This window comes from Carassius carassius, chromosome 36, assembly GCF_963082965.1.
Source record: "Carassius carassius chromosome 36, fCarCar2.1, whole genome shotgun sequence".
Lineage (NCBI taxonomy): Eukaryota > Metazoa > Chordata > Actinopteri > Cypriniformes > Cyprinidae > Carassius > Carassius carassius.
The window spans coordinates 15,434,236-15,556,131 of NC_081790.1; the positions used below are offsets into that span (position 1 = coordinate 15,434,236).

Genomic DNA, 121,896 nt, shown 5'->3' on the forward strand with positions numbered 1-121,896 from the left:
AAAGAACCAGTGAACCGTTCCTTCAACCAGTTTATTGAATCAAACTGTCCGAAAGAACTACTGGTGATCCGAAAACCGATGCAACCGGTTCTTGACTCGTGAACGAGTCAGTCTATTGTTCGTTATCTGGCAACAACATGAGGGTAAGTTATTAATGACATAATTTTAATATTTGGCTGCACTAACCCCTTAACTGTGTCAGTTGTGTTGCTGTCTATGCAGGGTCAGAAAACTCTCAGATTTCATCAAAAATATCTTAATTTGTGTTCCAAAGATAAACAGTGGTCTTACTGGTTTGGAACGACATTAGGGTGAGTAATATACGACAGCTTTTTCATTTTTGGGTTAACCATCTCTTTAAAACTTCTAGATAAATCAAAAACATAGTAAGTATAGTAAAAGTAGAAATACAAGCTGAGCTCTGACTGCTGTTGGACTGATTCAAGGTGTAAAGATGTTTATAAAAATGTGAGAATATGTAGGTTTCCTAGCAGTGGTCAGAGCCTTCTTCTCAATTGCATGGAGCCACTTAACCACAAAGGGTCAAGGCTTTTCCTTTAAGACAGGAGAGAAGTATTTGTCCAAGACCACAAGCTAATGTTCTCCAATTCAAACTCAGGCCCTTATAAATTTTAGATATCCGGTTGTCGATACATTCTTTATTTTTGAGACATTGATCCACATTGAGCTCAAGAATATCAAGTATAGTCATCTCTAATCCTCATCAGCACAGAAGTCAGCAGATCAGCGGTCTTACTTAAGCAAACCCTGCTGTTCATTACTTCAGAACTTGGAATAACCCCACTCACTCTTTGTCTCTACAAACTCATGAATCTAAATCAAATAATAAACCTTTCTGAAAGCCATAGCAAAAATCGTACTTACCTATTCCAATCTAAACTGGTCTGTCCTGGTGTGGACTTTCTAACTCTAACATACGTGACCAAAGTAAAATTCCCAAATACCTCTTATAATATGAACAAACAAAATAACAGAATAATCTCATAAATATTCACGCAGAAGAGATAAAAGAAGAACCACAGATGAATTCTGCAAAAACATGGATAAATTCTTTCTATGAAAAAAAAATACAGCAGAAAAATTTACCTTTTTGATTTTATGTACATAACCCTCCAAACACACTAATCTACATTTGCGTTTTTTGTACTCAGTTTTCCAGACTTTTAAACACTCCCCTATTTTGAGAGCACATCTGCCTGCTATTCCACATTAAAAGCTTAGATTTACATCTTTGCTTGTGCAAGATAAGGCTCCCTGAATAGAGTTCAGAAAGACTGGATGCTTAAAGCAACACAACTGTTCTTGTGTTTCATAGCATGGAACTTTTCTGTGACACGCAAAGAAACAGTATCAACTGAACAATTTTTTCCACCACTTTGGGGAATGACTGTCAGTAAAACAGACTGATTGTATTGCCAAAATGACTTTATTTCAGCAGTCAAATCTGTACAGCTTGAAGTTCACACAGTCAATCACAGTCAATTGAGAAGCTTTTTGTACTTATGGGTTTGTTTGTAGTATATGATAGTTATCTACGATATGCAACATTACAAGCTTCAAGCTTAAATCCATATTAAAGTGATATAGCAGTAGTTCAACTGCCTATTCATTTCATTGTGTGCACAGCTTTCAGACAACCGGGTTATGCTGTTTGGTCACTTATATCAGATTGGCTCTATCCCATGTCTAGTATTTCAAGACAAATAAATAATGGTCATGAGTGTTACAAAGGGTCAGTTCCTGACCTAGGTTTGCAGACTGGAAATATTATCCTGAGGATACAACCTCAGATGAAACTATTTTTGCAAGTTTTATGTTTTTTCTCTTGATCTTAACATTATATATGCCTTTTATCGTTTTAAGCCTCTTGGGGAAAATGTTTTGAACACAATAAACATTAACCAAGTGGTTCTTACATCTTAGTGATAGCCTACATTTTTCTTGAAAAAAAGAGTTATGAGTGTGGAACGACATGAGGGTTAGTAATTAATGACATAATTTTCATTTTTGGATGAATTATCCCTTTAATAAACGTTTTATGAATGATGATTTTATAGAAAACAGTAAATCACCAACAAATTACTTTAGCAGACAGCATCACAATTGATAGTGCTTAGCAGAAGCAATATGAAAGGTATAGTTGACCTAAAATACTCACTATCATGTCAATATACTCACTATCATGTCTCTCCAAACCTGTGTGTTGTTTGAACGAGTTGCAAGGGTGACGTTATAAACAGGTTCTCTCTTTCTCTCTCCCTGTAGCGTGTGTGCCCAGATGCATTCTCATGTACCAAAATTTGCCACTGATTGATTTAACGTGAATCGGTACTATGTAGTACCGACACAATTCAGTCGGTAACGTTACCCTTAAAAGTAAAGCGTTTGATACCCAACCCTAGACGTGATGTCAATCCTGCATCTCGTTCAAACAACACACAGGGCAAGCTGACATGTTCTGAAGTGTGGTTACATTTCTAGGGGCCATATGGTTTCTGTGAAAATGAGGACGGGATCACAGAGTACATTTATAAAAACGTAATTTACTCTATAGCACGGAATGCCACTGAATTCAAAAGTAGGTCTGTCACTTAATTCGAATCATGATAAGAACTAGTGTCTGTGACTATTAAAACTCAAAAAGATGGTTTAAATATGAATCCTTCATGTTCCGCTTGCCTCTGTATGTATGAATGGGGGCTACACGGTTTTGTTTACTGCACAAATATTGAAGCACACGTGAAGCTCGCAGTGATTTTCGGCCTCTGCTTCTCACGCCATGAACACAAAAACTTTAAAGCTTATGTGAGAGTCACTTTGTGAGAATTTTACTGTTTCATTTGAGAAAACTAACATCATCATACTGTTTACACACAGAAACTTCATGGCAACCTGTCAAAATAAAAGTACCGTTTAACATGTAAAAGAAATATATTACACTTGTATTACTTTTGTAAAGTATAATGTACATCTTTAAATATTCCATTTTATATCACATTTAAAAAAATAATTAAATGATAAAAAATAAAGATTACAACCAGATGAATCACTTAATTGTAGAAAAAATAATACAATTATTAGCCTATTATTAGCCTTAGCCTAAACCTCAGTTTGTTTGCCAAAAAATAAAAAGGTTTGAATTTCATTTGATTTAAAATAAATGTGCAATGCCTTCATTTGATTTTCAGAAAAATGGAAATGTTGAAATTAAGAGGTTTGGACATTTATTTCATTTTTTTCACTGAAATAAATGTTTTTGTTATTACACAAAGAGTAAAGTACTGAAAAAGGTACCGTTGGGTACCAGTTAAAAAGTGAACGGTACCCAACCCTATTCTGAACAGACAAACAGACTCTTAATTTAAGTCATAATCACTCAAAATCTTGTCACGTACTTCTAAATGTGGCCTTTATTGAAATGGTTTTGTCTAAAAATGTTTCCACTAAGTCAACATAGAAATTAAAAGCACAACTCTACAACCCACTGTGTCTAGCTTTAAATTCAGTATGACTAACAAAGGATGTTCTAGTGTGTTTGCCCACATCTGAGCATGAAGGACCCAGCCCTATGTATGCACTTAATTGATGGACCCTAAGGGAATATCCTGATGAGGAATGCTGGGAAACGGTGTTTGCGCATTCTGGAAGGGGGGTTGCTTTTAACATCCTGTCTCCCATTTTCTCAACACCCTGCGTTGAGAGATCAGAAAGCCACTAGAGGTGTCTGCACTAGTGATTTAGCAGGACTTTCTGCTCAACTCTCTAACCCTGGATAACCTTTTAACGCTATCATGCCCCTGACCTCTTGCATGTTTCATTTCCAACAGCTCACAAGGAAAATATTGCTACAGTGACTCTTGGGTGGTTTGGGATGTGTATTTTGGTAGATTCTAATGGGTCGTTTGGACTGTTTTAAAGGGCTTGCGAGAATATACAACGCATATCTGTTGGTGGAAAAGAGGTTTGGAAAACCTGGAAGCTTATGGGTTCTTATGTAATTCTTTTCTAATTCAGCACACAGGCCGAGCTTATATTTCATTCTGTCATCAGCTGCTTGTTCCAAGTCAGAGGTTGTAGCCAACATTGAACCGCTACGTATACACTTTTCCTTTATTGGTTCGAAATGAATCATGGATACTTCTTTGATAAAATGTCAATAAAACACACATATGCAACCTACTGTGCAGAATATCCCAATAAATCGACTCTTTTTCATTACTTTATCCATGATGAGCTACTCATTTTTCCGGCCGCGTCAGATTTTTAAAGAGTAAACTAACTTTCACAGAACATTTGTTTTCTTCTCCCGTCCTCTTTTTTTCAGTTTTCATTCTGTAGACATAAGAGCTTAAACAACACCTTGCCATTTACCCTGGCCTCCTCTATCCCTTTTCTGGTTTTCCAATTGTAATTTGCGACTGCAGGAAGCTTTGATCTATAAAACCATCTCACTCTAGTCCTCAAGCCAGGTATGAAAGTCTGCAATGACTTCTCCTAGATTCTTTATTACCTCAGCTCCTCTTCTACCTGATGTGTATAGCATATGCTGGCTCTGATCTAGACAGCATCTGCTCCTTCTCTCTGTAGATTTGCTTACTTTGACTGAGAAACCTTCACATTCCTCAGAGATTTTCTTCCCTGCTGAGGTTGAGGTCTTTGTCGTGGAGTCTTCAGCACTGATGCTTCACAAAAAGATTCAAATCGCAGACCTCACACTGGATATCACTATGGTCTAGACAGACCAAAATAGTTTGTTAAGGTCAAGATATAAAGAAAAACTCAAGTGTTTGGTACCTGCTGGTAGTCAATGATCTTAAATTCCTTAAAGTATCTCACAGGTCCCTTCGGGATAAGAGCACTTGGCAGGCTTAGTGTCTGGTTGCATTGCTATGTTAAAATCACACGTTACTCCTGCTACTGCAAGATTTTAAGCAGACTCCTTTTGGAATCCGCTCCTTGTTGAAAAATTCTTGATTCACTGCCATCAAATAGTACCTTAGTATTTAGTAGCAGCTTTCAACTAATCCCATGTTATTTTTTCCCCTCACACATATTCTGCAATAACATATATATCTGTCTACACATACTTGGACCATGCAGGGAGTGCAGTAAAGGACATCAGGTGAGGTGTAAGGGTTAATGAGAACAATCTGGAAACCCCTGATGCTACTGTGAATAGTCTAGAGCAGGGTTTCCCAAACCTTTTACATCAGGCAGATGCTTTTATCCAAAGTGAGTGTCACTTTGGATAAAAGCATCTGCCTGATGTAATAATCCCATATTATAAGTTCATGCATTCCCTGCAAATTGAACTTATGACCTCGATATTATTAGCGCCACACTTTATTGTTTAAGCTGCAGGAACACTTTTCATGCTAGGAACCACACAGAGAGGTATAATAAATCTCAAGACCCACCTTAAATGTTTAGGAACAATTTTGATGAAAAAAATATATTTTTTATATATTTTCCTTGTCATATTATTTAGTTGGATAAGCCTGCTAACTTGCCTTCAATTTTCATAATGCGTATGGAAAGCTATAAAAATTAAAACATGAACAAAGAAATGACTGTGTATGGATATTATTGCTTTCTTGGTGGCAAAGCAAGCATACCTAAACATACCTTGCTGTTTAGTCAAGCAGAAGCTCGACATTATGGTTTATAAAGTTTTAAATATGGATGTTTTTATTACACAAATGCATCGATTCGCTTCAGTAGGCCTTTATTAACCCCCCGAAGCCATGTGGAGTACTTTAAATGATGGATGGATGCACTTTTTTGGGCTTCAAACTCTCAACCCTCATTCCCTGCTATTATAAAGCTAAGAAGAGCCAGCCAGCCAGGACATTATTTAATATAACTCAGATTGTATGTCAGATTGTAAGAAATTCATATATACCTGGCTTGAGGGTGAGTAAATCATGGAGTAATTTTCATTTTGGGGAGAACTATACCTTTAAATCAGTAACTCCTAAGTTTGCAAATCCTATTGAATGATTCAATAAAATAACCAATTCATAAGAAGCATTAGTTTGTGAATCGGATTACACAAGTCTTTCTGTAGTTTTGTGTGCTACAGTCAAAACCAAGCTAAGAAACTGCTGCATTCTGCAACCCATTTCTGATAAATCATGTTGGAAAAATGTAAATACAAATTATGCCCAGCCATGAGCTTGTTAACTGAATTTGAGAACTTGCTTCTATATGTTTCTGAAATGGCTTGAATGCATCATTTTCACATTCCGCCTGACCCACCAAAGTCGTGACCCACAATTTGAAAAGCACTGGTGTATATCAATCTTAAACAGTTGGTCATGAATAAAGAAGAAAAGAATAGATAGAATTAGAAGAAAGATAGATATGGCCTTTTAGCACTTTTACCTCACATATGCCTTAGACACACATTACCTTGAGGCAGTCCCTGCTATATATATCAATGAGCTTTACAAAAACAAGGTGTTGAGTTCATTCAGTATGCGCGTACAGATTTAATGGGTTCCATCGTTTGTTTATTGACTTAAAGCGGCATGTCTCTCAAGCAAGGCCGACCCTTCAGGGCCTCTGAGCAGGAGGCAGAAGCCACTCATCATTCATTAGACATCCTGAAACTATTAGTCAAGACTACATGGCAAACGAATTCAGCAGAATGTATTCCCAAGGACTTTTCACTTTGAGAAAAGGCGACTCATTACTGTTAAAAGTTTTTACATTTCGTTGAGCTAGCCTGTTTCCTCTCAGACTTTTTTTGCAAGGGCCCAGACCTTCTAAGCTGTCTCCATCTCAATCTTGAATTACTCCCCAGCCTCTCAGAAGAACAACAGTGTAGTCACATGTCCTCAGGATACAATGCACAGACTGCTTTGTTGTTTTATTTAGCCCATTTAACATTGTGGAGCGGATGGATGGTTTGAAGACAACGCCACATCTTAGAGATCATTTAATATGTTCCAGTTATCCATGATTCAAAACATCAAGAAAAATGGAAAGGTAAAGTCTAGCAACATTTTTCTTGCAAAACAGTTATCTTTCAATGTATGGTCTGCATTAAACATTCTATGTAAAGCCATGAATGGAATGTTGCGGGTTTCGTGGAATTCAACGTAACTTGATATGGAAAAGCAGAAAGATGGCAAGCTCACAGGGTCTGCTTTTTAATTTACAACAGAACAATTTACTTTGGCTCATTGATAGAACAAAACAACAAAATACTGCTGAGGCAGAAAGGATCAAGATCTGTGTGAATGGGGGGCGAAAATAGTTTTAACAATAACATCTGCTGTTCACAGACAGGAAATCGTGGCCTGTCTGTGATTACACCAAAAACTCCCCTTGTTGTCTTTGAAGAGGAAAAGTGTTTCCTTTTTAAATTAGTCAGTTTCCCTGGGTCCATTGTTTGTTTGCTTGTACAAAGAAAGAATAGGAAGTTACAACAGGTGGTGCATTTAACTTACAGCAAACTGAAAAAATCCGTAAAATATACGGTAAAAAGGCAGCTGTGGTTACCAGAATATTACCGTAAAACATATGGTAACACCGTTTTAGGTTTAACTGTTTTACCTTAAATTGACAGTTTAATACCGTAATTTCAATGATCTAATGTTAATATATCAACTTATTGAAGTACTGAAATATGTTTTATACCTTTGTAATACACTGGAATCCCCCAAAAGCAGGAAAAGATGAGAAAATCACGTGATGAATCAAAGCCCATCACAAGCAACGATTACGGTGTTTGCCTGTAATATACAGGAAATTACCATTTTACCATTTAACAGGTTTGTACTGTAGCATTTTCACATTTTTTTACCAATAAAATCAGAGTCATTTTTTATAGTGTACAAACTACTTTAAGTCAATGCACAACTGTCAGTGCAAAGTATATTTTGCCTTTCCAAAAGGAATGATCAGATCCCTTAATGGATATTCCAGGTCTCTCGATGTCTTTCTAACTCTTCACCTTGATTATAAACACAGCAGACAGATATAGATGAAGCCCAGCTGACACCTGCTTGAAAGAGAAGGGGCAAGAAGATTTTGAGGCAAGCAAAGAGTTCGAACAGTGTGAAATGGAAAATGAATAAAAAGTTGATCAGATATTCCAGATTTCGCCAGCTAGATTGCTACAAAAGAGACCAATAAAGAGAAAAACAGTCTGGAACGGGAGAAAGAGTCATGATGTTAAAACTCATTATTTCCATGATCTCTGGCTGGCTAGCTGGAGGCAACCTACTGACCTCAACCAGACTCCAATATTCTAACAATCTAATTATTAAAACAATATTTTCTTCCAATGCAAAGTTCTTAATATGCTTAACACGTCGGCCGTTCTTATTTTGCATGCAACTGCACCATGAGCTTCAGTTCAGAACGTTTTTCTTCCTCTGTGTTGGTGGATACTGATAGCTGCTTGTGGTTATTAGAAAAACAGAACATCTTCAATAGAAAAATGGCAAATAAATCACCCTTGCACAAAATAAAACAATATTTGGTTACAGAATACACCATATTTCACCAGCACTGAGGGTTTTGTCATTGACGCTGCCAGTGGAAAACCATATATTCACATGAGGCCAATGAAACACATATGTGAATATAACGGGAGAATGGTGAACACATTAACAATTGCCACGGGTTCCAGGAGCCAAAATATCCTGGGGTTCTTCAAAGATTCTGAACACAATGGCTGCCCTCGGAATTGCATTAGGCCCCCAACCGCAAAAAGTCAGGCGGTCCTCCTGAAGGTGACAGTTAGTTCATCATGGAAAATCCTTGAGTCACAAGATCTGGATTTCTGGTAAAGCTTCTCCGGTGAATCACTTTAGAGTCTGATTTATTTTTTTTAACATATATGCTACAGTATATAGCATAAGCCAACTCTCTTAGCTACTGAATTCCTTCATTCCTTCTTCACACCTGAGGGTCAATGTAGACGAAGCAAAGGGCAACCGTTCTGTTTGGAGAACAGTAATAAACCTCAGACATCTCTGCCGCGTCCCAATGCGCCTCTCTTGTTACAGCTCCCAGATACTCTGCATTTGGGTTTCCACCAGGCCTCAGGAGGACCCTGGAATTAAAGTTTCTGGAGCCTCAGTCTACCTCAGCTGAGCAGAACCGCTCAGAACACTCTGAGGAGAAAAAGAGCTCAAGTTTTTCATTGCTCTGCTGACACGTCCTCAAAGTTTCAGACACAAAATCTGTTTGTTTTTGTGGAAATCCTTTTGTTGAACATTGAATAGTGTGTTATATTGATAGCCACTTATTATTGGAAGACTGACAGCTGCGAATGCCCAACACATGGTTTGAAAGCAAATACCCTCAAAGTCCAACATTCCACAGAAATGTGTATTTGGCAGGAGCGCCCGTATGGAAGACTTCTTTGTGCCTTGACCTGAAAAAAAAAACACAGGAAATATGTTGCAGGAAATGTGTTGCACAAATTCATTTACCATTGGAGATCAAACTATCAAACAAAAGGAGATAGAGACAAAAAACTGCCTGTAGGTGGAAGATTCACAATGCTAATTACTTCCCATAGGTACAAACTCCAGTGTTATTTTGAAAGGCAAGTGCATAAATGAGGAGCGTTCACTGGAGAGCAGTGTACCAGGAGTTCCAGGTATTTTCAGCTCTTTGTATCTGTTTGTTTAGTTATCTACGTGTCTCTATGGATATGTTCTCCATTACACTGGTCCTCATCACCATGACTGAACTATGAAAATAGAAACAGGCAGCAAACCATATAAAGTACACTCATGACACATTGATGCTTTATCCATTATATTGGGCTGCATTCACATGCTCAAAAATATAGTAGCAATATTGTGAAAAATTATTACAATTCAAATAACATTTCTATTTTAATATAAACAGTTAAATGGTAAATGAAAAAGCTGAAATAAAATGTTCAATTGGTAACAATGGTTTTAAGAAGACTGAAATAAAAATAAAGCTATAAATAAAAATATATATATTTAAAATATTTATATATGTTATATTAGTTATAAAAATATATCTAAAATAACTGACTATTGTCAATGTTGAAAACAGTTATGCTGCTTAATATTGTTTTAAAATATATAATAATGCTTTTATTTCTGAATACTTTTATGAATATAAAGTAAAAAAGAACAGCATTATAATGTTTTGTAACATTAATTGTAACCTTTGTCAATTTATTGCATCTTTGCTGAATTACAGTTTTAAGGACATAGTTCACCCCAAAATTACAATTCTGTCATTAATTACCAACCTTCATGTAGGGATGTAACCATTAACCCTCCTATTAACTTTGGGGTCAGTTTGACTCCATTCAATATTTAACGTCTCTAAATACATTATTTAAAAAAAAACATCTTCAGATTTAATGAATTTTACTAATTTAATGGGGACAACTCTGTAAACATAAAATTAACCTGATGATATTTTTCAATGTCCTGTACACATTTTGTAGCATCAGTGTTCCTTGGGGTCAATTTGACCCCAGGCTCTTTTAGCTGTATAAAACATAAGAAATATAGATATTTCACACAAATTTGTTTTAGTTGTTTTATTGAGGTCACTATAACATGTTATAATTATATAATGTTCATTATAATTTTACATATTCAATATTATATTCAAAAAACTTCCCTCTGTTTTAGGGAACATAACCATATCTGAATAATTCACATGACATGGGACATAATTCTCATGAGAACTTAGATGTTTCCCATGCCGTGGAGAGGGGCAAACCTAATTCTCATGGTTTACCAAACAAAGGGGAGGAGCAAACATTATAAAAGCATGAACAGAAGCGTTCTAAACCATTTCTCTTTGTGCTCTGTGTGCTCTCTATGTTCTCCATCTATCTCATTTGAAAATTACATCTAAGTTAAGATTTTCTGTCAATGAGATTTTGGGATTTTGACAGTGAAAGTGACAGAGGAGAATGTGTCTGAGACTGATGATAATATTGAGGACCTTGATTATGAGGCGTCCTCCTCAGTTGAGAATGAGACTCTAATGTTGACCCTCCTGTTGTCTCTCAACCACCCACAAACCCATTACCTTCCAAAAATGGAAAGTTATCATCATTCTTCTCACCACCTGAACAACAGGGTATTAGTGCTGCTAATGTCATCAAAATGGTTCCAGGGCCCACTAGATATGCTGTCAGCCATGTCCAAGATATAAAATCTGTGTAATGAATTAACCTTAGTATTCATCCGGAAGAAGGAGGCGGGAACCGGCGGACAAGCAAATGAAACTTTAATAACAAAATAAACACAAAACAGCGCACCAGCCCCTCACGGACGACTGATGCGCACAAAATAAAAATCAAAACACAACTAAAAGCCCAGGCCTGGTCCTCTCTCATCCTTCACTGTCGTCGCTCCAGTTTTATATCCTTCCATCTCCTACGTGGGACTCGAGACCGGCAGTGGGTCGCAGGTGTCACTGATTTCCCAATCATTGCCGGCCTCCCTCCTTGTTCCCACGTCCCTCGGCCTCACCCCACTCGTCACAATCAGCATTTCATCTTTTCATCATACCATCAATTGAAAAGAATATACTTGAAATGACAAACTTAGAGGGTAGGCGTGTGTATGGGGATGGTTGGAAAGACTTTGATGTGACTGACTTGAAAGCCTACATTGGGTTGCTCATTTTGGCAGGAGTCTACAAGGCAAAAGGAGAAGCAACAGCAAGCCTTTGGAATGCTGACACTGGAAGGGCAAAAGGCAATATGTCCCTGAGGGGGCACATCTTGTAGATTTTGGTCTCTCAACCGAGGTTGCTGAGATCATCCTTTAATCCAGAACTCCCTCCATGAGGAAACTGTACACCTTGAGGTGGAAACCTTTCACCTCCTGGTGCGAAGACTGCCAGCACAACCCAGTTATTTGCCCAGTTGGGACAGTTCTGGAGTTCCTGCAGGCCCTTCTCTCTGCAGGTTTGACCCACTCGACCCTGAGGGTCTACATGGCGGCCATTACAGTCTACCGCGCACCTCTTGGTGGCCATTCAGTGGGCAGACACCCTCAGGTTACATGTTTCCTCTGCAGTGCGCTGAGGCCTCCGGCCAGAAGAAGTGGTTGATCAGGATGCTATCATAAAACCTTGAGTCCTCTGATCTCCCCACACCATTGGGAGTCAAGGCTCACTTGAACCGAAGTATGGCAGCCTCCAAGGCCTTCTTGTCAGGTGTGTCTATACAGGACATCTGCAATCCAGCTGGACGGTCCACGCCCCTCACATTCATCAGATTTTATGGTTTAGATCTGCGAGCCACTCACGGCTCTTCTTTCTCTTGCCTTAATTGTGCTCCTTGTATACACACTAAGCAGGGACTTGCAAGTCTGGCGGCGTGGGCATTCTCGTTCCCATAGCGTTTTGGACGGAGCTTGAGTTCCTGAAGGGGAACGTCCCAGGTTACGTATGTAACCATGGTTCCCCGAAGGGAACGAGATGCTGCGTCTCAAAGCCATACTTCCGGCATCCCTGCCAGAGTTCGCTTCATTCCTGAAGCTGATGCTCGTTCCACCTCACATTCTTTTATAGCTTCCTGGTCGCTACGTCACCCGCCTATGACGTCACGCCCATTCATGAGACTGATTTCACATATTATTCAGAGCTGGTCACGCTGAAGGGCGTTACCATAGCGTTTTGGAGGCAGCATCTCGTTCCCTTCGGGGAACCATGGTTACATACGTAACCTAGGACGTTTTTCTTGGGGTCAGATTGACCCCACACATATTATCTATGTTGCAATCCTTGATAACAAAAAGGACTGTTATGTGTTCCTTACTGATGTTTTGATTGTGATGATGTTCTGTTTAAAAATAAAATCCTTCTAAATGTTTGAAATTGTGTTTGTTTTTCCTGGGGTCAAATTGACCTCAAACATAACTCGTGTTACTATCCTTGATGAAATAAATAGTTTTTTTCTTTTCAACTGTTATAGATTACAAAAATCTATACTTAGAAATATTATAAAACAAATAAAACACCAAATATATATATATATATATATATATATATATATATATACTTTTCAAATTTTATGTCAGTCAGTAAGATTTTATGGTGATTTGTAAATGTGTCCATAGTCGTGCAATGGGTATTCTGGATTTATAAGGGGTGGGGAGGGGGGTGGTGGGTGAATGTCAACTTAAGAGGCTATTTAAGTAGTCAACAAAGACATAAATTACCTGAGACACAAACCTTTGTAAAAAAAAAAAATCATATTCTGGAGGTTTAAATTACTGGGGTCAAAATGACCCCAAAACAAATGTTTTCAGATTTGAGGGTAACAGGAGGGTTAAGCGAGAGCCAGTTGAAAATCGATTTAAATATGTGAAAATTCAAATCAGTTGAAATGCTAGACAAATAACGATTAAATTAGGGGTAGGAGTTTATATGAATGTATGTCTGAGGGGAACTTACTATCTTTAGAAAAGTTTAGATTGTTTTTTTTTCTTTTCATCTTGCCTCTGTATAATGCAATTAAAGCTCATTAAGTGCAGCTGTGGGTTTGTTTACAGCAGAAACCAAGGAAACGCTTTAAGCGCCACCTGCTGGCAGAGAGTGAATATGCATCTCGTTCAGCTCATCTGCTGGTTCTGTTTCATGCTGATGCTGATTTTTATGTATAGTTTCACAAAACTGAAGTCAGACCATTCTGTTTTTGCTTCAAATTTTGAAATTATACAATCTAATTTAGATTAAAAATGGCTCATGTTGCATGTATGCAGCATCTTTGTTTGGATCATGATTAAAATGCAGTTGTTGCCTCTCGAATCCAATCGTGACTTAAGTGAATCGTTACATCCCTATAATGTCGTTCCAAACCCGTAAGACCTTCGTTCATCTTTAGAACACAAATTAAGATATTTTTGATGAAATCTGAGAGATTTCTGAGCCTCCATAGACAGCAACTCAACCGACATGTTCAAGAAAGGTAATAAGGATATTGATCAAATAGTCCATGTGACATCAGTGGTCCCACCGTAATGTTATGAAGCTATAAGAATACTTTTGCAGGGAAAGAAAATAAAATTAACAACTTTAACAATTTCTTCTCTTGTTCAAATTGTTTAATAAAGTCATTTTTTTTTCTTTGCACACAAAAAAGTATTCTCGTTGCTTCATAAAATTAAGGTTGAACCACTGATGTCACATTGTCACATCCATCCACTGATGGATCATTTTAACCACATTCTTCATTTTTAAATACAATGCAGAGAATGCTGCTCATCTAAGATTAGTATTGACTGTCGACTAGCATCTCATCTGTTATACGCATCAGCATCTGGTTTTAATTTAACAACATGACAGATGATAACTTTAACTGAAAGAAAAAAAAATATGGGGCATAATGAAAAAATAAAACATTCGAATGAGCCACACGCCAGTTTTAAAACTCTTACCAGGAAAAGGCAAGGAAATTAAACATGACATTTACTCATCATCTAGGCTGATAAATGTGTGGGAGTTTTTTTTTTTTTTTTTCATGAAAGCAACATGCTTCATTTACTGTCTTTCATGCTCTTTCCCCAGTCATATTTTTAACATTTTGAGGTACATTTCACTCCAGGCACTGTGAAGATGTGTCATGCACAGGCAGAGCGAGGTGTGCTGTAAAGTACAGATGGGGGTCATGCCATAAAAAACAGGATCTGTGAAGGGGAAGAGGAGGATGAGGAAGAGCAAAACATCCAGCTGGTGGTACAGCAGGCTCACAGGCCTCTGCTGGTGCTGTTAAACTGAGGCAATGTAAGGAAAACCCATCTGGCTGCAAAACACGGGTCCCACCAGATGACCTGGGTCATTAAGATATTGAAATCTAATGTGAGGCACAAGCTAGACAACACTATTTTTATAAATGCCATTAAGACTCATCTGTCCTTATGAACAAGAAGGCAGAGTAGACTCCAAAAAAGTATGTATAAGTTATCTGGAAAGCTGAAAGATAACATTTATTGAAGTCTTGGCTGAGATAATGCCAAATGACTTAGTGTAATTGCATTTACCTGCACAAATTAAGATCTCTAACACAGTATATTGTCCAAAGCGAAGCTGTTCAATGATTTGATGGAAATGGGCCGTCTGGGACAGAATGCACACAGTAAAGTCATCAAAACAAGTCACGGAAAATAATACTTCTTTAAAAAGCACTCACTATAGTGGCATATTCACTGCTCATTATCAGTGCTTGACAGCGCCATCTGCTGAAAGGACCACATTATAATATTGATACTTTAACATACACCAAAGAAGAGTGGACTGATGAAGGTGGCACCAGTGAAACCGGTGCATTGCACCAACGTTGATTGGAATCATGCAAGCCCGAAAAACAAACTCCTCTGTTAATGGAGCCACCACCTGATTCCTGAACCATAGCAAATCTTTCACACACATACTCCAAGATCGAGAATCTGCTCAGTCATGAAGATCTCAGTATTAAATTGTGAAAAAAGGCAATTAACAAATATATTCAGATTCATCATATCATGTTTTAATATTCAATATTTGTATTCATATATTTAATATTATATACATGCATAAATATAGTTAGAAGTCTAGAAAGTCTACTAATTGATCAAAACGACAGTAAAATTTTTAAATATTAAAATATTACTGAGAAGATGCGCAAAGAAACGCTGAAAATGAACGTGGATTTGCGCATCTTCTCAGTTAACAATGGCTCTGTGTAGTAACAGCTGCTCTATGTGAAATCACGCACCTGATGGAATTTACCGCTGATTAGAGAACCGGTTTACTGACGAGATGCGCATAACGATCGGCCGATCGTGATCGGAGCAGCACTACAAGAAATGGTACCTGTGCTCAAAAAATAAAAAGAGAGAGCGAGAGAAAACTTTTTAAACCAAAAATTTGGTTTAAAGGTGTAGTAACTTAAGTATTAATAAGACTAAATCACTCAAGATGACCGTACTGATTATTTTATTACTTGGCTCATCACATAACAGAGCATTCATACCACGAGTTATCACTTCCTCTCTCTGTTTACAACCACCCCCGGAACCCACATGGTCCTGGAGGTCAACTGCACCATCTGAGGTGTGGAGTGGAACTGCAGGCAAGTATAACATAAATATCAGGATACTACAAAAGGTTACTCAAGGTTTACTACATTTGTTTACGCATCAGTGGCGGATCTAGAAAATTTTGCATGGGGGGGCAAAGGGGTGGCAAGAGGTCTTGGCAGGGTGGCAGGGGTACATGGAATCCCTATATATGAATCCCTCCCCCCTTAAGAGAAAAACTACTCCCAAAAGTACTGTAGGGGTGGCATTATACTTTATCCTGTTAACCCACAGAAACAACCCCAAATCAACAGTAAACACTTCTAGATAATCTGATCACATTGTTGCAATGAACATACATTTCTTTTTTTTTTCTTTAAAACTCTTTGAACAGAGTAAAAACAAATAAACAAACTAGGAAGGTGGGTAGACTGCCATCCTTCCAGTGAGTCCCAGAGCGCATTCTTGCTCTGACTTGAGGGATCTCACTACTATTTCACAAAGTCTTTCAGATAAGTAGGAGTCTGTCTTGTGCGCTCGGAGCGGCGCGGCACAGGCAGTGGATCTGCCTCTGTTTCTGTCTGTTCAACAACTGAGAGGTGTGCTTGGGCTGTCTCAGAAACAGTCATTCTCTCTCTGACCGAAGTGGTGACGGCAAAGTCTGCAGGCGGGGTCTCCAATACTGTATCAGAGACCTGAAGACCGGTAGGCTCCTCTGTACTCTCAGGCATAGGCGTTTCACCATTTACTATGGTATGCCGTTTTTTTATTTGATCGACATGACGTCTCATGACTCTTCCATCTCCTGTTTGTACCGTATAGGATACAGGTCCTGTGCTCTCTTCAACGACCGCTGGTACCCAACGGGGTCCATGACTGTAGTTTCGGGTGTACACCTCATCCCCAGGAGAAAAACTCCTCCACTTACTATGTGCGTCATGTTGTTCTTTCTGCTTGAGTTGTTTCTTACGTATCTTTGACTTCACATCAGGCAGTAGAAGATCCAGTGTTGAGCGCAATCTCCTGGACATGAGCATTTCAGCTGGTGACAATCCGGTCGTGGTTTGCGGTGTAATTCTGTAATTAAACAGAAATCTAGCTATTCTTGTGTCCAGAGCGTCTCCTTTTATCTTCTTTATTCCTTGTTTGAACGACTGTACAGCTCTTTCCGCTAGGCCGTTTGACGCCGGGTGGAATGGAGCGGATGTTATGTGCTGTATGCCATTCTGTTTTAGGAATGCTTGAAACTCTTGGCTTGTGAAGCAAGTTCCATTATCGGATACTAAGGTCTGGGGCAGGCCATGTATGCTAAAGCACTGTCTTTTTCACTGTCAGCTTTTCAACGGTCACTTGACTTGTTGCTGTGCTTGTTGGGTACACGTCAATCCATTTGGAGTGTGCGTCTACAATGACAAGGAACATTTTTCCTAGAAACGGGCCGGCGTAATCCACATGCAGTCTGCTCCAGGGTGTCTCCGGCCAATCCGATGGATGTAGCGGTGCTCCTGCTGGAGGGTTCCTGCTTTCCTGACATGTATGGCAGGACTGCACTTCCTTTTCAATTTCGGAGTCCATCCCCGGCCACCAAACGTATGAACGTGCTAAGCCCTTCATTCTCGATATTCCTGGGTGTGTGTGGTGTAACTGTTTTAAAATGGCTTTCCTACTCCTCTGCGGAATGACCACTCTGGCCCCCCAGAGCACACACCCATCTTTCACGCTCAGCTCCAGTTTTCTCTGACTGTAGGGTTTGTACACTGCATCCACCTCTCTCGGCCATCCTTTTAGACACCATACTAGCACTTGGGAGAGTGTTTCGTCCTTAGCTGTCCACTGTCTAACCTGTTTTGTCGTGATTGGTGGATCCTCCATGACCTCCAACATGAGGACCTGCTCTGTCTCATCCTCTTCCTCTGTTTGCGGCAGTGGTAGTCTGCTCAGTGCATCTGCATTTGCATGTTCCTGGTCAGGTTTGTATATGATCTTATACTCATAAGCTCTGAGGAGTGTCGCCCACCTCTGTACTCTTGGTGACCCCATCTGTGGCACTGGCTTTTTCTCATGAAAAAGTGATATCAGTGGTTTGTGGTCAGTGGTGATTGTGAATGTTCGTCCGTAGATGTATTTGTGAAACCTTTTGATCCCAAAAATGACGGCTAACCCCTCCTTATCGAGCTGTGAGTAGCGCTTCTCTGCTGGTGTTAGTGTGCGTGACATGAAGCCTAAAGGTTTTTCACTACCGTCTTCCATGACATGTGACAGTACGGCACCTACTCCGTATGGAGAGGCATCACACGCAAGCACTAAATCTTTGTCCGCTGAATAGTGACCCAGGACTTTAGCTGATTTCAGCAACTGTTTTGAGTTCTGGAAAGCTTCTTCCTGCTCATTGTTCCAGGCCCACAGAACATCTTTCCTCAGCAGCTTGTGTAACGGGGCTAAGCGTGTAGCTAGACTAGGAGGAACTTGTTATAATAATTCAAAAGACCTAGATAGGCCTTTAGCTCAGTTACGGTGGTGGGCGATGGAGCTTCCTCTATGGCTCTCACCTTGCTCTGTACAGGATGTAAGCCTTCAGCATTAACTACATGCCCTAGATATTCCACCTCATTTTGTAGAAACGCACATTTGCTTCTGTGAAGTCGTAGGCCAGCGTCTTTCAGTCGCCTAAGTACCTCATCCAGTGTTCTCAGATGTTCGACTTCATCTCTCCCCGTCAGAATAATGTCGTCTAGGTACACAGCCACTCTTGGAAGGTCTTGTAGCAGGTTTTCCATCGTTCGTTGGAAGATGGCGGGAGCTGATGAGACTCCGAAAGGTAGCCTATTGTAGGTGAACAGGCCTCGGTGTGTGTTTATTGTGAGGTATTTCTTTGAGGCATCATCCATTACGATCTGTTGGTAGGCGTGGCTTAGATCGAGCTTGGAGAACTGTTTTCCTCCTGACAGAGTATTGAACAGGTCTTCGACACGGGGAATAGGGTATTGTTCTAGTGAGGAGGCACTGTTAACGGTTAGTTTGTAATCTCCGCATATTCTGACCGACCCATTTGGCTTCAAGACAGGAACTATGGGCGCGGCCCATTCAGCATATTTAACGGGAGCTATGATGTTCTCCTTCAGCAGCCTGTCTATCTCCTCTTCTACTTTTGCCCTCATGGCATAAGGGACTGAGCGGGGCCGACAGAATTTAGGATGTGCTTCCGCAGATACTCGAATTGTTGCTTTCATGCCCTTTAACATGCCTAACTCCTGCTTGAAAACATCCTCATTTCTCATGAGCACTTCCGGTAGACTCTGTGCCTCTGTTCTCACATTTTTTATTTCTTCCCACTTCAACTTTAGAGCCTCTAGCCATCTTCTTCCTAGCAAGCTAGGTCCTGTACCTTTAACCACCACTAGGGGCAACGTCTTTACTTGCTGCTCGTAGTTGATTTCCACATTGGCTACCCCCACTACTTTGATTTTCTCCCCTGTGTACGACTTCAGTAGAAGTTTAGTTTGTCTTATTTGCGGACGTTGCTTTTCGTTCCACATCTCATTGAACTTCGTCTCATTCATTATGCTTAAACTGCATCCTGTATCAATTTCAAAAGGTACTGCCTTCTTATTCACTTTCATCGTCACTTCAAACGGTTTTATTCTCTGAATTGATGTCTCCGTTTCCATGCAGTTTAATGTGAATGCTTCCTCTTCGGATCTATCACCATCCTGCTTTTCACAGTCTACGTTATGTGATCGATGTGGGCGTGAACGCCGCTCTGCTCTGTAGGTTTTCTCTGCTCTGTATGTTTTCTTTTCACTGGGACGTGCACCTTCCTTATTTCTATTTCGGCAAGCTTTAGCTATATGTCCTACTTTCCCGCAGCAGTGACACTTTGCGTCCTTAAATTTACACTCGGCTGCACTGTGTTGCTTCCCATGACATCGGTAGCATTCTTTATCTCTCTTTTTCCATTCTCCCTCCTTTTTTAGTGTTCCTTCCGTCCTCATGCTGTTGCATGCTACTAACGGTGCTTTATGGAGGTCTTGAACATTTTTATTAGCAGCTTCTGCAGCTACTGCAATTTTGAATGCTCTCTCAAAAGTCAAGTCTGTTTCAGACAGCAAGCGTCTTTGAATTCTGTCATCATTAATACCGCACACAAGTCGGTCTCTTAACATCTGTTCCAGCGTAACACCATAGTTACAATCATGTGCTAATCGTCTCAGTTCTGCTACGTATGCACTGACGGTCTCAGTAGGCTGGCGGGAGCGCGAGTCAAATTTGTATCTCTGCACTATTTCGCTCGGTTTTGGATTGAAGTGCTCTTTCATTAAAGTTTTCAACTGACCGTATGTTTTCGAGCTGGGCTTATCTGGACTCACCAGGTTCCTTATGAGCTTGTATGTGGCTGGTCCCACCACGCTGATGAGGATAGCTCTCTGCTTTTCTCCATCATCAATTCCGTTAGCTTCAAAAAACTGCTCTAGTATCTCACAATATTCTTCCCATGTCTGCTCCTTCACGTCAAACGCAGACAGAGTGCCTATCATTGTCGTCATCTTTGCGTTTGTCTCCGTGAATCCTCCGGTCCAATGCTAGCCTCTCACTCTCTCACCGTCAGCTTTTTAAACTCATCCAGTGTCATCCGTCTTCAAAACGACTCTTATTTCATCCCTCCAATATCCTCGTCGCCAATATGTAGTAACTTAAGTATTAATAAGACTAAATCACTCAAGATGACCGTACTGATTATTTTATTACTTGGCTCATCACATAACAGAGCATTCATACCAAGAGTTATCACTTCCTCTCTCTGTTTACAACCACCCCCGGAACCCACATGGTCCTGGAGGTCAACTGCACCATCTGAGGTGTGGAGTGGAACTGCAGGCAAGTATAACATAAATATCAGGATACTACAAAAGGTTACTCAAGGTTTACTACATTTGTTTACGCATCAGTGGCGGATCTAGAAAATTTTGCATGGGGGGGCAAAGGGGTGGCAAGAGGTCTTGGCAGGATGGCAGGGGTACATGGAATCCCTATATATGAATTGCTTTAAAAAAAAAAACACAAAAACACTTTTAAACTACAGTAGTTATTGTTTAATCATGCCCTTACACACTACAACGTTTTTTAATTCACAACACACACACCAGTTATGTTTAGACTACTTAATTCTATTGTATTTGTTATTTCCCCAGTTGTAACCTGGTTTCATTGCTGTGATATCTGAGAGGAATTGGATTTAATAGGACTGCTTAGGCTTAGCTAATCAAATGATCGATCTCCTAACTGGCACTGTATTGTGTGTTGTAACATAACAGCCCAAACTAAAATTGGGTATTTTTATTTAAAGTAATTAATTAATTATTAAAGCGATTTAAGGGAATAAAGAAAAAGAAAGGCTTGTTGTATTAGTGAAATAATTGTAACTATTTGCAACTAATATTTTATTTGTAATTTACATAAATGAATCAAGGAAATTATAGCATATTTTCAATTCAAAAAGGCAAAATTTTATAAATAAAAAAAAAAAGTTGAACTTTTCTATTGTAAAACAGTCAAATATTAAATTATCTACTTACATTTTACCAGGCATTTGTTAACTTATTTAATAATTTTGACATTGATGAGCTAGACCGCTGAACTTTTAGTCTTCCTAACAACAAACAGAGCGTTGCGTAATGTAGTGCATCAGAGCAGCATCAATAATAATATCAAGTGAATCTCTTATCTGCATCTTAAGTTTATTGCCAATAATAATGACAGGTTTGCGAACGTGAACTCGGTGAGCTCGCGCAAAACACATCTTCAGCACAGCGACTCATTTAAACGCCTCTGATTGGCCGATGTGATCAACAGACATGTCTGTGAATGGCTACAATGCTCAACGTTGCAAAAGCACGTCAAAAGTACCTTTAATGCAAAGGGGAAAATATAAATAAAAATGTAATATGCACTGTTCATGATTAGTTAATCGCGGCCGCTGTAATCTTATTCACATTTGTTTTACTGATGAATTGTTTTGCTCTGTGAGAAAGAGAATTTAAAAAAATATTCGGGGCTTTACTAAAAACTTTCGGGGCTTAAGCCCCATTAGCCCAGCCCTAGCGCTGCCCCTCAATATTTTATATTTTTTATTAAGCTGTTCTTGTCTTTACTAAAATCAAAATCAGGCTAATCAAAGAGAAGAGTGCTCTTACAAATCACGAGGGAGCGATTTGACCGCTGATTTTGCCTAACGTAATAGACTCGCTGTTTTTGCTGATGCTGAATCGTCTTTAGCATACAATACATTCATTACAAATGTAACTTTAAGTTAAACGTGTGTTTAAACTACACCTGGGGAAACTCACTTCACCTTCAGAGGATCTGTCCGGGGCAGCTCAGTCTCTGGTTGCAGGGCCACCGCACCGAAGCAGACTCACTGTGTGTATGAGCCAGACTGAGCGAACGCCGCTCTGCACGTTTGAATCAGGGATGTAACTAAGTATTTGAGGGGCAGGGGGGAAGGGCGAATAATACATTTAAAATTAAAAATTAAATTGTTCACTTTTGGTAAATGTATTGGACATAGTGGTGGGTTGTTTTTGTACAGTTTTTGGATCATTAAAGTTAGGGGGGCAGCTGGGGGGGCAAGGCTCTAGAGTGGGGGGGGCACCTGCCCCCCCTTGCCCCCCTGTAGATCCGCCCATGTTACGCATTGACTTGGCTCCTCTGGACCATCAGACTCGGTTATGCCATTCAATTCGCCTGGCATCCTCCCAAGTTCAGCAGGATCCGCTTCACATCAATGAAGGTGTCCGATGCTCTTGTGTTGCATGCATATCGCACTCCTACTGGCAAAGGATGCGATAGAGCTGGTCCCTCCAGCCTATATAAAGACAGGGTTTTACAGCTCCTAGGCCTACTTCATTGTATCCAAGAAAGGCTTTGGGTTATGACCAATCTTGGACCTGTGTGTCTTGAAACGGGTTCAAGATGTTGATGCAGAAGATTGATTTGCAGCAACCATTCTGAAGGACACGTATTTTCATGTGTTGATCCTTCCACACCACAGACCATTGCTGTGGTTCGCATTTGAAGGATGAGCATTTCAGTACAAGATCCTTCCCTTGGGCTGTCCCTGTCGCTCCATGTCTTCACAAAAGTTGTGGAGGCAGCCCTTGTTTCCCTGAGAGAGCTGAGCGTTCGCATTCTTAACTACCTCGATGACTAGCTCATACTAGCTCAGTCTCAGGATCAGTTGTGCGAACACAGGGACTTTGTACTCTCACACGACAGCCGGTTGGGCCTTTGGGTCAACTGGGAAAAGAGCAAACTGTCCTCGATGCAGAGGAACTCTTTTCTCGGTATGGAGTTGGATTCAGTCGAACAGACAGCACGCCTCATGCAGGAACGTGCTCAGTCGGTGTTGAATTGCCTGAATATGTTTAGAGACAGGATGGCGCTCCCACTAAAACAGTTTCAGAGGCTCCTGGAGCATATGACAGATACAGTGGCAGGGTTGGAGCAAAGGCTGTCTCCCTCCACCCTTATGTCGCATTTAGCATTACCAATGCTGCATCCAAAAACTGAAAAATGCTTCCTTCGTAGGATGCATTCCAAGGAAGGAAGGAATCAAGGCACTTCCGAATCCAAAGTTAGCCTCTTCTTCTTCTTCCTTGGATGTTTTATGGTGGTTGGCAAAGCTGTTTAGATGGTGCATTTACCTGAAATGTCATTGCCTGATAAGGCATTGAGGCAGCGAGTAAGCTGACTAGGTTTTCGGATACAATCCAAGTGTCAGCCGTTAAGTGAGTGAATGCCAGTGAGCAGGGCCTATGGGGAGAAAATTACTATTTTGCTCTGGAGACAGAGTTTAAATGTTTGTGCCCAGGTGACATCACATTGCACCTCAGATCCAAAACTAGCCATTTTTGGAGCTTGATTAAACCTGCAGGATGTTTTAATAGTATCAAGACCTCTTATTTGCCAAAAGATCAAGGCAAAACTGTATTTGTCATGTAATGGCCCCTTTAATCATTATCAGATGGTATTGTTTGTTTTCGTTTTTAATTTGCATAACTATAAGATTATATGGTATACATTTGGGTTTAGAGGCCTGTTTTGTAACCGGTTAAACAAAAGAGAAGACAGCAATAACGTACCATAGTGAGTGTCAGCAGCAACAGAGCAGCAGGAAGTAAAACATCTAGACGAATGCCCAGCAGTGCCCACTGTGGTGGACTTGACTGTAACAAGTCCAAAGGTACATCATATTACATTTAAACAAATGTATATAAATAAATAATAACTTATTAAATGAATAAATAATCTGAATAAACACTTGATAAAGTACCTGAATACCTGTAAAGTATTCAGTCACATACATGAGGCACGCTGGCAGCCCACACTCACTCTGACTTTCATTGAATTTGTCCATGCCAACACAACCAGTGGTTAAGCAGCTGACATGCACAAAACACTGGTGAAACGCCTTTTTATTGTGTTTGGGTGATCCCTTAAGAATGATTTAGACATTATACACTGCAACTGAATTGTAATCCTAGATCAATAATAGCACAGTCATTGCAGACACAGCTTCTTCACCACCTGGTTAGGTTTCCTGTTTAGGCAAGCAGATATCCAAACACATAACAGATACCCAACACTCTTCTTCAGGAGTCTCTGAATGGGTTTTGATTGATAACATTGTCCGTTATTCCAAAGAAATATACCGTTGTGTCAAAAGAAGATAAGGAGCTTAAGCTACTTGCAGTTCATGACGTAGCCTTCGTTGTCAAGCCCAAGCAGCAATGTAATGTTATTCTAGCATTGTCACATTTTTGTCTTCTCTTATGTTTTCTAAACTGTTTTAATGAACAACTAAATGTTTTAATAGTTTTATTTAACTTTTAACTTTATGCACTTTAAACATATCTGGAAATGTGGCCCAGACTGGTTTGGCTGATTTTAAGAAGTTTAGAAAGAGACAAACGGTTGGTGTATTATTATTATTATTAAAGTAAATTGTATACTGATTGGTGGCAATGAGGTTATGGTTGACCAAAAAAATCTCAGCAAAAAGAAATTTCAAGATTAACTATGATAATATGCATACAAATAATGTTTACTAGTAAAAAAAAAAAAAAAAAAATATATATATATATATATATATATATACAGTACAGACCAAAAGTTTGGAAACATTACTATTTTTTATGTTTTTGAAAGAAGTTTCTTCTGCTCATCAAGACTGCATTTATTTGATCAAAAATACAGAATTTTTTTTTTAATATTGAGATATATTATTACAATTTAAAATAATTGTTTTTAAATTTATTATACTTTAAATTATCATTTATTTCTGTGATGCAAAGCTGAATTTTTAGGATCATTATCACATGAAAAGAATCTATGTTTTTAAAAATATAAATATTTTGTAATAACAATATACACTACTGGTCAGTAATTTGGGGTCAGTAATTTTTTTTCTTTCTTTTTTTAAAATAAAATCAATACTTTTATTCAGCAAGGATGTGTTAAATTGATAAAAAGTGATAGTAAAGAAAATATATTATTAGAATATATATTATTAGAATGTTTTTTTTTTTTTTTTTTATAAATGCAGTCCTTTTTAAATTTTTATTCATCAAATATATTAGACAGCAGAACTGTTTCCAACACTCATAATAAATCAGAATATTAGAATGATTTCTAAATGATCATGTGATAGACTGGATGTTACATGTGACACTGAAGGCTGGAGTAATGATGCTGAAAATTCAGTTTTGCATCACAGGAATAAATTATTATTTTTAAGTATATTCAAATAGAAAACTATTATTTTAAGTTGTAATAATATTTCACAATATTACTGTTTTTTCTGTATTTATGATCGAATAAATGCAGGTTTGATGAGCAGAAGAAACTTCTTTCAAAAACATTAAAAATAGTAATGTTTCCAAACCTTTGGTCTGTACGGTATAATTGTTATAAACGCTAAAAACCGTTTCCCACACCATCTACCCGCCAAAATACACCTGTGAAGTGAGATATGATGAGCGTCAAAAAAATTAAATATCACCAACCTGTGGAAAATAAACCTAATTAGTTCAGTTATTTAATTACTTCAGTAGTAATTCTCACTTGCTCCGATTTAATATTTTTACAAGTATGCATGTTCCTTGAGTAGTTTTGACAGCCATATGTTTGCCAACTCCATCACCTCTTTTGTTTCTTTTTGGCCAGTGGACTTTTATTTTGATTGCCGTTTTCGCGCACAACCATGTTTGAGCAGTGTATGCGGCTATCCGCGTTTACCCTGTTCCTCTCACACTAGCGGCATGGCTGCGGATAGCACGATGTCTAATGGTCGGGAAGCGGCCTCTCTGAACGGTGAACCCGCGCTCAAGCGCTCCAGAGACAGCGTGGACTCACTGCGGATCCCGCGGGAGCCCCAGAATAAAGTGACCGTCGTCTTGGGAGCCCAGTGGGGCGATGAGGGGAAGGGGAAAGTGGTCGACCTCTTGGCGATGGACGCCGACATTGTGTGCAGATGCCAGGTGGGTCCAAGAGCTCATCTCGCGCATCATTTTGTGTTTATAAGAGTTTGCGCAAGCGTTATGTCTGTACTGTGTGAGATTTGCAGTTAATATACTTTTTTAATGAGGTTAAAGCGGAAGAAATCATTTGCAAAGGTCGCAACAATAACCCCACAATGACGCAAAAAAGTTTCCTTGTTTTTTTTTTTTCCCTCGCCACTTTTTGGAAGTGATGTAACATTTCCTGCGTCTGCATTTTTATCTTATCGCGATACTTGCCTCATGTTCATAACAACTGTGTTATCAGGGAGGAAATAACGCAGGACACACAGTGGTGGTGGACAGTGTGGAGTATGACTTTCACCTGCTGCCTAGCGGTGTTCTCAACAAGAAGGCCACCTCATTTATCGGTATGGTATTGTTTGACCTTTCTCCTAGTTTTTATTTCATAGTATGTATTTATCACTTTCGATTCAAACTGGCAGTCTTCTCATCTTATTGGTCTTTGTTGTTTTTGATCAGATGACTTGCTGTTGTGTTGTGTTTGCTGAGATCTTTTGTTCTGTCCCACAGGAAATGGAGTTGTGATACACCTGCCAGGACTTTTTGAGGAGGCTGAGAAGAACTCGCAGAAAGGCAATGGTAAGTTATCTGTTCATAGAGTAAAATGCATCATGTTGATGTCACTGTGATATTATCTATGTAATATTTGCTCTATATTCGCTTTTTTTTTTTTTTTTTGTAAATGAACATGTAAGAAATCTGAATTACTTAAAGGCAACACAGTATTAATAGAACATATGAAAAGAGCATCGTTCCTTACAAAAAATTGTGGTTGTTGCAAGAACAAAGAAATACATGAAGAGCAAAGAGACAAGTCAGTCGTTACATAGAACAAGAGGAAAGAGGGTCAGTAGGTAAAACTCAGTGACATTCCATCACACACTTGAAAACTGTAATATATGTCATTTTCTTTTTTTTATCCTCCATCTCTGTTAGTTGAGGTATTTGGGGGTTTTCTTTTCTTTTAAGGAGTTTTTTTTTTTTTGCTTTGTTTAATCTAGGACTTCAAGGTTGGGAGGAACGGCTGAAGATATCTGACCGGGCACATATTGGTACGGTTCTGTTTTGTCTTCGTCAGGCCTTGAATAATTTGAGTTTACTCCTGATGACATTGACTTTATGCGGCTTTGTCTCCGACAACACCAAGAAACTCCATATTTATTCCATTGGAATTAAAGTGTTTCTCTTTTTCTGTGTAGTGTTCAATTTCCATCAGGCCGTTGATGGGATACAGGAGCAGCTGAGACAGCAGCAGGCTGGGAAGAAGTGAGTTTTCATTCTTTGCACTTATAAAAGCTCATTTATAAAAGCTTAATTTGTAGATAATTACTGCGAGGTTAATATTGAGTTCACCCTCCTTTGCTTTACAGTTTGGGCACCACTAAGAAGGGCATTGGACCTGCCTATTCTTCCAAAGCAGCACGTAATGGACTGAGAGTGTGTGACCTGGTCTCAGACTTTTCAGTCTTTGAGGAAAAGTGAGTATAATATTTCTTTAATTTTTTTTATGAAAAGTGTAAATAAAAATGAGCACATTAGCTTCTTTTAGACTACCTTTGTCTTAGAAATGCCCATTTATGCAATTGATTGTCTTGATATTGTAACATTATTTAATTTAAATTACATTTCATTATTAGTGTAGGCTACAAACCAGTGCCTAAATGATCAGATTGACCCTCATGGCAGAAAAAGAAATATATGATATTATCTCTCCACAGGTTTCGGGTTCTGGCTGGTCACTTTCAGACCACATATCCTAATCTTAATATTGATATCAATGCTGAGCTTGAGCAACTGAAGGTGATTAGCATCTTGACATCTTTCAGTATGATTGAAATAGTCAATAGTATCAGTTAGGATTAATAGTGAAGCTTCTCATTCATGAACCTGCCAAGTAATAATTTCTCCATTTCTCCCACAGAGTTTTGCTGAGAGGCTGCGCCCTCTAGTAACTGATGGGGTTTATTTCATGCACCAAGCCCTCAATGGACCAAGCAAGAAGATTCTGGTGGAAGGAGCCAACGCTGCCTTACTGGATATCGATTTCGGTAAAATTGGAGTTCCACTGGAGTGCTTTAAGAAATGTTATTTAACAGTGTAAATGAGACGGGTGTCTAATGTTTCCATCTCTTTCAGGGACCTACCCCTTTGTGACCTCATCGAACTGTACTGTCGGAGGAGTTTGCACGGGTCTTGGAGTCCCGCCGTCTCATGTTGGCCGTGTGTATGGAGTGGTGAAGGCCTACACCACCAGGGTGGGAGTGGGGGCATTCCCTACTGAGCAAGATAATGTGAGTGGTTGTCCGTGTGGAAGGAAAAACTCACAACTCCCCCTCAGTGTATTATATTTGAAAACTGTTCATGTTTTTTTTTTTTTATGTGTTCTAGGAAACTGGTGATCTGCTTCAGAGCAGAGGGAGGGAATTTGGCGTCACAACAGGCAGACGACGTCGCTGTGGATGGCTGGACCTGGTTTTGGTTCGTTATGCCCACATGGTTAATGGTTTTTCAGCGTGAGTCGTGTTTTACCTACACTACAACTCAAAAATATGCCAACACTTCTTAATATCAGTGCTGAAAACAGTTGTTGATTAGGTTTTTGTAGCTGTGGCACAGGTTAAACACTTTAGTAAGCTTTGTTTAGTTAATGTAACACTACTTTTCCTTCTGTTTCTCTCAGCATTGCTCTGACCAAGTTGGACATTCTTGACACATTGCCAGAAATAAAGATTGGCATTGCCTACACAGTTGACGGAAAGCCTCTTCCCAGTTTTCCTGGTAAGTTGACAATATACATTAGGGGTGGGCGATATGACCAAAATCTTATCACGATATCTATCGCAATATAATTAGTTTTGGTTTTAATACGTCATGATGTCAAAGTTTTTGATACTATAGAATTTTCTTAATTCTTGACCATTATCACAGAAAAACTGTTACAAGCCTACAAAAAAACCCAACAAAATATAAGCAACAGGACAAAAAACTACAATAAGTAAAAAATGAATTCTACCTTCATTGTATAACTTATTCAAAAACACTGCATAGTTTTCACTGTTTAAGAGCATTTTCTGTTTTGTTTTTATGAGGATGCTTGCTTAGATGGGTATTTTAGACCTTTTCTGATGATGAAGAATTATTATTATTTTTTTCAGCAAACATGGACGTCCTCACAAAGGTTCAAGTGACTTATGAGACGTTCCCTGGCTGGTGTTGTAGCACTGAGGGAGTCCGCAGTTTTGATGAGCTGCCTTCACAGGCACAAGCTTACATTCGCTTTATCGAGAATTTCCTGCAGGTGCCAGGTAAAAATACACATACTGTGTAAATCACTTTCACATGCAATTACAACCTACTGATGTGCTTCAAAATGGACATAAGAAAAATATTCTCTTTTCAGTGAAGTGGGTCGGAGTTGGCAAGTCAAGAGAAAGCATGATAAAGCTGTTCTGACGAGGGCAACGGGTACTGCTGAACCTCATTTGAAAGTCTGCCAGGACATCCATCACGACCTCTGGAGAACCAGAACTTTCATTTATGCATCAGCGCTGAGATTAAGACTAACTGTGGGTTTAAAATCCACTGAATGTCCCACTCAAAGTGAACACCAGCATTGTGTATACATGTCTGATTTGAGCTCGCTTTCCTGCATTTGTTAATCTTGACTCATACCCATTTCTTCCAAAGCACATCCCAGAATTCCTCAGAACATACCTCTGTCAGTCACTAGTAGTCGTCTGATGTCTGAGTAATTACTGTCTGAGTAATTACAGACTTTAAGATTGAGGGGGTGTCATCTTAAATTTTCTTTAGATCAAACTTTGCACTCTAGCATTTAAATTTTCATTACGAATATGTGGATAAAACCAAACTGATTTTTAAGATTGTCATGTGCTTTTTTTTTTTTTTTAATTTTTCAATTATGTAATCCAGTGTGAGGGGGCAAGCGCTAAATCATGTCTTTTTTTTATTCGGTGTTTGTGTATACTCTTAAAAACCCGGTTTGACATGATTCAAAATACCAAAAGGGACCTTCAGTCTTTGTTTTATATATATATATATATATATATATAATGGATTCAAATGAAGGCTGTAATCTGAATTAACATCAGTCTAACGTTTGTCTCCTAAGGCAGCAGTTATATATATATGAGGCATTGTTAAAATTCAGCGATTAGTGCACTCAAGACACAGATCTTGAATCTATGAATGACAATTATACATGCACAGACTCATTTGCTGCTGTTTTTTTTTTTTTAAGAATAAAGTGCAAAACTCGTTTTAAGTGAATGTTTGTGTGAATACATTTTTTTTTACTCTGAAAACTTCAAATGTAACAAAATTATTTTTATGTATAAAGTATGTTGCATGTCACTTTAACCCGCACATCCTGCTGATTTTATCAGTTATGGGAAACAATTATTAATTTAGGTGTGTTGTCACAAGTTCTTAGGTAAAACGGTTTCTTAATTTTAATAAATGTTGCAATCTTGTGAGGATATTGTGCGTAACCGTTTCATCGGAAAAAAACGGATTCAAATAAAGACGGTAATCTGAATTATCATCAGTCTAACGTTTGTCTCGTGAGGCAGCAGTTATTCTAGTATAATGCGAGTTTTTCTCTGTCTGCTGTGTCTCGTCCTGTGCCACAAGACATTTGGGATGAACGTTCAGGTATAATTGAACCTTTTTTTTTTCTTTTTGCCGAAAATCAAATATTTATTATAGGAACCTAATTTATGTATTCGTGTAAATTTGTGCTGTGGCATTGCCTGAACATTATAATTTAGCCTACTAAATGTTTTCTCAGCCTAGTTTTTCTCTCTCTCTCTAGTATACTAATTAAGTGGTAGTAAATTGGTATTAATTAATATCGTGATTTTTAAAAATGCTTGAAATAATGTTTCAGTTAGGCTATTTATAGTCTGCGTGTGTAACTCTTTCCTGCAGTTACGTGTAGGCGTTGTAAACACAGCGTGCGAGCGTGTGTGTTTTGATGAATGACCTAGGATAAGAGTATGTGTAGGCTCATAATATCTGTTAGTGTAATTATAACTGGAGGCAGGAGAGATGTAGACACGCCTTATTTAATTTGTAGCACAAGTTTTAGGTCTGTTTCTCTGTTTGTATGGCCAAATATGCCAAACATAGTGACAGCTGTCAGTAATTCTGAACCTGAATCTAGAAAACCAGTTGGAACCTAATAAATAAACCCTCGAAATTAACCAAACTGTTGTATCTTTAAACCTACAGCATCCTCGAAATATCGGTAATGAATCTATTACAGGTATACTTCTCTCTCGCACTGTCATTGCTCTGTTTATAACAATTAATAGGAATCAAATTGAATTTACCATATCATTTTATTGTTTTCAACAATGTTTCTTAGAGAACTCAACTCAGATATAATGTGTCTATGGCATAGTGTGTTCTCATTCGTATTATTATTTTAACTTTATTTTTTTTAGCAAGGAATATATATGCCGAGTCCCTTTGCAAGCCCCGTGAAACTTTAGTTGAGGTTGAGCACGAGTTCCCCGAGGTGGCGGTCATACGTGTTCTCCCCTCGTGTGTGGTCCTGCAGCGCTGTGGAGGCTACTGCTCTGATGAGGCTATGACGTGTGTCAGTGTCAGCACACACATCAAAGTCATGCAGGTATGGGGATGCAATGGATTCAGACAGTTCATCATAACATGTGTTGTCCCTGCTCTTATTTGTGAGTTATTTTATTATTTTTCCCCCAACCAAATTACAGTTGAAACAGGTTACCAGGAATGTGCGTGGAGTTAGTGCTGAAGAGATGCTCGAGCTGCCGTTTGTTGAACACAGCCAGTGTGCGTGCAGGTAATGTACAGGTTTATGGCTTCACATTAAAAGCAATGATTGCTTTATAATTTCAAAGATATTCTGTAAACCATATATTTGTAGCCTATGATTTGTATTATTTACATTTAGATGTGGCCGAGTTAACTTCTTGTGGTGTTTAAATAATAATATTTATTATTATTATTATTATTAATAATATTATTTTTTGTCTTCTTAACAGGCCCAGAAGCGAACTGTGATGCTTTTTGAAACCGCTCATCCATGCCGCAGAAATTGCCAACTGCTTATTTAACAGTTATTTCAATGATTTCCTATTATTAATATATTTATTATTATAACAACATTACTTTTATATTTAAGATTGTGTGAAACATTGTTTTTATCTAAAAAAAAATACATTTTTGCTGTTTACTTAAGTACAATTACTTTTAACTCTTTTAGTTAGCCTACTCTTAAAAACTTATTTCATTCAGTTTTTATGCACATTATACATACAAGACGAAGTAGGAATAAACAAGCATCCCTACATTGCTTCAAGTCAAAGTAAGCAACTACATTATTAATTATGAAGAGATTATAAAATTAAACAAAAATAACGCTAACCGAGAAGAAAAGAAGAAAGGAAATGCTACACGGGAAAACATGTTCAGAAAGAATGTCAAACATTTTCTGCTGCCTGTTTTGATTGCCTTTTTGTTAATAAACGATTTTAATTCAGTCATGTGTTTGACTAATGATTGCCTTTTTGTTAATAAACGATTTTAATTCAGTGATGTGTTTGACTAATTTAACATAATAAAACTTTAATGGAAATATCAGATGATATCAGTATCATTTTTCAGTCGTTTTCATATCTTCGTTGTCTTCAACTCACCACATCACATATAGTAGTTTCACAGCGCCACCTTGTGTTGAAGATGATTAGCGAATCTCCTTTAGAAATACGTGGCAGTGACGTCAATGTTTGTGTTCAGAGACCCGGATTTGAGTCACAACCTGCACATCAGAGAGGCAGAGTGGTGAGAAATGAATCTTTATATGTTTCAGCTCACATGTTGCCGTCTCCCCTTCACTTCACAAATCCACGGAGCTCGTTTATTCAGACGTGTGTGGCGCTTCACATTGATTGACCGATTAAACATTAGGCCCATATATTCAACTACACAATTAGCTTAGCAGCTAAAAAGAGCTGGATTTCACAAAGAGTATAAAAATCTTTGCAAAAAAACAAAAAAACAAATTAAGATACGCAGAACACATACTACCACACTGCTGCATTTTTGTTTTTTAAAATGACATTGCGCAGATGACAACAGCAGTTGTTGTCTAAACTAAATTGATCAGAAGTGACAGGAAAGACATTTATAATCTACAAAAGATGAGCATTTCAAGTAAAAGCTGTTATGTTGAACCTATTCATCAAGAATCCTAAAACAAATTATACAATTTCTAAACAAATATTAGCTGTAGCACAACTGTTTTCAAAATTGATACATTATTATTAATAATAATATTAATAATAATGCAATATATAAATATGAAGACCAGCTTATTTTGAATATCATAGGTACATTCCCGACCTAGACACTATTTAAGTTGTTAGACACAGCTACATGCATCTTCACCCGAGTCCTGTTTTCACTTAATGCTGAAGTATGAAAGTAAAATTGTAAGGGAGTTTTACTGTTAACACACTTTTACTGTGATTTCTTTCCTCTTTATAAGGTGATGAGTTGGTGCATCCATGAACACACGACGGCGTCACGGTCCTAGAAGCAGTCAGGATGGGGTGTATACTGGACTGTCTCAGACCCAGTCCCAGCTGGAAACCCCCCTGGCTGTCCTAGCACCCATCGCCCCTGTCATAGACACGTTCAGCATGTCCTGCCGAGACCGTACCAGCGAGTTTCAGTCGGCGTGCAAGTCCCTGCAGGGGAGACAGGTGCCACAACTGTTGTCCAGTAACTTGCGAATGGCTAATATGTTTAATAGTATAGTCTTCGTAGTGGAGTTTGTGTTGAAGTCTTTCTCTTGCTCTTTTCCAGAATGGAGCACAACCTGTCAGAGCTCTCAACAGTGCAGTCACACAGCGGAGTGAATTCACACTCTTGGCGAAGTAAGTTAAACTCTCAGTCGCTCATATAAAGTTAAAGGGGGAAATAATGTGATTTACCTGGATTTCTGAACATTTTGATTTGATCTGATCTTCAGATATTTAACAGAAATACCCATGCATGTTCTGCTTAAATTCATAGCACACACATACTGATATGTGCATATAATTTGGTTTTATTTACACAGGGTGGAAATAATATGTGAATGCTTGTTTTTGATAAGGCTTCGGTCACTAAACCTCAATGAACCCAGTGTTTATTGCGGTTCAGACCTTGATGAAAAGGTAAATGTAACTGTTTAAGTTCTACAATATTCTTGGAGTGTTTGGTTCTTTAGGTGATGTTGAAGTGTCTCAGTTCAGTTAAAGGTGGCTTTCCAGCTTCATGCAAGTCAACATTTCGTAATCTTAGTTGCTCGGAGATCTCATTTGTTCCAGACATGGTTCACATCAGGCATTGCTTTTTGTAAATGCCTATGAAAAGAAAAGTAAGAATTTTCTTTAAAAATTCATTTTAATTAAATAATTTATGCTTTTTATACAAGAGACAGGTAAAAACAATAAATCAACATTTGGTTCGATATGTTAACTGACTTATCAAGATGAAATCAAACAGAAGTATTTCCTACTCTCAGAGTGTGTTACAAAATACAATTATGTATGCTCGCAATAAAATCAAAAAGAAAAGTAAACAAATGATGAGGAAAATGCATAATAACGATAATAACGAATGCGTATATTTGCAAAGCAAAAATTTAAACAATATCGAGAAAGTTTATGCATTCAGGAAATGTCATATTGATTAAGTAACAAATAATAGTAGAGTATACTCTAAATACATGTCTAAACCATTTTAAGCATTTTTTTTTTAAAATAATGATTATAAATTAAAAATATCATGAATTATTAATTCTTAAATAACATTATATTTTTACACTGGCAATTTTGTTAAATATATACCCCTGTTCAAAATATTTGGGTCAGTATATTTTTTTAAAGAAATGAATCATTAATATAGCAAGGGAAGTGACAGTAAAGACATTTAAATGTTTCATCAGATTTATATTTTAGATAGATGCTGTTGTTTTGAGTAATGAATCTTAAAAGAAAAGTATCACATTTTCTGCAAAAATATTAAGCAACACAAGCAAAACAAGTTTTTAACATGAATGATATTAAGGAACATTTCTTGAGCACCAAATCAGCATATTAGAATGATTTCTGAAGGATCATGTGACGCTCAAGACTGGAGCAATGATGCTGAAACTTCAGCTTTGCCATCAAAGAAATACATTTTAAAATATATTAAAATAGATAACAAGTATGAAATTGTAATAATATTTCAAACCATTCCTGTTTTACTGTATTTTTCATCAGATAAATGCAGCTTGGTGAGAATAAGAGACATCTTTCAAAAACATTCAAAAACATTTGATTGTTAGTGCTTCGGGTTTTTCTTTTTCAAGAATTAATTTTCATTATGCTTTCACAACAGTGGCATTACACTGACATTTTTGACTTTATTAAAAAGTTTCCTAAGTATGACTTACATTTTTATTGTATTTTCTTTTATCAGTACATTAATAGGTCTGAATAAAAATGAACTAATGAGCATCATGTGACTGATCCAAATGTCAAACACCAAATCTGTGAATGATTTTTAAAGGGCAGAGTGTCTGGCTGCGTTCCAGGTCAGCTGACTCCTGACTGCTGTTAGCTTTTGAAGCTTCACATACTTCAGTCTATTGTTTGTTTATTGTTGAAGATCAAATCAAATTTTCTGACCAATTTCCTGGAAAATCCAGAGGGTTTACAGACTTTTTCCTGCAACTGGGTTTAGTCTTGGCACCGGGACGCTGCATTTGACCTATAATTTATTCAGACCTACTTAAGCTTTAATGGTCTGTGTTATTTCATCGACTTGGCCTTATGACAGATATTGACTGCGTCTTATTAACAGGCGAATTGGAAGAGACCTCAGCAACACTTTTGCCAAGTTGGAGAAGCTCACAATCCGTAAGTATTCCTTCTCACACATGTACCACTGTGGACTGTTTTAAAGTCTAACTCAACCTGTTTTCACCTGCAGTCACCAAAAGAAAGTCCCTTTTTGATGACAAAGCAGCTGAAATTGATGAACTCACTTACATTGTGAAGCAGGTTAGGGTGATTGTTACTTCCCCTTCGCCGAGGACACATTATCCCGTCGGTCCATTTCATCCTGTGATCTGTCTGTGTTCATTCAGGACATTAACAGTCTAAATAAGCAGATAGCTGGCCTGCAGGAACTCATCCAATCACGGGGTGGACAGAATGGCAGACATCTTCAGACGCATTCCAACACCATCGTAGTCTCGTTACAGGTATTAACCTCTGGCCTTACCGCTCAATCACAAAGATGTCTAGTAGTGGGCTTCTTCTTGAAATTAAAACCTGTTTTCTGTTTGTAGTCCAAATTGGCGTCAATGTCGAGTGACTTCAAGTCAGTCCTGGAAGTCAGAACAGAGGTAATTGGTTTACTTTTTAAGTGTTAGATCCATCATGCTACGTTCCTGATCAGTTTTTTAACATTTGAATCATGTTTTATTTCTGTTTAGAACCTAAAGCAGCAGAGAAGCAGGCAAGAGCAATTTTCTCAGACTCCTGCCTCACCCTCCTCTTTCCACGCCAACAGCTTCAGTAAGAACATCTCTGCTTGTGAAAAAAGCAGACGTTGTCCACATTCATGTAGTTATTCTTCCCCTTCGGTCCTCTTTCAACAGACAATTCGGTGCTCATGCAGGACGACTCCAAGAAGATGGATATATCTATCGATATGGACCTCAGCTCCAGTCAGCAGATGCAGTTAATCAGTGAACGGGTATTGTTTGTTCATCCGTTGTTTTATAATCTACAGCAACTGATTTAAGTAAGTTTGAATCGCTGTTTTTGTGTTTGTTTAGGAGTCATACATTCAGAGCCGTGCTGACACGATGCAGAATATAGAGTCCACCATTGTGGAGCTGGGATCCATATTTCAGCAGCTGGCTCATATGGTGAAAGAACAGGAAGAGACTGTACAAAGGTGAGGAAGGATCATGAGGAGGTATTTTATGTCCATTTCTATATTTCTGTTGTTATTGTTTACCAAAACTAATTAAAAGTCATTTTGGATAATTGAAATAAAACTAAAATAAAATCTGAGTAAAATATCATAAAAAAAGTTTAAACTTAAATGGACAGTTCACCCAAAAATGAAACCTCAAACATTACCGTATTTTTCGGACTATAAGTCGCACCTGAGTAGTGAGTGAAGTGACATTCAGCCAAGTATGGTGACCCATACTCAGAATTTGTGCTCTGCATTTAACCCATCCGAAATGCACACACACAGAGCAGTGAACACACACACACACTGTGAGCACACACCCGGAGCAGTGGGCAGCCATTTATGCTGCGGCGCCCGGGGAGCAGTTGGGGGTTCGATGCCTTGCTCAAGGGCACCTAAGTCGTGGTATTGAAGGTGGAGAGAGAACTGTACATGCACTCCCCCCACCCACAATTCCTGCCGGCCCGGGACTCGAACTCACAACCTTTCGATTGGGAGTCCGACTCTCTAACCATTAGGCCACGACTTCCCCTAACATATATAAGTATATATAACATGTATAAGTCGCATCAGTCCAAAAATACGTCATGACGAGGAAAAAAAACACATATAAGTCGCACTGGACTATAAATCGCATTTATTTAGAGCCAGGAACTAAGAGAAAACATTACCGTCTACAGCCGCGAGAGGGCACTCTATGCTGCTCAGTGTAGACTACAGGAGAACTGAGCAGCATCTCTGGCAGCATAGAGCGCCCTCTCGCTGCTGGAGACGGTAATGTTTTCTGTTAGTTCATTTCTCTTGGTTCATGTCAAATTAATTTTGATAAATAAGTTACACCTGACTATAAGTCGCAGGACCAGCCAAACTATGAAAAAAAGTGCGACTTATAGTCCGGAAAATACGAGTCCTCCGTTCATCTTCAAAATATTTTCGATGCATTCTGAGAGCTCTCTGACCCTCCCATAGACAGCAAGGATCCTAACACGATCAAGGTCCAGAAAAACATAGCAAGTAGATCAGTAAAATAATCCATGTGACATCAGAGGTTCAACCATAATTTTACAAAGCTACAAGAATACTTTTTGTACCCAAAGAAAACTTAAATAAAAATACATTTAGCTAAATAGTAATATTTAAAAATGAACTTAAAAAAATTTGAATGAAATCTGAAAATATAAGAATAAAAGCTGATTCAAAACCGTAATAAATGATAAACCCTAGTAAATAAATATGACTTGTAATGTAGGTCAGATTCGAGCACCAGATTTTTTTTTTCTATTTCAGTGTCTAATCAATAAACAAGTGTGTTTTTTCCCATTTGTTTCCATTTGTGGTTTGGTCTTCACTGTGTAAGACCATAATGAAAGGTTCTCTGCCAGTGTAATCATCACTTTTACTTCCGCATAACAGTTAGCCAGCAGTTTCTTCAGTGTCATAAAAATGGTTTTCTAAATTGTTTTGGCAGAATAATGATTAAGGTTGTTTTGAATAGGCCAGCATCTTGACTCCACTTTAACATCTTGAGACATACACTACCGTTCAAAAGATATTACATTAATCATCAACTTCTCTCTTCCCTGACAGAATTGATGCTAATGTCGAGGACACTCAGCTGAACGTGGATCTCGCGCACACAGAGATACTCAAATATTTCCAGTCTGTGTCCAACAACCGCTGGCTGCTCATCAAGATGTTCCTAATCCTCATCCTTTTTTTCATTGTCTTTGTGGTTTTCATGACCTGACGTCCACTCTTAAGATTTAAAGAATCGGGGATTCTCAGTATTTAAGGAATGAAAGGGGCCGTTCTCTCGGTCTCTTTTTTTTCTTCTCTCTGCTCTTTCTGTCCTCACTGGCCGCTGAGCTCTTTTAGTGATCTTCTTCCTGAATATCCCTAAGACTACATAGACAGAGCGTTTATCAGTTTGTAGTCGATTTAAAACAGTTTGTCCATTTAAATTTCAATCTGATGTGTTTCTGTATCTGCACAGTCAACTGTTGAAATCATGTCCTTTATTTTGGTTTTCTAAATCATGCAGATTACAGAGATATCCTTGAGTAAAGCCAGCAGTCGTCTCATGGACAAACAACCACAATTTTAACAGATTCTGTGTCACTTCTGATTGATCTTAATCATGTTACACACCTTCAGACATCCATGTGTTCTGAGACCTTATTATGCATTTGCATTTTTTCTCTCTGTTGTCTAAATCTTCTTTTAGAGAAGACTATGCAGTGGTTCATCTTATATTCTGCCTGCTGCAGTAGACCACCAAACCATCTCAAATGACAATTATGCATTACACTTTTATGATGACTGACTAGATATTTTAATATGTGTTCTTTCGGTTTTGGATTTTGGGATTGATTACCACTTTTACAAAACTTGTGTAGACTCCAGGTTCAGCAGGTGAGAATTAAGTATTTGGAGCTAGTGGACATTTACAAATTTTGGCTGTGAATCATGAAAGTTAAACACAATTCAAACAGGATTTATTTTTGATTTCACTGGGTGTTTTAACCATCCTTCACAAGCTTGTTTGAAATGTCTCAGTGGGTCCATGAGAATACTTCAAATGGTGTTTTCTAGAGAATACACCCTTTTGTGTTTAACTGGACATTGAGATTGGGGGAAAGTCCCACCCACCATTTGTGAAATGCATACTGTAAAATAGAAAAACTGAAAAGTTTGAATCGTATGCTTTCTTCGTAATGTCTGTTGCCATTTGTCTTTTTTACAGTAGCATATGTATTAACTGATTACTTAAAATTCATAAGATTATTAATTAAAATTGATAATTTTAAATAAAGAACAAAAGTGGCATTTTAGAACTATAATCTTTAAATCTTGCATTTGATAAATATGCCACATATGATGGAAGGGAACTGAACAAAAGCTTCATGATATTGAAAAAGCAAGACCATGCTGCTTGATTGAGAAAAAGTGCAACACACTCTTAAAAATGAAGGTTCTTTATTAGCATCTGGTTCGGTGAAGTACCTTTAACATCTACAGAACGTTTCCACTCTCTCAGAAAAAAGGTATAAAACTCACTGAGCCAGTACACTTTCAAAAGGTACTAATATGTACCGTTTAGGGGTAAATAAGGTACAAAGATGTACCTTTTGGCTTTTGTAGCTTAGGGTACCAGCTTTGTACCTGAAACCGCATTGCAGATGAGATGGAAACAAGTTTAGATTATTAAAATGTTCTTCACACTAAGAAAAAAAAATGTTCTTTGTGGAACCCAAAATGGTTCTTCTATGGCATCACTGCAAAATCTCCATTAATAGCTTTCCTTTTTAAGAGTGTAATGCTGATTAAGCTTTCTTGCATTATAATTGGGAAACAAGCAATGCTTTAAAATAATATGTGTGCAGACCATATCATAAAGAGTTTTCTACTCCAAACATAGCTTGTTCAGGTCAGCGCTCTTTCTTCCACTACACTGATATCAGGCATGCTCCTGATCCTCCTGTTTGTGTGGATATTGTCTTCATCCTCGTCGTCCTCGGCTCGGTCCTCAGCTTCATGGCTGACTGTGACTCTGCTCCACAGCGGGTTGATGACAGACATGCTCTTACTGCGGCTGGCCCGAGTCTTCAGTGCTCTCTCGCTGGCTTCTTCCTCCTCCACCTCGTCTAGGAAGTTACACAGAACGGAACGAAACAGGCGAGACACCTCAGTCACCTCTGGCTCTACCTCTGTCACAACTTTCCTCAGCCTAAACCAAATATAGAAGAAGATTATTGTTCAAAGATGCAGTTCCCCTTGGCCCTAGTTTTTTTTTAAACATGCATTTTTCTAACATCACTGTCTATATCAGTTACTCTGAATGTTTTGGAGTAACGTTACAACAGTTTGCCTTGACTAGCTAATGTTGGCAAGCTTTTGAGTGTCTTTAAATATACTTTTATAGATCTTTTCTTTTAAAGGATTTGACAAAAACGGTGGCCTGCTTTTAAATAGTGCAATATAAAATAATAGACATTTTTTTCAAAATTCAGAATATAATAATAATAATATATATATATATATATTAAGACCTGTTTTAATACAGTCTATGATTAGGACAAATTGTGGCTACAAAAATTTGGTGGAAAATGTCTAAACGTCTAAGCCAATGTGATTTTGTTTTAGTATAATTTAGTATTTTTTTTATGTGTTTTCATGTCATGAGGGGAGGTTACCACAGAAATGATTTTCAAAAAAAATTGTTTTTCTTTTTTCAATTTAACATTTCAGTAACCAGAAATGTTTCGATGCATGCCAATGTGATTTGTGTGTGTGTTTTTGTAGGTATGGTGACACTAAGGATGGGAGGTTATATGCTGCTTAAACACTTTTGAAATAAAAGTTAAATAGTAACCACAAAACTTTTGTTCCAAGTCAATTCCAGTGCTGGATAGATTAGTAGCAATTTGTAGTCCATTACTGATTCCAAAATACATGAACAAAAAGGCAGACAGCAATGTAATGCATGAAATTACACATTTTAGGTAATATAATCAGACTCATTTATTACATTGATTTAAATAGGAAAATCTTGTACCATATTGATATAAAACTACCAAGAGAAATAAATTATAAGATATTACATTCATTGTTTTTAATAGCATGAAGTACGTAAAACATTAGATTTATTTAAGGGTTTCCCACAGTGGGGTTCATGAATAAACAGCATGGGTAGATGAGTTTAATGAAAAGCTAATAATTAATTAAATCATAAAATGTAAAATCTAAATAAATAATTGTAATGTAACAATCAAAATAAACACTTACAAAAAAAGATTAAATATTTAATTTGCTTACCTGCATGTCATGTGACCATTAACCGTAAGCCTTACCAGACCAGTTACCTTAAAAATCTCAGGGAGTAGGCTACTTCAAATAAAAATTGACTGCTCTGTTCATATAGTTAACCGCCTGAATAAAAAAAAAAAAATATATATATATATAAAAAATCTGCACCACTTAAAATAATCGATCATTCACAAAGTGAATGCATGTTGCTGAGATCTGAGGTACTGTTTACTAAAGTCTAACCTACTATCGACGTAGGCCTACCTGAGGATGAGGGGGCCGCATTGGGAGGGAGAGACTTTGGCACACAGGTCCTGAAGCTCCAGCATCTCCCCAGCTGGAATCTCATAGGGGGATTTATGTGGAGGTGCAGCCAGCCAGCTGTAATCCACGGAGGAGCTGCGCCTGCGGTTCTCCATCGTCCTCTCCTGACGGAGGCGCTCCGTGCGCTTCAGCAAAGAGCCCAGCTCCAGCATCAGCATGTTAATCACCAGCTCCTCCGGCGAGCGCTGACCAGGAACCTGGGGTTCCCCGGAGAACACTGATGACCAGAGGAACATCTGAAATGGTAACAGTGAACAATAAACCAAATACACAGTGATTGTTTGTGCACCAACAACCGCTGTCGACAGAGAAGGCCTAGCCTACTCTAGTCCCAAAATATGTCATGAATAATAAAAGCCACATAAAAGACATTCTCCAAATATGGTTCAAGAGTTATGGCACTTACCTTCTCCTAGATGAGCAGAGGGTTCGTTATATCCTCAATGGACCTTTCCATCAACGTAGTCTGAAATATTTACACAGGAGCGCTGTATTTACCACATGGCAGTTCGTCTCAACACCAGATAAAGGGCTAAAGATAATCCCTTATTATGATTATAATCTACAGTAAAGCCACATTTCAGTGGTTCATCACTGGCAAAATAAAATAACAACTGTCTAAGTAAGCTATACTTCCAAACATGCAAACCAATTCGAACGGAAACCACACGGGTGGATGCCTATCTTAGCCATTCCGATGAAATATTCTGTATTAGTAGGATTACTCTTTTTAAAGGGTTGCACAACACACAATTAGATCTGAATCCTGTATTAATAAACAATGCTAAGGCCCCCTGCTGTCCTTTTGTAGGCGAACAAAATATGAAATCAGATGACATAAATACTAATATTTATCAGAACTTGACTTTCAGTCTTTGAGGCTGGAGATCAATGTTAAATTTGATTTAACTTCTTGTCTTGTTATGATCCACTGAACTTCTCACTTTTTTCTCTGGCCTCCTGTCTCCTCACTATTGTTAAAAGCCCTGGGAAATTGCTAGGATTAGATTAATGTGTAATGTAAGAGTTCTTAAGTACTGGTGTTCAGGAAAGAGCTGCCACTCCGTATGTGTCTCTCAGTCTATAGAAATGAGCAAACAGCCAACTCAGCTCCATTTTTTCCAATGATTTCGAACTTCCTGTCATATCTGAATGAGTCCAGGAATGTGTGTTTTTAATGGATAAGAAATGGAGACCTTCTAAATTATTCATGGATTTAAAAAAGTTTTGTACATTTGTTTACTTAAAATGTGCATACAGCAGATGTTTTGTTTGCTTGACTGCTCAAAAATCATTTTAAAAACCACAATGAAAATACTTTTTTATTATTTAAAAGCTTTTCTTAATGGGACACAGGACTCAATCCACATTCTCATCTGCTTTTTTAACACCCACTTCCATTTATGCAAATTCAGTTCCTGCTAAAATACCCTTGTATTAGATTTCAATCAATTTTGACGTTTTAAACCAGCGATTCCTCTCTCATCCGTTCTTCAAAACCCTCTGTTAGGTATTATCATTACTTTTTTTGCAGGTGCTAGTACGTCTCTGTCATACTATAAATGTTTCAGTGTGGACTTTAATGTGAAAATGATATCAAAGCACATTATTGAGGAAAAAGGAAACTGATAATGATTTCTTCAACCCAGAGAAAAAGAAGTAAGTAGCATTTTTAAAGCATGGATTTTCCGATTTAGGTGACAGGAAGGAAATGTGTGTTTAGGAATTAATAAAATAAAATTTTTTTGCATGAAATGAGCATTTTCTCTGTTATTCAAAAGATGGAATAAGAAATTTATTGAAAAAACAATTAAGAAATTCAGGATTTGGATTTTATTTATTATTATTATTATTATTATTATTAAAATTCTCCAAACAGCTTGTCCTAAATAAGTTCACAGGGATGTCTATTTCAGTTCTGTAAAAAACAATAATAATAAAATTAAAGTTATTTGTGTATGCTGCTTTAGGTAAATGTAATTTTTCTTCTAACTACGGTGCCCAGGAGATAACATGGTCGGTTCACTTAGTTTTGTCGTGACCACAAGATATTAATTTGTGGGAATGTCATATTAACTCATGGGAAATTGATATTATGTCATGGCCTCAAGATGCTATGTTGAGGGAATGCCATTCATTTCTTGTGGCCATGACTTCTTATGTTGAGGGAATTACACATTTTTTATTTTTAATGCATGAACAAACCCGCGTGACCATAGCAACCCAGGATTATCAGAGATGGATAATTTGTTTTGTTATTAACATTAAACATTTAATTTAATATTTGTATATTATTATTATTACATTAACTTATTAGAGCTATATTTTTATATTTATTGTTATATATGCTTATTTCCCCTTTCAATTTGTGTATTGCTTTACCTAGTTAACGTAATGCATAATTATGCTAGTATTTACTAGCCTGCCATATATTTTTAAATAAACGCCTGACAATTATGCCAATAAAGTTTTGACTTTATGATTGTATTTATGCCCATGTGTGATGATAAATGAGCATGTTGTGTTTTCATTTACAAATTAAACTATGTAAATGATTAATTCCTCAACGAAACACTATAGTATTTATAATTATGGTAAATTAGTTAGCTAAAATAAAATGAAATAAATGTTAAAATTAAACTGCATTCCAGCAAGAAATCCAGGCAGCATAATCAAAGCTTTTCTGGCATGTAAAGCATTTACAGTAGGCTATTATTTACAAAAGTATTCAGAATGTTAAATAAAGAGATCAAAATGAAGGAGAAAAATTTATATAAATGAATATAAAAATATAACCAATAATAATAGGCTGATAATAATTATAATATACAAATATTAAGGGGGAAAAACGATCAATTAATGTACTTACAAGACTGTAGTATAGATAAAAATGTTTTCTTGTAGGCCTATTTTATATTATGCACTTCATGTAACATTTATTCATGATAAACTTTATTTGAATGCTGACTATTGCACATAATACTGTCCGGTAGCCAAGGCCTATGGGTAATATAATAATTTAATAATGTAATAATTTCTATAATAAATAATACAATAATTTCTTAATTCAAAATAAGATATTAATCAGTCCATCTCTGATAATCTCGGGTTGCTATGGTCACGAAATGGATATCATTCCCTCAACACAGCATCTAGAGGCCACGACGTAAGCATGTCGTTACCTAAACAAAATGATCTCGTGGCCATGACAAAATCTTATGTTCCCACGAGTTAATATGACATTCCCACAAATTAATATCTTGTGGCCATGACATATTATCACATTCACGAGTTATTATGTAGTGGCCACGACACAACTAAGTGAACCGACCATGTCACCTCCCGGGCACCATATGTAACTAATGAAATGGGACTAACATAATAGAAATGAGGCATTGTCAAAAGCAATTAGACACTCCCACATATACTAAATAATATACAAATATTTATTCATTCAGTTGTTCATTTATTTACAGTCCTTTTAACTTTTTCCACATAACCTTATTGTCTCCATCAGACTTACAACAAACAAACACCCCTCCCTTCCTGATCAGTTTTTTTTTTTATTATTTATCCCCAGCATATGTTGTCGCCATAAATCTCCCATATGCATCTGCTCAGGAAGCGGGTCTGATTTACCCCGGCTTGCCTTTGAGTAATAAAAGTCCTCCACTGCTTGTGGAGCCTAGCCAACATTTTGAAGTTATCCTGAACCTCTCACACAAATTACACTGAGGGATCAAAGTGGGTATAACAGTCTATTTACAGAGTGCAAAATGAATTAAAGTCCCGGTGTAGATGTATCAGATGGCATATGAGGTCTATATCTAGGTATGTTGTTTGAGAAACAGAATTAATATGTGACAGCAGCAGAGCGATTGGTCTAGTGGTGCACATTTGCTGGTATTTCAACTATTCATGTGTGTTTGGAAAAAATCATTCTCCTCTGAGACAGAGAGACCTTTATGGTCTTTGCTGAAGCAAGAGTCCAAGTCTTGTTAAAATGAGTAAAAGCCAAGTGTATTTCATCTTCAGCACAGATGGCACTTAGCCCAGTGTAAACAGCAGCACTATATCAGTTAATTGCAAACTTTGTGCTGACAAAGAGATGACTACACTGTTTAATAATGGGATGCAGGTATTATTCGATCACAGGGTGAAACATTCATATTTATTTTTAATTCAAAACCAGAATATAATCATATTTATTTATATATAATCCCCCCCCCCAATAAAAAATGACTTGTCAATGTCGTATTTCTCAGTAGGAAATTCTCTTTTTTTTTAAATGGTTAGTTAAAGGAGCTGCTTGTTGATTGTCAGTTCAGGATGTCAGGATGTCAACAATTTGTAAATAAAGTTTTTTTGTTAATTTTGTAAAAAAATAAAAAAATAAAAAAACATTTATTTCCATAACTGGATTAAAGTTAAATATAAAAACCTAAACTTTTTTTCTTTTAGATTATTTTACTTCATTGTCTTTTTGTTTTAGCTAAAACCAAACCTGAAATAAAAATAAATAAAAACTATAGATTTAACTGAAAATAATAATAATAAAAAAAAGGACAAAAACACACACAAAAACGAATAAAAGAAAACAGAAAATACCCAAATAATTAAAATATTCATAAAACTTCAAATAGTATTGTTATGTTGCTAAAACATCACAGCTCAGATGTAGGTAAAAGTAAATTTATATGAGCTATTACTTATGGATTTGTTTTGTTTGTTTATATTATTATTGTAACCATGGCAAAAGGCCATGTCTAAAGATGTTGACAAAATTATGATAGTGGATTTGTACCTTTAATGCTTAATAAATAAACTAACTAACTTTATATGACACTAAACATCTGTCCACTGCAATAGAAAATTGGTGTAGATATTCCAGAGGAACTTGGTGCACCTTCAATTTCAACAGCTGTTTTCAATTTAAGCCTTCATGAAAACATAAATAAGACTTTTATATAGAGATTTGAGTAAAGAGCAAAGGTAATCCTGCCTGGTGTTTCGGATACATCATCATACCCTAAATAATTTAAATGGCTTTGAAACATCTGTCAACTTTAGTGAACATCAGCATCAAAGGTTCAACCACCGTTTTCATCTGCATTTGATAAAATCCTCTTGCACCTACTGCAGATACAATAAAATAGCTCAGATGAACATGCAAACTGTCACTCAATGGCCTGAGTGAAAACATCTCTGTCAACAAATAGACAGTTAACTTGCATAAGCAGTCATTTAATTACGTCTCTGTCTGTTGAATGAGTTCCAAATGAGTGCTAATGTTACACTTCGCTCTTTACGCTATCTCATTGCCCACAGGAGGATACTCTCTCCCATACTTGTTAACACAGTCTCTAGCTGCTGATGTCCCCCGTAAGTCAAGCTTTAAGGTGTGAGGGTGAGAGTGTTTTTGGGCCTGAGCCAGGAACAGGAATGCAGAGATCTCTAGCACTAGCAATGGTGTTGCTTTCTTTCTGCAGCAGACACATTCATAGTCTTGTGAAAACATCGTCATGAATAATACAGACTTACTGATGGATTCCCTGTCTGGTTATGTAATGGCCTTGTTGGTGATGGCTGTAGTGTATTAATGTTACTCCACACTGGTGTTTTCCCCTTTGGCTTCGAGCTCTCGTTTTTATCTCAGAGACAAAACCTTAATTGTTTTTGACAAGAATGAATATCTTTCTACAGCACAGAGAGCCATGCAATGTTACAGCTGCACTTCCCAATAAGTTCTGCACATTAGCGTGAATCGCTCTGATACTGAAACAAGCATATGGGAAGCGTGAGATGGAAGGAGAGGAAATACAAGGGAAGGGAGACTGAAAAGATGGTTTTGTATATTTCAGCAGTAGTGCACTTCCCTCTCAGTGAGAGAGAGAGAGAGAGAGAGAGACTATGAGAGACAATAAAGGGGAGGTAATGAAATATATGAAACAATATAATATCTGGAGTGACCAGAGAAGCCTGCTGTGATTATAACCTGCCTATCTCCTGCCTGTCAGCAGATTTTTTTGGATTTGTTTTTCAAACAGCATTTATTAGTGAGTGTTAATTCATTAATAGTATGATATTATAATAAAATATTTCATAAAGCTGGATAAATTTAAATAGATTTTAGAAATGTATAAATTAAAATGAATTAAAATTGTAGAACATGAATATCAATACATATAAAAAACAAATAAATATTCATTTAATACTATAATACACACACATGTAGATATATAGAAATGAAGATAAGATAAAAAAAATAAATGAAGGTGTGTAATAATTTGTGTAAACAGATTCTATATATTTATATTTGTGTGTGTGCGTATATATATATATATATATATATATATATATACATGTCCCCATTTTTCAAAACGCTTATAAATCATACAGAATGAGTTTTTTGAGAAAGTAAAAATGCACAAAGTTTCCTGTGAGAGTTAGGGTTGGTGTAGGGCCATAGAATATACAGTTTCTACAGTATAACAACCATTACGCCTGTGGGATGTTCCCACTTTTCACAAAAACAAACGTGTGTGTGTATATATATATACATATGTATGTATGGTTCAGTCATAAAACACTAGATGGTGCAGGCTTATGGGCATAATGTAACTGATGATATTCACAGCATTAAATAACTTGGCACAAGCTTATTGGTACATGTTGCATACGCAGCCAATGAGCTTGCTGCTTTACATTTAAATGGCTGGTTAGCATCCACTTGGGCATTCATTGGACAACTACAGCAATAACCAACAGCAGCAGCAATTCAGCAGCAGTGCAGTAGATCTGTATCTCCAAGACCAAATACATAAATATTGTCATAACCATTACCATGCTAAAATCTTTCGAGAGTCGTCATGATTGATGTTTATATATTAAATATATTTATTAATAATATAAATTATATGAATATAAATATAGACATGTAAATACATGTTAATATTTTTTAAATATACACTGTATGTGTGTGTATTTATATATACATAATAAAATATACATAGAACACACACATATATTTAGCAAATTGTATGCAATTAATCACGATTAATCATTTGACAGGACTTATATAAAATGCCGCTCAAACGTTTGGGATCAGTAAGATTTTGAATGTTTTTAAAGTATCTTCTGTTCATCAAGGCAGCATTTATTTGATCAAAGATACAGAAAAAACAGTAATATTGTTAAATATTTTTAGAATTTAAAATATCTCTTTTCTGTATGAACATATCCTTCAGAAATCATTCTAACATGCTGATTCATAATCAATGATTGAAACACTTGTGCTGCTTAATATTTTATTGGAGCCTGTGATACTTTTGTCAGGATTTTTTAATGGATAAAAAGATAAAAAGAACAGCTTTTATATAAAATAGAAATCTTTTGTAACGATAAAAGTCTTTAATGTAACTTTGTATCTTTTAGCACATCCTTGCTGAATAAAAGTATTAATTTCTTTTTCAAAAAGAAAGAAAGAATGTACTGACCCCAAACTTTTGAACAATAGTGTATATTTTTATGTTTATAGTGTATAATTTTTACATTTATATTTTAAATAAACGTTTTATTCATCAAAAAAATCCTGACAAAAGTGTCACAGGTTCCAAAATAAAATATTAAACAGCACAACTGTTTCCAATATTTAGTTTGGGTGACATCTGATTATTTGTTAATCTAAAAAAAGTTTTAGGCACACGAAATAGATTTTATTAATTAACTTCTATTAACTTAACTAATTAAATCAACATGTGGTGTGACCACACTATGCGTTAAAAAAGCTTTTAGGTGCACTTGCGCATTGTTTTTCACATAGCTTTGCAGGCAGGTTCCTTGATGTGTCTTGGAGACATTGCCACAGTTCTTCTGGATTGAGTCTGTCTCAGTTTGTTCTGTTTCTTCGTGTTGTTCCAGACAGACTGATGATGACGAGATCAGATCTCTGTGTGGAGCACTGGCTGCTGTCAGACTCCTTGTGAAAACAAAAATATCACTGGACTATTACAATTAATGGCAAAAATAATGTCTGGATATGTAAACTGATATTTCCTACTGACACACTAAAGCAAAACATACAAATAAATGACTTAAAACCTTTTTGTTTTGTTTTTTGCTGAAAATACTAGTGGCCTAAGACTTTTGCACAGTACTTTATATATATATATATATATATATATACATATATATATATATATATATATATATATACATATATATATATATATATATATATATATATATATATACATATATATATATATATATATATACACACATACACACATATAGTTTTAATTATTATTATTATTATGGTGAAACCATTACATTAAACTGGAATAAACTGGGCCGGGAAAAGAATGATCCGAAGGGAAAGACCAATTATCGGATCAAGCTCAGAATCTCTGCATCAGCCCCACCCTTTCTCTTTTTTTCACCTCTCTCTCTTTCACCATCCTTTACTGTAGCCCTTCCCTGCTTCGCTGATCCCACCCTCACACACATACACCCACAAACACACTCACAAAGCCCACAAACATGCTGCCAGTCTCGCATACTCACTCTCTCAGCTCTGCCTCCATCTGATTGAGTACCTTTTCATTTTTGGGCACTCAGCAACAGTCTCTGACTATCTCTCTCTCACACACACATCCTCTGGAAGGAATCCTGCAGTTTGTGGCTGCAGTGCTCTGGATATGCCGGACTGTCTGCTCTGAGGTGGGAGATGGGCTTGAGAGCTTGTGTGTAAGAATCTGTTCCTGATTCATTCTGTCATTCTAGTGTTAATCTAAGCAAATGTTGGTCCTGCATTGAAGTTTATTACATCCTGTGATGGTCTGTTTGGAAGTTTCATACCAAGTGATTTACTAATGCTGTATGTTGTGTATATTTTGAATTATTTAGATTTTCAGTTATAAGTTTAGTGTGCTGAGTCAAATCAAATATGCAATTATGCATACTTCTACCTACAAGTAAAGAAGGCGTGAATGCTTGTTATAAACTTGTTATAAACTTGTTATGAAATGCACTGGAAGTTGGACATTAATGCTGTGAAATCTTCTAAAACTAGCATGTGCTGATGTATATTTTGGGGAGATTGTCTTTAGCTTGATTAATTAGTAGATCTAATTGCCTGAATGTCTTTGTATCTGCTGGTTCACCAAACCACTTTTTATAGTGAGCTTGCAACTATGCAGTCAGCAGATCCTCCAGAGCTCTGAATCAAACTCTAAACCCAATAACTGCCACAGACATTTCATTTTCCTGGCATCTGAAGAGTCTCAGAGCTCACACACGCACACACACACATTCACAGGCACATGAAGAGTTAGTCACACACTCGTAAATACACAAATACTGACCTCAGTACATCTCACAGCGGATATCATTACAAATATCTCTTGATAGCTACTATAAAATAAAAATATAAGAACTGCTAAATAATTTAGTCGCATATTATGTGATGTTGTCACAAGGAATTTTTGTGTTAGTTTTCGAAACCATCATGAATGACAATATTTTTTGTAAATTCTGTCCTGTAAATTAAAATTTCAAACTCAATATCACCAAATTTTAAGAACTGAACAGTAAGTTTATATTTTCATACGTCCCAGGTCAGAGAAGACTGTTTAAAGGGTTTTTTAATGTTATTAATGCACACAATTTGCTAATAACTATTCATATTTATCATCTAAAACAATATTTTTTAAATTTTTATTTGATAATTCTATGAACATAGGTGTGATTATATATAAGTTAAATTAATAAAACAAAAAAACAATTATAAACAGTTTCATGAATGTTTTATTGCTTTAATAAAAAAAAAGTATGACAACAGTATTTCTCACAGTTCCCTATGCACAATAAAAACCTGGTCAACCTCAACTCTTTGTAATAATCAATAACTGCTCAGCTGTAATTCTTATTCATTCATCCTTTACATAATTTATTCACATCTGACACAGCCTTCGCTGACTCTAAAGTGCTTTTTACTCACACTTTCTGTAATTTGATTCGCATATAGTTGAACTCATCTTCTGTATTGACAAGAATCATATTCAGAGTCGTTCTGAGAGTGAATCGTTGAGTCCTCATGTCCCAAATTCACCTCTAAGTCCTGTTTATTAGGTTATTGTTTGTCTAACAGCTGGTAAATGTCTGATGTTGTTACTCAGTAAATAACAGAAGACAGATGAGTTTTGTTTGACTGTGACTGTGAAGGTGCAACCTTTGTGACATGACAGGAGCCACCTGGCCCTCAGTGTGATTCCTGTCAGTATAACTCTTCACTGTCCACTTTGTTTAGAGTTAGGAAAGCATTCAGAGCAGTTTTACACTGGGTACCAGGGCTTTATTTGTTTAATGTCTTGACAGTGTGGAGACAAATCCTTTAAATCATCAAAGGGACTTAAAATAGACTTCTATAATTCATGTGTGGTTTATTAAATATTAAAAACCACAACAACAACAACATGCAAACTGCTGTTGGGGTCAGTTTTATATATATATATAAATTAAGCAAGGATCCATTAAATTGATAAAATATAAAAAAAAAAACATTTATAATGTGAAAAGATTTCTGTTTTAAATAAATGATGATCTTTTGAACTTTCTGTTCGTCAAAAATAAACTGGTGTTGGACAGTGTAATGTGAACACCCATTATTAAGGAGGTTAATATCATATGTGCACGGTATAGTGAAGATAAAAAAAAAACGTGTGATTGTTTTTTTTAGATATTTTCTATCATTTTCTATCCTGTCTAGTTTGTATAACAGTGTAGCATAAGTGTTCAGCAGTGTTTAGTGCAATCCGTGGGTGAAATGGGTGAGTTGTCAAACTTACAAAAAAGGACAAATCATTAGAACCCTTAGAACTATAACTTTAAAGGGATACTCCACCCAAAAATAAAAATTTTGTCATTTATGACTTACTCCCATGATGTTCCAAACCCATAAAAGCTTTGTTCATCTTCAGAACACAATTTAAGATATTTTGGTTGAAAACCGTGAGGTTTGTGACTGTCCCATTGACTCCCAAGTAAATTACACTGTCAAGGTCCAGAAAATTATAAAAGACATCGTCAGAATAGTCCATCTGCCATCAGTGGTTTAACTGTAACGCTATGAAGCAACAGGAATACTATTTGTACAAGAAGAACAAAAATAATGACTTTATTCAAAAATTCGTCTCCTCTGTCTCTCTCCACATCACACACTCTTCTGTTTCTTTCAAATCAAAGTGTAAATACACATAGAAAATGTATCCTTGTGGTGCGACTGACACAGAATAGCGTACGCTGCCTGCGTTCAGCTCGTATTTTCCAAAATGGCATTATGGTGATGTGGGAAGACACAGAGGAGACGAATTGTTGAATAAAGTCGTTATTATTGTTTCTGCGATCTAACTGTGGTTACTGAAACCATGCCTTCTTTCTGTGCTGAACATTTGGGCAGCATTACGCAAATATTTTCACATAGTGACATGGACATGTGGGGGCGTGTCTGAATGAGCCATTTTAGGGGGGCGTGGCAGAGTCTTAACTTTGATAAAGAATATCTCTTTGGATTTGAGATTTTAGTCTTTGCAACTTTTCCTTTATGCACCAAGAGCTTGTAACACTCATCATATGACCCCTTTAAAGTGACAACACTTCTTTAATGTTAATAAAACAAAAAAACAAGGATCATTCACTGCTTTTGATTGAATACATTTTGTAACTTTAATAAGAATTACTCTTTAATTTGTCTCATATGCAGTGTTATTTTACATTTGATTACTTTATTGAATTTCTGTATACTTAACTGTTAGACCTATCTAAAAAAAACTGAAAATCACTGTTTATTTTATTTGTATCTTTGCTCTATTATTTTTATTTGTGCTGTTGCTTGTTGTTAGATTATTTGTTCTTATTTTCTTTATTTTTATTTGACAGTATTTTTTATTTTTTTTTGTATGGGTTTTCATTAATATTTCTATCTAAAACACCTCAGTGTCCCCTCAATCAGACCACGAAGACGAGGGGTTTGCATGTGGATACGGATCCGAAGACTCTAGCAACTGTCATAGACGGAGCTGGAAACGCGAGGAGGAAAAGGACAGGTTTGTGGCTGAAGGTCATTGTCCTAGGTCGAAATTTTAGTAGACCAACACTGATACTGCAGTTTTAATGGGTTAGATAAAATAAAATATCTTCTGTAAAGTTGTTTTGTGGTCACACTTAAGCTTTCACCATGAAGTGCTTGCAACTCTCTTTAATGGATTCGGCTGGTTTTGCAGTCTTGTCCCCAAGAGGACCAACACCAGCAGCGGAAAGGACAAGAAACGGACAGGCTCCAGCAGACGCTCAGCCATGCATGGCTTCACCCTTATATTCGTCCTCATTGGGGTGCTCCTGTACTTAATTATGGGGGCTCTGGTGTTCAATGCCCTGGAGGCTCCAAATGAGGAAACCCATCATGTCGAGCTGCAAGCCGCCCGTCAGAAGTTCTTGGACAGCTACACATGTGTAAACCCTGATAATCTATCCGATCTAATAGATGTAAGTATTGATGCAAGTTATCATTATATTTATAATCCATTAGCCCATTAGCTGTTTAAGCAATTATTCAGATTTTTTTTTAAAAAATGTATATACATTGAAAAAAAAACATAAGGTCTTAGTAAAACCAGTACAGATATTATGAATGCATGTAATGTTATATAGATTATACACACTAAAAGCTTTTAAAACTAATCTAAAAATCTAAAGTTAGTCATCTAATTTTTTCTTTAATTTAGGCCATATTATTTTTCAAGTCAGTTACATAAAACATAGATTAATAATTTGAATTCAGATGAGTCCCCGCTCAGTAGAAATCATGTTTCAGGGAGTCCCAATCGGTATAAATCACAGTCCTGGGGCACTAGTTCTGACATAAAGGACACTTTAGCGTTTGTGATTAAAGGGGCAGGGGCTCTTATGGGTGGCTGTGTGCACACTGCTAAACACATTTGTTTAAACAACGTGTGAAAGTGAATTTTGTTTAATAGGTGCCCTAAGAGGTTAAGTATTTCATGCAACCAGCCATTGATTAATCAAAATTCCTTTAATCAATTATTTTCATTAGATTGTTTCTGATCAGTCCTAGAGTAAACTATTAGCTTTAAAGGTGCTTCATGTAATGTTTTTGACTGCGCTTAAGCATAAAAATACCACAATATGTTTGCAGATATTTAGGAAACACGGTAAGTTCACACAGTTTCTCTAAAGAACAATGCTACAGCCAGCTATTTTACTTTGAAATGTGCGTTCTGTGTCGGAATGTCTGGTTTTGTTTTGGTTTGTGTGATTCTGCCCACTGCCAGTGTACTCAATAGTATTTTGACACCCCAGGTTACCATTTGACAGAAAACAGAACACTGGTCACAACACATTAAAGAACCATAAAATTATATTTATTTTTTACATTTCATAAATATGACCAAATTTGAAAGCCAAGACTGTTTCATCGCACAAGTAACCTGCTTTGCCTTGTCTGTTGGTGTGTTGGTAGTGTCCTCTTTGACCCACAATGTATTTTTTTCACTGTGAGAACATGATGTGTAGTGTGAGAGCACCATGGCTTATCAGGCATGCCAACAGTAGCTAAAGGGGTGAGTCTTTGCGAAGGATCAATTGCGTGTCCTCAATCTGGCAACCTGGTTGAGCATCAAGACTGCGAAGGAGGGGTCAGGAGAAACAACCCTCTCCAGTATTTTGAATTTTGACCACCATACTCCATTTCAACCACTAGCTGTCAATGTTACATGCTTCACCTTTAAGAAAACTTAGATTTTACTGCCTTGCAGCATTGACTTGTATCAGTTGTCATGTTAAGTCAACCTGCGTTTAATATCTAATCTTTTTTCCCTATACTCCATTGTCTCTATACAGCAGGTGGTAGATGCTCTCGGTGTTGGAGTTGACCCCAACAGCAATGCCACATTCAGTACCAGTTGGGACCTGGCCAGCGCTTTCTTCTTCTGTGGCACCATTATAACCACGATCGGTATGGGACTCCCATATCACTGGCTGAACATACCTGCATGTTAAAGCCAGAGCCTGGCCTGGCATCTGCATTCTGGGGATCACTGGCACTGTGAGATGTCTAAAAATATCTGCCATCAGATCAATGTAAGTGTTTGTGTGTGGTCTAGGTTATGGAAACATCTCTCCAAAGACACAGTGGGGTCAGTTCTTCTGTATCTGTTATACACTGGTGGGTATTCCCCTGTTTGGATTTCTGTTGGGTGCCGTAGGAGACCGTCTGGGGACATCACTGAGCAACGCCACTGCTAAAGTTGAAGCTCTTTTATGGGTAAAAAAATATGAAGACGACAAACATAAACTTACAAGACAATCTTTAATCAATATCATTGTAGTTTTTCTATAAACTGTCTTTCATGGCTCTTATTCATCAAGGAGCTGTAAACCTTTGTCACAAAGTTTCATATCAAGCTTCTCTTGACATTTTCCTTCAGTTTTCTTTATCTTCTCCATTCAGAAGTGGAAGGTGAGCCCAACCATCGTGCGTGTCATCACCGCTGTGCTGTCCATCCTGCTGGGCTGTGTTCTGTTCATCTTTGTGCCAATTTTAGTCTTCCAGAAGGTTGAAAACTGGTCTCTGCTAGAATCTGCATACTTTGTGGTCATCACTCTCACAACAGTGGGCTTTGGAGACTATGTTGCAGGTACCACTGGTTGAAAGCTTGAAATGTTTCATCACTTGCAACAGTTTGATAAATAGCTTGTACTTTATTTCGAAATCAAATTGATTGAAACTGAGATTTAAACCTGTAAACATCTGTCTTGTCTCTTTCTCAAGAAAACGTTAAACCTCAGCGAAGACCTCATTTAACCTGTGCTCATTCTTCCATGAAACGTAACATTAAAAAACAAACCACTGCAGTAATCTTGTGGTGGGCATTTAATGGATTGATGTTTAGGCAATGGTTTGAATCCACCGTTGCTTGCATTGTATTATTTAACAGGACATTTTGGTTTGGTCTTCAAATACCACAACTGAAACTACAAAGCGACTTGCAATGCTAAGAAACACACTTAAAGGTGACGCTCGCCCAAAAATCTGTCATCATCCACTCACTCTCATGTTGTTCCAAACATGTATGCTGAACAAAAAAACTAAAATTCTGAAGAATATTTCAGCTGTTGTACATATTATGAAAGTAAATGGATCCAAAAACATTTGTCAAAAAAAAAGCAAAAACGCACACATAGGTAGCATTCAATTAAAGTTCACCCAAAAATGAAAATGCTGTCATTAATTACTGACCCTCATGTCATTGCAAACCCGTAAAACCTTCGTTCATCTTCAGAACACAAATTAAGATATTTTTGATTAAATCTGAGAGCTTTCTGACCCTGAGTAGACAGCAATGCAATTGACACGTTCAAGGTCCAAAAAGGTAGTAAGGACATCATTATAATAGTCATGTGACATCATGCAAACTTTATTCAATTTTTTTTATCTTTCTTGTCGGTCTTCGACACGTTCAAAACAGTACTACAAACATGTGTGCGTTCCTCTGCTTGTAAAGGTGTTCTATGCCAGAACACCGACTCCTTCGTCAACAGCACCAAACGCACGTGTCATGCTACTCTCATGAATGTGCAGAATTGACTGACATGGAAGAGATGAAATTGTTGAATAAAGTCATTATTTTTGTTTTCTTTGCACACAAAAAGTATTCTTGTAGCTTCATAAAATTACGGTTGAACCACTGATGTCACATGGACTATTTTAACAATGTCCTTACTATCTTTTGGGCCTTGAACATGTCAGTTGCATTGTGGTCTATAAAGAGACAGAAAGCTCTGGGATTTCATCAAAAATATCTTAATTTGTGTTCCAAAGATGAATGAAGGTCTTAAGGCTTTGAAACGACACGAAGGTGAGCAACTGACAAATTTTTTTTTTTTTTTGTTTAACTATCCCTTTAATCCATACAACTTGACTGGTATATTGCAAGATACCTGCATCCAGATCATCATTTTGTACGATAAATACATCAAAATAAGCTTTTATTCACTTGCAAATCAAATCTAAACCTTGATCAACACACATACACAGACTACAACCAATAGGCAGAGTCAAACCTTTGGTTCTTGATCAAACCTCTGAGGTTTGTCTCACCATTTTTCTCTTATTGTGCATGAGTGTTTTCATTTCACAGTGAATAAAGGCTTAAACTGAATTAATTTAATGCTTCATTTATGCCCTTCTTGGAGCTTGAAAACTTTGGGTCCCGTTGACTTTCATCATGTGGACAAAAACAAATGTAACATCGATTATCTTGTGTGTTCGACAGAATTTTGGAACCACATGGGGGTGAGTAAATAATGACAGAACTTTCATTTTTTGGGTGAACTGTAATTTGATTGAGTTACTCTTTATGTGTTTGTGCATTTGTTGTTGTCCATCAGGTAATAGCGGTGATGCAGGTCATGATCATTGGTACAAGCCTTTGGTGTGGTTCTGGATTTTGTTTGGATTGGCCTACTTTGTGTCAATTCTTTCCATGATTGGGAACTGGATCCTGGTTCTTATCAAAAAAACTCGAGCTGAGGTAAGCCAATGATTGAATCAGGATGTCTAATTCCATTTTTATATAATCAAAAGTCTTATGGAGTTTATGAATAAGGTCAGTGCCTGGTCAGACTCCCTGGTCAAACTCAACACTGCAGCTCAAATGGGATTTTTAACTTATCTCTCAATTCCCGCCCCTTCTATCTTCATGATAACCTTCCTTCCATTTTTCTTCATACCTGTAATTCATCATCACAACTCCTATTAACCTAAAATCTGTATCTAGATCTCAGTCATTCTGTTCATGGTGACATACAAATCTCTCCATAACTCTAAAGCCTTTCCATTTCTCCTGGCCTACTTTCTGCTCTCAGATGGAGGGGTTGAGAGCACATGCCTCAGACTTCACTCAGAACATCCAGAACATGTCTGTGGATTTCCCCAAATTTGAAGATCCTTTCAAGCGCACCAGGCGTAAGCGGCGTCACAGGCGCAACAGACAGAATGGCAGTCAGACTAGAACTGGAGAGGATGGCAAAGAGGAGAATGAATCCGAATCCAGCTCCTACTCGGGTTCATCGGATGAGTCGGAAAGCAGCTCTGAGTCCGAATCGGAGGTGACCCAGACAGAACACGTCCCAGAATGCGTCCACACCATGCCCAAAGATCCCATCCTCTCTCAGCCCTTAGATTACTTTGGGGAAAATCTTGCATACATCGACGAGTCTTCAGATGCAGTGAGCGGGAAGATTCACCTGGACCCCCTGCTGGATGTACCAGAATCGAACCCAGCTTCTACAAACAGGCCCAGAAGGAGACGTCAAAGAAGAAACTTGAGAAGGGATCAACAGAAACCCAAGACCCCCAAAACCAGTCCAAACGAACCAGAGAATAAAGCGCCAAATGGAGACATTAGGCAGAAAGATCCGCTTACGCCAAAGCTGTGAGTGTCAGGATGTTCATGGGGTTTGTAGCTCCTAAGAAAATCCTCTTTGGAATATAGTTTTGCAACTTCACGCTTTAGGATATGCTGTGCTCCACTGGGAATGCACATGACATTATTCTCAGATTTTACTGGGACAATAAAAAAGAACTCCATGTGCCTAAAATGATAGGGGGTGGTGGGAGAAATGGTCAAATCGTGGACCCCTCAGCATGAGTGAGAGAACATGTATTGGGTAATCAGAAAGCGACCTGATGTGCAGAAAGGCCATGTTGATCAGACACTTAGTGCCATCTACTGGACGTTCACTGTACATGACTGGATCACTTGTTTATGGATACACTGACCATCAATGAATGATTTATTCTGTGTGCCTTTTGTTTCTTTCCTAACGTCAATATAATAAAGGAATGACACGTTGATACTAATGTTACTGATACTAATGTTACTAATCCAACTGAACTGACGCTTACTGCTGGAGTTCATCAAACTGTAATCTTTTGTGTTACTGGTAAATAACATCATGTGATGAAAGCCTGTTTCTGCTTCAAGTAAAAAAAGAGGTAATGGCAATTGGGTCTTCATTTCTCATGACTACGATTTTACGTCTCACGGTTGTAATTTCACTTTTAGTTTAATTCTTACAAATTTATATATAGCAAACAACACTTCATATCTCACAATATGAATATTTCTCATAATTGTGACTTTTAATCCTCTACAATTGCCACGTTTTCTTGTAATCAAAACACAATTTCCTATAATTATCGCTTCCTATCTCACAATTGTCATATATCCTATAATTCTGACTAAATCCCACAGTTGCTACTTTGTCTTGTAATCGGGACTTTATTTCTTAGTATTGCAACTTAATTTTTTCAGAGCTGCAAAATTATCAAAATTATGATCATGATTGCAGCTTTATATCTTACAGTGGACACTTTGTCTGACAATATAACTCACAGTTGCTACCTTATGAATTGTAATAACTTTATTTCTCATGATTGCGACGTTATATATTATTTTAATGTATTATGACAACTACAAATGACACTTTATATCTCAAAATATGACTATTTCTCTTAACTGTGAATTTTAATCTCACAGTTACTTTGTTATTGCAACTATATATCTCATAATTGCCAATTAACATCTTAACTGTCATTTTTTCTTTATTTTTATAATAGCAATAATATGTCTCGCAATTGCAAGAGACTTTACATCTCACAAATGAAAGTCTTTTCTTCATAATTGCGACTTTATTTCTCTGAGCAGAAACAGGCACTCATATTGTGTAGATACATCTCTCACAGGAAAACTGCATTCAAACGGCTCGTGAGTTGTGTGTATTTTCCCTTTACTCATTAAGTAACTCGAGAAGTTACTAACACAAAACCACATCAGGACTCACCTGTAACAAGGTTTAATGCAATTCAGCACTGCAGACAGCCCATTACATTTAGGTGGTCAAGTTACAGACAAAAGAAGACGGAAAAGATTTACTTTGGTAACACAGTACCGTAATCCTTTTATTTAGTCACAGTCTGTATTTCACTGGGGTTCGATCTTCAGTGTTCACTTTAAAGAGCTGTAGGTAAAAAAAAAGGACTTTGATTTGATCAGAACTGTAGTACTTTCAAAAAATCATTACTGTCCAGAATGCTATTTAAAATAAATAAGACTATATGTGTGTAATGTGCTCACCGCACTCATAGAGCTTGTTGATCCTCAGAATGTCAATCTTAGACATTTCCGTTCTCTGTCCGATCTGCACTGAAGGGTTAGGAATTGGAGTGATGGTGTCCTTGCCATACTGTTTGGCAAAGGCAGTCCTGCAGATGGAGATTGAGAGTGGATTGCCGTGAGGATGTACTTTATATATCTGTACTGAAGCATGAATTTAAAAGTGATAAGCGTGAAGCTTTACCTTCCATAATGCATGATGGAGCTGTAGTCATAAGGGGTATTCAGATTATTTGTGTCCTTCTTCTGAAAGTTGTATGCAGTTGCTGTGCAAGGGCAAACTAGTGTTCACTGGTATTGAGGTTTTCATTACGATAAAATAAAAAGATTGTTTTTTAAAACACCTCTAGTATTTGAGATGTTTCACATCCTCTGACCTTCTGGAATATTCTGCCAGTTGATCTGGACGTACTGGTCTCTGTCGCTCCTGGTGTGTTCGTGGTAGAACCCCAGAGAATGGATGAGCTCATGCTCAATGATCCCGTGAGAAACACAGCCGCTCACAGACAGAGCCAACTGCTGTTTACCTCCAGATCTCCCGACAGTAGACGAGCAGCTGTAAAGAAAGATACATGTTCGAAGATCTGAGATTCACAAAATCACCCACACTGTACTGATGAGGTAACTCAAATGGAGGCCTACACTAGAGTTCAAAAGTTCACTTTTTTAAATGTTTTTGAAAGAAAACTCTTGAATTTATTTAATCAAACATACAATAAAATCAGTAATGTCGTGATGTATTATTACAATTTAAATTTTCTATTTTAATATATTTTAAAATGTAATTTTGTGCTGTGATGGCAAAGCTGAATATTCAGCAGCATCATCACTCCAGTCTTCAGTGTCACATGATCATTGAGAAATCATTCTAATATGCTGATTTGCTGCTCGAGAAACATTTATTATTATTATTAATAATAATGTTGAAAACAATAGTGCTGCATAATACTTTTGTGAAACCGGTGATATATATTTTTAGAATTCCTTCATGAACAGTAAAATAGAATTCTGTATAATATTCTAAATGTCTTTATTATCACTTTTAATCAAGTTAATGCATCCTTGCTGACAGGGCCGTTTCTAGCCATTTTGACGCCCTAGGCGAAGTCCCTATTAGTACCCCCATCCCACTCCCACACAAGAAAATATAAGATTACATACAAAATAACACAACTAATTATGTAAACACTCAAATCTTAAATAACAACCTTTACACATTTCCAACTTATATTTGCATATAGGTTATTATAATTTCTTTGCAGACATCAGTTTCTTGTCACGTTCAAATTTAGCACAATTTATTATCTGTTACCATTTTAGCCACTGGATGTACAGTCGTGGCCAAAAGTTTTGAGAATTACATAAATATTGGAAATTGGAAAAGTTGCTGCTTAAGTTTTTATAATAGCAATTTGCATATACTCCAGAATGTTATAAAGAGTGATCAGATGAATTGCATAGTCCTTCTTTGCCATGAAAATTAACTTAATCCCAAAAAAACCCTTTCCACTGCATTTCATTGCTGTCATTAAAGGACCTGCTGAGATCATTTCTGTAATCGTCTTGTTAACTCAGGTGAGAATGTTGATGAGCACAAGGCTGGAGATCATTATGTCAGGCTGATTGGGTTAGAATGGCAGACTTGACATGTTAAAAGGAGGGTGATGCTTGAAATCATTGTTCTTCCATTGTTAACCATGGTGACCTGCAAAGAAATGCGTGCAGCCATCATTGCGTTGCATAAAAATGGCTTCACAGGCAAGGATATTGTGGCTAATAAGATTGCACCTAAATCAACAATTTATAGGATCATCAAGAACTTCAAGGAAAGAGGTTCAATTCTTGTAAAGAAGGCTTCAGGGCGTCCAAGAAAGTCCAGCAAGCGCCAGGATCGTCTCCTAAAGAGGATTCAGCTGCGGGATCGGAGTGCCACCAGTGCAGAGCTTGCTCAGGAATGGCAGCAGGCAGGTGTGAGCGCATCTGCACGCACAGTGAGGCCAAGACTTTTGGAAGATGGCCTGGTGTCAAGAAGGGCAGCAAAGAAGCCACTTCTCTCCAAAAAAAACATCAGGGACAGATTGATCTTCTGCAGAAAGTATAGTGAATGGACTGCTGAGGACTGTGACAAAGTCATATTCTCCGATGAAGCCCCTTTCCGATTGTTTGCGGCCTCTGGAAAAAGGCTTGTCCGAAGAAGAAAAGGTGAGCGCTACCATCAGTCCTGTGTCGTGCCAACAGTAAAGCATCCGGACACCATTCATGTGTGGGGTTGCTTCTCATCCAAGGGAGTGGGCTCACTCACAATTCTGCCCAAAAACACAGCCATGAATAAAGAATGGTACCAAAACACCCTCCAATAGCAACTTCTTCCAACAATTCAACAATAGTTTGGTGAAGAACAATGCATTTTCCAGCACGATGGAGCACCGTGCCATAAGGCAAAAGTGATAACTAAGTGGCTCGGGGACCAGAATGTTGAAATTTTGGGTCCATGGCCTGGAAACTCCCCAGATCTTAATCCCATTGAGAACTTGTGGTCAATCCTCAAGAGGCGGGTGGACAAACAAAAACCCACTAATTCTGACAAACTCCAAGAAGTGATCATGAAAGAATGGGTTGCTATCAGTCAGGATTTGGCCCAGAAGTCGAATTGCAGAGGTCCTGAAAAAGAAGGGCCAACACTGCAAATACTGACTCTTTGCATAAATGTCATGTAATTGTCGATAAAAGCCTTTGAAACGTATGAAGTGCTTGTAATTATATTTCAGTACATCACAGAAACAACTGAAACAAAGATCTAAAAGCAGTTTCGCAGCAAACTTTTTGAAAACTAATATTTATGTAATTCTCAAAACTTTTGGCCACGACTATATGTATAGCTCTATGTAACAAACCATAGTTTCTAAGAAATTGTCATAATAACCTTGTTAAAATGTAGCACCAGTATGTGGCGTCCGACTAGCTCGCCTATGCTTAGAAATGGTAGGCTACTGCTTGCTGAATAAAAGTATTCATTTCTTAATTACAACAAAAACTCTCACTGACCCTAAACGTTTTAATGTTATTCAGGTATATTTGTTTATCTTGAGTATTTTCAGTATTCAGGTGTGGTCAAGCTCACCCTACAATATTCTCAATGCTGATGTAGTCCACTTGATTGCTTCGCGACACAAAACGGACGCAGGTTTTTGCAGCGATGCTCTTCATTGCATTTTCAATCACTGCCTTCTCATCATCATCTATCAAAAACACATACAATCACACACACACACACACACACACAAATCATGTATGTTATTGGGCTCTGATGCAGACATACATAAAAGTGAATTTATCGTCACTCACAGAAGTCACTTGCAATGGTATATGGCACTTCAACCTGTCCAGATGAGGATTTTGGCCATTTGCAGTAGTCATTCAAGCATTTCATGGCATTCCTTGTTTTGGGTAAAGCCAAATCTCCCTCCAGAAGCATGTCACTGATCTCTGAATCATCAAAACAATTATTTAATTTCTTAGAGAAACGTTAAAACTACTCTTAAATAGTCAACTGCAAGCTAATATCATGATTAATATATTAAAATAGACATACATGTGTTTTAACTGAAATGTCATGTACAAACTATAAAAGATATAAAATTGGAATTCCTTTCAACCTATACCATTTATTTTTATAGTTTATATAAACTATGAATTATAAAGTTACAAATGAACCATTGTATTAAATATATTTAATTAAATAAAAAAAATTACATTTATATATTAATATAAAAAGTTAATATAAAACTATATATATATATATATATAAATTAAGTAAAAAGCATAAGAAAATTGCCTAACAATGTCATAGTCGAGTAGTAAAGTAGTAAATAACTATTACCTTTGTTTGCCTCCAGAATTCTTGAGAAAATATCCATATCATCATGCTTCTCAGACTGGATATCTGAACAAATAACGGCAATATTAAACCATATTTTCTATGTTTTTCTGTATTTTATACTGGTTCTTAATCCTGGTACCGGATGGGGACCCCACCATTACATTAGCGACAGGTCCTTCGTGAGCAATTTAGTAAATTTCAATACTAATTTAGTCATTTTGAATAGAAACTCACCTTGATCAGTGGGCAGCACCTGTGGAAAGAGCAGATATACAGAGTGAGCGAGTGTGAGCGAATGAGTGAAGGATGCTCAACTCTGGGAGCTGCAGCTCTTACTGTAGCAGGAAGAGCTTGAGAGAGACATAGCAGCCCGGCCGAGATGGAGAAAAGCAGTACACAGTCCATTTTCACTCGGTGTGTTTAAAAAAAAATCTAGCTGAGAATAAAACTGTGAGAGAGCTGAGCTGAAGCCTTTCTTATATAGAAGATATCTGGGAGTGTCCAGCATTGCAGTTAAGGTTAAAATCAACACAGACCACTTGAAAAGATCTGAAAAGCTTATAAGGTTACGTCAGCCTCACCCTCTATAAATAAGACTTAAAATTATTTAAGAATTAGACTAAAACAGCAACATTAGAAATGCCCATGTCCCTCAAACTGTCTAAATAAGAGAGTTAAGTACTACTAAAAGGTTTGGGGTCAAATAATTAAATATACTTTTATCCAGCAAGGATGCATTGATCAACAGTGACATCAAATCATCTAATAACTTATCAAAGAATTAAGAAAAAAATTATCCTGGTTTCCCCAAAAATATTAAGAACCACAGCTGTTGTCCACACTGATAAGAAGAAATGTTTCTTGAGCATCAAATCAGTATATCAGAATGATTTCTGAAGAATCATGTGACATTGAAGAGTACTGGCTGCTGAAAATTAACATATATTACATAAATGTGTTATTGAACATTGTTGTAATAATTTCAACATTACTGTTTTACTGTATTTTTGATAAAAAATGGAGAACACTTGCAAACCACATGACTTTGTTCAAAAACATGAAAAATCAAAGCAGTGTAGTGTAATAATATAAATTATATAATAAAACTGGTAGCGTAATAATATCAGGAGTCAGTTAATGCTCTGAAAATTATTAATTCATTTACGTTGCTCGCATTTACATATAAAATCTAGTTAATCTACACAGAATGTTTCAAAACCTATAGGCAGATTAGAGCTAAAATAATAGATACAGCCAAATTCACTAAACAGAAAATGTTTGTGTGCCATTCAATATGTGTAACTTGCATAGTATGGTTTCATTTTTCAAAATGTTTTATAGTTCACATCACCAGTTAATACTACTTATGCATAGAAGAATTTAAAAGATCATGTTGATAAATTGGTTTATACTTCATTTTCGTCATCTTTTCTAAATTCATCTGAAAAATAGGATTATTTGGATCATCTTTAACCTTAACATGGACTCTGAAATGAATACATGCTGCTTTTGTGGGCAGAGAGAAAAATAACATAAAACAGTTGTGTAATTCAAAACGAACAATCAAAAAAAAAACTTGCATTATAAACAGCAGCTGAAACATCTTGAGATACTGTAAGGGAAAGAAATGTAATCGGACTCAGAGGGTGAAGCTGCCATAATCCTGTGCTGAAAGCTTAAAACCCTGGATAGTGCTGAAATTAGACCTCACTGCAAATAACTTTGTTAAAACTGTAGTCACCATTCACTTTTATTATTTATTTAATTAAAACTGTAATTAAAAACAATTCTTCCTTTGTGCACAAACCCTCACTTAACTAACCATCAGTCCCACTCCTGATGCCTCAGAAACAGTCAGACAGTCTACCATTTTAACTTTATAAATATTGTCAATATGATGTTCTGGCATTTTAATTTGCAGTTGGAGAAATAAAGTGACTTTACTATTGTATTCTGATGAACAGCAACAGAAATGTAGGTTATAAAATTCCTCCTACCTGCAATAAATCCTAAACTAAACACAAACGTGAAGTAGGCTGTGTATTAGGCTATCTGACATCATAAATATTTCAATCGACTAATGTTGCACCATTGAAAATGATCAAATAATTTGACAACCTTGTGATAAACAAATGAAAATGTGTAACCAGTTTTTCACTCGTTATTCTTTTTGTGTTTCTCACTGATGATCTTGGCATCACTGTACACTGTTATCACACTGTTGCTTCGCTATAGGAGCTTAAACTGGCCCACATGCTCGGATGTCTCAACTTTCGTGGACGGAAACATATGACCTTGTGCTCGAGGACACTCTGTACAAAGACGTCACTAGTCGGCAGACTGGCACAATCCACTTATCTGCTGCATAATCACATCACCGCTAGATGGCGCTGCGGCGCGTCCACTGTGATGCAATTACACCAGTCGCTTTTTTATTTCTTTCCCCTAAGTATTTCATTATAGGCCACTTTAATCTATACTAAACGAATATGAAAAATGTATTGTGTTGCATTCCAATCGAGATGGGTTTGTAATCACAAACAGATTAAATTACAATATACGCGTGCCATCATCAAGTTATGTATTATAGATGACAGTCTTTTATGACTCACTTCATACCTACAACCCTTGTTCCCATAAATAGACTACAACTACAAAAGGTTATTTATTAATTACCTCAAGTAAGTTCCTCTCATGTTTAAAATAACCGTTTTTTTTTCAGTATCTGTGGGAATAAAGCCAGCTGAGATGAATTATTGGGTTATTTGCAGTTCCCTATAGTCTCATAGGACAGATGTATTTATGTGCGTTTCACTGGGAGGTTGCTAAAAAGGTGTCGTGTACACGTCGTTTAACATGAGAATGATTCAGTGTCCTCTTACTGCATAGCCTTCGCCTCCCAGCTGTTGTCTTTTTGAGAGGCTATTAGTGTTTGTGGAGTTGTTCACACCTGTTTCTGGGGTCATGACCTCTATCAGCATTCCAGAGCACCGAGGTGTGACCTTTTGTGGTAGAGCCATAAACCAAATTTACACCAAAGCCTCCGTCGGTAAAAGATCTCATGATGCGCTTTAAAAGTTGTAAAACATCTACCAAACCGTGACAGAACCGTTCGAATGAGGGCATGTGAGGAAACGTGCTGTAAAGGAGCTCTGTGTGAAGAGCAGAGTTTAGACAGAATGCAGCTCGCTGAAATGCAGTGTAGGCTGCGTCGGGGATGACCTTGAATTCAAGGTCGCGTGCGTTCTCAAGGACAACGGGACACTAGCGCTTCATGTTTCTTTTTTTCTTGCAGTACGCCGTCGCTTCCACACAAGCCCAGCGCACGTGCATGCATTTTGTTCTTATTAGTGTTCCTAGGCACGTCTGATTTTTATTTTATTTTTTGCAAAACGGACAGCAGATTTCAGTCACGCTGTCTGGCCTGCATTCCTAAAATAGACCACTATATCCTAATCATTTCCTTAACACGGGAATATTTTCCGTTCCAGCATTGCGTGGCTCTGAGACTCTGTGCTGTGATCAGGTTACACGGATTGTAGACTCTCCTTCTCTCTCCGCAGTCACTGAACTCTGCGCTGCTGGCTCGCAGCCCAAAACTGTTGTATGAACCAGCTGACTACAGGAGGCCTAGAGCAGTGAGTTGGGTCAGTGTCACAAGACTGAGCAGGCTGACATTTTCCATGCCATCTAAAGCGATGCTTGATTTACAGGTCGGCCGTAAGCTTTAGCTTCTCGACTGGGACAAACGCATTCTGTCGCGTTACGGACTCTTTTTTTTTTCTGAACGGGACGTATTTGGACCACAGAGTCTATATTTTGGCTTATGTCATCAGCTGATATAATATAGGCTAGGCTAACTGGAACACTTCTAAAACAAGTAACAAAAGGCCACATGATGATATTAAAATGAGTTTTTCTTCGAACAATGAATAATATATACATACATCACAAAGACTTCCAGATAATACACGTAACACTAAAATTGCCATAAATATGAAATAAAATGTAACATTAAACACGCAGAAACTTCTAGGAACGCCAATTTAGGCTTTTCAATGTAAATTATAATAAGACTCTTTTACAGTAGCCTATGTTTTTACTGTGTTTACTCTAAAAATACATGTCCCATTAAATATAATTTGGCTCCACATATGGTAACGTCCGTTAACCAATTCACAGGATTTATTGTATAAAATTAGTCCATTTTATTATTATTATTATTTTCCCTTATAGGCTACTCATATATTTTTACACTGCGCGTGCACTTGCATGACTTAAAATTCGTTCAAAAAAGCTGTCAGAATAATTCTATTCACGGTTGGCATTAAATCGCACTTATCCTTGGAAAATGTCAACCCTTCATGAATAGCTAATAAAAATACTGCAAATAGTGAAACGCATCAACATTAGATGAGCGTTACAGTTCAAGACGAGATGCAACGTTTTTTTGCTACATCTCTGAAAAACCCAGTGCGAAGGCCGAGTTATTCACGTAGTCACGAATCATGGCAGTGAATAAATGGCTTTGGTTTACACGACGCGCGCGACGTTTTCCCCTCACACAGTCCCCAAAATAGCTCGGGTGTAAATCAATCTGAATAAAGGCTTCGGAAAATAACTCAAAAGTGTGTAAACTCGTGAGTCACACATACAGTAGGTCAATTTCTCTTTATTGTTTAAAGCTCTGCTGCAGCTTGTGACGGAGGCGCGAGGGCGCGTGATTGGAAGCGGGAGCGGACGTAACGGAGAAACAGCAGACGCAAGCGCAGAGGGAGGAGAAAGAACTAGGATATACGTAACCGGGATCTCAGCTGTATTAGCGGAAGACAGGATCCAGGCTTCCAGTGACAACTGAAACAGCAATATGGGGAACTAGTCCAGGGAATAGCGAATCAAACATGGATTAATCATACGCGTTTGCTCAACCGACTGCACTCGCGACGCCATTCACTCAAAATATCGAGTCGTTGCATTGATTTTACGTCTAAAGAATTATAGCTTATCGTACTAAATACAGCACCAGAATTCCTAAGGTAGCCCCTTCAACACATAGGCAGAACATCTGCTCTTTAAATCGGCGTGTAGGACAAGCCATAGTACTGTGATATATGTGATAGTGCATATGTAAATATCGGATTTAGTGTTTGCTCAAGAGTTTCTTTGGTTGGCTTCGAGGCACCAGCAATGCTCTCTGAAATACTGGTAAGTATTCATCCAACCGGCTCCCAGCAACGCAGTGCTCCTTTATTTTGTGAGTGTAAACATGTATTGTTAATGCGCGTGATGAAGCTGTCTGATAATCGTGCTTTTGGTGTCATAGAGCCCATAACTGGCAAATGTCAGCTGTCTCTACCAATCTTTCCAATCTTCCGCTCAGCATTATAAACTTTACACTGTAAATTGGTCAGTGTGTCCTGATAGTTTGATTGTAGGACCACTAACAAGCGCTACTAAGCAGCAGATTTGATTTAGTGCCTAACATTTAAATTAGCAGACTCTAGCTTATTCGTTGCATATAAATGAGTATTATGCGCTTTTACTGCGATAAAAAGGGGGGAACGTCCGCAGTAACACTTTGCAGCAGGCTGACCTTGATCGAGGTGTCCCCTGCTCGTAGCCTATATTGTGTCAGCGCGTGAGATTTCACCTCGGACTCTTGTACTCGAGTCATGTCGCATTTCCAGCACAGCCCTTCAGTCTGGAAACACACGAGCTCAGGCGCGACACATCTGCTGTGCATTCTTGTATTTGAGGCATTTCACGTCGTCACTGACATAATGCATCTGGTACAAGAAGGTAATCACTTAATTTGGCTATTATAACTGTGTGCACACTTTGAAGTAGACAGTGACAGCGGTTATGTTGTCAAATGTTATCAAAAGCCGTTCTTAACGCTTTAAGTTTAACACACAAAGATTAAATAAAGTTTAAAATGACGTACTCTGACAAAAAAATAGACTCCAGTCATGTCAGTAAAAGCTGATTGTTTTACATGTAGTCAGTTGCCTTCATGGGGGCGGACATGTTAAGATCACGTGACTTGACTAGCCTTAAATTAAATAGGGTTTATCGCAAAGTTGATTGCATTTCTAGTAACTGAAATCTGTGTGATTCTGCATCCTGCCACTAGTTGTCAGTATAAGTTCCACAGTATACTTTTTTTTAAGCCACTTCGGCACAGTCGAACATATATATGCAATATTACTATAAGTATGCATTCGAAAAGTATACTGCCAATTGTAAACACAAGCGATGGACAAATGCACACTGAAAATTTCATCCTCGTCCAGTTTTTGCACTGAGCGGTTAGAAAAAAAATTGCTAAATGTATACAGTACGCACATATTGTGCTGATGACAATCTGCATCACGCATGTGCCTACTCTGACCTATCGTACATGTAAAACTAAAGTATACTTTGAAAATATTGGGCTGTACATGTACAGTGTGCAGGAAGCCTTAAAGTTTTTTTGTGCGTCATACAATTCTTGTAAATATATTTATAAATTAGTATTATTATTAATGATATAGCAAAAATTGGGAAAAATATTGTTTAGCTTTTATTTTTTAGTCAGCATTTTTAATTCACTGTTATTGAAAGACAAGGTTACAGTTTTAAGTTTTGTTTTTTGGTCGTGTTTAAAATGAGTTGTAACTTGTTGCACCAGAGTTCACTGAAAAAGGTCAAGGGTGAATAGTTTTCACAAAAAGTGTGTCAAGCATTATTGCAGGTGTTTATTATAAAAATGGTTATCTATAAGTCTATGTAGGTTACTTTGTGATTAAAAAATATATTTTTCTAATGGCTGTGTATAAATAATTGATAGAAACTCTCTTTGAAGTGTTGGTGACCACTAGGCCCCTCTTGGACGTGATTGGGAATCTTCTTCAGAAGTTGTAATCCAGTTTAGCAATTAACCTTTCAGTTGTCAAGGCTCGGTGAACAAGGTCACCTTTTGAGGTCTGCTCTGACAGTCTTTGCTCTACAGTTTTAATGCATCATACTGTAATCAAAGTTCAAAGGCTAACATGCTACTTATCTCAGATTGCTCTGCTGAGAATCAGATTTACACAGTAAACTTTAGATTAGAAATCAGTTGATCACTGCTACTATGCTTTCATTTTACACAAAGCAGCAACTGATGACAAAACGGACTACTGGGACTAGTTTGAGAAAAGGACCAATGTTACTAAACAAAACTAGCATTCTGAAGCAGAGCTGTTCCTAGTGTACCTCAAAAAATAAATCAGTAACCTAAAGTGATATAAAAAGACAAGTAGAAATCTTTAACTAATGTTACAGAACAACTGCAGCACTGAAGTCTAAAACAGCTGTTTCACTTTTGGACATTAAGAAATTCGACAAAGACATTGTTCTTTTAAACATCATTACTCAGTGCTGTTTGTTACACCTATACGCTTCATAGCAGGTCACTTACAAGGAGATAAGAGTTACTAAAAGATCACATTTATTGGCGAGTATTTGGGCTGCTTCAACCTCTCTAAATATAATGTTAAATGTTACAAAAGCTCTAGCAACTTTTTTTTTTTTAATGTTTCTCTAATTGTCACCCTTTAAGTTACATCTGAAATTTAGCTGACTGCACCAAAGTCCCTGGGATAGTTGATAGTTGTTCATTTAATATCGGATACATATCTTTTTATGTGATTTTTGTTAATCTTATCACACAGTATTCTTACTTGAGCTCAGTATTGTTTTAGTATCATTAAGATTAGTTTTATTATATTTTGTTTTAATTAGAATTTTAGTTGAAGTTCTAGTAATTTTGCTGTATGTTTTTTTTTAAATGTCTATATATAAATGTTTGATTCAATTTTAGTTTATTTAAATGTTTTGCTGTTTTAGTCCATTTTATTATAATGTTTCCAAATATATCTATATATTTATTCATTTTTGTTTCAGTGTTAGTTATTTTATCAAGTTAATCTAAATGAAATTATAAATGTAGCCTTCATTTTTAATACTATTTTGAATTAGTTTTTTATTTTTACATTTCATTTTTAGTTGAAATCCTAGTAATTTTGCTGTAAGTTTTTATATTATTTTTTAAATGTCTATATATAAATGTTTTATTCAATTTTAGTATATCAAGTTGAACTAAAAGAAAAAGGTTGCTTTAACAATTAGTTGAAATAATAAATAAATTAATAAATAAAAAATAATTTAGTTAATGTTTATTTTAAGTAAGAATTTTGCTATTGCCCATATCTCTTTCATTCTTCCTTTGAACTTGCTAAATTGTCTTTCAGCTGTGAAGCACATTTTTCTTCATATGTATTTGCTGTCACACACACACGCACAGATCTTTTGGAGTTCCTGAGCTGTCCTTCAGACCCCTCCAGTGACTTTGACCTTTGGAATGTGTCAGAGAGCGGAGGGGGGAGGGAAATATTGTGCAAAGAAATCATACGAGAGTATCCAAGTGTCCGAATGCGTGTGAAGATTGAGTGAATGACAGTGAGCAGGACCAGAGAATGGGTGCATGGGAGCAACACAAATAAATGGTTTCTCCCTCAGTCAGCATTCTGTTCTAATGGTGTAGGTGATGTGGTGTAAAACATGAATACGGTGTAACAGACACACAGATAATTATTATTACAAAATAAACCCTACATAAGGATTATTAACATTGGCCAGGACAGACTTTTTTTTTTTTAAACAAACAAAAGAAAGAAAGAAATCAGCATGCGATACCTAATCCTAAGGCCATAATTACGGCTAATGTTGTCTCTGATTAAATCTGACATTTTTGTTAGATATCTGCAATGCTTTTATGGGAGTTTTCATTTCATTTTGGTTTCGAGATGAAGAAGTGGTTCAGACTAGTATCAGTTTTGATATTATTAATTATTTAGCCACTTCATAGCAATGTGTTTCTGTGCTAATGCAATCCATTATAAGGCCTTATTTTGTAATTCATAGATCGGTCATGTATATTCAGTCTCATACATATATATATAATTATTATTATTTATTTTTTTTATTTTTTTTTGGGATGAATTCTGATTTTCTCTTTTCTTGTCAGGGTTCCTGATGCCCAGTTTGAACTGACCTGTAGTCTTCTGACACCTAAAGAAAGTGAGAGGATTTTCAGCATTCACAAGACTAAAGACCGTTGACTTTTGATCAAAAGGTAATACGTATTTTTATTCATACATTTTTTTATATCATATATGCCCTCTTTAAAGCACTGATGTATCCCTGATTAACATGAAAATTAATTTAAAAAATATAAATAAAACGTTTCATTTTAAGCAATTAAAAGCTGAGGATCTTCAGTAGCCGTAGGAATGATAAAACACATAGATCATATAATCCTAGCTGCCTTTCCTGTCTCATTACATCAAACTGCCCTGAGCTGAAGAAAAACAAACGACTTGCCTCAGTGCCTCCTTCTCTCCCTTTGCTTTTATTATAGGATAGATTAATCAGTCACTAATGCTAAAGACTTTTCTTTTATCGGTCATTACTGCGTGATTATCTGTATAAGTGCGTGGCTGTCTGTGAGCAGCATCTCCTCCTCCTGAAGGCACCAGTGACTCGTGACACGTTTGTCCGGAGAGAAAGTGAAGCTCAAAGATGCACACTGCCAACTAAACTAAGCGTATTCAGGCATGTTTATGGGAACACAGACAGATTTCCTTTTGTTTGAAAGCCGGTGAGTCAATGAACAGCTTTTTTTGGGGTATCTTGCATGTTCTCCGGTAGAGTTTGGGGGAGGAGGACATATCTTGAATGATTAAAGGCAAGTTAGCGAAGGCTAAGCTAGTTTAGCGTGGGGCAACACAAAATTAAATTACTTTTAAAATGTATTAAACATTATAGAAAGGGAAACAAGAATTCAAACTTACGAATTCAAACAAGCATCAATCCGGATGTAACGTTATCTGTGTAGCTTTGCAGAGTACTATAGGAAGTGTTGGATTTGGTTGATAAAGTTGTAAAATAGCACACTGTTGTTTCAATGTTGTTTTCACATTCACATTAGCTATGCCCGACTCGTGAACGATTTGTTATTTTGAGGCATCTTTTTAGTGAACCGGACTGACTCGAGTGAACAGCTCTGACTCTTTGAACCGATTCGTAACGAGCAGAGAACCAAGTGTATTGATAATAAAAGAATTTGAAGTGGACAAGATTTGACCGGGTCGAAAAAATAAGGTCCATTGATAGCAGAATGGCAGAAATATTACAAACAGAATGTAATGTAAATATATTTACGATTTGGTTGTATGACCGTTATATCAACACACAAACCTGCATGGCTGCAACAAACTGGACTATGAATTACAATAAGCTCCCTTATTAACCAAACTTCAATAGCAATATGTGCAAATGTATTTACTGGAGGATTTTAGAGCACAAAATGTGCCACGCCGTGATGATAGGGATCACGTGATTACGTAATAACGCCATGACGCAAGAAAGCCACATAATCGTTTTGAATCGGTCTTCGGAACGAACTGTTCGAAAGAACCGACTGACGGAAACGTGTTGGACTTCAATCACCTCGTCAAATTTTAAACAAGCTCACCGTTTGAAGTCCTCCATTTCTGTGTATAATGAACCGAATCGGATGTCGCACATCGGTGAGGTTCACGTGAACCTCTGCGGGAGAGACGCACGTGTGTGATGACGGTATTTTCCTTTGTAGTCTATCATTTACATGGTTTTGAATAGGAACGTTGCTTCATCATCCGGTTCCTTCAGTTTGATGTGGGATTTAGAGATCTCAGCTTGTCCTCACAATGAGCGATTGAATAATTTGTCTGTGAACCGGCGCGTGCCCTCACTACTGTAGCCACGTGGTCATTATTAGGTTCACAGGAGAACTCAAAGCATTGCAAAACAATCACTGAACAGGTCAAAACTAAAGAGTGAGAACAACTGACTTGTAAACTCCAAAGTTGTTACTATGGGTTTGTTTTAACTGGGAAACCGTTCTCACACGTTCCTTATTAAAGCAGTCTTCTCTGTTGGTGTGGAGAGTATAACGTTAGCTTAAATTCAAAGTTCGGGTGTTATGCAAACTTGGCAGAAAGTACAGTGGACTTGAAGGCACTGGGGCACAGTTACATTCTGCACACTTGCCAAAGTTGCAACACATCACACACAACCAGGTGAAAGGGGAATAGTGTGTGTGTGATGTCCACCAAGGACAAATGAAGGAGGAAATTTACTTTTTGACAATAATGTTGATGACTCAGTAAATGTGCATTAACCTAGGTCATGCAGTATATAACTCATATTTCAGTGAGGAAGCTCATAAACCCAGTATTGCTCTGGTAATCGTAAGGAGCAGATGTCATTGCTGGTTGTGTTCCCTACTTGGCAGTCGTTCTGCAACTTGGGTAATTTCAATGTGTTAATGCGCTAGAACATTTCTTTTTCTCGCAAAATGCGTAAAATGGCAAGATCAGCAAATTTAAGAAATGGCATAATAGGTCAGTTTGTCCCTGAGGGGGGGTTATGGACTGTGGGTAACATGGAGTGATTCAGAGTCTGTAGGGCATCACTCGTGGAGGTATAATTAGAGGATTGGTTCTCTCTCCTGGATTAATGATCCTAATCTGGCGTGGGCGGAGGCCATGCCACTGGGATTATGGACAGATTTGTGCAGAATTCTGTCATGTACATATGTGTGTTCTGCTCTCTAGGAGAACCCTTGTAACACATCCTCAGTTTGAATTGCTGTATGTGTTGTGTCAGTGTGTAGATGTTGTAGCAGTACTTCAAGGTAATTTATTAATACTGAACCCATGTTTTCATACCTGATACTACCAGTAAAACGAAATCTCAAGATATTTTGAAGATTAACGATTAGAGCTGCTGTTGTATGAGCGTGTTGAGCACTTTCTTACAATGTCTTCTCTCTTGGGTACTGCTGGGAAATTTGATTAATTGTGGTGAATTGGTTTGTTCAGAGGTTTCAATGGGGAAAACAAAGGAAACGGCTCGCATGCATCCTAATATAACACTGCTTGAGAGAGTGAGGATGTATAGGTGCTTGTTCGTTGAATGCTGTCTGCTTGCTCAGCATGCACCTGCATGTTAACTGAATGGAAAGAAGAGCAAGAATTACTGAAAAATATACTAGCTTCATCATTACAGGGAAAAACTATTTGTAGTTTATTGCTCATAAAAAATGTTGTCTAAAGGAGATTTATGCTGCGTTTACACTGTAAGGCCTATTGCTCATATTCAGTATTTAGACATGCATTGTTTTTTTGTACCGCCTGTTTACATTCTCTTAAGACAAACCGATGGTGTTTGCATTGTCACCTGCCAAGATGCACTAGGCTGACATTAGCACAGTCACAGTCCTCATAAATAATAAAAATGATCTTTTCCATTAAGGGGTGATAGTTAAACCTAAACTGAGTTTTTGACTTGTGTAAGAATTTTTGGAGTGTAAAATATATTTTAATAGAATGTCAGATTTTAAATGATATTAGACAACATTTTTACTCTGAAAATACATTTTTAAAAAGGTCTCTCTTGGAAGAATTTTTTATCATTGATTAAATTTAAATATCCTACATAATTTTTATCAATACTGTTGTTGTTAGTTGTATGTTTTTGTATAGTGATTGCTTAAGAAAATGCTATATTATTGAAAATTATGTATTGAAATTATACTTTTAATGTTGCCATGAATATAGCCATTGTTGCTGATATGGCGCCAAAACATACTAACATGCATAAAAAACATACATACATAAATAAATAAACTGATTTCCTTGGTTTTAGGGGCATATTTTCTCTAACCTTAATGAAGGTATGTTTTATTTTTTGTCAGATTTTTAAATGTAATTGATTCAGTTAGAGGAACTATTTTTTCAAAATGTAACTCACTCAAAATTAATTTCTTGTTTGTTGGACTGTCATATAAAATCAATATCACATTTGGAATTGTGCTGATATTTGGGAAGAAAAGCACCGTTTCTGGTGTGATATTGCATAACTATATAATATTTTATTACATTTATAGATTTTTTTGAATTTGGAGATTTTTTTATTAATATTTCTTGGCATTTTTCCCTCAAGCCCATGTTAATATCCAATCCTAGTTGTTCTGTGACATTAGATGCATGACTTCACTGTAGTGCTGCAACGAAGCGTCGACGTCATCGATTACGTCGACTACAAAAATACATCGACGTGCGTGAAATGCGTCGACGCGTCACACTGTTTACATCTCGCATAATGGCATACTGGGAATGGAGAAGGTTGCATTCTATCACAAAAACAGAGACCACTGTTATCAAAAGTATGAGTATACTTTAGACAGAGGCCAAATAAAATGGCCCTTTGTTCCCTTTGCAAAACCGATATGGTGTACCAAGGCAGCACAAATGCGATGCACGAGCACCTCAGAGGAAAACATCCTGGTGCTCTCCGGTGTTATGGTTTAACTGGTTACCGTGTGATCTGGGGACCAACTTCCTGATTCAGGTCTCTGCTGCAGATGTGATGGAACGACCGCAGCAGATTCGGCGATTCTAAAAGCACAAACTGATGTGATTATTATTAAGTGTCTAATAAACGCAGACTTGCTCATTGCATGATTCTGATATTCTTGTAAAGATTACAAGTTATTGGTATGATCACCCTTAGCTAGGGCTGTGCAAAAAATCGAATGCGATTTTCATGCACATCTCATCAGTAAAGACGCTCCTGTAATTATTAGTGTATCTCCAGCACGTGCGTTCGGATCAGGGTTGTCAGGTTTTCACAACAAATCCTGCCCAGTTGCTTCTCAAAACTAGTCCAAAACTAGCCCAATCGCGTTTCCAGGAGGTTCCCCGATAAAATTTACTTACAATATAAGTTTTTTAGCAGGGTTGCCTTGGTAAAATTTGCATTTTAGGTGCTAAATATCACGTTATTTGTATTGGGGTCGCTTCGACCCGCGGACATGAAAAACACAGACTTGGCAACACTGGTTGGCATTTACTACACCGAGCCGTAATTTACTGACAATCTACACAAAATCAATGTTAAAATCGCAGGCGATTCTTTGTCGATTTTGAAAACGATTTTGTGTTCGTTGTCGGTAGACTACGGCTCTGTGTAGTAACTGCCGCTCCACCTGAACCAGTGTTGCCAAGTCTGTGGTTGTTTTTCATGTCCGTGGTTTGAAGCAACATATCGCGCCAGGGAAGTCGTGGCCTAATGGTTAGAGCAGTGGTTCCCAACCTTTTTCAACTCGCGGCCCACACATCCAAACATATATGTTTGCGCGGCCCACTGCAAAAAAAAATAAATAATAATAACTGACCCCGCTATTGTACGGTTAATAACTTAGTACTCAGAAGCTAGATTGTTAACTGTATTTATTGAATGAACTAGGGCTGTGCGATATGGGGAAAAAACATCGCGATTTCTTTGATCAATTTTGATATTTCGATTTTAATCACAATTTTGACGCACACATATATGCTTTACAGTCATAAATGCATTCAGGATGAATTTGAATCCTATTTCCAAAAGAAAACCAATTAGAGCTTTATCAAAAAGTTGTAACGTCTCTAGAACAGACATAAGTCAAAATAATCACTAAAGGTGTAACAACATTTATAGACTTATGGCAAAAAATAAATAAAATATAAATATATACAGTTATGTGTGCGGTGCAGAAGCAGCAGAGAGAGTGCATTATTGTAACGCGAAAGCACATTAAAATAATGCACGAGAGCGAATCTCTCCGCTCGCACGCAGATTTCCTTTTGCTCTGTCACAAAACCAGACGAGATTGCTCAGATACACGCTGCTCTCACCCGGAGAGAGTGTGCGCACTTAAAACGTTTCTCATCACACTTAAACTGCGTCCTGTGCACTCACAACTCTCTCTATGCTCATGTGCTAGATATTAATTTTCGCACGTTTTTATTTAAAGCCTTTTACCTCGTGCAGTGTGAACGCTCTGATCCGTCAACATGGGCTCGGAAAAAAGGCGCATCGCAGACAGTGTGTAAACCTGGAGTTAGGCATATGCCCAGTCTGTTCTGTTCTCGCAGTAGGCGCTGCATTCTGATTGGATCAGATAGCATAATGCGGGAGGTCAGAGCCGCGGAAAATCTTGCTATAAAGCGATTTAGAAATCGCGCAGGCTCAAATCGTTATTTTATGACGATTTCTATTAATCGCACAGCCCTAGAATGAACTGGCAATGAACAGAAAATAACTCGGACTGGCACCGCTCAGCAAAACGGGAAAACCAGATCCAGGCAGAGCTCGGCAGCGGGTAGACAGTCATCGGAGCAAGCAGTCAGGGAACATGTTGACAGCATTTATGCATGTTTGAATTTGTTGTTCTGTAGCATATGCAGCAAAAATATCTAAGATAAATTGGTGGTTTATTCTTAAACCAATCAGCAAGCTCCGATAGTGGAAGCATAGTTACGGTTTAATATTTATTTTTTGTTATTTAATTATATATATATGAAATATATTATTATTTATTTTATTAGTAATTGGCGGCCCACCTACGCCGCGGCCCACAGGTTGAAAACCACTGGGTTAGAGAGTTGGACTGGCAATCGAAAGGTTGTGAGATCGAGTCCCGGGCTGGCAGGAATTGTAGGTGGGGGGAGTGCATGTACAGTTCTCTCTCCACCTTCAATACCATGACTGAGGTGCCCTTGAGCAAGGCATCGAAGCCCCAACTGCTCCCCGGGTGCCGCAGCATAAATGGCTGCCCACTGCTCCGGGTGTGTGTTCACAGTGTGTGTGTGTGTGTGTTCACTGCTCTGTGTGTGTGTACTTTGGATGGGTTAAATGCAGAGCACAAATTCTGAGTATGGGTCACCATACTTGGCTGAATGTCACGTCACTTTATTATAAAACGCGTGGAAAACTCTAGTCGCGCCGCTTTCTCATTCTTTCCAAAGCGCTCGGGCAGTTGCGCCCCTGGGGCATCTGCCGTTGATAAGCAACCATGACGTGATAAATGGATTTGCAGCACTAAAAATCGCTTGCCGTAGCTCTGCTACTAAATTTATTTCAAAATGGCAATCCATATACAGCTATGATCAGCTGTTCCTTCATCTTGGCTGAGCTTTCAACGTTGTTACGGGAAAGGATGAAGCTGATTTGTTAGTTCTTGTCACATGACCCAAGGTGCGCTTGCGGCATTCTGAAAAGTTGAGACCGCGTCACTTCCATTATGAGCGCGCATTTCCGTGTGCCTACATTGGAAATAACGAACTTGTGAATATGTGAACGGCCCCTCAAAAGACAGCGCGCCGCGTGACAACAGTCACAAATCACCGAGCTACCCCGAATCAGCTCCAGATCTCTGGAAACCATGCTAAACCATAGCAGAACCCTGACTACATTTTATGGTTTGTGATGATAAAGAACATTTCATGACGTCTCAGACAACTGTAAATTTGTGGGTTTAATTATAAACGCTATTGTAAACTCATATGTACCATAGTAAAATTATTTTCTTTGCCTCTTATATATATAAGATGTATATTTTTGTATATTTTTGTATACTGTAAAAACTTCAACCACATTGGTTGAAAATGAATAAAGGTTGAAATATTATATTAGAAGTTGTACTTATATTTTTTAAGTTATCCAAAGGATTCATTAGCTAATCAAAAAATAACATTATTGATTGTAATAAAAATAGTCGTTAGAGTAGTCGACTAAACGAAAAAAATAATCATTAGATTAGTCGACAGAAAAAAGAATCGTTAGTTGCAGCTCTACTTCACCGTCAATCTGCTGATTAACCTTCAGGATTCACACATACTAATTCCCATGCATTCATTTTGATGTGTCAAATGGTTGAATTCCAGATATGTATCGAATTTAAAACTGGATTTTGAAAGTGAATCAGATGTTGAAACATCTAGTCATGACCTTCAAGATGAGGATGATTATGATGTAACAAAAACTGAAAAGGTTTCTCTTTTTCCTCACCGTCACACATTTTTCTTCACAGGTATCATGTCTTCTAGAGAGCGGCGCTCCGACCTGTACATAAAGGCTGAACCCAGCAGTCCCGAGGGGGGAGGTGGCGGTGGAGGAGGCGGCGGGAGGACCAGCCCGGGAGGAGCGTCCTCAGACTCCTCTCAGAGTGGAGGAGGTGGGTCCAGAGGAGAAAGTGCTGGCCGCTACTCCCCGCCCCCTTACACGCCTGCATTACGTTGCCATTTTAAGGAGGAGGGTGCGGATGGAGCTGAGGAGGGCTCTACCGGAAGCGGAGGAGGCCGCTGCAAGTATGCACTAAGCACGCTTCCCAAAAGACTGTGCCTGGTGTGTGGAGATGTGGCGTCTGGCTATCACTATGGAGTGGCTTCCTGTGAAGCCTGTAAGGCTTTCTTCAAAAGAACCATACAGGGTGAGCATGTCTTACTGTGTACCAGATTCACTTGTTGTTCCAGATAGCTTGTAAGTAAGCCAAGCCCGCTAGCTGTGTGAATCAGTATTTCCTTTCCCCCTAAGAGCCACCGCGGCATCAGCCTCTCGGCAGAACAAATCATATTTATCCAAAATTGAATGTGCTTTTGCATACCTTCAAATAATACCAAGAAAACATGTTTTTCTGTTGCATTGTTTTCATTGAATGAACACAAATAACCTTATAGCATGACAGCCATAATCCGATTTGAAAACAAATGCATTTTAGAAACTTTACTCCTTTTAATAAATCGCTCAAAAAGACTCACAAGTTAAAGGTTTGAATCATTTTTTAAGAATTCTTCACTGAATTGATCCACTGAACTTTCAGTTATGTTAAGTATCACAATTTTTTAAATTGTAGTATCATTACTGTGTAGTTCCTATGACATGAAATTGAAGATATTTTGTATTATTGTAATTAAATGGGAAAAAAATAAATTATTATTATTAAAAAAATATATTTTTAATATATAAAAATATTAAATATCAATAATTAAAAATAATTTCTTATTTTTGCTATTTATTGACACTTATTCTATATAAACATTATTTTTTATAAATAATAGATCATATTTTTTTATGTAAATCAGTGAGCTCTTTGCTACAAAAACATACTTCTCTAGAAAACAATGTTCTGGACATTTTTAGAACATCTTCACCTCCGTCTAACAGGTAATATTGAGTACAGTTGTCCTGCCTCCAATGAATGTGAGATCACCAAGCGCCGCAGAAAGGCCTGTCAGGCGTGTCGCTTCACCAAGTGCCTCAAAGTAGGCATGCTTAAAGAAGGTAAGGTGGCACCTGGCCAGCAAAACCAATCCTCTCTCTTACGATACCTAAGGACCTCAGTGTACGGTGTGATCCACAGGCAGTGCCAACATCCTAATCCTCTTTCTGTGTTTGGTTTAGGTGTCCGCCTGGACCGAGTAAGAGGTGGACGGCAGAAATATAAGAGACGCCCGGAGGTGGAGAATGCTACGTACCAGAGTGCGCCGATACCTTTAAGGAAGGAGGGAGAGAAGGGTAATAATAATTTTTTTAAATTAATTTATTAAGAATTTAAAATTTACGTGTAATTAATTTATTTAAAAAAAACTCATTTATGGCCTGCAATTACGGCTGCGTAAACTTGACTCGATTATTATTTAGCTGAGTAATGTTGAGTTTGTTTCTCTCAGGCTCATCCAGCATCATTGTGTCTCATCTGCTGGTGGCGGAGCCAGAAAAGCTGTTTGCTATGCCAGACCCACTGCAGCCTGACACGGCCCAGCGCACGCTCACCACTCTCTGTGACCTGGCCGACCGGGAACTAGTTGTCATCATCGGCTGGGCCAAGCACATTCCTGGTAAGTGAGAGCAAGAAGAGGAACAGCAAGACGGTTGGCAAGGAGACCGTGTCAATGAAGCTATTCTGGTGTCAAGCTACCGGTTACTCACTCTCCTGTTACTTTACTTAAGCTACCACAAAGTTCTGCCTGTCTCAGTCTGATTCACTGTCTGATTCACATCAAACTTGATACTAGAAAGTAATTTCTTGATCTGGTAAGCTCTTATTTGATTGGCTGACTAAGGGCACTAAGGGTTTTATATAAATCTGCCTGAAAACAGATTCCCTAGTTTAGTAGTCAGGGCACTGATCAGGGAGGCTGTCTCAATCACAAAAACCTTCCTGTGCACTGAAATGTTGAAAACCAGGGAGCATCAGTGGTCGCCATGTTCCCTTATTCTGAAGTGTGAATTGGTGTGGGTGATATGATCAAAATCTTATGTCATGATGGGAGTCATTTTATTTCATTGTAACAATATATCATGATATAGTTATTTTTGCTTTAAATAAGGTCTTTATGATATCAACATTTTTGTATACCTTAGAATTTGAATCATTCCAGTGTTAATATCACAAAAAACTAATACTAGACTAAAAAACACAGTCAGAAACCGTCAGTGATTAAATAATAATAATAAACTAATAAGCTATACGACAAAATAACTATAGTAGAACAAATAAGGAATGCTACAAGCATTGTATAAAGTAATCAAATGAATAAAAGCACTGCATTTTTATCACTGTGTAAATTAAATATGTATTTCTTCTTATTAAAGTTACAAAAGTGATCTAGTCAAGAGGAGTAAGAGATTTTTCACTCTTTTGTGAAATGATAATAAATGACAGACATCAGGAATATTAGACTGCTGTCACTTTAAGAGCTGCCTGGATCCAATATATTGTTACACATGTTCTCCCATGCTGTATGAACATCATCTTCATGTGCTCTCTCAGACAACGCATGGATATAGTGAAATGAATTCTCTTTCGCTGCTGATTGCATTTTAAAAGCTTAAAATCACTTGTTTTTTTAAACTGCAATGCTTAAAACAAGTGCAAACGATAAGTTCTCGTGACCACGTAGCACAGCAACATAACGTGAGCATGTAACTGCAATAGAGAAGATATCTTGGTTCTCTAATGTCTGCCAGTTAAGGTCTAATTAGTGTCTTCTGGTATACCGCCCACTCCTAGAGTACATGACATAGTGATTGAGATGCACCCTTTAGTTAATCACTGGATTTTGTCAGGAATAACCTGCCAGTTTAGTGGCATCAAATTGTGTTTTAAACAACTAGTAAGTATTGTTAAATTCATATACAGTTTGTATGTTCTGCAATTTGTTTGTTAGCTTCTGCTGTTTTTATGCCGGTCCATTATTATGGCCTAATCTCTGTCATGCTGCCTCTTAACGGTATGTAAACAAGGCACAAAGAAACAAATTATTTTGCTTTATGTCAGTCAGACATCTGCAATTATGGTGACTGAATAAACTAACTGGCCAGAAAAATTTTCACTGTAAACAGATCTTATGAAGGGCCACTATTTCCCTCTAGAAATAAATAGCCTGATTGTATTAATTGTATTGGAAAAGGTCACTTGCTATCTGTGCAAAAAGTAGCAGACATCCTCTTCTTGAAATATCCTCTTTTCATTTGCGGTTGCATGTTTACTCGTCCAAATGGTTGATCTGGGTACTTAACACTTTTTTACTCAGAAGTGTTACTTACTGGCCAAGTCGCACTAATATACTTGGTAGTTGGAAGGAAAGCAGATCATATGCTAACGTGCCAATAACAGGCTAACATTTCAGGAAGCAATGATAAAGCCAGCTAGAAAACAGTTAGCAGCTTTTTAGTCACTGATATTTTCACATTTCTGCACCGCTGATCAGTCACAGCTGTCTGTAGAGAACAGGTGCCTAAAGAAAGATTATAATTAAAGAGGAACTGGAGCAGGTGAGTCAGAGCTCCAGTCAGAACGTGGAAGCCTTTTCTCTTAATTGCTGTCCGAGCTTAGTCTTGGAAGGAGCGATTTCAACCGCTTTTGTCAGTCTCTGGCTATTTTCAAGACCTCCAAATTTAGAGAGTGTCCACCGTGTCTTGGTACTCGATGACAACAACTCTTATCCCACTCTCTGCACTCCACATACACTAGATCTGAAGAGCGGGCCTTTTCAGTCTCCGTAGGAGGAGAGGATTGTGGGATTAACAGTGCTGACAGAGTCAGAAAGTTGAGAAATGTTCAACATTATGCAAATGAGTGGCGAAAAATGCGTCTTTATGATGTGAAGGTGGTGACATCTGTCAGAAGCATTTCGACATTTACAAACAGTGCTGGAGTTTCTCATTGTTACGTATTACTATAATGAATAGATGCATTAATATAAAAATACAGTATTAATAAAAACATAACAGTATTAATATCTTGTAGCTTTTCTCAATTAAGCAAACATTGCTTCAGCTTCTTCAAATCAGTTATTCAGTAAATGGTGTTAAATGGTTTTCTCTTTTTCATGTAATTTTTACAATGTTTTAGTAATAATACTGACATAACAGACTGTGGCAGGTCTTTTAGGCTAATATCAGATTTTTGGCCAACCTTTTGCATTCATTTAAGATGAGCCATCTGTGTCTGTGTATTTTGAGCATGTTTTCTTCTGCACCAGTGGATGTGTGGCGTGAACTTCTCTCTTTTGTTTCTTCCTCCCTCATCCAGGCTTTCTCTCGCTGTCACTGGCTGACCAGATGTCCGTGCTGCAGTCGGTGTGGCTGGAGGTGTTGGTGTTGGGGGTGGCGTACCGTTCTCTCGGCTGTGAGGACGAGGTGGTGTTTGCTGAAGACTTCGTGCTGGATGAGGAGATGTCTCGTGTGGCCGGTCTGACTGAACTCAACGCCGCCATCAGCCAGCTCGCTCGGCGTTTCAGAGCCCTGCAGCTGGACCGCGAGGAGTTCGTCATGCTCAAAGCCATCGCGCTCACCAACTCAGGTGCACTTCCTGTCAAGATTTTCCTATTAATGACTCATTCATTCCACAGTCTATTTTTGTTCCCTGACCAACCGGTTACTTTCTGATCACAGCCTGCATGACCCAACTGAGTCAGCCAGTAATTAAGACCAGACCGTATTCTGTTTTGTGTTGTAAACATACCTGCCTTGTCACCATCTGCTTGTACGAATTCATCCCCCACCCGGAAGAACCCATGAAACGTTTGATTACTGTAAATATTAAATTCAACCCCCGTATCTGCTTCACCCACAGAATCTGTATTTGTTATGCAAATACATGGAGTCGCATGCTTTGAATCTTGAACACACCCAAGAACTCTTCCTTACACCTCACATATCTGTGTGTACATGCTCAACATTAACCCCCACCAACACAACTTTTCGTGACCTTTGGCATACGTGGCAAGAGTTCATTAGCGAGAGAGATTCATATGATATGTTTTGGATTTCTAGAATTTGTTGTTCTACAACTGCATTTGTAACTGATCCTTACAGTAATCCTCATAAAACTGCACTCACATTGGACTTGGAGCATGCAGAATCTCTTTGGAAATCACAACAAACAAGATGTCATTCTCTAGGGACAGTACATCTAATAATACACTCAAAATGTTAAAGTATACTAGCATTCAGCAAAAAAGAATTGGATCTGTATTTTGTTCCCCTGAATACTTTGCAGGAGTAACACATTGGTTTTATTGGTCCTGTTTACACCTGGTCACTTTATGCATTTTCTCTAAATGGATATCCATCCGATTTGTTAAAACGGTTCCATTGACACTTGGCCACATAAATGTATCTCCACAAAATGGATATAAATAAGATCTTAATTTTCTGTGCTATATGCAAATTTATGTTCACGTCAACGAAAGCAACAGCTATGCACCGCATTTTTATGTGCGTTGGTTTGCCAAAGAAATACTGAGCTACTCATTCATGAAGATGCATGTAGCTTTAGCGCTATAATGTACTCTCACATGTTTATTATTTTAACGTTTTGGGAGGTCGGTGCCAGTAGCCTTGTGCTTAGTACGTCGGCACATGCAAGTGCAAATGTGCTCAAAAGCTCGATTCCCATCTCGAGGTCCGTTGCCGATCCCACCAGTGTTTTCCTGTCATCTTTCTACTGGCGTATCTCAATAAAAAAGGCATAAAAAATAACTTGTCCAGTTTCGTCAAAGACCACCTCCTGAAGCGGTTTGAGCGATCAGATTTAAATCTGTCTCCAAAGCATTTCAGAAGGCATTTACACCTGGTCTCTTCACGTTCAAATCAGAGAAAATGCATGAAGTGACCAGTTCATGCAGGCCCAGTTTAGATATGAGGGTCTAATCACTTCTGCTCTTTTAGACTCTGTGTATATCGAGGACATGGAGGCCGTGCAGAAGTTACGGGACCTGCTGCATCAGGCTCTGCTGGAGCTGGAGGTCCAGCGACACCCTGATGACCCCCAGCGTGCGGGACGCCTCCTCCTCACCCTGCCCCTCCTCAGGCAGACCGCTGGCCGGGCCCTCACCACCTTCTACAGCATCAAAACCCGCGGTGGCGTTCCTATGCACAAACTCTTCCTGGAGATGCTGGAGGCCATGATGGACTCACCCTAGAGAAGAGTCAGTGAAGGATGAAGAAAAAACGGGAGTCTTTTTGTGTGCACAAGGGCTACAAAAGCCAGAAGAATACACTTTTTGGGGTTGAATATGAAGACGCATCGGTACTGATCTTTCACGTCCAATGCTCCTCCTTCACTTGATTTCAATGGGTACCACGTCAACACAAACTAGGGTTAGACACACATAATATATATATATCAGTGTTACTGAAACCGTGTAATTCATTCTGTCATTTATCCGCCATCCTGTTAAGCGTTTCTAGGAGCTAACCGTCACTGGAAACTCAGAGAAATTCACGTGCCAAGGGCGCCTACTGAGACTGAAGCAATATGAACTCTTCCCTGAATCGAACGGTTCAGTGATATCTCCTTCTTTAACAAACCGTCACTATCACTACAGTTATAACTGAGTAAGCTTTCTTTTTCTCCTTAAATCGGTGCCCAAAAGGCACTTGTGTAAAGTTAATAACGTCTTTTATAATGCACTCGCCATACTACAAGTGCTATTTAACTTTGTCCCGCTAGCTTTTTGTGGAATATGCAACACATAGGAGATGTACAGGAGGAAATACAGCTCAAGACAAACACATTTCAGTTTACTGGTACTGCAAATATACTGCGACATCACATTATGTAAAGCAATATGACAGATTTCATAACTCGTTTGATGTCAGCCGTTTTTAAAAAAAGAACGCTACCATGCCACGTTCTGCTTCAAAACGAAATGTATTGCATAGAAAAGTTTTTTTGTTTTTTTTTATGTAGTACATTTTAATAAACCATGCCGTCATTTGTATATAAGCCAGGTGTTGAAAAAGAATAACGTCAATCGTTTTAGGATATGGATTACGTGAATGGGAGATTATTGGTACTATAAATGCTGAACTGAACCAACAGTGCGTCTAAATCAGGGTAAACGGGGAGATTTTCCTCCTGTAGGCCGCTACTGTAGTTAGATTTTTTTTGCAGTGATAATGTTTTTTCCAGACGGCGTGGGACCCTCATATATCTCTGTCCTCGATTCTTCAGATGACGCTGGCCTGCTTGTAAATGATTGGGAGTAACTCGTTTGGAAAGACATTTTTAGTCATACTCTGTATTCTAATCCTTCATCTGTGCACGGACAGTCGCAGGTTCATTCTGGGATATTCAAACTGAAAGCCTCTGTGGTGCAGAGCAACATTAAATGCAAATTGGAAAGCCTCACGATATGGGCTCATCTCGAGCCGTCGCTTCGAGACTCTTCATTTGGTTGTTTTTAGGATGTGTTCGCGTGATCTCCTCATAGTTGTTTGTTTGCAGACGCTCGTCTGGTATTATATGCAATCATACTCCGTTCAGAGTGCTACAACTCCTCTACCTTTTATTTATTCTACACATGTGAAAACAGGAGGAAGAAAAGCCAGTTGCCATTTTGGCCTCTTTACCGATTTAAGTTCTAAAAATGAAAGCCACTGTTGTTCAGAGTTAGACCTCGGGAGGTCAGGGTGATTTTTCACTGTATACTGTTCGAAGCAATGATTGTATGAGCGCTCTGAAAGGGGTTCACTGCACAGACGCAGAGGGAAAGAATCTTCAAAGGTTGGTATTTATAATATTTTCAACTCAACGTTAGGATTAATCTGGGTCTGCAGATTTTTTTTAGTGCAGGATACCGAGGGGATGTCTTTTGAGTGATCAGGAGTTTCTGTTGCTCATTTTGTGCTCATGGCATGAGTTTAGGTTTAGGTTTTCCATATAGACTATGAAGCTTGGCCTCAGGTTTGGTATTGAAATAAAGCAATTAATTTGGGAGATTGTTATGAAATGTCTGTTTTGTATTCAATTGTTTTTTAGATGTATCTTTTTGTGATTAAAGTACTAACTTTTAAGACATGAAAGCCAGTGGACGTTATATTCCTGTGTTCATTTTCGCTCAGATTTCAGGCACTAATATGTGTTCATCACTGCAGAACTTTCTCTCTTTTTTTTCTTAAATTATGCCAGTTTGACTTTAAAGGGAATTTTGGGTATTTCAATAATTTTTTTTGATTCTAAAATATTTTGATTTTCAAAACTGATGATTTTTTTTTTTTCATGTTTTTTTTTCTGTCTTTTATACACAGGAAGTTAATGTCTCTCCTAAGTGGTTACTGGGATGTCATGGACTGTGTACATAACCATGAATGAGTGGGTCCATTCAAAGACAGCTGTAAAATATGTCAGTGTTTGTGTCAATAATAACTCTAATATAATGATGATATTACAGTAGTGTTTTCATAATTGTAAGCATTATATAAAGCCATTTTGTCTGTCAGACTTAGATCATAACATATGATTGAGAGGTAAATTAAATTCATGGCTAGGTGTTTTTTTGTGTGTGTCCGTGTATATTTATGTAAATGAGCAATACCAGAATTTACCAAAATGTTTGTTTTCAGATTTATTTCTCTGTATATTGATATATTGTAAATCAAACCTCAACAGTAACACTAGTGATACCAGTCAATAGTAATAATAAGAACTACAGTAAAGAACAAATCAATATTTGTATTTGCAAAATGTTGTATTTAAAATATTAAAATCTATTTTTTACTCAATCTGCGGATGTTTATTAATATTATTGTTCTGGTATTTGTGTGGGTTGATGTCCAATGATCGTAAATGTCTGTGCTTTTTCAGTTTTCCTGTTTGTAAAGCTCAGTGGTTCTGCAGTAGTAACTATTTCAACACTGTTCATATTGAATCACTGTGAAGAGAAGGCAAACATTAGAACACCGCAGGAAAATAGAGGTATTTTAAAATATTGTCAGTGTCAATGTGTTTTGTAATAAATTAACACACCTCATCACTTGTCATTGGATTTCTATGTCGTTTTGTCATGATCTTGTCTGTTCTTTCATGTGGTTGAAAACAAATTGACCATATTTAGGCTTATTTAACTGGCAAAACAGTGAATGAACATTATTTTTTATTAAGTGTCTGGTCCATTCCATTGTTTTCATGTTGTAGGGAAAGCTGGATATGGTTCTGGCCTTTCATGTATATTTATGTACATTTAGCGATTTTATAGACCCATTTAGTACTATCACACAGGTACAACAATATCACTTCTCTTCAAAAAAGAGAATTAATGCAAACTCATAGTACTGCTCTGGTCAGGGTTTTTTTTTTTTTTTTTTTTTGAGAAATCATTGTGCCGTCTGCATTAAATATGTGTGTGCGTGCTACTGCCACCCAGTGGTTAAAAGCTATAGCGCCACACGCGTGAACAGCGCTGATCAGCGGGGATACAGCGCCACCGTGAGGCCGTTTAGGATTCAGAATCGTAGTCTATACGTTTTTAGGCTTATTTTTAAATGAAATAAATGGTTAATGTAAATATGTGACCCTGGACCACAAAACCACTCATAAGGGTCAATTCTGTGAAACTGGGATTTATACATCATCTGAAAGCTGAATAAATAATAAAGTATTTTGCTGAGTTACAAATATTTGATTATCGGTAATCTGCTGAGATATTCACCTTTAAAGCTGTCTAAATGACGTCCTTAGCAATGCTTATTACTAATCAAAAAAATTAATTCATTTAATTGATATATTAACTGTAGGAAATGTAAAAAAAATCTTAATTGAACAATCTTTACTTAATATACTAATGATTTTTGAGGATGATGATTTTTATTATTGCTATTATTATTGATTTATTATTATTGTGTTCATCAGACCATGGAAATAAAAAAATTAAAAAAGTCAGGAAAGGTAAATTGGTAAACAGATAAATGTAAAAAAAAAATCCTGTGGGGAAATATTAACCAGGTAAAAAATTATTATAAATATTCCCATGGAATATGATATATATTCTGAAATTTGTCAAGTCATTGTTCACATTATTTGGCTACAGAAATTATTTTGTGTTATAAGATGCTCCATATCGGGCGAATATCCTAATTGAGTGTTCTCTATGACATCAAAAATAATTTTAGGAATAAGCCTGTATAGGCTAATTATTTCCATCATGATTAGGCTAAGTGGAGTTCATACATCAATCTCTCTGATTTAAACGTCATTTAATGAGTAATTCTCCCTCATAAATATCACTGGTGTCCGCTGCTAACAATTTCAAATTCTGGACTCTATATTGGTCTATGCTCACTAATTTAATTATCTCCCCTTGATCCGAAGGCAGATACACTCACCCCCCATTTACCTTACACCTACAGTCCTGCAAATGTATTTCATTAAACTGTATTCTGTCTGATTAAAAAAAATGATACGCACGAGCAGAAAAAAACCCATTTGTCGCAATTACACCATCCTTTTCCAGGAACTAAACGCTTCAAGGACAAATTAAACGCCCTAAATTTGTATTACGTTTTCTGTTACCATATTAAAAAGCACATTGTAGTTTAATTTGACCTTGTAACGACAAATAAAAACGACATAATTCAGCTGGACAGACAGCGAGGGTGGAGTAATTTGGGGTTTTGCATTAAAAGTTAATTACTATCCTAATACCAGTGTATTATCTTTACTGGTGTAATAAAGTGAATCAGTGGCAGGTAAGAATCCTTGAGTGGAGGGGCGGGAGGATGAGTGTCGTGTTTCCGCGCTCGAGCTGCTCCTGACCTGCTGCTGCTGCTGCTGTTATATAAAGTCATGACTTCAACTGCTCTTCTACAGAAAGGCTTCCGTGCCTCCCTTTGCATTAGACTACTGCACTCCACTCGCAACAATAACATGCCGATCCAGGTAAGAACTGCAGCAGGACATCCAGAATCAGGACTGGCGTTGGTATCGCACATGACCTCGGCGCACTGTTTTATCCGCTCGATGCCTAAAATAAACGCTTCTAGATTACTGTGGCGGCCATCAGTGTCTCATTGACGCGTTTCATAACACAAGCGCAGGTTATTTTTCAGTGGTGTGTGTCCGCGATGTTACGATTTTCTTTTTCTGATACTAATTCAGATATGTTGTGGGCGATCAGTTGAAGCAGTAGTGATAGAAGTAAACTATTTCCTTCTTGTAACGTTAGTCCTGACGCACGACGCCAAGCTGCGGGGTTCGCGAGTGTATGGCAACACCAGAACTGCGTACTTCTCAAATGTTCTCGATTATTTGACATCTCGATATTAGATATTAAACTAATATACTAAGAAGCAAACACAAACTAAGGAGAAATGCAGTTGTTTTATTTATTTAAGATATACAACAACAATATATTTAAAAAAACATAAAGCAAACACACAGGCTACATTAGCAAACACAACTTTGTGCAACAGTGTAACATAAATATTACTTTGAGAATTAGTAGTTATGGGAATTATGCATGACAAAACCTGAAAAATAAATAAATAAATACTATTTTACATTAGCCTAGGCTATATATATATATATATATATGATAAATAATATGATTTTTTTTAATCATATGGTTTATGATAAATAATTCCAGAATTCCAACATGCAACGTTTGGTTGCTGGAAAAAATAATCCAACATTTAAAAAAAAAATCTTGTTGATTATCACTTTTGAGTCCATGAGTTTGCCTATATGGTATGACAGAAATATCAGATTACTAAAAAAATATCTGATTACTCAATTGTCAAAATAATCAGTTCATCACAGGTAGGTGTAATATAAGATGTATATATAAGACTGTAAATGCACTTTTTTATGATGTATAGGTAGGGAACCTGCTGTTAACCAGTTAACAGGTTTAGCATTGTTTTTACAGTCATTTACCATTAAAATGAGAATCATGGTAATGTTGATTGCAGGAGAACTGCACAAATCGCACAATTATTTTTATAAAAATCCATATTAAAATAATATGATATTTGGTTTGACTCTTAAGGTCAACGAACAACATTTGTTGAAGAAGAATTAGAGGATTTTAAATATACATTGTAATATAATATTTAATGTTAAATAAGTTAATAAAGGTGCTTAGGTATGAGTCATGAGTTCTTAAGCATTAAGGCATAAGGTTTTTACGATCATAAGAATCATTCAGTCAGGTGTCAAATTTTATTATTTTTTTTTTTTATCTCTGAAATGAGTTTACTGGAACAGCTTTTGTCATCAGAGCTCTTGTGTTTGTTTGTGTTGCTCTGGCAATGAATTGACTTAGCAATTAATAATGGATTAAGAAATGAAGCTGTTTGATCAGTTTTATGCTGCATTATTCATGCTTCTCTTTTTAATTTTCTTCAGGTTGGTCACCATCTTCCAGATGTACAGGTGCATGAAGGGGACCCGGGGAACAGCATCTCGATGGCTGAACTTTTCAGGGGCAAAAAAGGAGTGCTTTTTGGTGTGCCAGGAGCATTCACACCTGGATGTTCAAAGGTGAAGTAAAAAACAAAACAAAATTGAAACAAAAATACTGTTAACCTAAATCATTCTCTCTGCAACATTAAAATATCAGAAGATGTGCTCATAACATCCATAATTATTTTAACGTGTATAGTACTATGAGCATTTTATTAATGGCCAGGCCTTAACTGCAACATTCAAGTTGTCCCTTATGGAAGAAGTGCAATAAAATTAATTTTGTATATAATAACACAAGTTAGTCTTGAATAGATGTGCACATCTCTTGTCACCTGTTTGTCTTTATCCACTTGTGTTTTCTCAGACTCATCTCCCAGGGTTCATAGAGATGGCTGGGGATTTGAAGGCCAGAGGTGTGGATGAGGTCGCTTGTGTGTCTGTGAATGATGTGTTTGTCATGTCTGCCTGGGGAAAAGAGAACGGAGCAGACGGCAAGGTGGGAAAACTCTCCGCCCTTAATGAACCTGGTTTTTACAAACAGTCTTATTCTTATCTTTAAGGATTCAGACAGACAGACTGGAATTATATATTGAGTCATTATATGGTTGATTTATTATAGGTGCGGATGCTGGCTGATCCCACTGGAGCATTCACAAAGGTTACACTTGCTTTTGAAGCACCTTCAGGCATTGATATCAGAAAATATCACAGGATTTAATGTTATTTTACCTAATGCAGTCCCTTGTCTCTATACAGGCTGTGGATCTCTTCCTGAACAATGATCACTTGATCCAGGTGCTTGGAAATTTGAGGTCTCAAAGGTGAGATGACTGTGAGATGCTCAGTCGTGATTATGGGATCTACTTCATTTTGCATAATTTCTTTCATAAAATATGGGATTATTTCTTCTCCACAGAAGATGATAGCTAGCCAAATAAGTGTATCATTTAGTCCTTTCATTTTCATGTGGAACTGACACTTTCACTTCTCCTGATCTTGGTTGTGTGTGCAGGTATGCCATGCTGATTGAGGATGGAGTGGTCAGGAAGCTCCGTGTCGAGCCTGATGGGACAGGCCTGACCTGTAGCTTAGCCCCAAACTTTCTCAGTGAGATTTAAGTTACTGACTGTAACCAGTTTACAATGCACAATCCGTCACCCAATTGGCCAATTATCGTTCCAAAAACAGTGCAATGGAAATTCCTAACAGTGAATAAAATCTATTGCAAATTCTGTAGGAAACCCATATGAGGAACTAACTTGTTTACTTGTGCAATAATTCATAGCAATGCACAAGTTTGGCTGTAAAGCGCACAAATCTCTGTTTCTGTTGGTTGTGTATAACCTACTGTATAGTAGTAACCCAAGCAGCAATAAACATTTTCCTCTTGACTGAATCCAATTTGGTGTGATTTTTAAGCATGTACTGTAATGGAAGTAAAACCATATATGGGTGCCCCTATGATGCAAGTTTGATGGCACATTCAGCTTTTTTTGATAAGACACATTGTACTGAACAGTTGTATCATTTTCCTTCTCAGCTATAATTCACAGTAAAATACAACCCACTCTTACAGTCTAGTAAATAAGATCATGGTTAATATTTATTTTACAAAACACAACAAGCAATGAACAAGTACTTTATTTGTCACATCTGTCTCATATTGGACATGACAACATTTAAAACTAACGGGAACCTTGAACCGCAAAGTTGGGAAAAAAAAAAAAAAAGATACACAAAATATATCTTTCTTTAAAAAGAATTCACATAGTGGGGGGAAATTGTTTTAGTGCCTTCCTGAGTTATTTTTTTCCTATCTTATTTTTGCTCTGTAAACTTGATTCTCCATGGTAAAGAAATTAAATTGTTGTTTTCTTTAGAGGAAAAAGAAAAGAAAAAAAAAAAAAAACTACAGATTTTATTTTAGATGGGAAGATTCAGGAAGACCCCTTGCGGTTTAGGGTTTCTGTAAAACCTCCAACTCCTTTATTTGACGAACGCGACATCTGGGATCTTTCCTTGTGCCTATTTAAAAAAAAAAGGACAAAGGCATCCATAAGATAAATGCAGGACACATGAGTATTTGAGGAGTTCATTTGCAAAAACAGATCGATAAAAAAAGTTGTCATCTGACCTGAATACAGCGCTATGATTTGCTAAAATTGACTTCGGTTAAGGCTTCGGTTCACAAACAAGTGCGGTTGTCAGCTTCTGCTCTAAAATGAGAACTCATGATGCCTTGAAAGTGGATAATACCAGCTTTTTTCACAAAACATGTTTGCGCTATGTGTGGAGAATAATGCAAGGCACTCTGCTATTTTTTCATTTCTCGGTTTTTGTAAATGAACTCTTAATTTATTCTTGTGAACCACTGGTGTACCTTAAGGCCAGTGAAGATCTGAGCAGCCCTGTCAAAATCCCATTCGTTGTCTTGTAGGCACCTGAAATAAGAAAGTTCTGACCTTGACAAGCCATCCATCTTTATATGACTCTGGAAAAAGAACAAACAACTAACAAAAGCAATAATGAACATATTGTAGTCCTTACTTCTGAGACCATTCTAGGTTCATTCCAGACATTAGGGAGAAGGCAGCAAGCATTTCTTGTTGCGGGGCGGACAGAGTGGGCACCGGGCTGCTGGACGGCGTGGGGGCTGGGGCAACAAATGCACGTCGAATTTCCTCCGTAGTGGCATTTCGAACGAAGAGCTCGTCATTCACAATGCACAGACTGAAGAGAAAATGTTACAATGAGATGACCAATGGCACATGAAGCCAAATACATTTTTATAAGTGAGATCTTACCCAGCATTTCCAGCAGGAACGGCAATGAACACCCGGGAGAAGGCTCTGAATGAGTCTCGCGATTTGCCATCTGCATAAAAAAAAAAAAAAAAATAAAAAAAGAAGAAGAGAAGAGAAAATTATATTGTGAGTCACAAAACTCCCTCAGTTCAAAGTAAAGGTCCTTGTTCAGAGTCCAAAATTTTCACGTAAAAAAAAAATTGGCCTCACGCGATGTCAATCACATTTACACACTACCTCCAAATCTTTCGTCCGTCATAAAAAAATTGGATCGAGTTTGATTTTAAGCATTTTTTCGCATCTGTAGCATGCATCTTGAAAGGAAAGGATGACGCATGTGAAAAAAATAAATAAAATGCATACAAGATTTTCAGACTTTAACGTCTGACTTAATGATTTTAGATGGAACTCACTCTCTTTGAAAACTCCACTGACTGTAAATGCCAACAATGTAGCCTGCAAAAAACACAGATGCAATTAGAACCACAAATCTGAATGTGAACCATGCACCCAGAAAACAGCAAGTTTGACTCACTGTGTATGTGTTGACGTCTACGATCAAGGAGGCGATGTCATGCTGAGTTTTGGGGAGTTCGTTCAGGAAAGCCACCACGTTTAATCTTGTGTGTTTTATCAAACGAAACCGTGTAGCTGAAAGGAAATGGCATAACTCAGTACACACAATTCAGGATACAATTTAATACTAAAAGTGCAGGCAACATTTATTACTGCAGTGAATTTTTGCGCAATCGAGAGGATGAGAAGTTCCCTATGGAGGTTTCACTTGTGTTCAAGTTGCTTACTCACATTTGAGCAACAGGAAAGCTGCTTGGGTTTTTTGCCCAAATTGATGAAATATGATAGAGGACAGAAACTTGATGTAGATTATTTCATAATTACTTACTGGGGTCGTCTTTCATACGCCTGATATTGCGACCGTCTTTCTGATACTCCCCTAAACTACTTCTGCAGACAAAGAGATTGAGGAAAAACAAGGGAAATGTTAGCGGACCATGTGGAAGAAAGATCAGATGGTACGGTTCAGTTAAAGTTAATAGTGGTTGGCTAGATGATAGAGGAGAGAGGATGTATGCTGTACTTTGAAGCGTTCTGAATGGTGAAGGGAATACTGAGGGAGAAAGATGCCCCGTCATGGTAGGCGTCCAGCAGGGGCTGTCTGTCTCCGGAGTCATATATGCTGTAATATCTGGAGGGTGAGACAGATATGTGAACATACTGATCTGAACGTTTTCGTTTTACTGCTGGTGTGTTGTATAAAGATCCAAGAATGCGTACTGTTGCAGGAAGCAAAGGATGATGTTCTTGATTTCTTCAGAACAGAAGTAGCTAGCCTGTGTTTGAAGTAAAACAGAGGTTAAGAATGAAAGCCACATATAGGCATCTCAGGGAAGAAAGGATGAAAGCTTGACCAAACCTTGGAGGGGGGAAGAGTCGCAGGTGCGACTTCCAAATCAAAACCAATGGGAGGCGGAAGGACGTGTCCATCCTGTTGTTTAAACAATAAACAGAAACGCAACACATCAATTCCACAATTTAGCCAAAGAGTGAATGTGACTACATATTCACTTCTAATGGTTACCACAATTGTATGTTTGCAAGCTAATAAATGTTACACCAACAGATGAACACTGTGGATTTCCTACCAGTTTGAGCAGCTTGGGGAATCGTTCCCGAACGGCACTGTCCAACAATCACAAAGACACAACAAGAGAGACAACATTAGCAAAGACTGCCTACGTGACAATGACACGGTCCAACACAAACTCAAAAATTTCAATCGGGCCATCTTAAGTATGGGACATACAGGCAAAGATGATTCGATCAGAGAAATATATTTACTTACAATTATCCATCAGGCTTGAGATATTGCAAAACTGTGGATTTACACATTTTACACATCACAGTTCAAAAGTTTGAGGTCGGCAGGATTTTATTAATGCACACTCACCAAGGCTGCATTTATTTAAATCAAAAATGCAATAAAAACAGTAATATTGTGAAATGTTGCAATTGTATAAAAATAACTTATAAAAGGTAAATTGTTCCTTTTCAGTATCATTACTCTAGTCTTCAGTGTCACATAATGCTTTAAAAATTTTACTATGCTGATTTGGTGCTCATGAAACATCTCATTATCAATGTTGAAAACAGCTGTGCTACTAGGGCTGTCGCGTTAAACATGATATTGCAATAATCCGCTATTGACGAGCAAACTGCAGAGGAATGCAAGAACCGCAACTTTTTTTCATAGGGTACCCTTGTTTTACACTTCATGTGTACTGAATATTAAACAAGTTAGTAATGATAACATAATGTGTACCATTCTGATTTGTACAGACGCTCCATAGATTTGCACTTAAGTTCTGTTATGTGGATCATTATTTGGTCATTCTCTTCTGCTTAATTCACTTCCTGTTTCATGCCATTTAGTTTCAGTTTCATTGGTTTCTGAATATGGCCTGGTTATATCGTAACACATACACACATATATGGTGATAATACCACATACTTGAGCCACTCAAAATTACAAGGGAAATCCCTTCACCACAAAAGCCCTATGTGCTACTTAAAATGTTTGTGGAAACATTTATACATTTTTTTTCAGGATTCTTTGATGAACAGAACATTCGAAAGAACACCATTTATTATAATTTTTTTCTAATTTAAGTGATTATAAATGTATCACTTAAATTTAATAAGCCTTTCTGAATATTAAACATCTTATCTTATGGACCACAAACATTTGAACAGTACTGTGACCATTAAAACAAACACCATTCATTCATTTAATTTGCACAAACAGCAAAGGTTTGCTGAACTCAAGTTTGTGTTGAAAAACGTGTGCATTTCAGCCATGGCACCAATCAGCCAATCACAGCCCTGTTCCAACTCCCTCCCACCCCCCAGCACAATACTTACCCAGCCGTGATACTCACCACCGGTGCCCCCTACAGGCCGAAACACAGACAGGCAAAGGATGGGGGCAGTGGGGTGTTGTGAGGAGTAGAGTTTGGTGAACATTCACACCACCAATCAATCAGTCAGTCGCTCAGTTTAGTTTTTAGCACATTTAGGAAGTGTTCTCAGAGGGAAGGGATCTGGTGGCATACTGGTGGTTCCTACTGTCAAAACTATGGGGTACTTTTTTTTTTTTTCAGGCACTAACATACAGATCGACAAATGTTGGCATGTTAAGTTGTTAAAACTTAAAGTGTAAACTGTTCATTAGGTGCTTTTTACATTAATTATTTATAACAGACCTAATTGTGAGTAAATTTAGCCATACACATGGGTGAGAAAAAAATATGATAGTAATGGATGAACCACAGAGGAGACAGTAAAAGAGAAGCTATACAGAGAGATGATCAGACATTAAATAAAAAAAAATGTAAAAAAAAAAAAAAAACCCAGAAGAGCGCAATTGTTGAACCCCGAGACTCTGCACAGAGCATAATATGACTGAAATAAATGAGTGCTATAAAAGGTGTGTGGGTTATTTGCCCTACTTCATTTGGACCCTACTATTAAATTTAAGAACAGCAGGGCATTTATTCAAACTGTTAATTGAAGCTTCATTTGAGCCCAGACACCTTACCCTTCTTTTGCTTATTTAGTCTAATTTTTTGTCATTTGTGGCCTATTTGATATTGAAATGATTATTTTAAAAGGTTTCCTGTGATCCTCCTCCAGTATTTTCTCCCAATGTTTTCTCTTTGGTGAATTGATGATCAGACGTTTTTTTTTTTTCCAAAGTGCTCTAGGACGAGGATCATGAAAATGGTCAGTCTGACAAACTATCCTCCACCTTGGTTTCAATACAGAAACAGAGAGAGCGAGAATTGCCTCTGCTCTCATTAGACATTTTGCACCATGAATAAAAGCTCATGTATCTGAGCAGTGCTTGGCTCAAGGTTTCTCTTAAAAACCTCCCTTCTCCTTCTCCACCAGTAGCATCTCCTCACAAACAACTCATCTTCTTCCTTGAAAGGTCTTCTTCATCTCCAAGACGTTGGCTGTGGCCAGTTTTGCGGCTGTGCCTGCCTTAGGTTGTCCCAGAATCAAAAGGTGGGATCTTACCCGTCCTTGACTAACCAGCCTCTCACTGGCCACACAGCATCAGCAGTACCTCAGGTGTTCGACTTGTGCATGGCGGCTGGAGGGAGGAGGGTGCCAGCATTTTAGACAGGTGGAGCACAAAAGTACTTAATAGAGCCTCATCTCCAATGGTTGTTCTGTCCTTGTATGCCAACTTATTCATCTGCATTCTGGGAGGTCACATGCAGAAGCTCCTGCTTAATCTGACTTTAATTGCTGAAGTATAAGCTGATGCAATTTACAATATGCTTAATTGTTTTAGAAAAGCCAATTGCCAGGTTCTGTGCAAAAAGCTTCAGGGCCAACAGTGATGGGGCAGAACAAATGGTTGGAAAAAGCAAGAATGAGTGAAAGTGTGGAAACCATAAAGAACCAGAGGTGTCGACAAACTTATGCTCCTTACTGGATTGCCACTGGAACTCGAACGAGTAAATATCATCATCACATGCCTGATGATTAAACTAGTGGAAAATATTCAAAAACTCTTACTTTTAGCATTTAAATCACACAGAGTGGGATAGGGCTGTGTATCGGCAAGAATCTGATGATACGATACGTATCACAATACAGTGATAGCGATACTATATGTTGCGATACTGTAAGGCAATATATTGGTATATTTCTTATTTTAGCAATAGAAACTTTAAAACAAGACAACTGCCATGAATCTTGTATGATTTTTACAAAAATATAAATATTGCGTTTTTGAGAATCGACAGTTTCACCAAACAAAATAATCGCAATAAGTATATAAATATTTTCTTACACCCCTAGAATGGGACTTATGGATTACATTTTTCTCTTTCTTTAGAATAACATGCAGTGATTGGGACAATTAATAAATAAATTTCACGTATAATAAAAACATAAAATAAAATTAGGCACACTCTCTACCAAGAATTTCCATCACGTCAGACTCTCTCTTGCCAGGGATTGTTTCTCTTGATAATATTTCAATTTAAAGTGAACCTCTACTCACAAATCTGAAATATTCAGCACACAATACATTTATCTTTCTAATTGACTGACATGTTTTCTAGGTGTATTTTACACACCAGTTATTGAGGCATTAACACAGGTTTTTTTTTTTTGTACTGAACTACAGGGGGTACGGCTTTGCATATGCATGCATTCATGTGCATATGCGCACCAACACGCACAACTATTCTGTTTCAGGCCTGAAACACTCTACGAAAGTACGTGAATGCAGACGCTTTGTGTTGTTGAACACACAGCAATGTATAACGCAATGCATGTATGCATTGCATTCTAGTAAATTACAGAAAATCAATCAGGTTAATATCTATAGCTTTAAGAGCACACAGGCTTGCCGAGTAACGTAAGGGCGTATATGTTAAAGCACTGCGCTTGATATTTATGTACTTGTGTATAGTATTTTTCCAGCAACAAATGGCAGAGAAGTCTAACCTGACGTAGTCGGCCTGGTTCTTGTAGTGTCCACATAAAGGATTTCCCTCCAACGACAGTTCCACCAGCTTCAGACCCTTCAGTTTATCAAGCTCTTTCTCGGTCTTCAGCTACAACATGATACAATGACACATGACTGACGAGCCTAGAGGAAACAGTAAATCTATAGGTATCAGAGAGCATAATCATACCTCGTTATGTGAAAGATTGAGAATCTTCAAGTTGGGAACTTTGTTGACAATATCCGCCAAGTCATCCAGCCTGAACAACCGGTTGTTGCTTAGGTTCAGACAAATCAGCTGTGAAAGGAAAAAGAAAAACGTTTTCTGATCACATCTATAGAGTTCAACAATGTAAACGAAGGCTCAAAAGGTTCTTGGTAAGATTTTTAATGTTTTTGATTGAAAGAAGAAACTTATGCTCACCAAGAATGTATTTAATTGATCAAAAATACAGTAAAAACAGTATTATTGGAATTAAATAGGTTTTCTATTGTATTGTAAAATGTAATTCATTCCTGAACAGAATTTTCAGCAGACATTAATCCAGTCTTAAATGTCACATGATCCTTCAAAAAAAAAATCATTCTAATATGCTGATTGAGAAACTTTATGCAAACAGTTGTGCTGCCTAATATGTTTGTAGAAACTGATACGTTTTCTTCAGGATTATTTAAAAAAAGTTCAAAAGAACAGCATTAATTTGAAAAATCTTTTGCTACATTCCAAATGTTTGTACGGTCACTGTTGATCAATTTAATGTGTCCTTGCTGAATACAAATATTAACTTATTTTTGTCAAAAATACCAACTTGAGTCTTACTGATCCAATTTTTTTAAAAGGCAGTGTATATGCCTGCCAAGCTTTAAGAAATCATGCAAGAAAAATGTAATGTTGTACCTCAGGAATGTTCTCCTCAATTATTTTGATAACCGCCAACATGGAGTTCCTCCGATTCAAAGTGACCTCAATATTTTGAGAAACCAAATCTGCCAGAAAAGAACAACAATCATTTGAGCTATAGCCTTCAACAGGCCAAAATGAATAAGTGTTTTTGTTTGGAGAAAGATGACTGCATGAAAGTCCAACCTGGATCGACTCTGATGTTGTTCAGATCAAGAGCCTGCTGTGACCCATCAAAGCGTTTAGCCATGCATTGCTGCAGAAGACAATCAGTTATTATCCAGAAGTGAAATGAATGAAAAAACATCCTCTTGCAGGATGCTGCAAGTAACAATCCCTTACTTTCAAATGCTCCAAATCTGCGGCCTTCAAATCAGTGTGAATCAAAGCAGGTGGTGGGCAGCTGTTCATAATAACGGTCACCTATCCATCCAACAGATTAACACCAAATTACACTCTGGTTAAACTAGAAAGTCTTACAAAATCTGCACATAAACAAATTAATATATTTTTTATGGCTATTACTTTAGAAAAATTAAATTAGAATAATGACTAGACGCCATTTCTGCCATCTTTCAAGGTTTATGATGCATTGCATGTAATGAGTATTACCTTATATCCATCTTTGTCCGTTATTTTCCGTGACACTTTAAACAAAGCGTTAGCAGTTGTGGAGTCTTCAACATAAAACTGGGCCTTGTTGCCATCAGTGTGATACTGGGACCAAAAAAAGACAAGCCGGAAGCGATTTAGCAATCTGACATTGCTTCTTTTCTATATTCATGCTGTGGAAATGCATTTTAGTGTAGACTTACATGAATGGCATGGAACGGCATGGAACAGACGCTCTGAAGCGAAGACAAAAGCCAATCTTTGTCATATTTCTTCCCGAAAGGAATCTGTGACAAGACACAAAGACAATCACAATGTAATGAACGTACTTTAAATTAAAGCCTAATACATTAATAACTGCTTAACTCATGTGCTCTAATGTACTAACAGTCATTTTAAACCAGTTCTTGCGGTTTCCATCAGGACCACTGCCACCTCCACCACCTCTGACTCCATATCGATTGCCACCTCTATCGTCATTTCCACCTGCACCGCCGCCTCCACCACCACGTCCACCTTTGCGATTATCACGCCGATTCTGTGGCCGGCCATATGGATTGCTGAAAACAAGCATAAAATCTTAACTACTGACCCTCAATGATTATATAAGAAACAAAGTACAATTATGCCCCAAAGTGCTTACAATCTGCGCTGGGCACCACTGTCTTGAGGACCTTCTATCATAGCCACATCTCCATCATCATCCTGAAGTCTGGTCCGAGGACCAGGGCCTCCTCCACCACCACCGTGACCACCTCGATGCCTCGGTCGTGAAATCTGTTCGCTGTACAGTGGGGCTCTGAAAGGGCCTCTGCCTTTACGGTTACGATGCTTTGGTCCACCAACACGGTCATCGTGCTCTGAAAGTTATGTGTTAATTTACATTATATACCCCATATTAATATGGAGTCATTTTACTTATAAATATGATGCATGGTCTTAAAAGTAATCAATATACTGATCAATGTTGAATTATTCCAAAACTGGACGTCTTAATACAGATTGTAAATCAAAGGGACTACCCATTGGGCAGTACTGGTGGCTTCCATTGAACTGTATCAGTGAATTTAAACGACCCTATGAACTTTGGGTGAGTTCCAGAGTATGACAGATACATGTAAACAGGTTTGATGAATCTCTCATGTGTAGTGGTCGACAGATATATCGCCAAGGCCATCAAAATAAACTTATTGGGCGATGCTGATATTTGAAAATCAGACAGACAGAGATTGTTGCACCATTATCTTGACTTTGTTGCTTTGTAATAAAGTGTTATTTGACATCTGGAACTCGAGCTTCATTGACAACATTGAAGAAATCCATCACTTGCACCGCAAAACAACAAAAGATGGAAGATGAAAGAGTCAGGTGTGTGAAAACAGGCATTTAACAAATACACGTGACATAATTCCTGTAATCAAACTAGTGCTAATGGGCCACTGCTTGGACGTAAATTTTCTTGTTGGAATAATTTCACACTCTTACACATTACCTGTGCCCCTAAAGAGATTGTTGTCCATTTTTTCCAAAACCTATCACTAATTTCCAATGAGAAATCAGCATTTCAGTTACTCAGTGTTCACTTTAAAAAGATTAGATTATTATACATGCTGTTTCTTACTTGGAAGTATGTTTGAAACCAGTTTCTTTAGATTACTTCATATACAAAAATGTTGCTCAACCATCTTGTTTAACATGATTTTATCTCTATAAAGCTCTATTTGATACGTTAAAGATCTCTGAATTATCATCATAATCAATAACTTTTAAATATCAACTTAATTTTGAAATATATTTATTTTTGTTATGTTTTAAAGCTTCAATAAACTGATCCATTTAAAATACATAAATAAACGTATGTCAGTCTTTAGTTGTTGAACAATTTGCTATAAGGCTCCTCTCAGGTTTTATTATTCGTATGTAACGTTAGATCTCGATATTGTAGCTTTAGTTTGGCCAATATTACAGCAGTTCAATATGACCTCAGAACGCATTACCACCATGTGGTCAGTTCACCCCGCTCAATATTATTTTCACAACCTTTCACAAAATATAACATTGAAATCGGCTAAGTAAGTTTGGATAATGCGTTCACCGTTTGTCTGCACTAACAGCTAACAACAAAAACAGATCACGCACCAACAAAAACAAAGGCTAGCTGGCTAGATGGTACTTATGTAAATTATAGAGTAACGTTACACGATGACAGACTACACAGAGTTAGAAAACGGTCTTTGAGAAGCAGTAAGATTGAGAATAATCTTAACTAAACCTTATTCATGTCAGACAATTTAAATGGAGCTAAGCGCTTTTGCTAACGGCTCAAACTTACCATTATAGTAGCGCGAGTCGTCCGCTGTCGCCATCTTTTACGAAGGCTTTAACGCTACTTTAAATGTAAAATATAGGACCTCCAATTGTTGTTTTCCTTTATTATTATTTTTTAAATAAAACCAGATCGAGAAAAATAAGATAAACTCTTTGTAGGCTCGCAAGATCGGAGGAGATCCTTTCTTGCCAGTGATTCGTGTGAGAATAAACAGTCTCAAATGACGCTGCGCCACTTTCTTCTTCTTAAACCCAGTGGAGTGTTTGCGGTTCTCTATTGCCTCCTAGTGTTGGACAGTAAAAGAGTGACTGTCCATACAACACGATGGATAAGCTGCTGCCTTCACGTCTGATTTATTAAATAAATCAAACAAATAAACATATGAAGTAAACGGAAAATGCGAGAATGCGAACATTCTTCCTTTTATAATGTTTACTTATTTGCTCACAATCTCTATGCAAAAGAATAAAGCAAACATACCAGTACATCTTTGGTTAGAGTGGACAAATATGCATGAATTGAATTAAATAACTATAAAAAATAAAAACACCATATATTTCCATAGTAGGCTTAATTTTCCATGTAGTCTTGTAATATTATTTTATATAGTAACAGTAATAATAAAAATACCATAATCGTAATTAAAATAATATTATCAAAGTTAATAATAATACAACTACTATTATTATTATTATTTTAGCATGTTTCCCAAATAAACAATACTTCAACCTCCTCTTTATTTTTCACAATATGTAACATGCTCTTTAACAAAATATGTTTTGCATTTTCTGCTGTAAAATAAGTGAAATTGATTAAACAAATTGTATAGTATCCCAAGAAGTTGAGTGGAACTGCTCAGCCATGGTAAAGATTTTTGTGAGAACATCATAACGCAGAGGAATGCAAGGGAAATTAATAAAGTGGAAGTGTTAAAACATTGAACACACTTACAGTAGTTACACTTTACATGCAAAACTGATATTGTAACAGAAGCACAGACATCAGTAAGGACAGGTTAAAGCATGACAGGACTCTTAAGGTGACTTTTAAGTCCTATAGTAAGTAATCAGCTAAAGGAGAAGAATAGCAGCAGAACAGGAAATTCTCTTTAGCTTCACAACAGCTCCACGAGGTAAACTGGTTTCCAAATGCATCTGAAAAAAGTATTTATGTAAAATTGCATTGCAGAAGGAGTGTCTCAAATATGCTAGCTATGAGTCACGTAATGTAACAGAATGTATGTGCGTCTGTGGTCGCTCCAGAGTTTGGAGCTCAGAGCCCCATCCAGGGTCCAAGCCTTTGTCTAAGGCTGGTGTTTGAGGACTGTGGTTGGGTAGTTTCTTCATTTTGAGTCCTGTTTCCCATTCCTGCTGCCCTCTGCTCATGATCTGGGTCCTCCTCGCTCAAATGGGTCTCTGCAATATGAGGAGCCTCAAGGAAAATGGGAGCTTCATCTGTTGAAGGAAAAATTAACCAGTGAACGGACTTGGTCTGTAAACTTTATTACCATTCAAAGTTTGGGGTCTGGATATCTTTTCTTTTCTTTTTTTTAATATGAATTAATACTTTTATTCAACAAGGAACCATTAAACTGAGCAAAAGATTGAAAAACATTAACATAATAATAAATATAAAATAAAACATTAATACATTTATAATGTTACAAAAGATTGCCATTTCAAATAAATGCTCTTCTTTTAAACTATCCATTCATCTACAAAAACAGAAAAAAAATATTTTTTTTGCACAAAATGATTAAGAAAAGAAAATTAATAATACTAGGAAATGTTTCTGGACTGATTTTCTGAAAGATCATGTGACACTTAAGAGAATGAATGAAAACATTTAGCTTCGCCATCACAGGAATAATTTACATTTTAAAATGCATTATTTGTAATAATTGTATGATAATTAATGTTTTTACAATAATATATTTCACAATTACTGGTTTTACTGTATTTTTGATCAAATAAATGCAGTCATGGAAGACTTTTCAAAAGCATTTAAAAACCCCCAATATGTTCTCATTCTATTATTCTTATGTTTTAAGTTATGTTTTACCAGCTTCATCCTCTTGAAGGTGATTCAGTTCCTCTGTCCCAGTCACACTAGGACTGTCCAACTCACCTGCACAAACAAACATGATTGCATGATTCTTCACTGACATTTATTGCCCTAATGTGCATATGATAGCCACACAGATCCACTGCATCACTTTTATCACAGTTTCTTTTTGTTGCATGCTCTCACTCACCTTTGTTTCGAACCGTTTGTTTTGGTAGATCTGCTGCTTCACTGCTATCTCTCCCATATGTCATGACTGAGAAACAGTAGGAGATTTGCATATTATTGACTGATCTGTTTGGTTGACGTGATCATGTGTGTGCAGTAGTTGATTTCTTACTAGGAGTGCTGGTGGATGAGTGCATACGCTTACGTGCTTCTTCCCTCCTCTGCTGAAGACGTGTCGAGTCTCCCATCATCACCTGTGTGTGTAAACAGACATCTGGAAAGCATCCAACGGAAGTGTGACAGCGTGAAGGTTAAATAGATTAGGCAGACAGATGGTCTTACCTTCACTCTGACCTGCTCGGGGGGATAAAGCCCTCCCCAGATGAACTGCAGGTAACTGAAGAGCACAATGACACTGAGGAAGGTGAAGTTACTCGCCACCCCAACGACTGCAGACATCACAGGGAAATTATACAGGAGGTATCTGTAGCAAAAGGGAAAAACATTACGGGGAAAGTCTTGAGCCGCATCACTTCAAGGAACACGTATAATCAAATAAACTGGTAAAACCAAACCATGGCAAATACCTAACGCCAGCGAAGCAGGCATGGATCCTGAGCTGGGCAGAATAAATCTGGACCCTGCGGGACTGAATCTCGATCACAGCACCAACGGCAGGCTGGTACTGTGAAGGACAGATCAATATAATGCATGGTTTTTAAATACACATTTAGGTTTAGATATGTACTCGTGGCATGAATAATATGAAAAATGACAATGTCTTGTTTACATTTAACAAACTCACAAGGTCTGATTTGAAATCTGGGTAGAGCTCGACCTCGATGAGCTGTTTCTGCTCAGACACACCTGTGAGCAGGAGCGGGGAGAAGAGCAGCGTGCTCATGGTCTGCAGCAGATTAGAACGGTAGTGCAGCATCGTCTGATGAGGAAAAAAACAAGGAACTAGTAAATATGAGGTAAACAGCTATGTACTGACAGGTACTGGAATATAAAAGGTTGAATGTACAGTACATAGGTCCATAAACATCAAATGTGAATCTAAATCAAACTGCAGCAGATCTCAGACTAACCATTCTACAATACCAGACACTTGTTAAGTGCATCTAAAACCAAATAAAGCACAATGAAACCAAGTGAAAGTTTGGGATTTTTTCAATGTTTTTGAAAGACGTTTCTTATGCTCACCAAGGCTGCATTTATTTAATCAAAGCTACAGTAAAAATTAAATAATGTGATATATTATTTAAATTTAAAATAGCCTTATATATATATATATATATATTTAAAATGATTTTTATTTAGGTAACGGCAAAGCTGAATTTTCAAAAAAAGGCCTCTAGCACTAGCTAGCTATATTCTTTTTCTATTCTATCAGTTTTTTTTTTCATTTATTACATAATAATAAAAAATAAAAACTTGCAACGTGTACTGCAATAAGCTAACTGATACTTGTCATAGCACTTGCATATCATTGCTCTTTTGTGAATTTAGATTCCATTGCCCTCACTTTTAAATCACTTTGGATAAAAGCATCTTCTAAAAATGATTAAATTTAAATCTAATGTGAATTTAATGAGACATTGCTAAATAAAAGTATTAATTTCTTAAAAAAAAAGAACAGTACTGTATACCGGTTAATAAGGGATATTTGATTGTGCATGCACATTTTTCCAATTTTTATTTTTTTTATTATATTTGCCATCATCTAAAGCTCACTAAAAGTTATTACAAATAATGTAAAAACTAGTGCTGTCGAATTATTTTTTTGAGTTTTTGTTTATCTAATATATATGTGTGTGTGCTGTGTATATTTTTTATGTATATATGAAGACACGCACATACAGAATATGTTTTGAAAATATTTATATAAATATACAGTATATATTTATATTCATATAACTGATGTTACATATACATTTATTTATTTATTATATAAATGTAACATAATTTTCTTAAAGATATAAAATGGGCTTAACGCATCTCTTCCATCTTTATTTGAACCTCTAACTCTAGCACTCTATTGTAATTCTATTAAAAAAACTTGTCCCTTTAAGACTTGCGCGCAATTCTTTTGCTGCTTGTTTTCTTAAATAAAAAACAACAAAACTAAATAGCTTTCTAATCTTTTTGTATTCTATCTGTTTTCTTTTCATTTAACAAAAGCAAAAAAGACCTCTAACACTAGCTTGCTCAATTCTTTTTCAATTCTATCGGATTTCTTTTTATTTATTATATTATTTAAAAAGCCCTTGCTTTATGTACTGCATTAAGCTAACTGAGACTTGTTATAGCACTTGTATATCATTGCCCTTTTGTTGATTTTGATTGCTTCCATTGTCTTAATTTATAAGTCGCTTTGGATTAACAGCTGTCTTAACAACCAAAACGAAACAAACAGCAATGAATTTTGCGGGAGTTGTATGCACTCACTGAGCGGGCCACCGACTGAATAACTGTCCCATGAGTGGTATAGCAAGACATTTTGACCATGAACATGCCAAGCTGCTCATTAACAGGAGATTCAGGCATTTCCAGCTCCAGAGAGATCCTGTAGGCCTGACCAGACATCATCACCTACCAGAAAGAGTCAACCGGATTTACAAAACTAGCTTCAAATACATTTTTATACTCACCCTGCATACATTAGTTATATAATACACAAGTATTATTATCATTAATGGGCTTTCTAGATAATGTTTACAGCCAAGCTTTAAAGAACTGGACGGATAATTAGCTAATTTTGGAGGAACCTGTAAAACATGCAATTAATTATAATTTGATTATAATTACAATTTGTCTACCTGGTCTCTTCCATTCTTCAAAAGTGAGATGTTAGCCATGGGGAAAGAACAGAGCACTGAATCTGAAGCATCACAATCTGTCCTGTAAAAGATGAAATGGAGGAGAGATGGGAATCAATCACAATTCACTGTGTACTCCAGTGATGCCTCCAACAGTATTTGTGCATTGGACCAAACTAATTAAGAACCATTGTAAAAAAAAAACAAGAACAAGACAGGAATGTTCCTGATTAGCCCTGATGTGTATGTACCTGTAGTAGAAGTGCACTGGTGTGGAGAAGCTGACACTGGGCATGTAGGAATAGTAGAAGCTTCCATACAGGAAGATGGAGACCCACAGAAGAAGCAGCAGGACACAGAACAGGATGGTGGCCCGTAGAAGTGTCCTGCGAGCTCTTAGAAGCGTCACCGCTGCCACATCCTGGAGCCAAAGCAGCAACGGCCCCATAGCTGCGCCCATAGTGAGCAATCCTTCGCTGTCACATCCAAACGTGGGTCTTGTGATGTCACGCTGTTTGCCCATCAGCCCCCCCACATTCCCTCTTTACTCATGCAAACCACCTTCCACACTATCCAGTAATACATCCAGGCTCTACTCATAAATATCTATCTCATAAATCTTGTTATCTATAGTCAGAATTAATGGTTTGAAAATACAGGGGGGTGGGGGGGGGTTAAAAGGTCATGACACAAATTTGACCAAAGTCACATTTAGATCAAGTCATCTTTCGACCTCGTTCTGCGACTAAAGACATGACATGCCCATTTTTTATCTGATGATATAAATTTGCTTTTCCAGCTTTCTTCGGTTATTGACGATGAAATCACAGAGTGCCCTAAAAAACGAGAGAACAAATTCAGGCACATTAAGTATATCATAATCGTAAAAAGGAATTACAATAATATACACAATAAACATTAATTAGCACATTTATAAATGGCAACTAATCCAAAGTGAATCATCTTAGAAACATCTCAGAATACTAAATTGTACTGCCAACTGTATATTTAGTTGGTCAGATAAAAAATTGCACTATATATATATATATATATATACACACACATTTTTCTTCGGTTTGTACACATTTTCATACTCTCATATATTATTATATACTTTTAAGTACAGCTTATATATACATGCTGTATAAATATATACATCGTATATATATATATATATATATATATATATATATATATATATATATATATATATACGACCTCTGTGAACCAGAAACTATCATAACTAATGCAGCATAATGTATTTCTGTACATTTGACAATCTGACACGAATTCAAGCAAAACAACAATGCAGTAAAATAGGAAAGAATAAAACACCACGATATGATGTGCAGTGTCATTTAGACTTGTCCTTTACATGTTGTAAGTTACCTTTAAAACTCGTTTAGTCGCTGTGAACTGCATGTTAAGTCTCTTCCTGTCTCCATTCCGCAGTTTTTATCTTACTGATGTCTTTATCAATTAAGTACATTATATTGAAGTATAAACCGCACACGCACCTTCTTTAATTTGACAATACGCCACGGACAAATTAATATTTCTGCTTTAGAGTAACGTTACACTGATGAACAACTCCAGAGGACCCGAGACCCCTTTCCCTTCCTTTCCTCTGTTGTGTGCTCGAGTGACGCCCTTTGGTGACGCATAATTTATGCATTTCAGGGCAGAGCAATTGATCGCTATATAATATTTAATCTAAAACTAAAACGAATGTTTGTTACTTACTTTCTATAGATCGGAGACAAACAACCGTCTGTTTAGCTCAGTGGCGCCTCTGCTGGTGTGACAGAAACACACGTACGGCAACAGAAGAGGTACAAAATATAGGCTGTTCGACGCGTTTCCGTGTCTGCAGCGGTGATGATTATGCAGTGCTGAGATTTAAAATATGCTGTTATTGATAGGAATTGTTACAGGAAATTAATTTCGATTTATATGGATTTTTTAATTCTTTAGCTTTTTAGCAAATGTTCAGTGTAAGATACATCAGCATGACCGCTGCGAGAAAAATTAAGAAATATATCTTTCTTCGAAAAGATTTAATTACATTTGTTTTAAAGGAGACAGATAACAAATTTATTCTCCCAAAGATATTTGAACCAATTGTAGACTAATTGAAGTATCTTCCTCAGCTTTGCAGAATACACAGATGAGAGAAATACAAAGGTTAGAGCAAATAATCTAGCTATTTCTATTTCTAATAAGTAAAAACAATGACATAACACATTTTTAAAATAAAGAGACAATGTTTACAGAGCAACCCTAAGAAAATGTATATTCATGACTAAAAAAATATGTTTTATGTAATAATAATAATAATAGCCTAATAGTAATTAAGTAAAACGTAAGTGGTAAGTAGTGGTAAAGGTTACAGGAAAAGTGTTTTAGTCTTTTTACTTGGTTACACCACTTTACATTCAGTTTCACGTTTGTTGAAAATGGTAAAACAAATAAAAATAATTATGCATATTACCAACATAAATAAAACACATCACATTTAGTCTTTTTATCATCTTAGGACATAGTCATTGGGACTGAACCAGAAATCAAAAACATATTCTATTTAATGTAGCTGAGCATCGTCAAGAACCATTTATTCTTTCTTTACGCACCAAATGTTTCAGATAACAGTATTTTCATTTCTCAGGAGGAAACTAGGGGGCAGGTTTGCAACAAAGTGAGTGTAACATGAGAATGAATGCAGCGGGAGGGTGTAGTGATGTAAAGATGTGGGGGGTTGAGATCTTAACCCAGGCGGGACAAACCACCGAGTTAAAATGGTGCCTCGGTACAAGACAAAGAGGCTGAGACTGCAGCAGTTCCCATGGCAACAGAGCAGCGAGAGGGAAGGCTCACTTATTCAGAAGCTTCAGCAACATCTCCGACAAAAAACATAAGAGGTGTTTCACGCTATCAAATGTTATGTTTTTGACAATATAAATCCATTTTGTGGGATTTTAGATTTAAATACACTGCTTTACATCCATACACTTCCCTCCCCCTTCATCCACCCCATGCTGGAAAGATGGTATGAGCCAACCTGCAGAATAAATCAATCCCAATAGGGCCCCCTCCCTTCGCTTGGCACATTCCACTCACTGCAGAGGGGGGTTTATGTACGTACCAAGAGACTAGTGTTCATTGTAGCGGAATTGCAGTGCACTGGACTGTACAGAACTGGGTAGCAACCACACTGTCTATGAGGGTGCGGTCCGGCTGCACTAAGAGCAACAATACTGACAGATAAAGAGAGAGAGAAGGAATAAGAAAGAAGAGGAGGGAGCGATATCACCACAAGAGGAATACAGCAAGGGTAAGAAATGGAGTGAAATAGAGAAAAGAGGGTAAAAAAGGCCAAAAATAGACAAATACACCATGGTATACTTTTTTTAATGCTTCTTGATCCCCATTCACTCCTGTTTTCTTGTATGCATCCTTTTAAATATATTGCTTTCATTTAATTTGATTAACTGAAATCCATTGCATATTTTTTCTTAGATCATATTTTCATAAATAAGGGTCTGTTATTTGAGCAGCTGTGATTGTCATTTCTGTATCTGGCCTGGTTTTTTTGCTGTCTGCAACACGTGATTTCTTCATGTATAGATGCCTAAATGTTTACATTGAACCAGATTACATTCAAAACGGCTGTTTTTTTTCTGTGCTTTTGCTCTGAATAATATGGTATATTACATGAGGTGATTGGATCCCTGCAAGCACATCCTATGTGCAAAATGGGGCCAGCATGCCCCAATACAATGCTAAAATCCTATTCATAATCATTAATGCTACTCATAGACCATTTTAGTTTGATATGTAGGTATGTATATATATATATTTATGACTATGAATAGCTCTAAATCTGTTTGTAGAAAGGTTCAGATGATCATCACCTGAAAATGCAGGGTTTCAGGATGATGAAATGTGTTGCTATCAGATCATTGCTATCCAAGGTGAGGTTTTGGTTTTCTAGGGCAGCAGCTTTTAGTAAAGCAGAAGTAAATGATACCGAGGCGAGGGAGGAAAGACAGGAAGTGAAGCAGAGGATATGAGAGTCTTGGACCACAGGAAGATGCTTCCATTATAGACTGTGCACTGTAAACACAATCGGTAACCTTTTATGATAAGGTTTTATTTGTTAACATTAGATATACTAACACTATAATGAACAATGCCTCTGAGATATTTATTAATCTTAATTAAGGTTTATTTCAACATTTACTAAGATAAAACGTTGTATCTGTTAACATTATTTAATGGACCTGAGCTAACATGAGGTAACAGCTGTATTTTTATGAATTAATGTTAACAAGGATTAATAAATACTGTAAGAACTGTGTTGTTTAGTTTAACGGATAACTAAAAGGACCTTATTGTAAAGCGTCACCTCAGAATCTGTACATAATCTATCCACTAATTCTCTATATTAATAGATGTATCATCACTCGATCAATTACACTCTTCTTCAGGTTTTTTATTCACATCTATGGTTCCGAAAGAACCTTTACCATCTATGGAACCTTTCCATTAAGCTTTTAGATAGCGGAAAATGGTTCTTTAGATTATTCAAATGTTTTTCACATAGGTTCTTTTAAGAACTGATCACTGAAATGTTCTTCTAGGAACCAAAATGGTTTTTATATGGAATTACTATGAAAACTCTTTTGAAACCTTTATTTTTAAGTGTGTAACGAATAGTGGTTATTTTAAGAACTCTTCACTGGTTCTTTGGAGAACCCAAACTGGTTCTTCTGTTGCACCACTGCCACTTAATTTTCTACATTTAAGAGTGGCCAAATATACTATTATTGGCTGGATTCATTTTTTTTGAATGATTTTGTGTGTGTATTGCAGGATGAAAGGAGACACCCCTGTGAACAGCACCATGAGCGTCGGTCAAGCCAGGAAGCTGGTGGAACAGCTGAAGATTGAAGCCAGTTTTTGTCGAATCAAGGTGAGGGTTGCCATGCAAAATAACCAGAAAATGTTGCAAATAGAAATCAGATCAGTGATAATCCTGCCTGCCTATAAAAACATCTTATTTTACCAGCCCGTATGTAGCAGATTCATTTGTATCAGATATGACCAAAGATCTGGAATCAGGTTAATAGGTATGACCTAATTCTTCAGTCCCTCAGGTAAAATCTGTCCTACAAGTACAGTTTGAAGAATTCCACAGTCTTTAACCATTGACCTCAACCTTGCATTTCACTCATACAGTGTTCTATTTAATTCAAATGCTGTTTTAGCCAAGATAGGAAGATACTATGTTTAAAGTAAGCCATTACAGGACAAACGCTGGTTTGATATAAAACAATTGACTTAAATTACTAAAAATTTTTTAACCTTATTCACCTGCAGTGTCTTGTTTTATAAGACAAAGACTTTCAGCTTTCTTAGAATCAGTTTTTCATTTCTGCTCTGACGATCTGTCTGGATTCTCAGGTGTCTAAGGCAGCGGCGGACTTGATGGCCTACTGTGATGCCCATGCATGTGAGGACCCTCTCATCTCCCCTGTGCCCACTTCAGAAAACCCCTTCAGGGAGAAAAAGTTCTTCTGTGCTCTGCTCTGAGCAGCACACAGGAAGTGCAGGATTAGTCTCATTTAGATGATAATGATTTGTGCACACACATCACACAACACAACACTCAACGAGACACGACACAGCAAAATAAATCCCAAATTAAGCTTTAATAAATGCAAAGTGGAATTCTGAATTCCAGCGATTGACCGCACAAAGACCAAATGTACAAAATCATGCTTGTGAGGATATTTTTATTCTCCTGTTTTTTTGGGAAACACTGTTCCTTTTCATTAAGGGGACAAAATAGCATCAAGATTGATGCAAATTGATTAGATGAAACACACACTAATACACACATATGCAAGCACACAGTTTTTTAATCAAGCAAAGGAAATAGGTGTGGGTCTGGATATTTCAATAATTTCAAATTGTATTATATCAAACTGTCTCTGATTATATTCAAGACATTCGTTATGTTCTTCACATAGCATACTATGGCGATTTACAAATTCTGTATGTATATTTTGATTTTTTAATGTTTTGTTTGAGGGGTCTATGTACACTGGTAGACTAACTGGTAGAGCTTTTAAAGTTAAGATACCACAAGAGCATAGCACTCCTAAAGAGGTTTGTAAAATGAAATTGATGTCCTAAAACCAATTTAATTTTTCCGACCACAAAAGCAAGTGGTATCTAGTCTGGAAATTAGCATAAAATCTAAATTACTGAAGAAAAATGTAAAGAGAATATCTATTACAATTTGTTTTCCCAAGTAATGGATTAAAATAATGCAGACAGAATCCAATGAAGGAATGAATAAAACTTTTAAACACAACACATTTAAGTTTACTGCTTATTGAAAAAAAAAAATCACTATTGTTCAAGTTGGTGCTTTTTTTTTTTTTTTTTGGAACAGAATTTAAAATCTAAAGCGACATTAAAAAAAAGTAGTTACTAAAAAAAAAAAGTCAAATCAAAATTTAAATAAAAATGCTTTTAAACTTTCTAGTCATAAAAGAATCCTAAGAAAATGTATCATGGTTTCCATAAAATTAAGCAGCACAACTATTTTTGACATTAATAAAATATATATATATATTTATTGAGCTACAAATCAGCATATTAGAATTATTTCAGAAGAATCATGTGACACAAGACTGGAGTTATGATGCTGAAAATTCAGCTTTGCTATCACAGATCACAGAAATAAATTACATTTTAAAGTACATTATAATAAAAAACAATTATTCTAGATTGTAATATTTATTTAGTTTTTACTGATTAATTAAATTTAGCCTTAGACTTCTTAGGCTCTCATAATTATTACATACCTCAAACATTGAACAGTAGTGAAAATTTATGATTTATAATAATCTAAAGATTAACAGATGCATCTGTTTAAACATTCAATCAGAACAGGTAATTCCTCTTGTGTAACAGCAGGTTGAGCTGGACTGGTAACATTTTTCATTCGACACACTCACAACACCCTATCATTACTTCTTTTATATTTTTTTCCAAAAGAATTAAAATGCAAAACACAAAATGTCCAAAAATGTTAGGTGTTAGAGTCAAAAGAACATTTATCAGTGTTTCTTTGACCACTCATGTAGCATAAACATCTGAAAGCAGCAAATGCCAACCAAGGTGTGAATTAGGTGGCTACACTATGCAGAATGAATCAGCCCACACATCTTCAGGCACTCATGCACAGTTAAAATGAATCCAGATTTTTATTAAGGCAATATAAGGGTTGGGGAGCATAAAACCATACGACAAAATTATACCATTATGCATCTGATCCTTTGGGTGACATATCAGAGAACAGTGACAAGTTCACAGAAACCTTTAAAAGCTTACAAGCACTGTGGTGCATTTTGGACATAGTTAAAACCTTCAAATATCATAAAAAAAAGAGAGGGAAATACTAAAGATCCAGTGTGAATGATGTTTGAACAAAACCCAAAACGAGAAGTGATATTACAAGTGTACCCATCTAAAGACCTTCTAGTGCTATAACAATTATGTGCTAAGAATTCATATTAACACATCCAAAAAATTATGTCTGAAAAGTCCAATTGACAGAGTGAGGTAAATGTATTCTGCATACAAGTCAGCGGGGGATGAATATACAACAACAACAGAAAAACTACAGGAAAGAGTCACACCACTCTCTCAGACAGCTATAACAGTCGCCCTGCTGTTTGGTGTTGGCTCCACACGTATCCTTCAACCATTCCCGAAACAACTCCTCATCTTTCCTCAGGACCAGGAACTGTCCAAGAACAACATATGCCTATGGGAAGAAAAATGAAAGTGAAAGAAAAATTAAGTTCCAGTTTTATGACTGCAGGGTATCTATGAAACCTGTCTGTAAATCATACCTTGTCGAAGCCCTTCTCTTCCAATCTCTTTCCAAGAACTTCACCGATTCCTGCGAGAGCCATCACGGTCTTCTCCCCCATGGGCTCTGCCACAAAGTCCTTGTGTTTTTGTGATGTTGACGACATTGTTGATTTATATTACAGAGCCTGCAGGATTTCAAGTTGACTTCTTTCAGTGGCTTAAAACAGAAAAACGTGTTAAAAGGATTGACTTCTTAATAGCCCGAAACAAACAGTACACACATACATTATATATATATATATGGTTCCTGATACCATTTCAGCCATAGCCAAAATGCCAATGTGCCTCTGATTTGCTTATGTAAATTAAATTGTAACACTGAGAAAGGAAAGTGAAGGCGAGTCGCGAGACTAAAGTGAAAAACATACGTGAAAACTACATTATGATTACTACAACCATCAAAAACACAACAAAGAGATCATAGCTAATAAATAAATTGTTATTATGAAATTATCCACTTGATGAGAGTAAAGTTTTCGAGGTCCCGCCTCATTTCTTGGGGTTCAGTGCCACACGACAGCAGACACATTCTTTTTTTATTTACAAATAATAAAAACCAAAAGTAGCAAACACTTCAGAATGAACAGTATTTTTTTTAAACAAAACGTGCAGGAGAAACATAGTTTATATCATACCTGGACACTATCATCGAGAAATTTCAATCCTCATCCGCAAGCACAGTGCTGGTCCGAGTCTCAATGCGCCCAAAATAACTCACGCGGCGCAGTTTCCTGATCCCGCCTTTAGAAGAACTCCGCCACTTCCGGTCTAACTATGCCGCTTCAGAGAGACACTGGCACCTGGTGGCTCCAGCTGTTTGGTGGCGATCAAAATTTGGGATCAAAATACACTTCTAATACACTCCTAATTTTCCAGGTCATTGCTTAGGCCTATTTGAAGTCATCCTAACAGGAACAAAAGCAGCCACATAATTTACATTTCTAGCATTGCGTAGGAATTTTGACATTTTAAATCGCTTTACCAGTATATAGGTTTATAATAATAGCATAACATCCAGAACAGAACATTCTTCCAAGAAGTCAATCCACGTGCTAATGAAGTTAAATTTTCTGCTGAAGCTGACAAGGTCTGGAAGAGAACAAACACTCAGATGAACACCTGGGGGCAGTGATG

At 37.2% G+C, this 121,896-nt stretch overlaps 12 protein-coding genes and 1 pseudogene across 18 annotated transcripts; 7 read left to right on the top strand and 6 right to left on the bottom strand.

Annotated features, from left to right (window-relative positions):
• Nucleotides 1–16,543: 16,543 nt before the first annotated feature.
• LOC132116583 (uncharacterized protein K02A2.6-like) lies at nucleotides 16,544–20,603 on the bottom strand (annotated as a pseudogene).
• Nucleotides 20,604–26,320: 5,717 nt separating this feature from the next.
• On the top strand, nucleotides 26,321–30,502 carry LOC132117273 (adenylosuccinate synthetase isozyme 2-like). Its single transcript, XM_059526442.1, has 13 exons — nucleotides 26,321–26,587; nucleotides 26,874–26,976; nucleotides 27,140–27,208; nucleotides 27,631–27,681; nucleotides 27,829–27,895; nucleotides 28,000–28,107; nucleotides 28,348–28,429; nucleotides 28,551–28,677; nucleotides 28,766–28,920; nucleotides 29,018–29,142; nucleotides 29,310–29,407; nucleotides 29,785–29,934; nucleotides 30,030–30,502. The coding sequence occupies exons 1-13, from the start codon at nucleotides 26,369–26,371 to the stop codon at nucleotides 30,080–30,082; spliced, it is 1,407 nt and encodes a 468-aa protein (XP_059382425.1). The 5' UTR covers nucleotides 26,321–26,368; the 3' UTR covers nucleotides 30,083–30,502.
• A 494-nt stretch (nucleotides 30,503–30,996) lies between these two features.
• On the top strand, nucleotides 30,997–33,177 carry LOC132116738 (vascular endothelial growth factor A-A-like). The gene is made up of 5 exons (XM_059525611.1): nucleotides 30,997–31,303; nucleotides 31,883–31,916; nucleotides 32,098–32,285; nucleotides 32,386–32,474; nucleotides 32,677–33,177. Exons 1-5 carry the CDS (start codon nucleotides 31,238–31,240, stop codon nucleotides 32,693–32,695), a joined length of 396 nt encoding a protein of 131 aa, XP_059381594.1. The 5' UTR covers nucleotides 30,997–31,237; the 3' UTR covers nucleotides 32,696–33,177.
• Nucleotides 33,178–33,420: 243 nt separating this feature from the next.
• Nucleotides 33,421–39,404, top strand: LOC132117274 (syntaxin-5-like). Its single transcript, XM_059526443.1, has 11 exons — nucleotides 33,421–33,475; nucleotides 34,182–34,398; nucleotides 34,502–34,572; nucleotides 36,530–36,585; nucleotides 36,659–36,729; nucleotides 36,816–36,932; nucleotides 37,020–37,076; nucleotides 37,167–37,248; nucleotides 37,332–37,429; nucleotides 37,512–37,633; nucleotides 39,245–39,404. Exons 2-11 carry the CDS (start codon nucleotides 34,201–34,203, stop codon nucleotides 39,402–39,404), a joined length of 1,032 nt encoding a protein of 343 aa, XP_059382426.1. The 5' UTR covers nucleotides 33,421–33,475; nucleotides 34,182–34,200.
• A 1,330-nt stretch (nucleotides 39,405–40,734) lies between these two features.
• LOC132116739 (protein RD3-like) lies at nucleotides 40,735–43,311 on the bottom strand. The gene is made up of 3 exons (XM_059525612.1): nucleotides 43,194–43,311; nucleotides 42,728–43,023; nucleotides 40,735–41,384 (listed from the first exon to the last, which is right to left on the bottom strand). Exons 2-3 carry the CDS (start codon nucleotides 43,021–43,023, stop codon nucleotides 41,081–41,083), a joined length of 600 nt encoding a protein of 199 aa, XP_059381595.1. The 5' UTR covers nucleotides 43,194–43,311; the 3' UTR covers nucleotides 40,735–41,080.
• Nucleotides 43,312–53,612: 10,301 nt separating this feature from the next.
• On the top strand, nucleotides 53,613–60,745 carry LOC132116584 (potassium channel subfamily K member 4-like). The gene is made up of 8 exons (XM_059525455.1): nucleotides 53,613–53,616; nucleotides 54,783–54,891; nucleotides 55,069–55,268; nucleotides 56,649–56,819; nucleotides 56,968–57,128; nucleotides 57,315–57,501; nucleotides 59,255–59,397; nucleotides 59,732–60,745. The coding sequence occupies exons 1-8, from the start codon at nucleotides 53,613–53,615 to the stop codon at nucleotides 60,302–60,304; spliced, it is 1,548 nt and encodes a 515-aa protein (XP_059381438.1). The 3' UTR covers nucleotides 60,305–60,745.
• A 1,053-nt stretch (nucleotides 60,746–61,798) lies between these two features.
• LOC132117288 (high choriolytic enzyme 1-like) lies at nucleotides 61,799–75,913 on the bottom strand. Of its 2 annotated transcripts, none has more exons than XM_059526467.1 (9): nucleotides 75,799–75,913; nucleotides 66,158–66,176; nucleotides 65,924–65,986; nucleotides 65,389–65,529; nucleotides 65,165–65,282; nucleotides 62,421–62,599; nucleotides 62,228–62,309; nucleotides 62,005–62,132; nucleotides 61,799–61,888 (listed from the first exon to the last, which is right to left on the bottom strand). In XM_059526467.1, exons 3-9 carry the CDS (start codon nucleotides 65,958–65,960, stop codon nucleotides 61,881–61,883), a joined length of 693 nt encoding a protein of 230 aa, XP_059382450.1. In that variant the 5' UTR covers nucleotides 65,961–65,986; nucleotides 66,158–66,176; nucleotides 75,799–75,913; the 3' UTR covers nucleotides 61,799–61,880. The 2 variants fall into 2 exon arrangements, with proteins under 2 accessions (XP_059382450.1, XP_059382449.1); XM_059526466.1 differs by lacking the exon at nucleotides 75,799–75,913 and adding an exon at nucleotides 66,260–66,394.
• On the top strand, nucleotides 70,634–92,146 carry LOC132117286 (steroid hormone receptor ERR1-like). 3 transcript variants are annotated; one of them, XM_059526463.1, is made up of 8 exons: nucleotides 70,634–71,128; nucleotides 74,973–75,080; nucleotides 82,905–83,303; nucleotides 84,038–84,154; nucleotides 84,275–84,388; nucleotides 84,544–84,711; nucleotides 87,411–87,680; nucleotides 89,051–92,146. In XM_059526463.1, the coding sequence occupies exons 3-8, from the start codon at nucleotides 82,910–82,912 to the stop codon at nucleotides 89,302–89,304; spliced, it is 1,317 nt and encodes a 438-aa protein (XP_059382446.1). In that variant the 5' UTR covers nucleotides 70,634–71,128; nucleotides 74,973–75,080; nucleotides 82,905–82,909; the 3' UTR covers nucleotides 89,305–92,146. The 3 variants fall into 3 exon arrangements, with proteins under 3 accessions (XP_059382446.1, XP_059382447.1, XP_059382448.1); XM_059526464.1 differs by lacking the exon at nucleotides 70,634–71,128 and adding an exon at nucleotides 71,581–71,722; XM_059526465.1 differs by lacking the exons at nucleotides 70,634–71,128; nucleotides 74,973–75,080 and adding an exon at nucleotides 75,461–75,605.
• A 1,753-nt stretch (nucleotides 92,147–93,899) lies between these two features.
• LOC132117278 (peroxiredoxin-5, mitochondrial-like) lies at nucleotides 93,900–96,963 on the top strand. Its single transcript, XM_059526450.1, has 6 exons — nucleotides 93,900–94,040; nucleotides 95,508–95,642; nucleotides 95,932–96,063; nucleotides 96,187–96,225; nucleotides 96,324–96,388; nucleotides 96,580–96,963. Exons 1-6 carry the CDS (start codon nucleotides 93,948–93,950, stop codon nucleotides 96,683–96,685), a joined length of 570 nt encoding a protein of 189 aa, XP_059382433.1. The 5' UTR covers nucleotides 93,900–93,947; the 3' UTR covers nucleotides 96,686–96,963.
• A 189-nt stretch (nucleotides 96,964–97,152) lies between these two features.
• Nucleotides 97,153–108,003, bottom strand: LOC132117276 (nuclear RNA export factor 1-like). Of its 2 annotated transcripts, none has more exons than XM_059526444.1 (21): nucleotides 107,762–108,003; nucleotides 106,073–106,289; nucleotides 105,818–105,989; nucleotides 105,633–105,716; nucleotides 105,430–105,534; nucleotides 105,160–105,240; nucleotides 105,004–105,073; nucleotides 104,815–104,903; nucleotides 104,107–104,214; nucleotides 103,916–104,025; nucleotides 100,036–100,072; nucleotides 99,807–99,878; nucleotides 99,668–99,723; nucleotides 99,471–99,578; nucleotides 99,276–99,337; nucleotides 98,907–99,022; nucleotides 98,785–98,827; nucleotides 98,372–98,444; nucleotides 98,115–98,297; nucleotides 97,948–98,008; nucleotides 97,153–97,592 (listed from the first exon to the last, which is right to left on the bottom strand). In XM_059526444.1, exons 1-21 carry the CDS (start codon nucleotides 107,793–107,795, stop codon nucleotides 97,554–97,556), a joined length of 1,920 nt encoding a protein of 639 aa, XP_059382427.1. In that variant the 5' UTR covers nucleotides 107,796–108,003; the 3' UTR covers nucleotides 97,153–97,553. The 2 variants fall into 2 exon arrangements, with proteins under 2 accessions (XP_059382427.1, XP_059382428.1); XM_059526445.1 differs by having other exon boundaries at nucleotides 98,372–98,441; nucleotides 107,762–108,001.
• A 642-nt stretch (nucleotides 108,004–108,645) lies between these two features.
• bscl2 (BSCL2 lipid droplet biogenesis associated, seipin) lies at nucleotides 108,646–114,555 on the bottom strand. Of its 3 annotated transcripts, XM_059526446.1 has the most exons (11): nucleotides 114,202–114,538; nucleotides 113,064–113,648; nucleotides 112,813–112,894; nucleotides 112,442–112,585; nucleotides 110,796–110,930; nucleotides 110,578–110,675; nucleotides 110,333–110,474; nucleotides 110,163–110,244; nucleotides 110,013–110,078; nucleotides 109,820–109,885; nucleotides 108,646–109,212 (listed from the first exon to the last, which is right to left on the bottom strand). In XM_059526446.1, exons 2-11 carry the CDS (start codon nucleotides 113,333–113,335, stop codon nucleotides 109,031–109,033), a joined length of 1,269 nt encoding a protein of 422 aa, XP_059382429.1. In that variant the 5' UTR covers nucleotides 113,336–113,648; nucleotides 114,202–114,538; the 3' UTR covers nucleotides 108,646–109,030. The 3 variants fall into 3 exon arrangements, with proteins under 3 accessions (XP_059382429.1, XP_059382430.1, XP_059382432.1); XM_059526447.1 differs by lacking the exon at nucleotides 109,820–109,885 and having other exon boundaries at nucleotides 114,202–114,555; XM_059526449.1 differs by lacking the exon at nucleotides 112,442–112,585 and having other exon boundaries at nucleotides 114,202–114,553.
• Nucleotides 114,556–115,979: 1,424 nt separating this feature from the next.
• On the top strand, nucleotides 115,980–119,191 carry LOC132117279 (guanine nucleotide-binding protein G(I)/G(S)/G(O) subunit gamma-3-like). The gene is made up of 3 exons (XM_059526451.1): nucleotides 115,980–116,143; nucleotides 117,685–117,784; nucleotides 118,276–119,191. The coding sequence occupies exons 2-3, from the start codon at nucleotides 117,686–117,688 to the stop codon at nucleotides 118,402–118,404; spliced, it is 228 nt and encodes a 75-aa protein (XP_059382434.1). The 5' UTR covers nucleotides 115,980–116,143; nucleotide 117,685; the 3' UTR covers nucleotides 118,405–119,191.
• Nucleotides 119,192–120,065: 874 nt separating this feature from the next.
• banf1 (BAF nuclear assembly factor 1) lies at nucleotides 120,066–121,547 on the bottom strand. The gene is made up of 3 exons (XM_059526452.1): nucleotides 121,398–121,547; nucleotides 120,741–120,919; nucleotides 120,066–120,652 (listed from the first exon to the last, which is right to left on the bottom strand). The coding sequence occupies exons 2-3, from the start codon at nucleotides 120,864–120,866 to the stop codon at nucleotides 120,506–120,508; spliced, it is 273 nt and encodes a 90-aa protein (XP_059382435.1). The 5' UTR covers nucleotides 120,867–120,919; nucleotides 121,398–121,547; the 3' UTR covers nucleotides 120,066–120,505.
• Between the last annotated feature and the right edge of the window lie 349 nt (nucleotides 121,548–121,896).

Excerpts from the sequence above, each read along its gene's own strand:
- LOC132116738 (XM_059525611.1), top strand. The coding sequence starts at position 31,238 with ATGCGAGTTTTTCTCTGTCTGCTGTGTCTCGTCCTGTGCCACAAGACA. Across the intron at positions 31,917-32,097 it reads CGGTAATGAATCTATTACAG|CAAGGAATATATATGCCGAG; the intron begins GTATACTTCTCT and ends TATTTTTTTTAG. Across the intron at positions 32,286-32,385 it reads CACACATCAAAGTCATGCAG|TTGAAACAGGTTACCAGGAA; the intron begins GTATGGGGATGC and ends ACCAAATTACAG.
- LOC132117279 (XM_059526451.1), top strand. The coding sequence starts at position 117,686 with ATGAAAGGAGACACCCCTGTGAACAGCACCATGAGCGTCGGTCAAGCC. Across the intron at positions 117,785-118,275 it reads CCAGTTTTTGTCGAATCAAG|GTGTCTAAGGCAGCGGCGGA; the intron begins GTGAGGGTTGCC and ends CTGGATTCTCAG.
- LOC132117286 (XM_059526463.1), top strand. The coding sequence starts at position 82,910 with ATGTCTTCTAGAGAGCGGCGCTCCGACCTGTACATAAAGGCTGAACCC. Across the intron at positions 84,712-87,410 it reads CTGGGCCAAGCACATTCCTG|GCTTTCTCTCGCTGTCACTG; the intron begins GTAAGTGAGAGC and ends TCCCTCATCCAG. Across the intron at positions 87,681-89,050 it reads CATCGCGCTCACCAACTCAG|ACTCTGTGTATATCGAGGAC; the intron begins GTGCACTTCCTG and ends CTGCTCTTTTAG.
- bscl2 (XM_059526446.1), bottom strand. The coding sequence starts at position 113,335 with ATGGGCAAACAGCGTGACATCACAAGACCCACGTTTGGATGTGACAGC. Across the intron at positions 112,895-113,063 it reads CCAGTGCACTTCTACTACAG|GACAGATTGTGATGCTTCAG; the intron begins GTACATACACAT and ends CATCTTTTACAG. Across the intron at positions 109,213-109,819 it reads CCTTCAAGAGGATGAAGCTG|ATGAAGCTCCCATTTTCCTT; the intron begins GTAAAACATAAC and ends TTCCTTCAACAG.
- banf1 (XM_059526452.1), bottom strand. The coding sequence starts at position 120,866 with ATGTCGTCAACATCACAAAAACACAAGGACTTTGTGGCAGAGCCCATG. Across the intron at positions 120,653-120,740 it reads AAGAGAAGGGCTTCGACAAG|GCATATGTTGTTCTTGGACA; the intron begins GTATGATTTACA and ends TTCTTCCCATAG.
- LOC132117278 (XM_059526450.1), top strand. The coding sequence starts at position 93,948 with ATGACTTCAACTGCTCTTCTACAGAAAGGCTTCCGTGCCTCCCTTTGC. Across the intron at positions 95,643-95,931 it reads TCACACCTGGATGTTCAAAG|ACTCATCTCCCAGGGTTCAT; the intron begins GTGAAGTAAAAA and ends GTGTTTTCTCAG. Across the intron at positions 96,226-96,323 it reads CCACTGGAGCATTCACAAAG|GCTGTGGATCTCTTCCTGAA; the intron begins GTTACACTTGCT and ends GTCTCTATACAG.
- LOC132117274 (XM_059526443.1), top strand. The coding sequence starts at position 34,201 with ATGAACACACGACGGCGTCACGGTCCTAGAAGCAGTCAGGATGGGGTG. Across the intron at positions 34,573-36,529 it reads GAATTCACACTCTTGGCGAA|GCGAATTGGAAGAGACCTCA; the intron begins GTAAGTTAAACT and ends TCTTATTAACAG. Across the intron at positions 37,249-37,331 it reads TTTCCACGCCAACAGCTTCA|ACAATTCGGTGCTCATGCAG; the intron begins GTAAGAACATCT and ends CTCTTTCAACAG.
- LOC132116584 (XM_059525455.1), top strand. Across the intron at positions 54,892-55,068 it reads CGCGAGGAGGAAAAGGACAG|TCTTGTCCCCAAGAGGACCA; the intron begins GTTTGTGGCTGA and ends CTGGTTTTGCAG. Across the intron at positions 59,398-59,731 it reads TCAAAAAAACTCGAGCTGAG|ATGGAGGGGTTGAGAGCACA; the intron begins GTAAGCCAATGA and ends TTCTGCTCTCAG.
- LOC132117288 (XM_059526466.1), bottom strand. The coding sequence starts at position 66,328 with ATGGACTGTGTACTGCTTTTCTCCATCTCGGCCGGGCTGCTATGTCTC. Across the intron at positions 62,600-65,164 it reads AGCATTGAGAATATTGTAGG|CTGCTCGTCTACTGTCGGGA; the intron begins GTGAGCTTGACC and ends CTTTCTTTACAG. Across the intron at positions 62,133-62,227 it reads TCCATCATGCATTATGGAAG|GACTGCCTTTGCCAAACAGT; the intron begins GTAAAGCTTCAC and ends CTCCATCTGCAG.
- LOC132116739 (XM_059525612.1), bottom strand. The coding sequence starts at position 43,023 with ATGTTCCTCTGGTCATCAGTGTTCTCCGGGGAACCCCAGGTTCCTGGT. Across the intron at positions 41,385-42,727 it reads TGCGGCCCCCTCATCCTCAG|GCTGAGGAAAGTTGTGACAG; the intron begins GTAGGCCTACGT and ends TATTTGGTTTAG.
- LOC132117273 (XM_059526442.1), top strand. The coding sequence starts at position 26,369 with ATGGCTGCGGATAGCACGATGTCTAATGGTCGGGAAGCGGCCTCTCTG. Across the intron at positions 27,896-27,999 it reads CAGCAGCAGGCTGGGAAGAA|TTTGGGCACCACTAAGAAGG; the intron begins GTGAGTTTTCAT and ends TTTGCTTTACAG. Across the intron at positions 28,678-28,765 it reads CTTACTGGATATCGATTTCG|GGACCTACCCCTTTGTGACC; the intron begins GTAAAATTGGAG and ends CATCTCTTTCAG.
- LOC132117276 (XM_059526444.1), bottom strand. The coding sequence starts at position 107,795 with ATGGCGACAGCGGACGACTCGCGCTACTATAATG. Across the intron at positions 105,990-106,072 it reads AGTGGTGCCCAGCGCAGATT|CAATCCATATGGCCGGCCAC; the intron begins GTAAGCACTTTG and ends GCTTGTTTTCAG. Across the intron at positions 105,241-105,429 it reads CGGACAAAGATGGATATAAG|GTGACCGTTATTATGAACAG; the intron begins GTAATACTCATT and ends TTGGATGGATAG.